Here is a 144,179-nt window from a genome sequence, read left to right as displayed (position 1 = left end):
TCTTCTCTCTCGTGGAATGTGTAACAACTTCAATGTGTAACACATGCTAAGCCACAATTGTTGCATCTAGTTTACTAAGCATCATTTTGCATTCTTCTCAGGTATACATTGAGGCTTTTATAGCCGAAGGGTGAGGTACGAGTGGTGATCTATAATTGCCTGTCTCGGCATGCCATGCCATAACCATTTATGCTCCATAACTGCCTATCCCAACGTGCTCTATAGTTCCCTATCCCAACATGCTCTATAACTACTTATCCCAACATGCTATGTAACTGCCTACCCCGATGTGCCATGTCACCATAACCGTTTATGCTACATTATTCCCCATCATGAGTGTGACTGCCTAGGTTCTTGAATGAGCATTACTTAGGTGGAGGTCCATTCCTAGGTGTGTATGGCCGCATCCTTGGGTGCTTTCCTATGCTAACACCTATCCTCCCCCTAGAATGGTACAGCTAGGTGTGTGTGGCCACATCATTGGATGCTTTCCTATGCTAACACCTATCCTCCCCCTAGAATGGCTGTGAGTGAACAACCATCATAATATGCATCCAAATATGAGTTGTGTGTATGTCGAAGACTTTGAAGTGGTCGGATCTCATGGTTTGAGGTGCTATTTGCTGCAAGGCTACTATTTCTATCAACTTCTATGCATCAGATTTCTGCTAGCAGTTGGTACCCTTCCTTGGACAACCATTATACACATCGAATGATGTGGTTCGGTCGTTCCACACCACGGAGTATACATTGTAGAATGGTGTTACTTTACATATTCTGCTTTTTTGTAGTTGGTTCAAATCTTAGCTGATTCCTGATCTATAACTTTTTTTGAGACAAATTTTGGTTTATCATGTTCGGCATCTAAAAGGTCCAATGTATATGAGGCTCCTTCGAATTGGATTTATCTGGCGATGATTATAGTGGCTCTAATGAATTTGACTTTGCTAATGACTGCAGTGTTGCATCCTTGATGTTTTGTTGTTCCATGATGTTGATTGCATCATCTGTATTTGTCGTGTGTACTTTTTATCATCAATATGTGGTTTTGGCTCTTCAACTGGATCTAGGTAGCATTGCAAGTTCTAACCATGGGCATATTCACTCACAGTTTTAGTCACTTTATCTCTGAAGGGAATGTGATTGCGCACTTGATATGATGTTGCATTTATTTGATCCGGTTATGATTGCGCATTTAATATGATGTTCCATCTGTTTGATCCTGTTGTGCTAGGTGACGGATGGGAACTACTTGTGGGCCCTCTTTTTACAGATGTTTCTGATACGTTAGCCATTTGAGCATTCTTTTTTGGGTTAGATCTACCATTTTACTGATATGATCTGAGAGTTTGTTGCTCAAATCTGTCAGTCTGCAAGTTTAATCGGATAGTCTAATTAGACAATCTACTACTCTAATTTGATGGTATACTACTCTGATTTGTCAGTCTACTAGTTTGATCAAATAACCTGCTAGTCTGAATGGACAATCTACTACTCTAATTTAATAGTTTGTTGCACTAATTTGACAATTTGCTACTTTGATCTAATAAATCAAGGGTACTTTTGCTACATCTTTCTTGGGAGAGCCAGTCTACTGCTCAACTCTGTCAGTATGTTGGTTTCATCGGTGGACAACTTGCTAGTCTGAACAGAGGATCTGGTTTGATGGTCTGTTACTCTAATCTCATAGCCTCCTACTTTGATCTGAAAATCTACTATATTTTTGCTACATCTTTCTTGGGAGCATTCTTTGACTAGTTCTGATTGCTTGGTTGATCCTCTTGTATGGTTTCATTCTTTTTCCCTAAGCTGATTGCATTTGTGTTTTCTTTTGGTGTCAGTCTAATCCTCTTAGTCTAGTTTTTTATGAATATGATCCTCCATTCTTGTTGTCATTGGTTTCACATATTCCATTTTTGCTGATGAAACTAAAATTTGAGACCTTGGAGTTAGGTACATTTGAAGGCTGCTCCTGGGTCTTGCCCTTTCTGCTCTTCTTGTGTCCTTTTAGATTGTCATATTGAGATTCTTCTGCTCCTGGTTCGATTCCTGGACATGTTGGTTTGGGAAAGCATTTCTGCTTCTAGTGGATCCATAACTTCTAAGACCTTGGCTTGCTTCCTGATATTCATGCCTTTTCACACTTTTGCAGATGTTTTGTTCTTCTTGTCTTCTTATTTTTGAAGAGCAGATTCAGCTTCATCATTACCTTGAGCTTCGTCTTCCTAGTAGTATTCTTTCTCATCATTTGATTATTTATTTTCAAGACTCCATGCTAACGCAATATTTTGCTTTTTTTTTGGGGTTATTGCTAGGAGTCTTTCCAAATTGCTTTTTATTTTTGCCATTTTGATGATACTTTAATATGACTGATGATTTCCTCTGTTGTGCTATACATGCCAGTTCCTTGCTTCTTTTAGGAACCCTGAGAAAACCTTCAATTCCTTCTTTGTCACACCAAGAAGATCTGGACTACCATCTGCCCATGCAAATCATTCCATGGTGGTCTTGGCGCTTATTTTGCTAATCATAGGGTGCGGACCACTTCTACCGATAACTACCTAATTTTGAAGGGTCCCAGCCATTTCCACAACTGAAGGAGTCCATGCATAAAGAACTTCTACATCACGTGTACCTGTTAAGCTACATGCCAGGTGCTCTCACTAGTTCAAGTGTTTGCGGGTCGATAGTGGTCCTAGTGCTCATTTTTCCAATCATACAGTGCAGACCACTTCTACCAATAACTACTCGATTTTGAAGCTCCCAACCATTTCCACACAATTAAAGAAGGCTGTGAATGAAGAACTTCTACATCCTGAGGTGCTATCTCTAGTCATCTAGGCATTTGTGGGTCAATGGATACCCATGGGAGGAGGCACTCAAGAGCTTGTCTCTCATCCAATCCCTCGAGTAAAGAATAATGAATAAATAATGAAGAATATGCTAATCTAAGGGAAATGAGAGGACAGAGGAAGTGGGTAGCAAGAGGGAAAGAAATAATGAAGAATATGCTAATCTAAGGGAAATGAGAGGACAGAGGAAGTGGGTAGCAAGAGGGAAAGAAACCTAATCTAAATGGAAAAGGAAATGAAACACAACACCATCACACTCACCTCCACACCACACCACACTCACCTCTCACTCACAAGCTTAAGCTCAAGCAAATGATAAGGACATCATAATAAGATAAAGGCATTTAAACTCACACAAGCTCTCAAGCGCAAGCCTCTAACACATAGGGAGTGCTCAAGAGTGAGCAAGTCACACCTAACACTCACAACACCCTAAGCTCCACTCCTAAGATAACAAGGAGGAGATAAACTCACTCAACTTACTAATCTAAGAAGGAACAAAAGGACGAGATCTCCCTCACTCATGCTCTCTATATATAGGAAAAGGTAGGTACATCCCATATGCATAATGCCACAAGGTGAGCATAGATGAGACCTCAAAAACATATTAACACGAAGGTCAATGTTACCCAAATATCCTACCGCAAACAATATAGGAGGATATGTGCACCAAAGTGATATGCATATATATGTGCATGTGCACCATCATGTGGAGAGGGTAGATAGTGCTAAGCTATTGAGTACAGAAAAGGGGTTAACATCCCCCAACTTTTTAGATGTCCGATCCCACAAATCCACTTGGCCATGCCTCGGTTATTGCGGAATTGGGTCACAGCTTTTGTTACATCTCCAGTTCCTGTGATGGCATGCTACAGGTTAGGATGTGGTTGGATGAGATGGCAATGAGTACAAAAATGTACGGGGAAGGGTAAAAAAGGTATAAGGTTGATGTTGATAAAGCCCGAAAGAAGGAAGGATCATGATGAAGACGTGTCCATGTAGATCATGATGAAGACGTGTCCATGTAGATCATGACCCAAGCCTAAGGATCCATAAGATGTAGCAATGAAGAGGATCCATGCACCAAAAAGTGAAGCAAGGGAAACTCCCCCACCTCAAGAGTGCAGATTCTCTTTTCTGATTGTGTAATTCATCTCCGCTTCATTGAGTTGCCTACTAGCAAAACAAACAAGGTAGTTAAAAAAGAAGGAAGTGAGGGGTGACCCCAACCATCAGAAAAGCTGATCCCCTATGCCAAGATCCCATATGAAAATGGGGAACTCGATGGGCTCCCAAAGGTGTGTATGTCGGGACCGAAATGTAAGAGGCTAGAGTAGGTGCTCTAGAAAACACCAATGAATGGTATGTTGATGTACCAGGTGGCAATGATAAAGCCCATGGAAATTCAATGTAGACTAATCTAGGATCCCATACAAAGTGGCTTAAGACTAGGCGGGTGCCCTCTGAGCCATGTCAGCCAATGCCTTTTGTTGAAAAACCTTAGGGGAGTTGCCTTGTGGTGGGTGACTGCTAGCTTTATAAGGCTCATGAGTTGATAGGGTTTATGAGCTACCCAAGCTAGCTCTTTTACTATAGACACTTAAGCGCATGCCTTTTACAAGCCGTGTGGCCTCTCTTCGGCTAGTTGGTGGAGGTGAAGCCTTAGTGAAGGCCGCGGCCCGAGTGTGCACCTTCACTAGTGCTTCCAATGCTTTTTTTTTTCCACAGTGGCCTACGAGTTTCCCTTAACTTGTGCTCATTTTCTTGGCATATGGAGGCTTCTTCTAAACTAAGTAGCTTATTCTTCTACTAAGAGTTTCCCCTTGCACTCCTTTAAGAGTTTCCCTTGCCTCCTTGACTCCTATAAGAAGTAATAGAAAATGACATGATGGAAGTGTAATAAAGAATCATAATTCATAATGAAGGCTCGGTCTTGAGTGATTTTCCCTTGTTGATGTAGCTAAGACACAATGTGATAACAATCACACTTTTATTGAAGATGCCTCCTTTCAAACTGGTCCCGGTAGTGGAACCATTATTGAGCCACCAACGAAGTGCTCCCTCTAGTCCGGGTGTTCGTTGGTGATGGAATATCCATGGGAGAGGCACTCAGGAGCTTATCTCTCACCCAAAACCTCGACCAAAGAGGAATAAAGAATATGCTAATCTAAGGAAAATGAGAGGAGAGATGAAGAGGGGGAAAGGAACCTAATCTAAAAGGAAAAGGAAATGAAACACAACACCATCGCACTCATTTATGCCCTCACAAAGAAAACAAAAGAAAAACAGAGAAAGAGAACAAAAACACAGAGAAAACAAAGAGAGAGAGAGAGAGAGAGAGAGAGAGAGAGAGTCTCTATTGCTGCTCTCAGCCAAAATCCATAGTCAGGAATATCTTTCATATAGTAGCACACACACTCTCTACAAACCACTCAACCAACTCAACAACTAACAACTCTCAATGATCTAAATGCCCCCCAAATATAAGGTAGGCGGGCACACCTAACTCTAGCATGCCGGCTCTATAATAAAGTGCGTCGTTCCACCGTCTCTGACACTTCGCTACCTTTAACATCCAGCGACACTGACCCAACTCGGCGGTAAGGTGGCTGACCGACCCGCCTATGGCTGTCCGACCGCCAAGACTTGGAATGCCCAGTGGGTTGGATTCCCAATCCAACAACTCAAACCCACAATGATAATGCCAACATCGTGCACATAATATGTAGCTAGTGCAAGTACAGTGCAACCATTTCATGGCAACATGCTAGGGCTGGGAACCCATGAGATACAAGGCCATCTAGCCATGATCATACAAAATGAAAACATAAAACGAGGTTGTCCCAATATGTTCATACTCCATTAGCATCATGGAGTAGAGACGGGGTAGGCATAGCACTGCCCCATCAAAAAGATATATCGATGAAGCTCCAGCATCTGCTACATGGGTGCTGATGCACCCCAAATAGTACAACAGCTCGAACACGGCACATCATCTCCAAAGAAATCTTCCAAATAGCACAAGAGTGTGTGCATAAGCAGCCAATTAAGCACTGTATCCACATCTTCATGATGTCGTGTAGGCTCATCAAGAACAATCAAACCATGGTTCACTGCATCCGGCATATAAGGATAATCTATCTTATGCACATCCTCTTCTAGCAAGGTGTCAAACCAAGCTGCATCAACCTCTGTAAGGCTATCATCATGGACAGGCACACTGTTGCCGACAAGCAACATGTCAAACCAGTGTATGTCATCATCTTGAACACCGAAACTGGAAACTAGATTTTCTAAAATATCCGCACCATGCAAGAAACTTCATGCAAGATTATAGACATCCAAAGGCAGCCATACCTTCTAGGAAATCTCCTTGCAGGTTGTGTTCATCTTTTGCTCTTCCTTCCGCCATCATGGCACAATGCATTTGTTCCAAGAAATCCCATGCTTGCTTACTGATCCCTTTATCATCATTTCCGGAGATCATAGAATTCTAGGAAACTTCCTTCCGGATTAATAGAGTATATGCCATGACATTTCCGTCCTCCTCCCTCTTCCATGTGTGAGCATCCGGAAAACTCACATTAGGGGAATCACCATGAACTGCATCATGAGCATGTGCCACTATTGCATGTATCCGGAGCATTTCTAGGTGGGCTACCATTGCCATTAGGGTATCATCAACCAAACTAAAAATATCCCAGATCAAGCCTTCTCCGGATACATCATGTACATATGCAGCAGGAGCCTCCTCTTCCGGATCATCCAAGAAATCTGCCATCGACGATTGTGCATATGATGGAGATTCCAAAAAAGTTTGCTTTAATGGGCTATTGGCCAGGGGATGGTCATCTTCCTGTACAACATCATCATCCACCACATTGGAACATTGCCCATCCAGCCACAACCAAAACCCAATCCGGTTTGATCATGGGGATGTCGGTATGTAGGAGGTACAAAGCCGAAATTTGGAAACATTTCAGCCCACATGTTCATGACCTCTACTGCTCGAGTTGGCGAGAACATGTGCCATACATCTAGTTCATTATTGGTCTGGGATGCTTCTAGAACTGATATGGAATCATCCTCATCGGGAAGAGGTACATGCTGCTCATTCAGCTTATGCAATGCACCATCACTAACATGGGGGATATAATCAATGTGCCACTGACCACCACCATGCTCTTCAAGGACATTCCAGGAAGCCAAAAGCTCCTCATTTGGATGATGAATTGTAGCCATATCTGTTGCATTATCATGGCAACCATAGTCAGTTTCTGGATCAGCATCAGAAGCTTCAGAATCACTTTCCGAACTGTTGTTCGAATTACTGTCGTCATCCTCAAGGTTTGCAATTGCATGCTTGACATCAGACAAGAAGTTTTCGGTTGCAATTACCATCCATGCCATGTCCTGCAACAAGGAGTCTCCTCTTTAAGGGTGTTGGGAATGCCACTCTAGGGCTGAGGCAACATCTTTGAGAAACTGCTTTAGTTCCTTTTTACTCTTCAGAAGGCGGTCAGTATTACAAGCATTCTTCTGCTTGAGCCATCGGTGTTGTACATCTTTAAGAAACTGCTTTAGTTCCTTTTTACTCTTCAGAAGGCGGTCAGTATTACAAGCATTCTTCCGCTTGAGCCATCGGTGTTGTACATCCTAGCCATCGGTGTTGTACATCCTCAAACTGCTCCAACAATGCATTTAGGCATACCCGGGAGCTGTGACCCTCGAATTTGCATTGGTGGCCACATAGATGGTACAAGCAATCATTGGTTCGATGGCCATGTTGGCCACACTACCTGCAAGTAAGACATTCACTGGACCGATGTTTTTTGTTGTCACAATGCTTACATGCTTTCCGGCCCATCAGCCAAGTCTACCCGGCTCTAGTATACTGATTGTAGCACATGTTGAATTCTGAGGCGGATGCTAAACAAATTAGCACCATCCTTTCGAACTTAGGCTTCAAATTAGCACCATCCTTTCGAACTTAGGCTTCGCACTAATGTCCAGCATGCCCTTCCTCTAGGTTAAGGAAGCGGAAGCTTGATTGGCTTGCGGGTTTGAGCGGAATACCGTCTGAGTGCTACAGGTAATCCGAAGGGCTCATGATCTCGTGCATAATCCCTCCGAGAATGCCTGGTACCAGGCAGCTGGTTATGATGAGGCCTGGTGGCGAAAAGACTTTCTGCCGTCTGGGTGAGCAAGCTGAGGGCTTGTTGCTTCCGGTTTGAGCTGATCCGCTCTGGTTGCAGTACGCGGATAGTTTATCTGCCTCCTGGGTTTTATCAAGCGGGTCCGGGTTCGGGAGAAGAGTGAAGGTGACAGAGAGACGGAATCCGAGATCGGATTCAGGTGGTGGTCGTGTGCCGAAGTGGGAGTCCGGGGTGGCGGAGAGGTATCACCGGAAGTCTGCCCGTGTGCGGAATCTATCCGAGTTGCATGCGCAGGTTGAATCATGGCAGATGCGGAGCGGAAGGCGTAAATCACCGTTTCCGCCCGCCAAGCGTAAACTATTTCGTTGAATGCCCACTTAGTGAAGAAGGGAGTTACCCCAACGTCATATTGGAGCTAGGGTTGCTACCATTCACATAACTCACTGGCCTTCATCACCAAAAGGAGATTCTTGATATCGTGGTCGCCAAAGTGTTATCGGTATTTTTACCCTAACAGAAAAAACAAAAGAAAAACATCACCAAAAGGAGATTCTTGATATCGTGGTCGTCAAAGTGTCATTGGCATTTCTACCCTAATAGAAAAAACAAAAGAAAAACAGAGAAAGAGAACAAAAACATAGAGAAGAAAAGAGACAGAGAGAGAGAGAGAGAGAGAGAGAGAGAGAGAGAGTCTCCATTTCTGCTCTCAGCCAAAATCCATAGTTGGGAATATCTCTCATACAGCAGCACACACACTCTTTTACAAGCCACTCAACCAACTGAACAACTAACAACTCCCAATGATCTGAATGCCCCTAAATATAAGGTAGGTGGGCACACCTAACTCTAGCACATCGGCTCTATAATAAAGTGTGCCGTTCCACCGTCTCTAACATTCCGCCGTCTTTCACATCCAGCGGCGTTGACCCAACTCGACGATAAGGTGGCTGACCGCCTATGGCTGTTCAGGCGCCAACACTAAGCTTAAGCAAGAACATGGAGATGAAGACAAGCTCTCAACAAGCCTCTCACACATGGGGACTGCTTGAGTGAGGAGGCTCTCATACATGAGTAATGCTCAAGAGTGAGCAAGACACACAACACTCAACACCATAAGCTCCACCCTTAAGAGAACAAGCAAGAGATAAACCCACTAATCTAAGAAGGAACAAAAGGATGGACTCCACAACTTGGGCTAGAGGGGAATGAGATCTCCCTCACCCATGCTCCCTTTATATAGAAAAAGTAGGTCCATCTCATATGCACAATGCTACATGGAGACCATAGGTGAGTCCTCAAAAGATATACACATGAAGCTAAATGTTACCTAAATGTTCTATGGCAAACAATATAGGGTATGTGCACCAAAGTGATATGCATACACATGTGTGCACACCATCATATGGAGAAGGTAGGTAGTGAGAAATCATGAGGAGAAGATCTTGTAGATGATGGAGTTGCTATGGACCTTGGGCTTGTGCATTTTTGTTTAGGGGTTGAGGTTTAGTAGGAGCCTGATTGAATCTTCATTTCTCAGCATAAGTAGGGAATTTTGTTGTTTGACTTTATTTCTTAAAATGCCCTTAGTATTTCTCAGCATAAAGGAGAAATACTAAGGGCATTTTGTTAGCAGAGGAAAGCACCAAAGGATGTGGCCACACACACTTAGGAATGGACCTCTACCTAAGTAATGCTCATTCAAGAACCTAGGCAATCACACATGATGGAGGATAACATGGCATAAACGGTTATGATAGGGCGGGCACATTGGGACATGCAATTATAGAGAACCACTTGCCACCTCACCATTCGGTTATATAAGCCTCATCGTATACCCAAGAATAATGCAGAATGATACTTAGTAAACTAGACGTACCAATTAATGGTGGTTTAACATGTGTTACACTTAGAAACTGACTAAATAATGTACAATATTGTTGCCCCTACACGTGTGCTTTTGGCAATGAAAGTTCCTCTTATGTGTTTCATCCAGTTATCTCCACATTCATGCTCATAGGTCTAATCAATTGTCTCTATGTGTGTGTTGACCCACCTCTCTAAGTCGATGGTTCTTAGCCCACCTACATTGTTGGCATGCTCGAGACTCCTAGGCCACCACACATAGTGCCATGCATAGTAAGGAGCTTCATGATCCTAGTGGAGAATCTGAGGTGTTGAGACTCTGCCTTCACAATGGTGCCAAACCATGGAACCAAAACACACAATCCTTGCCCCTGAGCTCCATTATGTTGAAATTTGAGCTAAATGATGAGCTATGGTGGATCAAACACTAGAATCAGTATAATTAACAAAGTGATTAGCAAGTGATTAAGACGTAATTAGTGAATAATTAGCACATAGATTAATGTAGGCATGGATACTCAAAAACCAGCAAATTCTCATTAGGGCTATGCCTCAATTTATAGAGTTTACATCAAGCATCAAATCCCCTTGATTTCTCCATGATTCACTCCCTGAATATCTCCACCTCTTGCCTGATTCTCTCCACCTCTTCTCTTTTCCCTGATTATCTCCCAGAATAACTCCACACTACTAAATTCCCTCATGCTACCCATTATTCTCTCCCAGTAGATTCTTCTAACCTTTTCACAGGTTCTTTCACAATTACATCTCCTCTTTTACAGCCTCTATCCAAGAGCTTGTTCCCACACACACCCTTTTCACTTGTATATTTCAACACCTCCCCTCAAGTGAATAATCCTAACACACCTGGACCCTGTATCAAGTTTCCCTCTTACTTGATAGCCCGCGACCAGTGCCTCAAGTCCCTAAACTCCATAGTCCTTGACACTCTCTCTCTCTATGTGTCCAAGGCTACTATAAGTGCCCGCGACCTTGACTAAAGTGCTCACACATACAACTACCACTTGGCCTACATCATCGGTGGCTCAGAGGTGGTTTTACTTTGTTGGGGCAGGTTACATTGGGTTGTGGGCTCTCTCTCTCTCTCTCTCAGAAAAGATGATCCGCCTCCACTTCCCTTGGAGCCTCCATGAAGTTTGCCGATGTCGTTCCTTCTTCACTGGGTTTGCTGTAGCAGTCTCTCGCCATGTGTCCTGGCTTTCCACATTTGTGGCAAGTGAAGGTCCTCCCTTCTACTCTACCTCTTCCTCGTCCTCGTCCTCGAGAGAATCCTCCTCGGGTGAAGAATGCTTTTTCCTCTCCTGCTGTTGAGTCGAGCTCTTTCTTCTCTTTGCCTCTGCTCTCTTGCTCTAGTAGAGCTGCTTCTATCTCGTGTATCTTCAGTTCAGGTACATTCTTTAGTGTTGCTACAATGTTTTCATAATCTCCTTTGTCCACACTCTTCAAAAGTACAGCTAATGCTTCATCATCTTCTACCTTTTTGCCAATAGCTGCTAGCTGTTGCTTAATGCTTTTATATTTGTTCAAGTGTGTGATTAAAGGTTCACTTTCCTTCATGTCCAGTTTGTAGAATTGCATTAACAAATTTATCTTGGAATTTTTTGCTTGTGTACCAAATAATTTATTGAGTTCATCCCATGCATCTTTTGCCCACTGTATCCCTGTGATATGATGAATGATCTCATCATTTAAACTGAGTGCAATAAGCCCCAATGCTTTTTCATTCCTACTCTTCCACTCATTTTTCCCTCTCTCTGGGCATTCATCTCTCCCTTCAACTAATCCCCACAGATTTTTCCTCATCAGCAAATACATGGTTTTTGTTTGCCATGTATAAAACTGTTCTCCATCAAATTTGGCTATTTCCTGTGCTGAATTCATGGTGATGTGAAGGGGGTCTTACCTCTTGATCCAAATTCAAGATTCAAGGGCAGTGTCTACCCTTTTACAACTCAATCTGGTGTTTAATAGATGATTACAACAATTTTATCAGCATAAAATCACCAGAAATTACATTAAATTGAGAGTAACCAATTTGTACGGGATGGTTGGAGTATCAAACCAACTCCGATTTGCAATCTGAAGCTTTAGGGATCTGTATCAGATACGTAATGGTTAATTTGAACCCTCAATTGCACCAAAGTACAGTGATTAGCACTGATTAATCACTGATTAGCAAATTAATGCTCTGGTTTGTGTGCAAAAAACAGAGTATGCGGGGAGCTCAGATCTGGTGCCTTCCACTTCAAATGAGCTCAAATGCTTTCAAAGGCATCAATAGCAATGAGTCTAGTAGAGGATTAAGCCAAGAAACACAAGATTTGACCAAATAATGAAAGCTTAATCTCTGTTTTACCAAAGTCACCTGCAGATTTGATGAAGAGCTTGGATCTCTCTATAGACTTGATGAAATTGATTTCTGTCTTCACCAGCTTGTAGAGCATGCTTGAAAACCCTCGGGGCTAAGAGGAATTGAAGCAATTTGACTTGAGCAAGTAGTAATGGCAGAAACTGCAGAGAAAAAAGGCGCCTGCAAAAAACGCGAATTCTCCTAGTTCCTTCGGCGGTTTGCTACGCCGTTTCGATGGGCTGGTAGCTAGATGTATTAGCTAGCTTGTGCTAAGAGGGCATAGCCTAATATTGACTGTGCATGGAGAATAGAGTCCTCCACTGGCTGGGGGTGAAGGGGAAGAGTGAAAGCTTACTAAAAATTTGATTTTTTGCTAATTATTTTACTAATCCTAATTAATTCACTAATGGGCTCATAAATCTAGTTGATTCTAGGCATGGCTCTGATACCATGTTGAAATTTGAGCTAAATGATGAGCTATGGTGGATCAAACACTAGAATCAGTATAATTAACAAAGTGATTAGCAAGTGATTAAGACGTAATTAGTGAATAATTAGCACATAGATTAATGTAGGCATGGATACTCAAAAACCAGCAAATTCTCATTAGGGCTATGCCTCAATTTATAGAGTTTACATCAAGCATCAAATCCCCTTGATTTCTCCATGATTCACTCCCTGAATATCTCCACCTCTTGCCTGATTCTCTCCACCTCTTCTCTTTTCCCTGATTATCTCCCAGAATAACTCCACACTCCTAAATTCCCTCATGCTACCCATTATTCTCTCCCAGTAGATTCTTCTAACCTTTTCACAGGTTCTTTCACAATTACATCTCCTCTTTTACAGCCTCTATCCAAGAGCTTGTTCCCACACACACCCTTTTCACTTGTATATTTCAACACATTATTCCATTGTTATTATAGCCATGTTAACTACACTCTAGCTATGAAATGATGTTTACTTCACAACAAAACATAGAACGATGAAATAAGGTAACTCTAGAGGAGCACACTAACCTACTCCGACTCATGAGAATCTATCACCCTCTCTGTGAACTAAGCAGCTAGCGAGAGTTCAAGGCAGGACTGAGGGAGGTAGCCCAACACCCAACACCTACAGATGTAGAGCTAGTTTGCAAACTTACCACATCAAGGAGGTGATCAAGCTAAGGGAACGAATGAATGACATTATGTATCAACTCCTCATGCCCAATTTCATAGCATGATGCCTAGAGATTGGGCTTCTTTGTGGCAAATATGTCAGCCAAGTTGAGGTTTTGTTGGTGTTGAATTGGAGTTGAAGCAGAGGTTACGTGTATTGAAGCTTGTTGGAGGCAAAGTCAAGGGTTCTTTGGGGAATGGATCGTACCATGGTCCACACTTATGTACGCCATGGTCCCCCATCTAGAGATATACTTAGAGGTCAGCATTGACGAGGTTAGTTGTAGGTGCATGTGTTTGTGTGTGCCATGAGATGCGAGATATGAAAAAAAAAATGTAATGCCCACCATGGTGCCCAATCCAACAGAGAATTGTGCGTCAAACCATATCTCTTACTACAGTGTGGGTATCATGCTTGAGGTACTAGCCAGGGTTTTGGCCTTGAGGTTGCCCCTAGGGATGGCCCTTCCACTATCAAGAAATCATCAATCCTTCCAATGGCCTTGCAAATTTGATCAAACTTCTCTAGGTACTAAATGGGAACTCTAGTTTCATCAAATTTGGTCATCATCTCCAGTTCTCTAAGTATTGAATGGGATCTCCATCAAATTTAGCCATCACCTTGAGATGTGGATTAGCTTTGTTTTACCCAACTTTGAGCTTCTAGGCGATATGTTGGTCACAAACCCCCTTCCCATTTCAAATGCCATTATATGCATGTCTTTTGCATATCACGCGGTAGTGGAACATAAGGGAGTGGTTGTATAAAATCCTCTATTTCAAGTTTTGCATATCACGCGGTAGTGGAACATAAGGGAGTGGTTGCATAAAATCCTCTATTTTAAGTTTTGGGATTTCTTTCCCCATGGGGTTGGGTGGTCTCCAATGATACTTATCCTATGCCTACAGCCTTACTTTGAGGGCTTGGTGTTATAGAGCCAAGGGCACATTATGTGAATACCCTTGTGGGTTGGTTTGAGGTAGTCATAGATGTTGACTCTTTACCCATTCCCATGTTCCATGTTCCTCGTCCCCGAACAAAGAATAACTAGAACTTGGTTTGGTTATAAAGTGATTCTATAATGAGCTTCAATGGTGAAGAGCCAGACTCTTTGCATATTGTGTGCTTGTGGCATTGGGTGTACTAATGAGGTTTACACTTACCCCCTAATGGTATAGCAAAAGACACAAGTCTCGATTATCATAAATTATACTAGTTATTAGGCTGCCTTACTATCATGGTCAGCTTGCTCAAGATCGACACTAACTATTTGAAACATTGTGACATCCGACATGGTTTGACCACTTCTTGGGAGAGAGAACCTTGAGCTTTCATGTCCTGCTCTCACTCCTTCATTGAAGCTTCACCCAAAAATAGGGTCGTCTAGTGCCCTTGTTTAGAGAGTTAGTTGGGAAATCTGGGATTGTGGGGCGACTCCTATTTCCAGGTGTTTTGCTATTCCTCCACTCATGTTTGTATTTAGTTGGCTCATTTCGTCCCAAATCTCCTCACTTGAGGTAGATTCAAAGGATTTTTTCCTTCTTAACAAGGGAGCACTCTATTGATGGGTGTTGGTCATTTGCTTTGGGACCCAACGCTAGGTGGGTTTGAGGAAGTGTGGTTTGATGCACTATCGTTGACTATATTCATTTCCAACAATTGACTCAGATCGAGTTCACATCAAAGGTTTACCCTAGTGAAATGATATCTAGTGCTTCCTAAAGTAGGTGTCTAAAATTGATTTCACACAAGTCTATTCTACTCAAGCTACATAAATACACTTTTTTCATATATATATATTTTGTAGTTTATTTTTTTTGGTTTTTTATTTATTTTTTCTCTGAGTTCACACATCTCGAGGCTCACATGTCTAGGTTCATGTCTTCAAGTTCACGTCTCTAAGCTCACGTTTGTAGGCTCACACGCTAATGCTTTTTTTTATATGAACTAGGCTCAAGTACTTTATTTATATGAAATAGCCCTATCTGGGGGCACGTCATTTTATGTACTAGGCCTATGTGACAGGGTTGGTGTGTAATTATTAAGTAATGATTATACTTTAATGCCCTAATAATTATACTTTAATATCCCAATAGTTACAAATGACAAGAATTTTCTTTGAAAGGTGGTACAAATTATTGATAGTAGCAAAATCCTTAAAGAACATGAGTCGATATGTCCTTACAAGTCTTTAAAGTAGTAATAATTAGTCAGTACAATATTAGGTATATCTACTTAATATTGGTTAGTATAATATTAGGTAAATCTACCCCTAGACTCACATCTAGTTGACTCACATATCCAAACTCATGAATCACATGTTCAGGCTCACAGCTCACGTCTCTAGGCTCATGTGTGTTGACTCACATGTTTGAGTCACGTCTTTTTTCATTGGATTATTGTGGGATCACATCTCTCAAAATACGAGCTGGTTTAGCCTTGTTTTTTATTATTTTGGACTTGATGGGTGTGAAAAATCCCAATTAAGGATTTTTATACAAGTTTTGATTGTTTTTTTATGGATTTACATGCTTCTAAGTTACCAATTCAACAATGTATGGAAAAAATATGAAATGCATGAACAAAATTTGACTAGCCCACTCTAATTCACCTCCTAATCAACACCGAGTAAAATTGGGTGATCCCAATAGCTTGGAGAATGGACGGATGAATGGAGCTAAGCCCCAGGCTAGTTTTCGATAGCGGTGCCAAATATGTTCAAGTCAAGAGCTTACCTTAGCCTTGTCACAGCATATGGCAGTGGGTATTGCCTTGTTAGAGCTACAATTTTTAACTTCTCTATGTGGGTGTGCTAGCTTGTTTTTCGTGTCCTCTCTCTATTATTATACCAAAATGCTCCTTTGCCAAAGGGGTGAAGGGAGAGCTCTCTATCCCTATGTGGGTACACTCTATCACGTCCTCACTCTGTTGTCACACTGGAATGTTCCTTTGCAAAGGGGTGAAGGAAAATCTCTCTATGCCTAGATGGAGGCAAGAAGAGATCTCCCTTCATCCCTGGTAAAGGAGCATTCTAGTGATAATGGGCTAAGGACGTGACTAAGGAGCTAGTGCGCCCACATAAGGAAGTTATAGATCATGGCTCTAAGGCAAGACCTAATGACACATATTTTGGAAAGGCTAAGGTAAACTCTTGACTTTGAGCAGGATGTAAAATCAATATTCCTTAACGCAAACCTCAAGGAAGGCACTCTATGGGGACTAAAACATGCCTCACACGCATAGTATCAAAAGATTGATGCTTTATTTTGTGAGTGTTAGTATCAAAAGGTTGATGCAACCCTTTAGATGCAAATTTTGTGAGAATAGTATCAAAAGGTTGATGCTTTATTTTGTGAGTATTGCTCGTTTATCCAAACCTTTAGATGCAAATTTTGTGAGCATAGTATCAAAAGGTTGATGCTTTATTTTGTGAGTATCACTCTTTTATATGTAACCCTTTAGATGCAAATTTTGTAAGCATAGGAAGATTAATGCTTTATTTTGTGAGTATTAGTGTTTTATAAAACCGTTTAGATGCAAATTCATATATCTATTTTGAGCAAGGAATAAATATGGTCATTATTCTCTAAAACCTTATCTTGACAAGGGATCACCTGAAAAGGATCTCATGGCACAACAAATGTTTAGTGCAGAGTTTGAGATAACTGATCTTAGACTTATGCATTATTGTTTGGGAATTGAGATATGGCAAAAGCCACAACATTTTTCATCACTCAAGAGAAATATGTAGGTGGCATTTAGCATGACCAAACACAAATACCCTAATGGAGGTTGATTTTTGTAGTTGTCTATCAACATTCAGACCTTGTGGGGGGATGAGATCTTATATAGGAAACTGGTTTGGTATTCTTATCTTCTTGTGAAATACTAGAAAAGACATTAGTTTGTTGTTGGTGTTTTGAGCAGGTTTTCCAATAAGCCCCGATTAGATACCACATATATGGGTGTTGTGATACATCCAAAAGGTACTTAGAAGTATGGCATCACCTATGCTACAGGCAAGACCCTCAGTGACTTTTGTGACTTAGGTTGGGTGAGAGATTTGGATACCAAGCCCTCAGTAAACAAGGCATTTCTTGGATCAGTAAGACATAGACCATTGTTGCACTCTCATGTGACAGAGGTTGCATACAAAGCTGTAGGCTTTGCATTAGGATTCTATACGATATGTGTGTAGTGCAAAAGCAGTATACAACAGCCTACAATGCTACAATGTGACAACAATCATAGTTGTATGGCCAACATCAATATTTAATATCACTTTGCAAAAGCAATATACAACAACCTACAATGCTATGATGTTACAACAAACCATAGTTGTATGGCCATAGCTTCAAACTTTCATGCCTACACAAAACACATTAAGATTTAATATCACTTTACACACGGGCTCATCATGTTTAGGGAGGCCAAGATCTAGATAATGATAGAGAATTATGTGGACATCATAGTTGTATGGCCATAGGTTAGATTTTTCATGCTTTCTTAAAACACATGAAGATTTAATATCACTTTACATGAGAGCTCATCATGTTTAGGGAGGCCAAGATTTGATGATAGAGAAACATGTGGACATCATCATGTTTAGAGAGGTCAAAATTTAATGATAGACATTTATGTGGACATACTCATGTTTAGAGAGGTCAAGATTCAATGATAGAGAATTGTGTAGACATCTTCACAAAGGCTCTTAGATAGAGCAGTATCTTCACAAAGGCTCTTAACAAGGAAGTGGCATCTGTGGCATCTTCATCAACTCAACATTAGATCATAGAGATATTTCACCTCTAGATTGAGGGGGACTATTGGATATCAATGGTCCAACCTCATATTGTATTATCTAGGCATCGACTAGCTCATGTTTGTACAACTTCCATTATACGAAGACAGTAGCCATAAATAGCTTAGGCACTCATCATTCCCATATTCACATAAGATGGTGACCTAGTGTTAAATCCCATAGAAATCCTAAATGCAAAAACACGAGTGATTAGTACATACCTTCTTGTAAGAGGGGTGCATGCTAGCTCACCTCCCAACCATGGGCTATATTCTTCAAACCCCCCAAGACAGGGGCTAAGGTCTGACTCCCACAGATCCATGCGAGTCCTTAGACATGCTGACCTAAGATGCATAGCCAGAGTCTTGGTCAAACTTTGACCAATAGTGAGGTTATGACAATAATAACCCATCCACCGGCATGAGCCTTCGACACCGACCACCTCACGGAGTGCGTTTGCCTCAAATCGACACGAGCCTTCATCATCACTGACTGTGCTTCAGCTCTGACATCGTCTTTGCTTCTGCACTAGTCTTCTACTCAGAGTCACCTCACATCAAAGGGCCTCTTATACATATTTTTCTCACCATTATATATACACTCACTCACCCATTTCATGCTATGTTATTTTTCTCTGATTTCTCGTACATCTGGCCCTTTCTTCCTTTTGACCTCACATGGTACTAGAGCTATCGTGAGCAAAGGGATTGAAGACCTCGAGAGCACACAGCATGGATTGTCTACCCGCACTCCCAGAGGAACACTTTTTCTCACCAAAAGATTCTCCAAACTCTAATCTAGACCACACAGGGAATGGGACTTCTTGCTCAGAGGAGAGCCCCGTTCAAGATCTTACTTTGGGAGACGATCTACCCATCTACATCAACTCACCTTCACCACCTTTGCCTTCATGATCACCCTATCAGACTTTATCAGACTTTGTTTCTAGAGGGGGATACATTCCTGTGTCAGTGGAGGACCCTGGCATCCATATTCTTCTCTCATGGTCCCCTTTTTGGCCTAAGAGGGGGTGTGTGAAAACGGCATTTTTCCTAGCCCTAAAAAGAGGTTTTTCTGGGTTTGATTTGTTTTTTAATTTTATTTGGGTCTTGCTGCTAGCTGATAGCACCTTTTCTCGACCGACCCCAGCAGTCCTCCCCTGTATATAGCATTCGCCTCATCATTCCACATTCAGTACCACTCCATTGACCATATCAGGTACCACGAGTCGATCTGCTGCTCTTGTTGCTACTACTGCCCCAGTGCCTACACTGCATCTAATTCATCATCCTCACCTATCAGCTCCAACACATTAGCGTTTCATATCAGTTCATGGGACATCAGCCCTCTCTACTACATACATCACCTCAACGTTTTTATCTTCAGTTTATGGGACAACAGCTCTCTCTACTACACAATACAACACCTCAATGTTTTATCATCAGTACATATCTTGAGCCTTTGTCACCAACCGTGCTTTAGCTCCAACATCATCTTTTCTTCTGCACTGGTCTTCTACTCACCTCACATCAGAGGGCCTCTTGTATATATTTTTCTCACCATTATATATACACTCACTCACCCATTTCATGTTGTGTTGTTTTGCTCAGATCTCTCGTACATTTGGTCCTTTCATCCTTTTTCCCTCACACATGCTACACTAGTTCAGTATCTCATAATGGTCCCACATAGACTAGGTAAACTTTGGCACCCTATCCTAATAATGAGGTTTGAACAAGCCCAGATGGCTATGGAAGGTAGGGAATTTGTGAGGCAATTTTTAGTGCATCTTTGTAGCTTGACTCTATATCACAGATGGTGGCACCGGCTGTGACTATGACCTACATTGTTTTGTCATGGTTGCCTCATGTCTACAAGCCTCTATAAATACATGGCCAACCCCTTCTCCACACCATTTATCACTATGACTTTACTCCCTAACTTCTACTGTACAACCTCTATGTCTTAGCAATTTTGGATTAGCCATGGAAGCTCCCTTCACAGTGTAAGAGAATATGTGTAGTGTATACAAGAAAACACTTACAATAAGTAGGATCTTTCACATCACAAAACTTTAAAACTCAAATTTCACAATAACAAAGTGAGAACAGAATATTTTATTATTGACGTGATATAATAGATGGAAAATCCCCACACCTGAAGGGGGGAGCTTCGATGGTTGATCTCGAATAGCCGGAGGCTATATGTTAGTAAAATCTAGGGAGTAAAATTACACTGATGATTAATAAGTTGTGTGGAGAAGGGGTTAGCCGTGTATCTACATAAGCATGTATACACGAGGCGGCCACCATGACATGACTGTGTGTAGGTCTGCGGTCATAGTCAGTGCCACCGTTTGTGGTGTAAACTTCACCCATAAATATGTACTAGAGACTATGTAGCACTGCATGGTAGATTCCCCACCTCCCACAGCCATCCGAGGCTCATCTTGAGCCCCATTTAGGCCCCACAATGTCAGGACAGGGTGTCCAAGAGTAAAGTCTACAGTAAACAATTATGAGATAATGGTCCAGTGTAACATGTACTTATTTAATAGTGTACCAACTCTAAGTGAAGTTATCTCTAAATCATCTAGCTTCATAGGCCACCTTCCCATGTGAATACAAGAATGCCGGGCGCCTAGGCTGCTCAACCATGTCTAATCCTCATAATGGGGGCCGTACAAACATAGCTAGCATGTCGATGCCTGGATAATATAATACGGGGGTGGAGCATCGATATAGCACATGGGTGGGGATTTGCCATCTATTGTAATGTGTTTGGATCTTCCAATCACCCTTGAGATTGACCTAACTTCATATAAAGATACTATTGCTAGATCTTGGTGCATTAGATCAATCTCCTTGTGATTTCCAAACTATTTGGTTTTGACTCTTTGTTGGTTCCAATAAATAGGTGAGGTTTTTGGTAACATTAATATCCTATTCCACATTGATAGACATCTAGTGTGTTATCACATGAATCCAATGAGTGTGCTCTTTGCTGAGTGTATTCATTATCAGTGCATGGGATTGCTTTGGTCACATTTTCATAGCATCTAATGCTATATCAAGATCTTTGAGAGCCATTGGCTTAAACATCCATGTGTGCGGGCCTATTTTTTTTCCTCTCTCTATTTTATAATTTCTATAAATTTATGTCCCAATCATGTATTACCATAGCTATTCCAAGCCACAGACTTCCCAAAATAGCAAATGATGGCAGAAATTAAGACTTTGGTAAAACAACTAAGGGAATTGTGTACCTCAATCTTGCACATCCTAATTAGCACATCCTGCATCAAACAAGTGGTCATATCCTTACTTGATTGGCCAATTTGATGACTATATCTAGCTTTTCTAGTGGTGGTGATCCCACTTGTAGTGTAGACCTTTTATGATGACATTTACACCTCAACCTCCATCCAAGATGGTTGCTACTCTTTGAAATTTTTGTACTACATTGGCAATGTAATGGAATCACTCTCCCACATATTTGCCTTGCCTTACATTTCATTGACTTCCATTTCACCATAGCAGTATGTTATCACTTCAACTTCTCCACCTATTGGGACTTCATATCCCTTCATCAAATGCTTCAACAATTGCCACAATTTAAGATTATTTCTTAGTAATAACCCAAAGAGGATATTCATAGGAAAACTAATTCATGATAAGAGTGATCCAATGCTCTTATTTTCAACACCTTTCGAGGGTATGTAGGTTTCCATAGAGGAAAATTGATCATTGAAAAATTATTAATAATATTTGTGTTGGAGTCACCTCCTTCCTCTTGATTTAACGAGCTTTCCTCTGTCTCCTTAAGAAAATCCTTATTGGCCTTTTCACAATGGGTGGCTTTGGGTATACTCCTTGAGAAGATCCTTCAATTTTACTTCAAGATTATATATGGAATTAACACTAGATCTCAACTTCATGTGAATTTTTAGAGAAAAATGGAGTTGAAAATTTCTTTAACAATTTAAAAGTTAAAAATAAAAGGTTTGTCTTACTCAAGAGAGGGATTTGCAAGGCTTGAAGGGGGTAGGAATCTTGGAGGGTGAAGAATGTGGAAAAGTGCCTCCACATGGTGTTTGAATAAGAATAGAAGATAAGAGAAAAGAGAAAAGAGAAAGAGGGGAAGAGAAAGAGAGGAAGAGGAAGCGATATCTTGAGATTTCTAGTTGTATTTTACTATTATTAGAGATAAAAGAATAAAAAAGGACACTAAAGAGCAAAAGAGAAACATCTACAATTAGCACTCAAAAACTTGAAAATCGTAGTAAGATAATAATATAATAAAAAAACTCTTAAGAGCAAATATCTACTATCACTCAAAGTTTTCTTTCACATCACCATGCAAGAGGGCGTGCAAAAGGGATATGTGCATGTCCATGCTGATCACCTTTCCGAAATTCCAAATGGAGAGACGCTTCATTGTTCCACATTGACTACACACCCGAAAATGGAGTGAAGATATCACCCACTTCTTAGCCAATGGATTTTAAGTTGATCGCTCCCATCAAGAAGGATAAAGCCACACACCTTATTAGGAAGGTGGCTTCCTATCAATTGTTAGCGAGAATGATTTTTTACAAAAAGGGTCAAGATGGCATCATGAGGAAATGCATTTATGAAGATACCTTTGTCACCATTCTTGAGTGGGATATTTTTTCGTGATATTTTTCTTGCAAGATTTTTTGGTAACTTTTACATTTTTGCGAGTTTTTTTAGGAACACAGTCTGAAACAAATATAATCTCATACTAAGTTTATGAAAGAATGAGCAATCTGGTGATGCACCCATGGTGCAAGGTAGCTTACCAAATAAAGCAATGCTTGAAAAAGAAAAGAAATTTGGTAGCCCTAGAAGGTAATACATATACTTCTTGAGACAACATATACCATGGCTAACCCCTCTCTTTTAGTGTTCGTGTAATTGTGTTCGCGTCATTGAGTTAATGCCTAGCAAAGGTCATAGCAAGGAAGTCCATGTTATGCGCTCCCCTAATTGTGTTAACATGCATCCAATAGTAAATACTAAAACATCGATATACACATGAAAAATTACATCCCAATTGGGGGATCTCAGGATGGGTATACTGGCTAATGCCTTCTTTAGTTTTTTGTATGCCCATTGGCATTTGTCTCTGTCCTGTAATATTCCTCCTCAACTTGAATAATGAATAAGCTTTACTTCAATCCCATGTAATCATTCCCTATTTTTGAATACAAGACAATATTATTTTTCCTTGTTTTTGCCTAGAGAGAGAAAAAATTCTAGAGAAAGGTAATTCAATATTGAGATATTTTTGGATATAAAAATTTTACAAATATCAAAAATATATTTTCCTGAAACAAAAATTCAAAATAAATTCTCCAAGGTGCATTAGGAATCAATATAAAAATGATTTAAAAGACCTTAGCCTAAGGGTCAAGATTTTCAGAAATTTCTAGATTATGATCCAATTAAGGTTCCTATGGGCCAATAAGATTAATCCAAGTGTTATGATAAGATAAATCCAATGAATAAAAGAAAATACCCAAAAATGAGCAAATGCTCACATAAGATGAAGAGTTAACTGAGTAAAAGGTTTATTAGTTAAAAATTAAGAGACATTACTAAAAAAAAGAGATCTTTTTGAGAAATGATGAATTTTGACACCTTTGTAATAAGGAAGGGGAGATCTTTGAGGTAGGCGCCTCCTTCACATGTGTGGGAGGGTTTTTAATTCAAAAATATTAAGATATTTTTATCTCTCCTCTCTCTTGGATCAAACTGGATCAAAATGGAAGCTAAACTGGTCCAAATCTTGTCCAAATTCACCCAAACTGAAGCTGGAAAATTCTAGAACTTAGTTGAACTCAATTAGTGGCCTCCCTCACCTATAAATAGACCCTCATTCTTTTGTATTCTCATCTGTGAACTATACCATGCCAATATTACATTAAAATACTCATATTTTCTATTATCCCTTAAAAATCCTCTACTTTTGGAGAGATTGGAGCTTCTCTCTCTTCAACAATTCTTGGAGCTTTCCTCTCAACACACTAAACCAATTGATTGGTTGGGGGCTTCCTTCTAAGATGATAAAGAACCAAGCCAATTCTAGAGGTAAGAAGTAATTTCATGGTTTTCATTAATATTCTCAAAAGATTTCACTTCTCAACCCCTCTCAAGCTTGAGAAGTTTCAAATTAATTGTTTTCAATGCAAATCAAGCTTTCTATAAGTATTCTAATGATTAATCACAAAAAAGTTAATCTTTAAGCTTAATTAGGATGCTTTTTATGTATATCTCTCTCTCCCAAAAGAATAGTCATTCCTATGACTAATTCTTTATTCAAATAGATGCTTCTCATTAATGAATTCTCAATTAAAAAATCAAACTCTATGCTAGTTAAGCTAGAGGTTAAGAAAATAGCTTTTTTATGCTTTTATGCTAATAAAATTATGGTAAACTTATGATTTAATTCCATAAATTGGATTTAAGTCTAAAGATAGTTATTCTATCATAATTGTATTACAAGTCTTATTCTTTCTAGAAGTATTAAAAATTATCAGTAAAAACAGCGAAGCTATGGAAAAATTTTAAAATTAATACATAACTCATTTTTACACATAATGTGAAAAGAGGACTTCCTACCATATTCTAGGATTAGTCATCCTATGCTAAAAGAATGGTTTTCATCACATTCATGGAAAACTAATTTTTGGTATTTATGCATAAATAATTAATAAAAGAAAAAAGAAATTTTTAATATTTCTATTTTTATACAAAAAGAGAAATTTGCATGATAATGGACATTCATGTAATTAAACGGAAAAAAAGAAATTTTGATATATTAAAATAATAAATATTTTTATTTAAATTTAAAGAGAAATTTTAGATAAATTTATTTTTATGCATGAGAAAATTTAAATAATAAAAGAGAAATTCCCATGACATTTGTAATTCAATCATTTAAATGGTAAAAGTGGAATTCTTGGCATAATTAAATTAATGGATATTTTTATTTAAATTCAAAGAAGAATTTTAGATAAATTTATTTTTATGCATGAGAAAACTTAAATGATAAAAGAAGAATTTCCATGACATTTGGAATTCAATCATTTAAATGGTAAAAGTATAATTCTTGATATATTTTAATTAATGGATATTTTTATTTAATTTAAAAAGAAATTTTAGATAAATTTATTTTATGATAAAAGACGAATTCCCATGACAGAAGAGAGGACTTCCTACCATATTCTAGGATTAGTCATCCTATGCTAATAGAATGATTTTCATCACATTCATGGAAAACTAATTTTTGGTATTTATATGCATAAATAATTAATTAAAGAAAAGAGAAATTTTTGGTATTTCTATTTTTATGCAAAAAGAGGAATTCCCATGATAATGGAGATCCATGTAATTAAATGGAAAAAGAGAAAATTTGAGATATTAAAATAATGAATATTTTTATTTAAATTGAATGAGAAATTTTAGATAAATTTATTTTTATGCATGAGAAAATTTAAATGATAAAAGAGGAATTCCCATGACATTTGGAATTCAATCATTTAAATGGTAAAAGTGGAATTCCCATGACATTTGGAATTCAATCATTTAAATGGTAAAAGTGGAATTCTTGGCATAATTGAATTAATGGATATTTTTATTTAAATTTAAAGAATAATTTTAGATAAATTTATTTTTATGCATGAGAAACTTTAAATGATAAAAGAGAATCTCCCATGACATTTGGAATTCAATCATTTAAATGGTAAAAGTGGAATTCTTAGCATATTTGAATTAATGGATATTTTTATTTAATTTAAAAAGAAATTTTAGATAAATTTATTTTATGATAAAAGAGGAATTTCCATGACAATTGGAATCCAATCATTAAATGAGAAAAATAGAATTTTAAGCTTATTCAAAAAAATGGATATTGGTATTTAGTTAAAAGAAGAATTTTTATGGTATTTAAGTCGAGAAAGATTTGAATTAATTTTTGGTGACAAAAGAGGAATTTTCACCAAACTTCCACCTAGAGAATTAGAGTTGATAAATTAAAGTGGTAGAAAGAATATCTTTAGATATTTATGTGAATAATTCACCAATTTGATATTTTCTGAAAATTAGATTAAATGGAAGAAGAGTATTTTCATAAAAATCCGATATTCTCATATAAAACCATTTCTAATCTATTATGGTTAAGAAGGAATGAAATTCATAAAGTTGGAATTTTCTTACGGTTAGAAGTTCAGTAGATGTTTATCTGAAGAAAATCCTTGTTAGAACTAAACCGAATGATTTTGGTTAGACCACGACTATGAGAGAGACGGTCAGTAAACTACTTGTCCATCTCTCGATCTAAATCAAGCAAAAACTTCGTGAGACCAATTCCAGTTCTTAATACAAAGAATAGACTACCGTTGAATTAACCTAGTTTTCCCTTGACCGAAATCACCAAGAATCTAGTTGGACAGTCAGTGAAATGATAGGTAGATTACCCTGATGAGAGATCAATGATTTTCATCATGAAAATATGGATTAAGAAAAAAGGGTTTTGTGAAACCAATCTCAAACCAGAAATTTTACTTGCATAGAACCTCTATTTTCTTTTAAAGGATTGTTTTACGCCAGAATACTGGAGGAAGCATTTGGTATGTGTTTAAACTAAGAAGAGGCTCATTGGCTGGCGGCGGGGAGTCGTCGAGGAACGTCGCTCACGGCAAAGCCTGCCAAGGTCTTGACCAGCCTCGGTATGGTTAAAATGGTGCGCTTCCGGTATGATGGGCGAGGACCGACGAAGCGGTCCTTGAGTGAAGTGCTAGGACACCTAAGTAGGATCGTATAGAGGGTTTTGACCAAGTGATGCACGGGCTCGCGGACACCCATGCGTGCGTCGAGGAAGATTCTGATGGACTAAAAAGAATGACTTTTGTGAATCAAAATTTGATATTGGATCTCGTTGGTTGGCCAGCTGGTCTTCAACGGAGAGTCCAGATGACATATTTTGTAATACAATGGACTCAATATTTTGGAGGATTATGATCAGTATTACTATGATTTTCATTGAAGGATTGTTTTAAAGACAGCCGATTCTGTTATAATGGCAATTTCATATTGGGTGTGTATGTGGTATGCCTACCTTAATTTTTGCATGAAACACCGGCTAGGGGGCCTGGGAACTCTTTTCCTCAGTACCCGGGTAAAACATAACCAAATCTTTATAAAGGAATCCCACCAATACAGTGGTCAGGCATGGGCTGTAGGCTGGATCGGGGGATTCCTATGATACAATTAAGTTACGATTAGTTATGTTAGATTAAGTCCTAGGAAGACCCTTGTTCTGTGGGAGGGAATTAGCTGTGTCTCGTTAAAGGAGGAAAAAAGCCGTGATTCTATGGACCAAGTGCAAGTCTCTTCTTTGATCTGACCATGTGACTTCAGGTTCGATCAGATCAGTTTGAATAGTTGAGACTTTGACTCGTTAGATTAATTCTCCTATTAGATGATTTTTCTTGAAGAATCGCACATGCCTTCTGAGCGAGGGAAGTTTTTCTAGGTTCGGTTTCGGAGGAACCGCCGGACTAGTCTCTTGTCCGGACATCCGTGGGGCGAGGCCCCGAGTGTGGATCCCTACCCCGCGTGGGGCTGACGCTACTTCCGCTGCCAATGCCCTCGGAGGTGGCACCGCGGAGGGAGCGGGGGTCTCACAGCTGGTATTAGAGCTTTGTGTTGAAAGCTAAGAAGGAAAATGAATTCTTATCAAAAATTTATAATAAGAACTCAGAAATAGCATTTACGTGTTATATTTTCATTCCTTAAGCTTCATTAACGAAGAATTTTAATCAAAGAATTTGGTTTTATAGATGGAAGTTCCACACTTATTTGGTTTTATAGATGGAAGTTCCACACTTATTTGGTGTTCCCGACCTCACCCAGTCACAAGATATGACTGCTTTCGCCTTCAAGCATCTCATCTCTTCTGCTACAACTCGAAGGAGCCGAGCCAGACTCGCATGCCATTTCGAGGATTCATATTTCCCTGCCCAGCCAAGAGTTGGTAGCACAAGTGGTTTATAGGGCAATATGTCCATGCCTCTTGCGAGACGAGCGCACGATGCTGAGGCAGAATATCTCATTGACCATGATTCTGATGAGGCTTAAAGTGATACATGATGTTACTTTATATCACCCGATACCTTGAGATTTCAGACTTTCCTGCCATATCTATAGACTCCTTAGTCACTTTATTCCTAAAGGAGAAGATAGTAGCTCCCTTGGCAATAAGGGAAGATTTGTATCGGGGCATGTCTATAGCCCAGTATCGTCGTCTTATGCATCTCCGGAGGAGATTTTGACTTCTCGAGTCGAGCTGCTCTATGTATATATTGCAACCTTTATAGACATATGTCATAGATCTCCAATAAGATCATTTATCTTGTTTAGGAAATTATTTCTCGAACCTCTTAAGTCTTAGGATATCGTGAACAAAATCAAAATAAAAATTTAATAATGTATCATTTTTGGCAAAATCATGAGTCGAGGGAACCGTGGCCGTCAGCCAGATCCTCTCACTGATGAAGAAGAGCTTGACCCCGACGTTAAGGCTCTTCACAGAACTCAGCCACCAGGACCCTTCAAAGGTGAAGGGGAGAACTTGGGCGAGGCTGTGGAGAAGTGGGTCGAGGCAATGGAGAAGTATTTTGATGTCATTGGATACAACGAGAGGAGCAAAATGGCTCTCGCTAGGCTGAAAATTGTGAAAACAGCCAGGGTGGCATGGAGAAACCATTGCGACACCAACCATCTGGATAGGACTACCCAGTCGTGGAATGATCTGAAAGCATATCTAAGAATAGATTTTGTCCCCCCTGGATTTTTAGAAAACAAGATGAATGAATTTTTAGAGCTTAACCAGGGGAGCAAAACCATTGAAGAATATCATCAGGCATTTGCTCTTCTCCTCAAGTACTCACCGAACGAAGAGCAACTTATGGCCAGGTTCATTCGGGGAATGAACGAACCTTTAGACACCCTGGTCAAGAATGCCAAGCCAGTTTGCATGGCACAAGCTGTAAGAATGGCGAAAGACTTCACCAAAGCCTTCATCGTTAAAGTCCTGCCAAAGCCAGCTCCCTCATCCTTCAAGAGATTCCAGACATCGAGAAGTTCTTCCAACCTTCCGCCTCCAAAGAGACACCAAGTTCCCAACCAGAATCTAGAGTCGGGAAGTTTCAGGAATGAAGGAAGACCTTTCCCTCGAAGTACTTTCTCAGGAACTCCAACCCTTTCAAAAGAATGCAGAGGGAAGAGCTTCGAAGCGAGAACAGGTGCTTCGGATGTCAGGGGTTTGGGCACCAGCTCAAGGATTGCCCATCTCTTCTGTGGGCCAAGGAAGCCAAGGTCCCAGAATTTAGAGACAGACTCCTTCGTATCAGTCTAATCAGGGTCCCCCGTGTGCCAGAATCAGGGCAATCCCAGAAGAGTGCCAGCTCAGCCTGTAGCCTCCATGCAAAGCAGTCTCCAAACTCCCTCCCAGAATTGGGAAAACCAAAGAGAGAGAGTTCCACCTCAGACTGCAGTAGCTAGAGCCGTCACTATAGCTGAGGACGTGGAGGAAGAAAAAGGACAAATCTATGCCGCAATAGAGCATCAGGGGAATAACCGTCAATTTTCAGTCCTCCAGACTCCAGCAGAGTACCAAGGTAAGCAATTCAAGCTTTTGATTGATTTAGGCAGTACTCATTATTTTATTTCCCCAGGATGTCTGCGTAAGTTAGTCCTAAATCAAAAATCAGGGAAACCTATGCAAGTGGAATTGGCCAGTGGAAAGATTCTTTTCACACATCTTGAGACAGACCTTATTCAGTTTAGTCTAGATGGAAACGTAACAGAGTGCCAGTTCAGAGTCCTACCCTTGGGAGTCTATGATGGAATCCTTGGAATGGATTGGCTCCATATATATATATATATAAGAATCAAGGTGACATTCATTGTCATAATGGAACCATCTCTTTTCCCTAATTGTGTTAACATGCATCCAATAGTAAATGCTAAAACATCGATATACACATGAAAAATTACATCCCAATTGGGGGATCTCAGAATGGGTATACTGGCTAATGCCTTCTTTAGTTTTTTGTCTGCCCATTAGCATTTGTCTCTATCTTGTAAGACTCCTCCTAAGCCTGAATAATGAATAAGCTTCACTTCAATCCCCTGTAATCATTCCCTATTTCTGAATATAAGAAAATATTGTTTAAACTTGTTTTTGCCTAGAGAGATAAAAAATTCTAGAGAGAGGTAATTCAATATTGAGATATTTTTGGATATAAAAATTCTACAAATATCAAAAATATATTTCCCTGAAATAAAAATTAAAAATAAATTCTCCAAGGTGCATTAGGAATCAATAAAAAAATGATTTAAAAGACCTTAGCCTAAGAGTCAAGATTTTTAAAAATTTCTGGATTATGGTCCAATTAAGGTTCCTATGGACCAATAAGATTAATCCAAGTGTTAGGATAAGATAAATCCAATGAATAAAAGAAAATACCCAAAAATGAGTAAATGCTCACATAAGATGAAGAGTTGACTGAGTATAAGGTTTATTAGTTAAAAATTAAGAGATATTACTAAAAAAATGAGATATTTTAGAGAAATGATGAATTTTTAACACCTTGGTAAGGAAGGGGAGACCTTTGAGGTAGGCACCTCCTTCACATCTGTGGGAGGTTTTTTAATTCAAAAACATTAAGATATTTTTATCTCTCCTCTCTCCTGGATCAAACTGGATCAAAATGGGAGCTAAACTAGTCCAAATCTTGTCCGCCGAATTCAGCCAAACTGAAGTTGAAAAATTCTAGAACTTAGTTGGACTCAATTAGTGGCCTCCCTCACCTATAAATAGACCCTCATTCTTTTGTATTCTCATCATCTGTGAACTATACCATGCCAGTATTACATTAAAATACTCATATTTTTATTATCCCTTAAAAATCCTCTACTTTTGGAGAGATTGGAGCTTCTCTCTCTCTTCAACAATTCTTGGAGCTTTCCTCCCAACACACTAAACCAATTGATTGGTTGGGGGCTTCCTTCTAAGATAAAGAAGCAAGCCAAATCTAGAGGTAAGAAGTAATTTCATGGTTTTCATTAATATTCTCAAAAGATTTCACTTCTCAACCCCTCTCAAGCTTGAGAAGTTTCAAATTAATTGTTTTCAATGCAAATCAAGCTTTCTATAAGTATTCTAATGATTAATCACAAAAAAAAGTTAATCTTTAATGCTTTTTATGTATTTCTCTCTCTCCCAAAAGAACAGTCATTCCTATGACTAATTCTTTATTCAAATAGATGCTTCTCATTGATAAATTCTCAATTCAAAAATCCAACTCTATGCTAGTTAAGAAAATCGCTTTTTTATGCTTTTATGCTAATAAAATTATGGTAAACTTATGATTTAATTCCATAAATTGGATTTAAGTCTAAAGGTAGTTATTGGATTTAAGTCTAAAGGTAGTTATTCTATCATAATTGTATTACAAAGTCTTATTCCGTCTAGAAATATTAAAAATTATCAGTAATAGCAGCGAAGCTATGGTAAAATTTTTAGAAATTAATATATCTCATTTTTACGCATAATGTGAAAAGAGGACTTCCTACCATATTCTAGGGTTAGTCATCCTATACTAAAAGAATGATTTTCATCACATTCATGGAAAACTAATTTTCGGTATTTATGCATCAATAATTAATTAAATAGAAAATAAAATTTTGATATTTCTATTTTTATGCAAAAAGAGAAATTTCCATGATAATGGACATCCATGTAATTAAATGGAAAAAGAGAAAATTTGATATATTAAAATAATAAATATTTTTATTTAAATTTAAAGAGAAATTTTAGATAAATTTATTTTTATGCATGAGAAAATTTAAATGATAAAAGAGGAATTCCCATGACATTTGGAATTCAATCATTTAAATGGTAAAAGTGGAATTCTTGGCATAATTAAATTAATGGATATTTGTATTTAAATTTAAAGAAGAATTTTGGATGAATTTATTTTTATGCATGAGAAAATTTAAATGATAAAAGAGAAATTTCCATGACATTTGGAATTCAATCATTTAAATGGTAAAAGTGGAATTCTTTGCATATTTGAATTAATGGATATTTTTATTTAATTTAAAAAGAAATTTTAGATAAATTTACTTTATGATAAAAGAGGAATTCCCATGACAAAAAAGAGGACTTTCTACTATATTCTAGGATTAGTTATCCTATGCTAAAAGAATGATTTTCATCACATTCATGGAAAACTAATTTTTGGTATTTATGCATAAATAATTAATTAAAGAAAAGAGAAATTTTTAGTATTTCTTTTTTTATGCAAAAAGAGAAATTTCCATGATAATGGGCATCCATGTAATTAAATGGAAAAAGAGAAAATTTGATATATTAAAATAATGAATATTTTTATTTAAGTTTAAAGAGAAATTTTAGATAAATTTATTTTTATGCATGAGAAAATTTAAATGATAAAAGAGGAATTCCCGTGACATTTGGAATTCAATCATTTAAATGGTAAAAGTGGAATTCTTGGCATAATTGAGCGAATGGATATTTATATTTAAATTTAAAGAAGAATTTTAGATGAATTTATTTTCATGCATGAGAAAATTTAAATGATAAAAGAGAAATTTCCATGACATTTGGAATTCAATCATTTAAATGGTAAAAAAGAAATTCTTGGCATATTTGAATTAATGGATATTTTTATTTAATTTAAAAAGAAATTTTAGATAAATTTATTTTATGATAAAAGAGGAATTCCCATGACAATTGGAATCCAATCATTAAATAAGAAAAAGAGAATTTTAAGCTTATTCAAAAAAATGGATATTGGTATTTAGTTATTAAAAGAAGAATTTTTATGATATTTAAGTAGAGAAAGATTTAAGTAGAGAAAGATTTGAATTATTTTTTGATTGACAAAAGAGAAATTTTCACCAAAATTCCACCTAGAGAATTAGAGTTGATAAATTAAAGTGGTAGAAAGAATATCTTTAGATATTTATGTGAATAATTCACCAAATTGATATTTTCCCAAAATTAGATTAAATGAAAGAAGAATATTTTCATAAAAATCCGATATTCTCATATAAAACCATTTCTTAATCTATTATGGTTAAGAAGGAATGAAATTCATAAAGTTGGAATTTTCTTACGGTTAGAAGTTCAGTAGATGTTTATCTGAAGAAATAGAACTAAACTGAATGATTTTGGTTAGACCACGACTATGAGAGGGACAGTCAGTAAACTACTTGTCTATCTCTCGATTTGAATCAAGCAAAAACTTCGTGACCAATTCTAGTTCTTAATACAAAGAATAGACTACCATTGAATTAACCTAGTTTTCCCTTGACCGAAATCACCAAGAATCTAGTTGGACAGTCAGTTAAATGATGGGTAGATTACCCTGATGAGAGATCAATGATTCTCATTATGAAAATATGGATTAAGGAAAAAGGGTTTTGTGGAACCAATCTCAAACCGGAAATTTTACTTGCATAGAACCTCTATTTTCTTTTAAAGGACTGTTTTACTCCAGAATGCTGGAGGAAGCATTTGGTATGTGTTTAAACTAAGAAGAGGCTCGTTTTGCAACACTGGCGAGGAGTCGTCGAGGGATATCACTCGCAGCAAAGCCTGCCGAGGTCTTGACCAGCCTCGGTACGGTTAAAATGGTGCGCTTCCGGTACGATGGGCGAGGACCGACGAAGCAGTCCCTGAGTGAAGTGCTAGGACACCTAAGTAGGATCCTAGAGGGTTCTAACCAGGTGATACACGGGCTCGCGGTTGTTATAGGACACTCATGCGTGTGTCGAGGAAGATTCTGATGGACTAAAAAGAATCTTTTGTGAATCAAATTTTGATATTGGATCTCGTTGGTTGGCCAGCTGGTCTTCAACAACGGAGAGTCCAGATGACATATTTTGTAATACAATGGACTCAATATTTTGGAGGATTATGATCAGTAATACTTTGATTTTCAATGAAGGATTGTTGTAAAGACATCCGATTCTGTTATAATGGCAATATCATATTGGGTGTGTATGTGGTATGCCTACCTTAATTTTTGCATGAAACGCCGGCTAGGGGGCCTGGGGTCTCTTTTCCTCGGTACCCGGGTAAAACATAACCAAATCTTTAAAAAGGAATCCCACCAATATAGTGGTCGAGGGCAGTTGGCTAACCCATGGGCCAGTTGGGGTAGGCTTAGATCAGGGGACTCCTGTGATACAATTAAGTTACGATTAGTTAAGTCCTAGGAAGACCCTTGTTCTGTGGGAGGGAATCAGCGGCGGCTGTGCCTCATTAAAGGAAGAAAAAATCGGTGATTCTATGGACCAAGTGAAAGTCTCTTCTTTGATCTGACCATGTGACTTCAGGTTCGGTCGGATCAGTTTGAATAGTTAAGACTTTGACTCGTTAGATTAATTCTCCCGTTAGATGATTTTTCTTGGAGGAATCGCCCGTGCCTTTCGGGCAAGGGAAGTTTTTTCGGGTTCGATTTCGGAGGAACCGCCGAACTAGTCTCTTGTCCGGACATCCGTGGGGGCCAGGCCTCGCCATGTCCCGCGTGAGAGGCTGACGCGCTACTTCCGCCGTCAGCAGAGGGGGCACCGCGGAGGGGGCAGGGGTCTCACATGTCCAGTCCAAGATAATACCCCTTTATAGTTGATAAGTGATGGTAGCTCCAAGATTACACAGATCTTGTTCTTATATGTGGACTTTGTAGACAATGTGTCCAAAGGATGACATCGTGGTTGGTCCAGAATTGATATTTGTGTGGGCTAATGAGATGTAGCAAAGTTGCATCTCTCAAAGACTGGCCAAAAATAAACAAGGCGCTCCTTCCACTTTTAGTGTATGCATAGGATGTCAATGAATATCTCTAGAATCTTTCAAAGGAAATCCTTAAAGGCTGTGAACATCAAGCATCATAAGGTGGTGGGGGAAAGCTGAATAGCATGATGTGGTAAATGTGGTAAGCATAGGTTCCCTATTCTGCATAGGATGTCAATGAATATCTCTAGAATCTTTCAAAGGAAATCCTTAAAGGCTGTGAACATCAAGCATCATAAGGTGGTGGGGGAAAGCTGAATAGCATGATGTGGTAAATGTGGTAAGCATAGGTTCCCTATTCTGTAGCAAATGTTATCTTGTATTGATCAGCTAGGTCAATCATCACTTGGGTGTATCTTGAGAAGCCATGCAAGAAGTTGTAAGCTTCTTCTTGGGTGACTCTTTCCAACATGTGGTCGGTGTAAGGCAAAAAGTAGATCGCAAACTGTTGTGGCATTATCCTTTTTGAGGTTAACACACACTCTAAGCTTCCCATTCTTTTTGGGAACAATCACTATTGGCAGCACCCATTTGGTGTGCTTAATCTTGTACACAAGTTCCACATCGATAAACTTATCTAGCTCTTCTTTGACCATTTGTCTGTATTTGGGATTCATGTGATAGGCTCTCTATTTGGATGGTTTTACACCTTCATGGGAGAGGGATGGTGTGTTTCACCACTTTTGAAGGAATTCTCTTCATTTGTGGTTTTACACCTTCTTGAAGGATGGTTTGACCATTTGTCTGTATTTGGGATTCATGTGATAGGCTCTCTATTTCGATGGTTTTACACCTTCATGGAGAGGGATGGTGTGTTTCACCACTTTTGAAGGAATTCTCTTCATGTCAATGTGTTTTACATTCCGAAGAGGGATGGTGTGTTTCACCACTTTCACCACATTCAGAGGGGTGAGGTCTTTGGCAATAAACATTGGCTTAGGTTCTTCACCTAGGCCAGCAAGATTCTTTCTTTACCTCGACGAGGCCATCATATAAAGCATGTGGAGGCTTCTTTGAGCCTTCTCACCATGTATCACTCTATCCTCAATGTTGTAGGACTTGAAGTAATCGGGCACTTACCTCAGATCTTCCTCTTGATCTTAACGAGCTCTTTGAGTCTTGTTTCCTCAATGTTGTAGGACTTAAAGTATTCAGGCACTTACCTCAGATCTTCCTCTTGATCTTAGCAAGCTCTTTGAGTCTTGCTTCCGTCTCTGCCTCAATCGAGTTTACTGAGCTTATGTCTATGGCGTTTTCTCTTGTGCATTTTCTCCTTCTTGTCTAAGTGACTATAGAAGTTGATCCTTTTGTAGAGGAGTCCTTGCTAGATGAATCACTAGGCTACTCATAGTTCAAAGTCATTGTTGGCTCATAATAGTGATGCTACAGTTAGCATGAAAAGTAGGTTATTTTTGTCTTGTCCAGTCTTGCAAATGTTATTCTAAGATTTTGTGGAAGAGTGTATATGGTTTGTAAGATACGGACCAATCCTCAGAGTTGTCAGGCTCTAAGAGAGGATTGTAGTCCTAGTCTCTCACCTTCACTACCAAGCATAACTCAAGTAGCTTGAATAGTTGTGTGAGACTCGTGGCAAGAATGCCTTGACCCATGGCTTGAAGAGTTGTGTGAGACTCGTCAAGAATGCCTTGACCCATGGTATGAGTCTTTTATATCTTAAGTTTATCTTCAAGAAAGGACTGGTTGCCTTTACATATATAAATGTAAAGGCAACAAAGGACTCGTTGCCTTTTACATATATAAATATAACTTTATCTTCAACAAAGGACCGGTTTGTTGCCTTTACATATATAGATGTAAAGGCAAGAAAGGACTGGTTGCATTTACATATTTATCTTCAACAAAAGACTAGTTGCCTTTACATATATTAATGTGAATGGCTTCCCAATCATGAATGAGCCTTGCTTCTTTCATGTAAATCCTTCCCAATCATGAATGAGCCTTGCTTCTTTCATGTAAAGCCTTCAAGGATCATCGTGTATGACACTCTTCTCTAAAAATACATCATCATAAATGTGTGGTGGAAACTTTGTCTGGAGGTCCTGATCTTTGGATCTTGTAGGATGCCTAAGAGTTTGGATGGGTTCACATTGGTAAGCTTGACCATGAGGCTTGTGCCTATGAGTGGTGGGCTTTTTCCAGGTCCCCCAACAATCCTTGGTGATTATGCTAACACTTGATCCACCATCCAAGATTACAGAAATCATTAGCACATGATAAGTAGCACAACAATTCATTTTGACACTTCTAAAATAGTTCTTATTCATGGGCACTTTTGGCTATCCTTTGCTTTTGATTATGGAGGGAGGGAGATGTGCATTGATCCTTCTCTATGAGGAGGTTCCTCTAAAGGGAACGAAATAAAGTCATCACGAATCACCTTGGAGAAAATGTTACACTGACTATGATGACCCATATAAGGCTAGCTTTGACTCCTCCCTCACCCAATAGCAATATTAAGCCTAGTTGAATTGGTTCCAGAGGCAAGGGCTCTAAAATTGGTTCTATTTGTGATTACTCAAGAATGGCTACGAGTGTTTCTAAGGCCTTGGGGAAACTCTAAGGGCTCTAAAACTGGTTCTATTTGCGGTTACTTAAGAATGGTTATGGGTTTTTCTAAGGCCTTGGGGAGACTCTAAGGCTCCCTTAATGGATCTATGATTGGATTTAGGATAGGGCATGGGATATGCTCAGGTGGCGGGGATAGTGCTTCAACCACTTGCTCTAATATTGGCTTTAGGTTCATCCTGCACCTTCCTCTCACAAGCTCTTGGGCTTGCTTCATTCTCTCTTTTGCTAACATGGGGTTGGGGTCCTCCTTGAGTTTATTTGGAATGTTTTCGTAATCTATTGGTTTCTTTTTCTTGGGAAGAGCGGGTTTGTGCATGAGATTTCTTGTTGTCTCCACTACAGAGGCAGCTTCGGAGCTCTTATCTAAACCACTTTCAATGGTTATCATACAGTTGTCCTTGGTGCATTACTTTTCCTCGTGCTCTTTGAGGTCTTCTTCTTTTGGATCTTTGGTTTAGTTCATTAGTCTTTTTAGAGGCTATTGAAGTCTTTGAGGCTTACACCTCATGCTCTTTGGTTGCTCGCTCTTTAAACTCAAAGCCTAGGATTTCTACTTATTGGAAAACCTTGGATGTTCCTTTGACAAATTCCCTCGTCTTGGCTTGGCCTTGGAAATTGTAAATGGGATTGTGTGCATTAAATTGCCTACGGATGAGTGGGTAAGGTCAATGGGCTAAGGTTGAATTTGGAGGCCAAGAAAATTAAAATAAATGAAGAGATAAGTGTGGAGACTATTAGTTGGAGTGAACCGTGCATGAGAAGGGCTACTTCACTAAGTGTAAGAGTTAGTTACATGAGGTAGATGTAGTTTCATGAGAAATTGATGGTTGTATGCATAATCAACTTGAGTTGCATGAGATACAGTGAGCTACCAACCATAAGTTAACTAGACGAGTATATGGAGTACTCAGATCATTTTCAACTATATAAAGGTCCCTAGCTCTCTAGAAATACACAAATTTTTTAAGAGGATGAGAGATTACTTTGCATCATTTTTTGTGCCTGCACTTTATTTTCACCTTATATATGAGCATGGGGTAATCCAAAATATACATTGAAAACCAGTTTGCTAACTATCAATCTCTTCCATTCTATGTTTGTAATGTATGATTGTTGATTATCTAAGTGCATTTTGTTATTCTCCTAGCCCCCTCTTATTAGTGTGCTCATTCACTATTATTAGGCATTAACAACCCGTGCTGACCTATAGCCCACATGTCTCTTATTGTGTTGACCTCAAACACTTTTGGCAATCCTAGTAGGGACTAGTTGGCGCACTTACAAGAAAGAAGTGGATAAGGCAATGAAGAGATATGTAAAAATATAAGTTGTTCAAAAGTTATCAGTAGAGTTGGTGAACTGAAGGTGGATGAGGCAATGAAGAGTATACAAGCTGTTCAAAAGTTGTCATTAGACTTCTTGAACTTAAGGGTAAGCAAAAAAATGTCGAGGGAGTGTCTTGTAAACCAACAATTTGGAGGATGATTGGCATAATCAATAGCTACAAAGTTCAAGAATAATAACAACAAGATCAACATTAACACCAAGACCAAGCCTCCAAGACGGTGATCTAGAAGAGTTAATGAAAAACCAGGGTAGACTTCTCAAGGTTCAAGGGCAAGAAGACTGAAGATCTTGATGTGCATGTCATGAAGTTTGACAATGTATGGAGAGCTACGGACATTAGATGAAGCAATGATGATTCAAACAAAGTGGCAGCAACTAAAAACTACATCTCTCAAAAAATTCAAAAAGTGAAGACCACATGTCAGCTGATTGATTTGATGAGATCTATTACATAGAAAGTCATGGGTGTTGATGCCTATGTTGTCAACTTCAGATCACTTAGGAAGAGATTAGATGCTATCAAACATCACATGAGCTAATAGGAGAATGCTTCATAAAAGGTCTCGACATCAAAATAAAGCCAATAGTTGCTTTAATTACGTGCAAAATGGTGGCTTTGATTAACTAGTTGATGCAACAAAAAGAGGAGAAAAAAGAACCTAGATGCTAAAAAGAAGAAAAAGAAGAAGAGACAAAAGGAGATTGAGGAGTCAGACAGTGAATTTGATGAAGAGGACGAGTTAGAGCAGAAAGATTTTGACAAACACAAAGACAAAGGCAAAGTGCAAAGGCAAGAAAGAGACAATGGCAAGTGAAAAGGCCTTCCTCAAGAACATGGAAGACCTGATAGTATTGGGGTTAGGAATACTTTTCCTAATTTATCTACTTGTGGGGCGACAAAGCTTCTAGCTGTGGATGTGGAGACTATTGTTGCTGAACATGATGTAGCAAGAAGACAATAAGCCAAACTCAGGAAGTTGACAAGGAAAACAATAAAAGAGGAGTCTAGTCAAAGCCAACTGAAGAAGTCGATCAAGAAGACTTACAAGCGATACTAAAGACTTGGATAGAGAATGAAAAGGCCAAGGAAAAAACCAACCAAAAGGATAACAAAGTAGAGGAGGATAAGCTAGAAGAAGTAAATATCATAGTAGAGGATGATCCAAAGCATGTGAAGATTTGTGCAAAGTTGGACATTTATTCAAAAATCAATTGATATAGTTGTTGCATAAATATAAAGATGTGTTTGCTTGGAGCTCCATTGATATGGAGGGCATTGACCCTAGTTTTTGTCAGCATAGGATTAACTTAAAAGAGGATGCAATCCTTATAAGACAGCAAAAGGTAGAGAATGAATCCCAATTTCAGGTGCTCGGGGGAGGGGAGGGAGGCAGTAAAGGGGTCAGATTATAAATCCTATAGGAGGCTATGTGTATCAATATGTGGTTGAGTTGTTTTTCACTTCCAAACCTGCCTAAGCATCTATTTTATTCAATTCAAGATCTTACTTTAGCATTTGCCAAGTCATATGTCCCTACCTTAAAGCCGCCACAATGCAGCTCCCCGATGTGTGGGTACACTAGCTGGTCCATCATGTCACACTAGAGTGTTCTTTGCTAAGGGGTAAAGGAAGATCTCTCTTTGCCTAGATGGCAGCAAGTAGAGATTGGCCTTCGTGGTGGTTCTGTCACACAAAAGGCAATGAAAGAAGAAGAAGGTAATGCAAGAGGAAAACCTATAAACATCACCATTCTTGACACTTTTATTTGGGATCAAGGATCCTCATGTGTGGATACTTTTTTCTCGACATTGACTTTTGAGGTTGCATCCCTCCCTTCCCATCCTAGCTCTCTTGCTTACTCCACACATCCACACCCTCTATTAACATTTCTCTAATGGCTTGTAGCCTTTGAAATGATACTTATAGCCCTGTTAATGCATTCCTAGGGTTAACAAGAACTACTACCATTATCTTATATAAAGGTCATACATTCAAGATATAAAGCAGTGGTGTCCAAATCTACAACTTGGACGAGCGCTCGTAATGGTCTTATGGAATACTTATAAGAATTCTCGCTTAAAGAGTGTGTGGTAGTAAGTTAGAATGAAGTCCCAAGTGATATACTCCATGTATATATTATGAGAGTAGTCATTGTAATAGTATTAGGCTAGTTATGAGCCTAAAGTGCCTGGCCGACCACCACAGTTGAAGTGAGTGTGAACACTTATAGCCATGTATATAAGTAAAAATCTCTCATAATACAAAGAACTCTCCCATTATGTAATAGAGTCTTACTCTTGATAATCCTCTTACTAATCTCTCTCTCTAATGCATGCTAGTGAGTGTGTGTGAGTGAAGTGAGGTGAGAGGAGAGACAAGTACACGTAGCACAACGCAGTGGTGTGATAACGATCGCGGGAGACACAGTGGAATTGCTTCTCAAGAAGTTATAGAGCTTGGAAACCTCAAGGGTGACGAGCTCGGCCATTAGAAAGATCCTCACGACAGTTGCGGTAATCTCTTGTTGGATGTGTTTCAAGGAGGGTTAGGGTGAGCTATAACATTTTTGGCGCCGCTACCAGGGAATCATCCCTTGGCTTTTTCCATCATTTTTCTCTAATCTATGCATTATCCATTGCCCATTATCTTGATTAGTGGATTCCCCTGAAAAAGATGTGGTTGATGGAGATTTGTGTGTGATTTGGTGATAAATAGCTCTCTTTTTAGTTTTTTGAAAGAATGATTTTTTAGCTTAAATGTGTTGTTTTGTTAGTTTAAATTTAGTTTTTAGTGTTTGTTAAGTGTACACATAGTGTGTATTAGAACTTATTTTCTTCCATTACATCAAAAAATGCAATAGAATGTAATTTTTAGTGATTTTTAGCTTTCTTTAGAGTTAAACATAGAGCTAGAATAATTAATTTTTGCTTGAGTTGTATATCTTTTGTTTGATTTGTATACATTAAAGTGTTAGCAAGCATTAGGAGTAGCTTAATCCTTTAACAATTTTCTCAAAACCATCAAAAAAATATTTGAAATCGACTAATCTTCCTTAATTGATTGGTTTTTATCATTAAGAGGTGATTAATCTAGTTCAAGAGGTAAAAATATTAAAAATAAGATTTTTTGGAATCAAATTTGATTATATAAGAGGTCGAAATTAGTGTTTTCGAGTGTTTTGAGAGCATTTAGATGCATCAAAACACCTAAGTATATGAATTAGAGGAATTTTTGTCTCTTGCTTAATTTTGCATAAAGAGAAGAGACTAAAATTAAGAGTTTAATTAATCTCCAATTATAGATTAATTTACACATTAATTGATGCACATAGCTTAGCAATTTCATGCTCTATCCAATGATGTGTTCAATGCTGTGAATTAATTAGTGATTAGTGGTTAATTAGAGCCCTTGATTGGTGTTCAATGGTGTGAATTAATTAGTGATTAGTGGTTAATTAGAGCCCTTGATTGGTCTAAAAGAGAGAAAGATTAGTGAAAGAATTAATCATTGATTAATTATTAAGCACCTTTTTTCATAACTCATTAAGGCTAATGAAAAGATGCCAATGAGTTGTCAAATTGTCCATTTTGGGGGTCATTTATAAAGAATGTAAGGGGGTGTCATAAAAGGGTTGACTTGTTTGATTCCCACTTGCCTTTTTAGAAAAATATCCATATCTTCCTAATTTAAAATTCAAAAAATATTTCCCCCAAACAAGGAAATTCGAATTTCCCTCTAGACCCTTTTTTAAAAAAAAATCTGTGACATGTCTCACGTCGTAAACTGCACTTGCTATTTCATGTCGTGAAACAACCCCCGCAAAAAAAAGAAATCCGTGAGACACGTGTCTCATGTCGTGAACTGCACCTCCTATCACACGCCGTAAAACAGTTCCCACGCAAAAAAGAAAAAAAATCAGACATCTCACGCGTTAAGGTTTCACGCCTTAAGGCCTCATGCCCAAAATAATAATAATAAAATCCATGAACCACCCAGTTTAAGTCGTGAACCGTACTTGTTATTTCATATCATGAAACAGTCCTTGCGCCCAAAAAAAATCTATGAACCACCCAGTTCACGCTATGAGCCATATATGTTATGTCGTGAAAGGGGGTCCGTCTGGAAAACAGTGCTGTTTGGATGCTCATATCTCCTAATCCATGAATCCGACGAACGCGCTCTAGTGCCCATCAGAAAGCCGACATTGAGCTCTTCGAAATTTCTCTTGAGCATCCTAGGTCAAAATCCATCATTTTGGCCTCCAACCAATAGTCTCAAAATTCGACCCAGAAATCAAGGCAAAAATGGGCCTTAAAGCACTAAAAATAGCCCGAAAACAATTGCAACCATATTCAGACTACTTTTTAGTGTCTAAACGATGAAATTAAAAAAAAACTCAAAGAGACAAAGTTGTAGTACTCTAAAAATACTACAACTCTCTCATACAAAGTTTTTCCAAATTCCTTTTGGAACACATTCAAAAACCAGCTGAAATAGGAAAAATATTTTCGAAAAAAAAAATTCATCTTGAGACAATGACGGAAAATAGGTTTTGAGCCCTCCTCTTCCATTTGGGATGCTAATGGCATACATTTTTTTCCAAAAAATATCTAAGGTTGTTCACATGCGTGTAGTGCCTAAGTTAATTAGGGCAAACGGACACCCATTTGACCCAACGAAGGGTACGCCAAGCCTCCTAAGGCTATAACAGGTTGTAAGAAAACCTAAAAAGAGAAAAAAAAACTATGCTTGCTCATTAAGGAGCTATTGACAACGTCAAGATATGGCAACGATAGAGGGATTACCAGGACTCACACCCAGACTGAACCTAATGGCTGATATCTTTGAGCCATTGAGGTCCATGCCCCAAATACATCTCCCCATTCCATTTGCCATGACTACAACAAGCATGTCATCGAATTTTACACCCCCTGTCACGTCAATCTCTCCAGGATTTGGCCCCTTGCCTAGCACTATCACAAAGTCCTAAGCCTTTAGACATGCTAGGTACCAACCCTTTGCAAACCCAAGATACCCACACCTTGGACGTATTGACTAATCTAGGAAGAGGGGTTGCCCAAGGACTAAGTGAGTCTCTATCCACATTAGCACCCACACACGGCCTAATTGACTCATACAAAAACACGGCCATACAGATTTCCAAAATCATGGGCAAATACGATGGAATGGCTGATCCTATTCAATTCATACAAATGTTTAAACAACGATGTGAAGCCTTTGGAAATCCAAACTGCCCCACCAAGGTACATGCGTTGAACCTATGCTTAGTGGGAAACGCTAGTCAATGGTTTATCACCATTGATGCCAGCGATTAAAACGAATTTCAGGACCTTGAGAAGCCTTTATCCATGGCTTTTGAAGACAAGATGATCGATGGAGTGCAACGAAAGAATTCTACTCAATTGAGCGAAAACAAAACAAAACCATTCGATATTTTGTCCTTCAGATAAAAATCTTGGACTCACGATGTGAGCCATGGGAGAAACTAAATTATGCTCAATTAAAGAGATGTTTCATTAGAATAACAACTTACACACTTGATCATTGTATCCAATCCAAAAACATTCGATCAATATTGTAAAGAAGAAATACGTTTAGATAACAACATCATGGAGGATAATCATGATATGAGAGGTCCCTCATCTAAACCAAATGAAGCAATGGCTAAAGAAAAATTGATTTCGGAATTGTCATTCCCTGAATTCTACGTAGCCTTGCTTAAAAGGCTTGAACTAGAATTTCCAAGAAAGGATGAGCCCCCTCAAAACCAACCATCCTCAAAACCAAGAGAGGATGAGCCCCCTCAAAACCAATCATCCTCAAAACCAACCATCCTTAATGCCTCTCCAAGTGATGGGAGAGATGCCTTGTGTTCAGTGCAATCACTACATCCATCCCAATCCCCATTGTGCGTACAAGGCGCCTATTTTTATGTACTACATTAGTCATTAGAGGCAAATTGCACGAACTATGCTGTTGAAAAAGCACATGAGAAATTTGATGAATCCCTTACAAAATTAAAGCAGTCTCTCAAATCCTCATTTGGAGGAGTGCTCTTCTCTCGTGGGTGAAGCCAGCATAACGTCAACACTTGCACCATTAAAGGCTAAACATGAGTTATAACAAGACATAAAGAGCTACATAGAACAGGACTGTAACGATTCGCAAGTTTCTAAACAGACCTCAATCAAAGTTGTCAGAGGACTGAGTGTGCCATTGTACACATTGGGTACTGTTGAAAAAGCTGAGAGCAAAAAAGAGGATGAAAGTGAATGGGAACATGAAACCGAAACGAGATCTGAAGCTGGAACAAAAACTGAAACATCCATGGTTCCTCTTGAAGATTCTATCATGATATGGTTGGATTTCCCTACAGGGCAATGATGTTAAGTGCAAACACGCATTGATTAGTCCTTGAGTTAGTCATAACATCATGATAATAGACACTTGGGTGTCATTGGGACAACCTAAAATCATTCCTTGAGTTAGTCATAACATCATGACAATAGACACTTGGGTGTCATTGGGACAACCTAAAATCATTCCTAAAGACAATGGTCTTGCAAGAGGTGCAAATGGACAAAACATTGAAGTTCTAGGTTACTTTAGCTATGCTAGATGGAAATGTGAAATTTAGATTCCATTTTACCCTAGATTCTCCTAGATTCCCTTGAGTATGATATCATCCTTGGTGAAACTTGGGTAAGTGACTCATTTTATTCAATTGATGAATCCATGCAAACAGAGTCACCTTGAACACTCCTACAGGCATTGTGAAATTGCTATTATGGGAGGAAGAGACCTTGGAGGAGCTAGAACTTCCAACATATCTTACTAAGAATATCCCAAGAATTATGGTTGGATTAGAACTTTCCACTAGACTCACCACAATTCAAGCATAGCTTTATCCAATACGAGAGCAGAATCTCATGTCCCTTGAGTTATGGGATTTGTTAGGTCAACCAACACTCACGGCTCATCCTGAAAGAGTTCCATTTACACAAGGCTTGAACATGCCATGTTTAGGGTACTTTGAACATACAATGTATATTCATGACCCTCGAGTTATGGAATTTGTTAGGTCAACCAACACTCACGGCTCATCCTGAAAGAGTTCCATTTACACAAGACTTGAACATGCCATGTTTGGGGTACTTTGAACATACAATGTATATTGAAACTAACCCTCTTACTTGCAAGTTTTTTTGTGGTGGAGTATGTGTTGGAAGAAGATTTGATCTTGGGACATAAATGGAATATTGTTGCCCAAGAACCACTGTGATTTGCTAGTGATATGGTCATTATGATGGTCAACGACACAAAGTTAATACCATACTGCACGGAAGAAGATCTGACCCTAATGGATTTCTATGATGCTGAACGCAAAACGTTACAAGCCTCTTCCACGAAAGTCCCTCTACACAATGACCTACCATCTGCATCAATGACCGAGTCCGATAAATCATCTACTTCTCCGACTCCATCTTCACCAACAAGAGAAAGAGCTTCTATTTCCAATGCCAAAACCTCACAAAAAATAGCTATTCCTGAAAAAGTTCCCCAAGCGCAACCATCTACCTCTAAAAAGGAACTCACAAGAAAAGCCCCAGATCCCATGCCTCTTCAACCACCACCCTCACCACAAGAGAAGGCTGCATGCTCAACATCATCAACCAACACCATTCCACAAGAGACTCCAGCCTCCGTCAACAACGCCCATGAGCCTCTTCCACCACGGAAGCCCCTTACACACAATGACCTACCATCTGCATCAATGACCAACTTCGATAAAGCATCTACCCCTCCAACTCCATCTTCACCAACAAGAGAAAGAGCTTCTATTGCCAATGCCAAAACCTCGCAAAAAACAGCTATTCTTGAAAAAGTTCCCCAAGCGCAACCATCTATCTCTAAAAAAGAATTCACAAAAAAAGCCCCAAATCCCACGCCTCTTCAACCACCACCCTCACAAGAGAAGGTTGCATGCTCAAAAGCCTCAATATCATCAGCCAACACCAGTCCACACAAGAGACTCCAACCTCATGTCAACAACGCCCATAAGTCTCAAATCCATAACCTCAACACCAACCAACGTCAAAGAGGGCCCCAAACCTTCCACGATAACCAAAAAGAAAACTCCACCACGACAAACAAAATCAAGGTATCTTAATGGTATCAAAATGTGGTTGAAGAAGCAGCTACTATTAGCATATATGCTATAAGTAGTGCCACATAAGAACATGGGTTAACCAAGAGCACTTTTCTCCCTTTGGGTTTTTTTCCCTTGGATATTAGGTGTGAAAGGACACCACACTTATTTTATTGTATGTGGAGTCAACTCCCTTGCTCCACACATCTTTGTAACTCATCTACTTTGAGTAGCAATATCCATCTCTCCCACTCTCTTGAGAGCTTGCTGCTGTGTGCCATCTTTGTGTGTGTGCGTTTTTGTTTCTCTAAAACCCTAATCCCCAATAGTGGTATCAGAGCTGCTGCCGTGGAGTTCTTGGTGCCAAGCCTCCTCCCTCGGTGGCAGTCGTAGTTTTGATTTCACAGTCCGTCCGACACCTCCTGCAGTCCATCCATCAACATCTGTCTCAGCTCCCACCGCCCGTTTTGGACTCCAGAAGGGGCGGAGCTAGCGGAGAGGGCTCCACCACGGCCCCGCCCATCGGCAGATCTCGCAGCTCGTGAGGCGGCCCAGGGCGGAGCTTAGCCCCGCTTGGGGTTTGCGTGGCACTCGACAGAAAACCATGATTTTGTGGCTTTCCTCTGACGTCGTTATCCATCCAGCGCCCACACTCACTCCGGCCGTCGCTGACTTTGTGCTGTCTGCTCGCTGCCATCTACGTCGCGCCTGCAACTCCCGCCTTCCAGATCCCATTGCCTGGTCCCCGTCTCACCAGCACCTGCTCCCAGCAATAGCGCCTCTATCTTCGTTGTCTCCTGCGCCTATGCCTTCACTGTCTCCTGCAACAGCACTGGTCTTCCCACCTGCTGCTACAGCCCCTCCGCTACTCCTGCTTGAGGAGCCCGCCTGCTACGTCTACCTGGCTCCTGCTCGCTGTCGACTGGTAGCCTATCGCATCCACCCAGCAGCAGCAGCAATGTGGAGAGGGGTCCAGAGCCTACCAAAACCCGCAAAATCAGGGTTCTTTTTTTTTTTTAGAAAGGCACATGTTCTGTATTACTGAGTATAAAAACCCCGAGAGTGCCAAAAAGAGGCCTGCTCCCAGGTTATACAAAACGCCCGTAGGCAAAACTGGAAATGAGATACACGGCTGCCCAAAGGGCAAAATCAGGGTTCATTCTAATCAGGCGAGTGATTTTATTACCTTTTTTGGGGGGCTTTTCTGCATACCTTGCTTCATTGCAAGGGCAACAGTGCAGGGCAACTTTAGGGTGCAAGATTCAAAAAAAATTAGAGATTTGTCAGATTTTGGGAATTCTTCTGAATTTGGGGATTTTTTAGAATTTGCACAATTGCATTTACAAGACACACAAAAAATTGGGGGTTTCATGAAATCATTGCTTAATCGCAAAATTGAAGCTCGTTGGTACACATATTTTTGGGACTTTTGTCAATTATGTGCAATTGACATATAAATTAGCAGAAATTTGAGGATTTTCAACATAGCAGCCTACAATTTGGGGCAAAACATTTGCACTGGACATTGTGGTTGCTGGCATTGCACTCTGGTGCATTTTGGATTTGTCTACAAGTGCTTTTTATAGTATATTTGGTTGCATGTGTTTGCATATCTCTTGGTGAAGAGATTTGAGCAAATGGTTAGAAATACGACCGATATATTCGGGGTTTTGTCCCAAGAGGATAAATTGGATGGGACTCCCTCTAGAGTTTCATGGTCCGAAACCTTCTTGTGGCCAAAGGATTATGGGTCAAGTGAAGACGTACGCCTTGTTGACATAGCACCTAACCCGCTGGCCGTGGTGCTCAACAAGGAGCAGTACCCACTCCTCCCTCACAGAAGCAAAAAAGATGGGATACTCGAGATGCCCAAGCGATGGCTTTGATTGCTTTGTCAGTAAAGTGATCAATCATACCGCATATTCGGTCTTACAGACCTCCGCGAGCTTGGGATGTACTTGAAACTCCTCCCTCACACAGGAGCAAAAAAGATGGGATACTCGAGATGCCCAAGCGATGGCTTTGATTGCTTTGTCAGTAAAGTGATCAATCATACCGCATATTCGGTCTTGCAGACCTCCGCGAGCTTGGGATGTACTTGAAACCATGTATCAGGCAAAGAATGAGGCCAGGGTTGCATTTCTCAAGAAAGATCTTGAGAACTTGGACATGAATGAAGGTGATAGTATGGCTGATCATCTTACAAAGATCAAGGATCTCTGGGAGCAGCTGCTCAACATTGTAAGGTCATTTTCGAAAAGGAGTTATTTTCCAGGACACTATCATCTTTGCCAGAAACCTTCTTGAATTTCCACACATCGCTCACTCTATCTATGCGGGGTAACCACAAACCAATCTTGTTTTGAAGAGTTTGTTGGTTTGTTGCTATGAGGAGCAGAATCGGAAGAACAAATCTTCAGCATGCGTGGTGATGGGGCATTTGCTGCCCAAGACAAGGGCAAGGAAAAAGCCAAACATAATTTTCAGCCAAAGGCTGATTCGGGACAGCCTTCACAAAAGGCTAAAAATGATGCATGCAAGCCCAAAAAGAAGGGCAAATGTCACTACTGCAAGAAGCCACGTCATTCCTTGAAAGAGTGCAAAAAGAAGCTTGCAAAGGAGAAGAAAAAGGAAAGCGGCATGGCTGTAGATTCTTCATCATCACCTGCAAGGAAAGATAATGCACCAGTAAATCTTATGCAGGATGAGTGGACTTTCATCAATTGCAATTATGATGCATCTTTGGAGCATATGTCTCTCAATGTCAATGAAACACACGACACATGGTATTTTGACAATGGTGCTTCTAAACACATCACCTCACGGAGGGATCTGTTTAAGAAGCTTATGGCTGCCCTAGAAGGCAAGCGGGTAACATGTGCAAATAATTATTCTTATCCAGTTCAGGGTGTTGGTGAGGTGATCCTCACAACAACAGATGGTGTAGACTTATGTCTTTCAGATGTATTGTATGTGCCAAGAATTAAGAAAAATTTGATGACCGTCTCCTCTTTTGCTAAAAGAGGATATGCAATGAACTTTGAGAGGACGACAGATGCAGGCTGAAAGACCGTGAAGGTGGCTATGCATTGGTCACTTCAGGCACATTGTACCATGGGTTATATCAGCTTGACAGGTTTGACAGGAGAGAGCATGATGCTCATGTGGTTACCACTCTTACACCTGCCATGCACGAGACATGCCAGGTTTGGGCATGTTAATTATGGCAGTTTGATGCTAGGATATGCCTCATATAGAGCTGCCACCACAACATGTATGTGAAATAGATTCCCAAAAGATGGATCAACAAGGGCTGTCCAAAAATTACAGCTTGTGCACAGTGATGTGTGTGATTCTATGCGGACACCATAGTTTGGAAACCATCTATACTTTGTAACCTTTATCGATGACTACTCCAGATTTGCATGGGTGTATCCCTTGAAGGCCAAATCTGATGTATTTGCATGTTTTCAGCATTTTGTGGCTCAAGCTGACAATCAAACAAGTTGCAAAGTGCAGACACTCCATACAGATCAAGGGGGGGAATACATGTCCATTGCTTTCAAAGCATTTATGGGCAGAAAAAGGCATAAAGCATTAATGCATGATGCCATATTCTCCTCAGCAAAATGGTGTTGCTGAGAGAAAGAACAGGTCTTTGATGGAAATGGCTAGATGCATGGTTAAAGGCAAAGGATTACCTCACAAATTCTGGATGGAGGCAATAATGTGTGCTACACGTGTTTGAATAGATGCCCTACCAAAGCTTTGAAAACCATCACACCATATGAGGCCTGGCATTAAAGGAAACCTAAAGTTGATCACTTTAGAGTTTTTGGATGTATAGCGTATGCACATGTACCTCAGCAGTTGAGAGGTAAGCTTGATGACAAAGCCGCTAAGTGCATATTTGTGGGTTATAGCAGTGGCAGTAAAGGCTACCGTCTCTTTAATCATTCCACACACAAGATTTTGGACAGCAGAGATGTTGTATTTGCTGAAAATTCAAACCATCCATTGGTTGAATTTTTTGGATAGCCACCTTCGCGCCCACATAACATGCCTGAAGGACTTCTCCCGTTGGGAATTGATGGCTCAACAGATCAACCATCAACTTTGCCCAATGGACAGCATTTGGGTGCTCAAAATCAGCCCATGAATGAGCTCATTACACCTCAAAATGTGAGGAAGCAGTGGAGCAAGAGTGGACAGCAACGGAGGAGGCTAGAGTTGTGGCTTGTTGGCTGCTCTGTACTTTATAGGAGAGCAAACTTTCAGCTCCACTTAGTAGCAAGACACGGGTTGGTTCATGTAATGCAAGAGAACACGCAGATGTTGCTTGCATGAGTACACTTTGTGATGCAGATGAACCAAATTCATTTGAAGAGGCTCATGCAAATGAGCATTGGATGTAAGCCATGCAAAATGAGATGGATTCTATCCATAAAAACATCACTTGGTATTTGGTAGACTTGCCTGTTCGCAGGAAGCCCACTGGCACAAAGTGGGTTTACAAGTTAAAAAGAAAGTCTGATGGTACCATTGATAGGTACAAGGCTAGGCTAGTGGCCCAAAGGATATGCCCAGCAGCAAAAAGGTGTTGATTATGATGAGACTTTCATACCCACTTCTCGTATGGCCACAGTTAGATGTGTTATTACATTGGCTGCCCATCATGGATGGAAAGTGCATCAATTGGACATAAAATCAGCTTTTCTCAATGGGGATTTGTAGGAAGAAGTGTATGTAAATTAGCCCATTAGTTATGTGTTGCATGGTCATGAAAACAAAGTATGCAAGCTTCAAAAAGCACTTTATGGTCTCAAACAAGCTCCTCGAGCTTGATATGAGAAGATCCATACTTATTTGACCACATAGGGATTTTGCAATAGTCCAACGGAGAGCCCCCTCTATGTGAAAGAGGATCATGGTACTTTGATTATGCTCATTCTTTATGTGGATGACATGTTGCTAACTCGGAATGACATGGATAAAATTTCAGCATTCAATGCTGAATTGCAATCGTCATTTGAGATGAAAGATTTGGAATTGTTGCATTATTATTTGATCATACAATTTGTGTAGACAGATGTTGGGATTTATGTACACCAATCGAAGTACATTTAAAAGTTGTTGCACAAATTCGAGTTTCAATATTGTAAGCCCATCTCTACTCCAATGGAGTCAGGGCTGAAATTTAGCATGTATGATATTGGAGAGCCTATTGATATGAGTGTTTACAGCCAAGCAGTGGGCTACCTCATATATTTATGCAACACACGCCCAGATATTCAGTTCGGGGTTTCCCAATGTAGCAAATTTATGCACAGCCCAGGTACAAAGCACTGGCAAGCATGAAGCGGATCTTCCACTATCTTTAGGGCTCCCTGGATCTTGCGTTGGTATATCCCAGGGGAGGCAGCTTGCAGTTACATGCTTACAGTGATTCAGACTGGGCTAGTGATTATGATACACAGCACTCCACTAGCGGGAATTGTTTCTTTTTGGGGCATTCATGCATATCATGGCTGAGCAAAAAGTAGCCCACTGTTGCCACATCTTGTGAGGCTGAGTACATGGCAGCCTTTATAGCCACAGTAGATTGTGTATGGCTAAGGAGATTGACTGATCTTCGTGAGTGTCAGCAGACACCTATCACCATACTCACACTGACGGTCAGAGTGCTATAGCCGTGGCACGAAACCCAATGTTTCATGCATGCACTAAGCGTATTGAGATTCATTATCACTATGTTAGAGAGAGGATTCATGCAGGGGAGATCACATTATCTTACTGCGCTACACAGGACAATGTTGCAGATCTGTTCACGAAGGCGTTGCCTCGAGAGAAGTTTGAAGCTTTCCGCCAAACTTTAGGCTTACTCTCCTACAGAGAGTGATCCGCTATTGACCTTGTACAGGTTCACATTGCCACCACTACAAGGGGTTTTATAGCATATATGCTATGAGTGGTGCCACATGTGAACATGGGCTGACCAAGGGCACTTTTCTCCCTTTGGGTTTTTTTCCCTTGGATATTAGGTGTGAAAGGACACCACACTTATTTTATTGTATTATGATATTGTGGAGTCAACTCCCTTGCTCCACACATCTTTGTATCTCATCTACTTTGAGTAGCAATATCCATCTCTCTCACTCTCTTGAGAGCTTGCTTCTGTGTACCATCTTTGTGTGTGTATGTCTTTGTTTCTCTGAAACCCTAATCCCCAACAGCTACTTGTAGCTCAAGGCTACTACGAAGGTGCCAATCCAATTTGGGTGCCTCAATAATCAAAGCCTCTTCCTCAACGCAAAACTCAAAGGCCAAGGAAGAATACGAGTACTCCACAACACCATCCACAAAAGCCTATGCGAGTTCATCCATGAACTCCGACAACTCAACAAGTGTGGGTACCAACAAAATTACTACAAGAACAAGGTACTACCAAGGTAATACCAAATCTTGGATTCCCAAGCACATTAAAAAGTCCCCTAAGCCTGCACACACACACACAAAAAAAAAACCTCAACACCAAAAGCATGAGCCAACCAATTCATAATTTTCATCAAAGATGGGTACCTGTGTACGTACTTACTACCATTATCTTATATCAACGAGTCAAGGTAAATATACCAAAAGGTTAAACATTTAAGGCATGAAGCAATGGTGTCTAAATCTACAACATGGACGAGCGCACGTAATGGTCCTATGGAATACTTATGGCAATTCCCGCTTCAATAGCGTGTGGTAGTAAGTTAGGATGAAGTCCCAAGTGATATACTTCATGGATATATTATGGGAGTAGTGATTGTAATAGCATTAAGCCTCTTATGAGCCTAAAGTGCCCAGTCAGCCATAGTTAGGATGAAGTCCTAAGCGATATACTTCATAGGAGTAGTGATTGTAATAGCATTAAGCCTCTTATGAGCCTAAAGTGCCCGGTCGGCCACAGTTTAAGTGTGAACACTTATGGCCATGTATATAAGTGAGTATCTCTCACATAATACAAAGAACTCTCCTATTGTGCAATAGAGTCTTGCTCTTGCTAATCTCTCTCTCTAATACATGCTAGTGAGTGTGTGTGAGTGAAGTGAGGTGAGAGGAGGGACGAGTACACGCAGTGCAACGCGACGGTGTGACAACGCTCGTAGAGAAGACGCAGTGGAATTGCTTCTCAAGGAGTTGTGAAGCTTGGAGATATCAAGGATTACGATCTCGGCCATTGGAAAGATCTTCACGATAGTTGTGGTTCACCAGCACGTAATCTCTTTGGATGTGTTTCAAGGGGGGTTAGGATGAGCCACAACATTTTTGGCGCTGCTGCCAGCACGGAATCATCCCTTGGCTTTTTCAAACACGAATATTCGTAACATAATGATATCTAATCCTTCGTGAAGATATCTATTTAAGCCTCGCAAGTCTACATAATTCTTTCAAACCTCGCCAACAAGTTGCTACTTCAACAAGCAGCAACTCAATCGGAGTCCAATTGACTCCTTTAATGTACATCATGTCTATCTACTTCACACAGCACTTAAATATACATAAAAGCATAAAAAGCACATGGGAAGAAGCATACGGGAACAGGTCCTACTCAAACAACATTTGACAAGAATCCTACCACAAAAAGAGACATCATCAAAAGTCAAATTCTTCAAATATGAATGTCGCTTCAATGAATCAGATGAGAAACTGAGAATCACAATCTCGTTCTGGTGATTTTGTCTACGTTCCTTCTCTTCTCCCCCATCATTCACATCTCGTAGCTTTCCCACTAACACAAATCACATGTAACTCTGCTTATGATTGGCAAAAAACAAAGTGAGCAAGAAATATTAACCAAAAAAAAAGACTACACTTATGGCCATGTATATAAGTGAATATCTCTCATAATACAAACAACTCTCCCATTGTGTAATAGGATCTTGCTCTTGCTAATCTCTCTCTCTAATTCATGCTAGTGAGTGTGTGTGAGTGAAGTGAGGTGAGAGGAGGGACGAGTACACGTAGTGCAACGTGGCGGTGTAACAACGCTCACGGGAGACGTGGTGAAATTGCTTCTCAAGGAGTTTTAGAGCTTGGAGACCTTAAGGGTTACGAGCTCAACCATTGGAAAGATCCTCACGACAGTTGCGGTTCATCAAGTAATCTCTTGTTGGATGTGTTTCAAGGGGGGTTAGAGTGAGCCATAACAAGCCCCAATTCCCAATGGAAAGATCTACTTTAGCTCCTTTCCAAAGTACACAACCAATCTAGGTAGCTTCATAAGGAGCTTCCAGGTGATGGATTGTACCATAGACCAGACTTACACCCACCATGGCCCTCTATCGAGAAATGTGTGTGGAAGGGATTTCAATGTTGAGGATAAAAGGAAAGACACCAAGGAAAGTAATAATGTGGTGGACACCAAGGGAGGTGGAGATGGATAGAGGAATTGCAATGCACTTCAACGAACACCTGGGAGTGGTAAGAAAAGCCAAGACAAATGTAAGGATGAATGTAAGAGGAAACATTATGGAAATACCACCAAGGGAGGTGAAAAGAAAGAGTTCCAAGGTAACTAGAAAAAGGAATTAAAAAGCCCAAGAGGGAGGGAGCGAGTGTGGGAGCCTGTGCTAAAAGAATAGATAAATTCATGATTAAGAACCCATAGGGTAGAGTACACTTAGTTAGGCCCTTGGTCCACCATTCTTCTTCAAGGATTCTTCGTTGCCACCATGTTTCCAGTAGTATCTTCTTGTGAAATTCAATCAAGGCCTAGAGCACCAGCACCATACAGAGGGATAAGAAGCTACCATTACTTATTTCTTTGTTGACCGCCATCAGTGGCAAATGGAGATTTTGACCATCTAGAATCATGTGGAGCATAGTACTACTCAGTACTACTCTTTAGTTGCTAATCATTGATAAGAAAATGATCTCCAGATTCATCCATTGCTTGGCTTTCCAAAGACCCATTGGACAATACTTGGACCACTGCATCTTTGTTGAAGTTTTCCTGGAAACTTACCATACCTAGAATCATAGGCAAGGACAAGATCCTCTTCTTTGAACACCTTTAGGTTGAGGAAACCCCCGTCATGATAAGATCTTCTTCTTAATTTTGTTGCCTCTATGAATTGCAAGGACTTTGTTCAAATCTCATCCAAATATCAAAATGAAGAAGCCTTTGTTTCACTGAATCTTGCTCTCCCGGTCTTACAGATAAGTTACTTTGAGGGATGGTAACTCTAGCTCCATTGGGAAGATTGCTTCTATTCCATATGCCATCTGGAAAGAGGTTTAGCTAGTTTTATTACCTTGTGTGCAATCCTGTAAGCCCACAATGCTTCCACTAATATGTCATCCAATCTCACTCATGTGCTACCACCGTTTAGGTTGGAGCATGTTGGTGACTTCCACTTGTCCATTTGCTTGAAGGTCATAAGGTGTTGACTTTCTATGTTAGATCTTGACACTTTCAAAATTTCTTAAATGACTTGATCTATGAAATGGGATCCTCGATAACTTACAAACTACAAGGAAGTGTCAAGCCTTGTGATTGAAAATGGCCACATGCACGCATTATCCATTAGGGCATGCAAATGGGCACTACAACATGTAGTCATATAACCTTAGTCTAAGGCACACCTCTTCACTCATACCTCTTCATATCGTTTCACGTGCAAGAAGCTATAACAATTCTCATCTTTCCATTCGAGAAGCTGAAGCAATCTAGTGAATAAAGCAATCAGTTAATAGAAATCTCAAGCAAGTATCTCTATGCTTGAGTGTGTTTGCTTTAATTCCCTATTAGGCCTATGGCTTTACCACTTATCAATCCTATTAGTGCCTCTTGCATCTCTAGTGGTGATAGAAGGGTGCCTTTGACGATTCTCCTCTAGTGCTCTAACGCTTCAAGGGTCTGCCTCCAGTACGTCTACCAAGGACACACGCCATCAACAAAACGACCCATCATTCATGATGATGCAAGCCTATCAATGTGGTAGCCCTCTTTCAAGGTGGTGAATCTCTGATTGCATCTCCAACTTAAAATTAGCAACACAATCGTTCCTTGCACTAGTTTACTTGAGAGCTCTCTGTCGTCTCTCTTCTTGCTTGCTTGTATACTTTTGAATCTTACTTGCTATGGATGCATGCTACATAGGTTTAATTGTCGGTTTTCTTTGCGATAGCTTCTTCTTCTGCCCCACCTATGTGAGACAAATCCATCGTGAAGGACCATCTCTTCTTGCATCCATCTACGCATTGAGAGCTCTCCCTTCACCCCTTTGGCAAGGAGCATTCCAATGTGTGATAACAGAGTGAGGATGCGAAGGACGAGTTAGCACACCCACCTGGGAAGTTGCATTTGCGACTCAAAGCGAAAACCCAATGACACACGCGTCGGTGAGGCTAGGTGAGCTCTTGACTTGAACACGCAGTCAAGCACAAGTGGTCGACAACAATACTACTGGCCAACAGAAATGGTGTAAATATAATGTATGTGGGTAGACAAATCATCATACCTTCCTCAGTGTACAAAGCATTTCAAAGTGCTAGCCGAGAGTGTACAATATGTCACAAGGCTATGATTTGACATTTTCAGTATTAGCCGCATCTTGTACTTGAATTTTGATTGTATTACTTCTTTCTACAAAAAAAATTTCTTCTTTTTAAAAAAGACTGTCATCTAGGTATAAAGCGAGCCCCACACACTAAGTGAAATGGGAACATTTTTTAGGTGAAAACCATAAATCACATCAAAGTCTCTTTTCAGTAAACATGTATGATCTACAAAAGCACCCCCTCCACACAAAAAAAAAAAAAGCATCGTATATTGAAGAAATTTTTGCAAAAATTACAATGAGATCTCCAAGGACAAGTCAACACAACTAGCAGAACCAATATACACTCAATCATAAAAAATTGCAACAAGGTGAAGCAGAACACCATTATACACTCAATAATAAAAATTGCAACAAGGTGAAGCAGAACACCATTATAAACTCAATCATACAAATTGCAACAAGGTGAAGCAGAACCGGTATACACTCAATTGCAATTTCCATGCCTTATCCTTCACTGAAAATCCTATAGATTTTCCACTATCCAGGGATTGCAGACCTCACATTGTGACTAGATAAGACTCAAAAAGTTTCTACTTTTGTCTCCTCTCTAAAAAGCCTAACTTCCACCCTCAACAGCTCCTACTGGCGGAAAAATAGCAGTTCTGCTTGATTGGGGAAAAAAGTTATGAAGAGAAAGGCCACTGCACACATCAGACACCAGACAGACATTAGAAAGTATTGCAGAATTCAATCCCCCTAAAATAATGAAGAAAGGGAAGACATTACACAGAGGACACAATGTGGCAAGTTCATAAGCTTAAAAACAGAGTTAAAAGCTGAAAATTCTCTCATGAGCCATCTTTCCTCTTCATACATTGATATCATTAGGGCCTTTGAAGCTCAATCAGCAGGAAGCAACATGAGAAAAAGCTTTGTGGTGCATGTGGAGTTCCTCTTCATACATTGATATTATTAGGGCCTTTGAAGCTCAATCAGGAGGAAGCAGGAAGCAACATGAGAAAAAGCTGTGGTGCATGTGGAGTTCCCATTGCAATAACATTCAGAGAAAGGGCATGTGGAGTTCCCTGGCAGCCCTAGCAACCCCCTCACTAAGCACAAGCTCGTACTCTTTTGTGGGTAGATTGCCACAAGCCTGTAAAACATGCAATGCTGTGGACTCCCCCTAAAATTCAATGGATCCTGGGGGTAGCCATGACTCCTAGAATACCACTATACCTCTAAGTAACACAAATCCATAAGGTCACTAGACAGGCTGGACAGTAGTGCACAGAGCAGCACAGAGAAGGGGCAGGCTGGTGGGCAGGTGCACATAGAGGTCTCACATCCTGAGCAGCAGTCGGAGGTGGGCCTGTGCAACTGTCAGGCAGCAGTTGTCGGAGCAGACGACCAGCCCTACAGACCAACCAGCCCAGCCCTACTCCTATATAAAGGGTGTCTGGGTTCTTATTTCATCATCTCAGATTTCTGAAGCTTTTCCATCTGGAGTAGTGGTCTAAACTCGATTTGGAGAGCTGAAAATCAATCTGCAGCTAGTGTTTTTGGCCAAGAGACAGGAGTACCAGTAGAACTAAGGAGATCACTTTCTGATTACCTTTTGTGTTTTAAAACATTCTCATACTTTAGTTTATTGTACATAATACACAGGCTAGGGTTTATAGACTGTTTATAAGTGCTTGGGTTTGAATGTGTTGGGACTGCTCATCTCTCTGGTAGCACTTGCACAACACTAGTAATGCTACAGTTGATATCTGAACCTACGATATTCTTTTCTGGAATCCCTGTGTGTGTTGACTGTCTGTTTTAGGGATAGATCTTCTGCTTTTCATTTGACCCAATCTGGCAGGATCCCAACTGTCCCGGGCCGGTATAATACCACGATGCGCCGAGTGACAATCCATGAACATCCAAGTTATGTTCTTTTTGATGGAAGCGCTTCTGAAGACATCATCTGAGTCCATTTGCTTGAACGGCTGAAATTGCCTAAGGTGGAGATACCAACGCTAAGGTCTTGGCCATCACAGTCAAGAGAAAGAAATCAAACCAACCAGTTTCACCATGTTGAGACATTGGAGGACACCCCTTGGCTTTTGGTGTCATATGCACCCCGCACTGAGGTGCTATGTGACACACTAGCTCAGAATTCAGCATAACATTTTACATCATTCGTACCCTTTAAGGAACATTTGTCCTATGTCTTGGCCCCATTGTGAGCCCCAGTCCAAGACATGTCAAGCACGAGCTAGGTAGGTTATTCTCTCAGCCTTGGATGTCAGGTCAGTCCCTTAACCCACTTGGAGAACAAGCATTTAGTGTCATCTGAGATTAGGGCATGAGAAGTCAATCCTTGAGGTGCATATTAAAGCATGTAAATGCATGGCTATATGGCTCAGCCCATGGGGCAGCCCCTAGCTCTAGTCGGTAGCCTTTATGGGCATAAAGAAGCAGTCGGCCAGCATGGACATCACACAATACCAGTCGGCCGGCCCCATGATAAAGCACATCACACGTGTGAATTGGGCGCAGCATTTAATGCTTATTGTATATACAGGCTGACAACAGTAGATTTCAGCCAACAGCAGCATATATCTCATATATAAGGTGCCCATCTCATTTCATAGAAGTTCATCAAGCATTTAGCGAGCATGTGTTATTAAAAGCCTTCCGGTTTACTAGAGCATACAAATCAGCCTTCAAGCACCCCGTGCTTCATCACCTAGGTAACATAGACAAACCTCTCATTTTCAACCAGCATATGTGAATATCCTCAACAAATCGGGACTTGCATACGTGGCTTCATAGAGTCTTCTATAGTGCTGTTGGGTCGGCACATGGTTCAGTCAACGTTCTATTATCCACATCCTCACGTTTGGCAGTCCACAGTCATCATTCACAAGAATGTATATAAAGTACAAAGTTTTCTTGGCTTATGCTCATATTATAGGAGATTCATAAAGCATTTTGTTCATAAGGCGTCGCCCTTGCATGCTTTAACTAAGAAGAAGGCTACACTTATTTGGGAGGAAGCAAAGTCCAATGCTTTTACAACACTTAAGAATGCCATTGCACTGGGACCCGTTCTTATTGTACCTGATTTACATAAGCCTTTTTCAGTTGAATGTGATGCATCGAGAGAATGCACCGGAGCTGTCCTTGGTCTAGAGGGACATGCAGTAGCCTACGAGAGCAGATGTTTGCAAGGTAGTGGAAAGAAGAATGTAGTGGCCGATGCACTCTCCCGAAAGCCATATGTAGCTACTATTTCAGTGGCATCACATGAAGACTTGACTACGATACATAATGCTTATGCTAAGGATGATGATTTTGCATCTCTATGGGCTGAATTGCAGTCCGGCACAGCACACATGCCATATGTCTATTGCCACGTGCACACCCAGTTGGTGTACGAGTGACATGGCATTCTTAGCATCCATAAGCATTTAGCAGGACATTTAAGGATTAATCCATTTATCACAGCATGAGCATCAATGTAGGGGGCTGTTACAGCACCTACAACAGGTACATAAGGCATTCAAGGCATTTAGGGCATGTAGCACTGCAGGTTGGGGCATGTGGAACCAGCCGACAGAAACATCTTGCATGTGGAACCAGCCAACTGAGCATTATCACCAGTCGTGGGCATTTCAGCAGCCGACAGCAGCATTTCCTTCATAGGTATTAGGGAGCAAGGGGAGTCAACAGTTCAACATTCAGCATCATCAGCATTCAATTCATCCTCTTGCCTCCTAAATAGAGGAAAGTCAGTATTCCAAGGGTGGACCTCAGTATCGGAGAAGGGAACGTTCAATCAGCATCAGCATTCAGCATGTCTCTCTTCTCGAGATATATATTCATCTAGGACAAGCATAGATCTATTCATAGATCTTCACTGTACCCATTGCATTTAATATAGCTGCATTGCATTGCATTGACACCATTGTCTGTCTCTTAAGTATAATTAAGTGAAGTTTAGTTAAGCCTAAGGTTGTTTTACTACGATCAATCCCTCGCATGTCACATTGGTATCAAAGCTTTACAGGGTAAGCAGCCTTAGTTCATGTTCATTCCAAAAGTCATTCAGTAAGTCAGCATGTTAGTAGCTTCCGCTCAGTTAAACCCAGCTCTCAAGATCTTGCAAGCCATCCTTAGGGTTTTTCCCTTAGGCCACCATCAGTAACCCATTCATTTGCATTCTTGCACAGCATATAGAGTTGCACAGGGCTTGCATCATCATTGTAGTCATCCTAGCAGTCAGTCTAAGCATCTTGCATCTGCAAGGCATACATGTTTTACCCACCATGAGTTCTCTAGTGAAGAATGGCATCCATCATCAAAGAAGTAAATGGAGTTTTGGGCTTCACAGGCAGCAGGGGGTTCTCTTCCACATAAGAAGACGGAAGTTTGTTCCAACATCGTCTTAGGAGGTTCACAGGTTCAGGAACGACGGAGATGGTGTGTGAAAGGATTCCACAAACAGGTCAGTGAGGGTGACTCAAGTATTTCCCAACAGATTTATCAACATTTGCCATGTACTTCCCGCAGTGGAGAAGTTTTTGGCTCAAAGGATTCAACTCCTGCAATCGACCTCAGTCCCAAAAAAAAGAAGTCAAAGTAGGGCAATGGTTTCAGTAGAGAGGGATCAGCAGAGGAGTCGAAAGGTTGCCAGGTGTACCACCCAGCAACAATTTAGCAAAGGGGAATGTCATGTGCACAACCAATCAGTGTACAAGTGACATGGCATTCTTAGCATCCATAAGCATTAAGCATGACATTTAAGCATATTAATCCATTTATCACAGCATGAGCATCAGTGTAAGGGTCCATTTATCACAACATGCGCACCAATGTAAGGGGCTGTTACAGCACCTACAACAAGTACATAAGGCATTCAAGGCATTTAGGGCATGTAGCACTGCAGGAACCAGCCGACTGAGCATTATCACCAGTCGTGGGCGTTTCAGCAGCCGACAGTAGCATCTAAGCCATTTATGAAGTCGTGATGGTCCAGCTATGCAGGCCGATTGTAGTTCCCTAGCCGACTAGCAGTAGAAACTCATATATAAAGTAGCACATCATTCATTCAGTGGTTATCTCATGATCTGGCATCTTCTCAATGTTTCCTTCATAGGGAGAAAGGGGAGTCAACAGTTCAGCATTCAGCATCATCAGTACCATAATCATCAGCATTCAGTTCATCCTCATGCCTCCTACATGGAGGAAAGCCAGCTTTCCAAGAGTGGACCTCAACATTGGAGAAGGGAACATTCAGTCAGCATCAGCATCTCTCTCTCTTCTCGAGATAGATATTCATCTAGGACAGGCATAGATCTATTCATAGATCTTCATTGTACCCATTGCATTTAATATAGCTGCATTGCATTGCATTGACACCATTGTCTATCTCTTGAGTATAATTAAGTGAAGTTTAGTTAAGCCTAAGGTTGTTTTACTATGATCAATTCCTCGCATGTCACATCTGTAAAGATGCATATCTCATGTATGCTAACAGATTATGTGTTACCATAGACTTTAGGCAAAAAAATTTGCATGAGTCTCATGCATCACCTTCTGCAAGGCATAGAGGAATTTTGCTAACCACTGAGTTTATTAAGAGGTATTTCTTTTGGCCTTGGAAATGATGCCATATGGACTATTGTGGACAGATTTAGCAAGTAAGCTCACTTCATACCAATGAAGAAGACCATTAAACCAGACCACATGGTTAAACTTTTTCTCTCGCAGATCTTTAAACATTCATGGAATGCCTAAATCCATTGTGGGGGATAGAGATCCGAGGACTACTAGCCTGTTTTGGAGGGCTCTCTTTGATAACATGGGAACAAAACATAACTTCTCGTTAGCTTTTCACCCCGAGACGGATGGGCATAGTGAAGCTGCAAATTCAGCCATACCTGATTTGCTCCAATGCTATGTTGCCAAGCAAAAGAGCATGTGGGAGAGACTTTTGCCCTTGGTAGAATTTGCCTACAACAATACGGTACACTCTTCTACTAATAAAGCACCATTTGAGGTTATTTATGGCAAAGTAGTCTTGCCCCGCATTATGCGTACAAAAGATGAAATCTTTGCAGCAAATGAATATGTACATGATTTGCAGGATGCTTTTGCAAAAGTACGGACCACCATTCAAAAGTCCAAAGAAAAGCATAAAAAAGCTACAGATAAGCATAGACCACATATGAATCTCAAAGAAAGAGATTGGATATTGTTGAAATTTGCTAAGGCCAAACTTCGTAAAAGACCTGGCAAGGAGGGAGCTACTCCTCAGCTTGCCAACAGGTATTAGGGCCCAATCCAAAAGATCAATGAAGTTGCATTTAGATTGGCTCTACCAGATCATTGGAAGATTCATAATGCTTTTCATATGAGCCTACTTCGATGGGACCAGAGCCCATTGAACCTATGGAGGAGGACCCTCCTGAAGTTGAGCAAATTGAAGAGATTCTCCAACTTGAGAAAATTCTCTTTCATAAGAAAAATAGGCTCCATGGAGGTCATTTACACCGGAGGCATGGATGCTAAATGGCTAGACGAACAAACATTAAAAGATTATCCTCAGATTTTGGATGCCTACTTGGAAGCTTTTCAATTACGGTCAACTATTAAGAAGAGGGGAGAGATTTCACCATTTGGCTTTGTAAACCGTCCTCGGTCTTCAAACAAAACCAAAGGGCCGTGCAACAACAAACTTGCACACAAAACACTTCAACACCATCGAGGACCTAGAAAAGGAAAACAAACAGGGGGAGCCAGAGTGCTCCTGCAAACAGTACACACACACCGATTGGCCCCAAAACCCAGTGGCGCCCCTTGCGGTATTTCTTTAATTGATTATACGAGCTTTGATTACACTAAGGCTGAAAACTCAGCCGTCACAATAGAACTCCTGAAGCCTGCAAAGACCCTACATCATGGCTTCTTGTACACTCGGCATCCACAAACAAGTCGTGTTCTATATGTCCCTGCTCTGGGTTTTCATCTTCTATCAGTGCATGAAGTTTGCAAGACTGGCTTTCGGGTGGAATTTAAGGAGCATTCAGTTGCTCTACGGGACCGTGAGACTGGCCAGGTTGTTTGGGAAGGCGGTGTGGAGAATGGTATCTACAAGCTCTTTGCACTCTCCTCGTTGACAGGTTCTCAGGTCGGAGATTTGTGGCACTTTCGTTTTGGCCACTTAAATGTGGATGCATTGCGGCGAGCTTTCCGAGACTAGATGGTGGTTGGCTTGCCAGATGTTGGCAGTAGGCAAGGACGTTGCAGTTCTTGCATACGTGGTAAGCAGCACAGCGAATCCTTTCCGAAGCAGGCTTCCAGGCGGGCTTTGAAACCGTTGGAGTTGATTCACACTGACTTGTGTGGACCTCAGCAGACACCATCATTGGGAGGATCTCTCTATTTCATGTTGCTTGTTGATGACTGTACCAGATTCACGTGGGTCTACTTTCTTTCACTGAAGGACCAAGCTTTTGCACGGTTCAAGGATTGGCACGTGATGGTGGAGAAAGAGTCTGGATTGCAGGTAAAGACTCTCAGGGTTGACAAAGGAGGTGAATTCTCCTCGACTGTATTTCTCAGATTTTGTGCAGACCATGGCATCAAGAGGGAACTGGCCAATACAGGATCCCCTTCGGAGAATGGAGTTGTAGAACGCAAGAACAGGACTGTGGTGGAGATGGCGAGGAGAGGCTGTGGCAACGGTTGTCCATACCCTCAACCAATCTCCGACGACTTCAGTACCTAACATGACTCCGTTTGAGGCATACTTTGGCAAGAAACCTGATGTCTCGCACTTCCGTGTTTTTGGGAGTGATGCGTATGTTCATATTCCGAAGAAGCAGAGGGGGAAGCTTGACTCCAAGTCCCGCAAGCTTATATTTGTGGGGTATAATTCTCTTTCCAAGGGATACAGATTGTATGATCCAGACAGGAATGAGATTGTTGTCGGCCGGGATGTGGTCTTTGATGAGCATGTTCTAGTATCCACTGTCGAGAAGCTGCCACTTCTTGGAGATCCAGAGGAGTCTGATGATGACTCCCAGACCATTGCTCTCGTTGATCACCCTCAGTCAACACAGGAGGTTGAGCCCGCAGCTGGAGTAGAGCCCCCGCAAAGAAAATTTTGCCAGCATTCCTTAAGCTTGAACAATATGTCTCAATGCATCATATTTGTTGAAGACATGCAAGAGGAGTAAAATTTAACAAATCCTAACCTTAATGTAAGCCTCATCCCCAAGAACCCTAATCTGTGCACCCTATCCTCATTATCAAGATCCCTAACCCTATGCCCAAGGATCCTAACCCTTATCGAACCCTTATCCTATGCAAGAATCCTAATCTTGACCCTAACTCCATCCATGAGAACCTTGATCCAAACCCTAACCCTAAGCAAGAGAACCCTAATCTTGACCCTAATACCATCCATAATGAGAACCCTAATTCAAACCCTTAAGCAACCATCCTTAATTCAAACCTTATCCCAATCACTGGGATGATCCTCCACAAGCTTGAACAACAATCTCTCCACCCAACACTCTGTTATGGGGCCACAACACCTCCAAGAGGGAACTCAATGCATTCACCTAAAGGATGAGCAATAGATCACAACCATTGTAGGGCACTTACCAATGCTTTGAACATGAGTCCCTTGAGGCCTCCAAGCTCACTTGTTAAGCTCCAAACCTTCAAACTCCACCTCCACGCTATCACCGTAGAGTCGCTCACACCGTCGCATAAGGTAGTCACTCTCTCTCTCTCCCACATAAGCATGAATCATACAAGCATAGAAGAGACACAATGCTAGAATGCTCTCTCTCTCAATCTCTCTCAAGACACAAGGAAGAGCTCTCTATAGCACAAAGGGGGGTTGTGTCTTTTCATTATGAGAAAAATCCCTATATACATTTGGCCCTTATTCACACTCAGGCGCCCAAAACTTACTTAACTAGGCATTGGGTGGCCAATATCTCATAATGTACAAATTTTGGCTAAGTGTAAGCGCTAAAACCCTGTGTCCACCATGTCCTCGAACGTGACATGCATATAAGCTGGAAGACACCTTAGACGATGGTAATACAGCATCATGCCTCGGTGTGCAGAATATGACTATGTGGATTAGTTAAAAACATGTCCCCCTGTAAAATTCCCATTATAACTATATTGCATCCAGTATTCTACTTAATGAGGGTTAGCTCACCTAGGCCTAGGTCTTCAGATAGATTTATATCATATTGAAGTAAAGGAAGGGTTAGTATAGACAAAAACAGAGTAAGAGTTTGAGGAGGGACCCGAGGAGTTACTGGCAACTGACCTAACTCCGAGGCACGCTCAAGGAGTAGGCGTAGGACATCTGTAGGCTCTAGTTGTTGACTTCAGTCTTGTATCACCAACTGGTGTTCCAACTCTTGTAGATGAGAGTCATTGTTGCTGAGGAGGTTTGATATTGCAGTTTCACGAACCGTCCTTGCAGCATCCAATTCCTCGAATCTCCAGGTTGCTTCCTCTTGGGCATGCCTGGCTGTTGCTTCGCTTTCTTGAGCTTATGTGATTCTTTGGAGCCTTTCGGCAGCCAACCTCTAACTGTCTTGTAACTGCTGCGTGATTTGTTGCTTCTTGGTGTGCTAATACCATCCTTTGCATTTCGACTTGATTGGCACTGATGTCATCGTTAAGTGCTCTTACTTTCTATGCATGTGCCTTGTTTGATTGTTCTCTCTCTTGTTGTAAGTGAGTGGCTTTGTCCTCTAATGCTTTCAAATTGGTAGATAGTTGTTGGATCTGTCATACAGCTCCTCTTCTTTGGCCATGGAATTGTGCTGGAGTTTTGGTACTTGCTGGGCATGAAGGGTTGTGAGCTCATGGGTGTGGGTGACCTCCTTCTGGAGTTGCTCTTTAGCTTGTTCTAACTTTCCTTGAGGTGTGGGCTAAGGACCACATTATTGCTCTCCAGTGCCTTGTATCTGGTCTCTTGCTCCTCCATGGCTTTCAAACTTTTCATTATGACACCCTGATGCGTGGCCTTTGTTGCTGCCAAGTGGTCCTTTAAGGTCCGCACTTGTCTGTTTGACTCGTTAACCTGCTTCCAAAGGGAAACGTTATGATCATGGAGCATGTGTGTTGTGAGGAGGTGGCAACACCAGACTTTTTGCTCCTACTCCCATGGTGGACTTGTGCTTGCGCATTCTTCGAGTCCAGCATGTGGCACGTTTAACGGTTCATCCAAACCTTCCATTTTTTCCTACATGAACTGTTCATAGTTGACATTTTGTAGGAAGGATAGCTGGGGTATTCTTCCCTCATCTTCCAAACACCTTCTTTTGCTTAGGCTTGATTGTTCTGCACTTCTTGGTATTTGCTTGTATGAGTATGGACTATTGGTTCATGCACTTGAGTCGTTGCTGCCTCAATGCCTTGTGTTTCCTCAGCTTGTACTAGAATTGATGCTGTTTGTTCGGGTTCTATCTCTGCCGGTGTGTCTGCCAAAGCTGAATCCTTAAGTGGGGACAGGTTCGTGAAAATCAGTTGTGCCGGACTCATCGGGGAAAGAGCTTGTTGCGGTTGCTCTTGAGTGGCCTGGCTGATTGTGGCTTCTTGCTATGTCAATGCCTCCTAGTATTTTATGATTTCTTATGCCACCTCAGCTTCTAGTCTTTGTGATTCTGTACCTATGTCTAGGATGATCCCCCTCATTTTCTTGTATGTCTTCTTCTTTCTCCCTTTCCTTATCTCCTTCTGGCCTGGGTCTCCACTAGGACAGCTTGGCCCTCTTGCATTTCTTTAGCTATTAGTGGTGGTTGCTCTGGCAGCAGTGCCAATTTGTTGGGTTTTATGCTGTGTATGCACCCAGAGGAGTGCTAGTGATCATCAGTAGGTTACTGGGGCACTTTTTACTTCAATTAGTGGAGGTTTTTTCCCCCAGTTTAGTTCAGTTTCACTTATATGCAGTTTATAAGTGTTTTGGTCCACCCGGCACATTTATGGCCGGACATGTGAACACTTATCCTTTAGGGGTCACTATCATGTGGCTTGTACTTGATTTTATCTATCATTGAAGAGTACAGCAGTCGTGTTCACTCCTTCACCTTGTTTTCCACGCCTGATTGCTTTCTGTAAACCCTAACCCTAACCCTGTTTGTCTTCAATTGGTATCAGAGCCATTGAAGCTTTGCCCTTGCCCATTGCTGTACACATTCACCTTTATCAACTGCCCGTACATCTGCCCGTACGTCTGTCCGTACCAGTCCGCCGTACTGCTGCTTCCGTACCTGACAGTGCCGCCGTACTGCAGCTCCTGTACCTGTCAACGTCGCCGTACTGTAGCCTCCGTACCTGACAGCACCGCCGTACTGCAGCCTACGTGCCTGTAAGGGCCGACTATCACCTGCCTGCGCCAACTGTACCAGACAGCGCCGACTGTACGTGTAGCTGTGCGCCGCCTTCTGTAAAATCAATCGCCTTCAGTCGGGTACTATAGTACGCCGCCTACAACTACTATTAGTGTCCTTCAGTCGGGTACAGCGCGCCGCCTTCAGCGCACGTGTACCAGCCACCGTACGCCTACAACTTCAGCGCACGTGTACCAGCCACCGTACAGTTAAACGCAGCCATACGCCTTCAGCGCCAACAGTACCTGTCACCTGCGCAGTCATACGCCTTCAGCGCCGACTGTACCTGCAAAGCTTTGGTCAACTTTGTCTGCACAGTACTGTGGTCGCCTCAGTATCCGTACTGTACCTGCTTGCTTACAGTGGACAGCTTTCGTACAGTACCTGCACAGTACAACAGTCTACGAGTACAACAATCAACTCATACGTATTGCAATCTCAGCTGGTAAGCATTACAGGTTTTTAGTTTTGGGCATTCTTATTTTTCTCTGTGAAAAATATACAGGCACAACAGGCAGTTTTTCTAGCAAGAAAATATACAGGTTTTTTGCACAGTTTGGGTGCAGCAAATTTGGGCATTTTTGGGGCATTTTGGCATTGTGTACGCCATTTGCTGCTCTACTCAGTCATTGGTGCATTGAGCTGCACATTCAGAGGATTGAGAGTGCAGGCAGATTTGGGTGAACTGTATTCAGTGGAGTACAGTTGTTATCAGGGTTTTTGCTATTGGGTTTTTTGGTAAACAGGTACAACTTTGTGCGTAAAGCATAATGGCAAATCAACAGCAAAGTGATGTATTCACATATTTGTCTAAGGAAGACAAATTGGATGGCACGAACTACTCCTTATGGAGTTTTATGCTGAAAAATGTGCTTGTGGCAAAAGGTCTTTGGGATTTTGTTAGTGGTGATGAACCACGTCCAGGTCCATTGGCTCCAGAGACTCCTCCCCAAGGGGGTGCTCGTGGACGAGGACAACAGGTACAGGCTCCAGGACAGCCATTGCCTGTTCAGAGAACAAATGCTCAAAAGACATGGGATGCCAGGGATGCACAAGCTTTGTCACTCATTGCATTGTCAGTTCAGAGGTCCATTATACCTCATATTCGTTCAGCTGGCTCTTCACAGAATGCATGGGTGACTTTGGAGCAAATGTATGCTGCTCGTAATGAGGCTAGGATCTCATTTTTGAAAAGAGAGCTGGAAAATCAGAAAATGAATGAAGGAGATGATATGTCTAGCCACTTAAACAAGCTGCAGGATTTGAGAGAGCAACTCATCAATGTGGATGAGATTATTCCTGAGACACAGCTTGTGTCCACCATCTTGCACTCTTTGCCAAGATCTTACTTGGCTTTCCATACCTCTTTGAACCTCAGCATGAGGAATGCTGTTGAACCCCTCAAGTATCAGGAACTCGTTGCTCTCTTACTACAAGAGGAGCAAATGAGGAAGAATATGAATATGAACACAAATGCTGAACAAGCATTTACTACAGGTCAAAAGGGGAAAGGGAAATCTCAGCCAAAGAGTGCAAATCAAAATTCAGGTGATGGTGGTTCTTCACAGGATACCAAGAAAGGTGATGGACAGCCCAAGAAGAAGGGCAAATGTCATTACTGTAAGAAGCCAGGTCACTACATCACGGAATGTAGGAAGAGGATTGCCAAAGAGAAGGCAAAGGAAGCTGGGATGTCTGTTAATGATGCTCCTAAAGCTCCTCCTGAGACTGCTTCTTTTGTTGAGGACAGGGATTACTGTTTTTTTACATGCAGCTATGATGCCTCTTGGTCTTCACAGGCACTCAGTTTGACAGAGCATGCATGTACTTGGTATTTTGATAGTGGTGCCTCAAAGCATATCACATCTCGCAGGGATTTGTTTAGTCATGTTGGCCCTGCCCCTGTTGGCAAAACTGTTCAGTGTGCCAACAATGCTTCATATCCAGTGTGTGGCATTGGGGAGATTCAGCTTACAGCCATTGATGGCTCCATTCTCCGCCTTACAGATGCCTTATATGTACCAGGGATAAAGAAGAATTTGTTGTCCATTTCTTCTTTAGCACATTGTGGAATGCAAGTCCACTTTGATGATGATAAATGCATGGTCAGAGACAAAGTAAATGCCTTGACCTTGATGCTTACTGGTACATTATGTCATGGACTTTATGAGTTGGATGCATTTCAGCCAGTGGATCAGACTGCTTATCATGCATTCACTCTTACTCCAGCTATGGTTGATGCGGAGTTATGGCATGCTCGCATGGGGCATGTAAATTTTGGTAGTCTTATGCTTATGCAGCGACATAATATGTTTACAGATCTACCTCTCATGGAGAAGCCTCCAGATCACATTTGTGAAGGATGTATTTTGGGAAAAATGCACAGGTTTTCCTTCCCACGTGATCAGGCTCTAAGAGCAACTGCAAAGTTGCAACTTATACACAGTGATCTTTGTGGTCCCATGCAGACAAAGTCATTAGGTGGTTGCTTTTATTTTGCAACATTTATTGATGACTTCTCTCGTATATGCTGGGTCTATCCTTTGACACAGAAATCACAGGTATATGATGCATTTTTGGCCTTTGTAGCACTTGCTGAGACAGAGTCAGGATGCAAGGTGAAGACTCTCCGTTCTGACCGAGGGGGGGAATATATGTCACATGTGCTGAATTCCTTTCTTGGGAGTAGAGGTATAAAACATCAGTATACTACTCCCTACACTCCACAGCAGAATGGGGTTGCAGAAAGGAAAAATCGGTCACTCATGGAGATGGCCAGATGTATGCTAAAGGCAAAAAGACTACCACATATCTTTTGGGTGGAAGCAGTAATGTGTGCTTGTCATATTTTAAATCGATGTCCCACAAAGGCATTGGTTTCTATTACTCCTTTTGAGGCTTGGCATGGCCGCAAGCCTTCTGTATCGCATTTTCGTATCTTTGGGTGTCTTGCTTATGCACACATACCCAAAGAGTTGAGGAGGAAGCTTGATGATAAAGCCACAAAATGCATTTTTGTTGGGTATAGCCGTGAGAGCAAGGGCTACAGGTTATATGACCCACTATCCAGGAAGATATTCATCAGTCGGGATGTGATTTTTGATGAAAAATCAGAATTATCCATGGCTGGTTATGAGGCAAATCAGGCTGAAAATGATGTGTTTGAAGGTCTACTACCCATGGAGTTTCATTCCACAGTTGGTGATCCAACTTATGAGGGTACTGGACAGCCAGCAAATGATGTAGGTGGTGCAGAAATTCAGCAGCCAAATCAGCCAGAAGCTGAACCAAATATGGGACAGCAGGCACCACAGGTCAGACATATACCTAGATGGTATTTGAGGACATTACAGGACAGCCATTTAGAAGGTCCTCTTGCTGGTCGTACTCGTAGGGAGACAAGGACCAATGAGCATGCACACATCATGGATTTGGATCTGGTTATGGCAGCCAGTTTACAGGATGATGATGAGCCTGATTCATTTGTGGATGCACGAGATAATGTGCATTGGAACAAAGCCATGCAGGATGAGATTGATTCTATTAAAAAGAATCAAACATGGGATTTGGTTGATCTGCCCAAAGGCAAGAAAGCCATTGGTACTAAATGGGTCTATAAGTTGAAAAGACATGCAGATGGATCCATTGACAGGTACAAAGCCCGTCTAGTTGCAAAGGGCTATGCACAGAAGAAGGGCATTGATTATGAGGAGACATTTGCTCCTACATCCCGTATGTCGACACTTAGGTGTGTCATTGCATTGGCTGCACATCGTGGTTGGGTTGTTCACCAGTTGGACATAAAGACTGCATTCCTACATGGGGACCTCGAGGAGGAAGTATATGTATTTCAGCCCATGGGATTTGCAGAACATGGTCATGAGGGGAAAGTATGCAAGCTGAAAAAGGCCTTGTATGGTTTGAAACAAGCTCCACGAGCTTGGTATGCAAAAATAGATGCTTTTCTACTCACTCATGGATTTGTGAACAGTCCATCAGAGACCACTTTGTATGTGAAGAAAGAAGAGACAGATCTGCTGGTCATCAGTCTTTATGTGGATGATCTCTTGCTCATGGGATCAAATGATGACAAAATTGCAGCTTTTAAGGAGATACTGCAACAGACATTTGACATGTCTGACTTGGGCCTTGTACATTACTATTTGGGCATACAGTTTGTGCAGGATAACAGAGGCATTGGGTTGTTGCAATCACGTTATGTTGCTAAACTTCTGGAGAAGTTTAAATTTCAGGATTGCAAGCCTATTAGTACTCCTATGGAGCCTGGGATGAAACTGTCACTACAAGATGACAGTGTTTCCTTTGATGCCACTACATATGCTCAGGCTGTTGGGTGCCTCATTTACTTGTGTAATACAAGGCCAGATATTCAGTATGCAGTCTCTCAGTTGAGCAGATTCATGCACAGCCCACTGTTGTCACATTGGCAAGCTGTGAAGCGTGTATTCCCTTATTTGCAGGGTACCTCGTCTCTTGGTTTGCTTTATCCTGAGGGGGGTGACATGCAGTTACACGCTTACAGTGATTCAGATTGGGCTGGTGATTTTGATACCAGACATTCCACTAGTGGGAATTGTTTCTTCCTTGGCGCTTCATGCATTTCTTGGCTAAGCAAGAAACAGACCACAGTGGCCACTTCATCTTGTGAGGCAGAGTACAGAGCAGCCTACACTACTACTGTTGAGTGTGTTTGGCTGCGTCGTCTTATGACTGATATGGATATTTCAGTGGAGGAGCCTACACCTATCTATACTGATAGTCAGAGTGCCATTGCTGTGGCCAGGAATCCTGTGTTTCATGCTCGCACGAAACACATTGAGATTCACTATCATTTTGTTCGGGAGAGACTCCAGGCAGGAGATATCAGTCTGATCTACTGTCCTACAGATCAGAATGTGGCAGACATCTTCACCAAGGCATTACCACGTCCGAAATTTGAAGCATTCCGCAATGCTTTGAATTTGTTTCCTTTTGGTGGATGATGTACAGTGATCACATATCACTCCAGGGGGGTTTGTTGGGTTTTATGCTGTGTATGCACCCAGAGGAGTGCTAGTGATCATCAGTAGGTTACTGGGGCACTTTTTACTTCAGTTAGTGGAGGTTTTTTCCCCCAGTTTAGTTCAGTTTCACTTATATGCAGTTTATAAGTGTTTTGGTCCACCCGGCACATTTATGGCCGGACATGTGAACACTTATCCTTTAAGGGTCACTATCATGTGGCTTGTACTTGATTTTATCTATCATTGAAGAGTACAGCAGTCGTGTTCACTCCTTCACCTTGTTTTCCACGCCTGATTGCTTTCTGTAAACCCTAACCCTAACCCTGTTTGTCTTCACAATTGCAGTTGCTCTGCTGGTTCGGGCTTTGGGAGAGGCCTTTCCGCCACATGATTTAGGACTTAGGCTAGCAGGTACATGTACGATCTGTTCGAGTACCCAGGTAGTTCGGGAGTCAGGTGTCACGGAGTTACCCTCCGAGTGGACCACAGAGGACGGCCCTCGAAGATCACATAGAGTCCGAGACAAAAGCAATACAGCGAAGCTTCTTCAGGTAAACTATGCTCTGATGTCTCGTATTATGCGGGACAAGGAGCCCACTTCCGTCAAGGAAGCCCTTTCACATGATACTTGGAGGAAAGCCATGCAGGTGGAACTTGATGCCATTGAGAAGAACAACACATGGGAGTTGGTACCGAGGCCGTCGAAACGGTCAGTCATTGGTGTCATATGGGTCTTGAAGACCAGATATGCGTCAGATGGGTCGGTGGACAAACACAAAGCCAGACTTGTGGCTAAAGGTTATGCTCAACGGCCAAGCATCGACTACGAGGATACCTTTGCACCAACAGCACGGATGTCCACGATTCGGACCGTTCTTGCCCTTGCTTCTTCTCAGAGGAGGCCCGTGTATCAAATGGATGTAAAATTTGTGTTCCTTAATGGTGACCTGCAGGAGGAGGTGTATGTTGAGCAGCCTCCAGGCTTTGTTGTTCCAGGATCAGAAGGAAAGGTTTACAGGTTACGTAAGGCCTTGTATGGTCTTAAGCAGGCTCCGAGGGCTTGGAATCAGAAGATTGATTCCTTCTTTGCTCAGACTGGATTTCAGAGATCGGTTGCTGCAGATCCTAACCTGTATCTCTTTCGGGAATGCGGCATGGTTACGATTATCATCCTTTATGTGGATGATCTCATTCTCACCGGCGGTCATGTAGAGCACATTGGTGTGACGAAGGCTGCCTTGTCAAAAAAGTTTGAGATGACCGACTTAGGCTTACTCCACTTCTTTTTGGGATTGGAGATTTGGCACACCCAAAGGGGGTTTTTTGTCTCTCAGCAGCGGTATGTTCATGAGTTGCTTGAGGCCTTTGGGATGGAGAACTGCAAGCCTATTACTTCGCCGATGGACCCAAACCCAAAGTTAACCGTTAATGATCCTTGTGAGCCAGCTGATGCCTCGCAGTACCGGAAGTTGGTTGGTTCATTGATTTGGTTGCTGAACACCAGATTGGACTTGAGCTTTTCCGTGGGGCTGTTGAGCTCTTTTATGCAGACACCATTGAAATCTCATTGGGACGCAGGATTCAAATCTTGAGGTATCTGCAGAGTACGAAGGATCTAGGACTCTTTTACACAGGACGGGATGGAGTTAGACTCAGATTGGGGAGGAGATCAAGACTCCAAGGATGGAGTGACTCAGATTGGGGAGGAGATCAAGACACGAGGAGATCTACTTCAGGATTCAGTTTTACCCTTGGCTTAGGAGCAGTTTCTTGGAACAGTAAGAGGCAGCCAACCATTGCCCTATCTTGGACAGAGGCAGAGTACCGGGCTGCTTGTAATGTTGCTTGCGAGGTTGTGTGGTTGCGGAGACTGCTAGGCGAGACTGGGTTTCCACAGAAGGAGCCCACAGTCATCCAGTGGGATAACCAGAGTTGTATAGCTATTGCTCGGAACCCGGTCTTCCATTCCCGGACCAAGCACATAGAGATACAGTATCACTTTGTACGTGAGAAGATCTTGGCTGGTGACATCTTGCTCCTTTATTGTTCGACAGAGGACAATGCGGCGGACCTCTTCACAAAGTCTCTACCTCAGGCTACGCTTAGGCGGGCACTCCAGCTCCCTTCGGTTGATTTCACAGCCAGGAGCTGAGAGGGGGTGTCATCTCCTGTCTTTATTAGACACCAGGGCCTCTGTTGTGGGTGTGCCCGCCTTGTATAGGTGTTTTATCCTTTTTCCTCACTCCCGTATTTTTTTCCCATTTTTTCCATTTTTTCCATGATGTGGGTGGGTGCCACGGGCTGCCAGGAGCATCTGATGCTAGCGGACTGCACTCATGAGTTCCCGAAGACTGGCGAACTTGATCAGAGGAGGTCGTGGTGTTTTTCTGCTGACCGACTAGCTTTGCCCAGTCGTGGAGGGCTGGTGGCACTTCATGCGCTAGCCAACTGCATCCATGGGGCCATATAAATAGGCCCCATGATCCCCACTTTGTATTATTCAGTTTTTCTCGGGATCTTGTGTATAGAGAAGAGTTTACACGCCTATCTCTCTGTCTTTCTTGTGCTGTCTATTTTCTGCACTCTACTTGCTCTTGTGGTCTCAAGTTTGATTATCATTTCCGCTGCGTATTTTGACATACACTCCCTCTCTACCTTCCAAGGATACTATCCATCTCTCTCATGGATTCCCTGTCCCCTGTCCAATCAGGGGCAAGGCTGTACCAAACATGTGTCCACTTCTGTGACCGCTGCCTGCATGTGACCTATCTCCTGGAGAACCATAAACATGTTTCCTCGAGAAACCTACGACTTGATTCCACGTGAAACCCTTAGGCTTGTTTCCCTTTGAAACATTTGTCCTGGTTTCATACAGAACCATTCACAGCACCATTCAACAACAATGCCAACAACGGCATACATCTAGTTACGTGTTCCCTCATGAAACATCTGGAAACATAGAGATGCCCATAACTGTAGGTCCCTCTGTTCCTTTCTAGCAAGAAGAAAACAATCTACTCCATGAGCACGCAGCCATGCGAGCTTGCATCACTCGCATGCCAAGAAACACTTTCAATTGACCTATACTTGCAACCGGAAACCCAAGCACATAGCTGAATTTGCAGCGAACCAAAAACAGCCCATAAAAAATCCCAAAATTGCTCTTGCTCGTAGCCACATGCACTGCCACGAAACAGTTCATAAACCCTTTCCAAAACAGTCCCGAACCAAAGCAAAGAGAAGCTGAAAGTTCCATCCATTGAACGCCATCGACATGATGCCTGTGTTCATGTGTTCGGAACCACCAAACACCAAGTTGATGCCCCACAAGTATGTAGGGGAAAGAGAGAAACCCACACGGCTGTGCACTTCCTGCAGCCGCCTACAGCCCTGTGTCTCCTTCCAACCTGTTGTCCAGCCCCCTTTTCTAAGACAAAACGCACATGTTTATGCTGCCCGATTCCTAGCCAGCCAGAGTAGGCGCACAATTCAGCACTGTGCTGCCTATGTGTCCAGAGAAACCAGACCCCTGGCCGCCTGTGTGTCCACAGCAACCAGCCCTTGGCCGCCTGCGCGTATGTTCTAGTGTACAGCCACCAACAACTAGCTTCTCTCTCCAAAAAAGCAAAACCAGTGGCTGGTATTCAGCAGCGCCTGCATGTGTTCCAACGCAGCCCGCCAGCAGCCTTTTCCAAAAAGCAAGAAAGAGAGAGGCGCATCCTCCAAGAGTAGAGTAGCCTCCCCAAATTAGCCTTTTTGGGCCACCAAAGGTTATAAAACTTTTTTAATTAAAATCTCTTTGTCCCCTTCACACTTGGGGTTGTCCACACATGGGTTTCCTTTTCAACTCCAAACTGATGCCATTCACACTGTCCACCATGTCCCCGTGCCCACTTGCATACTGTCCAGAGAAAAACACAGGGTTGTGACATACCCCCCTCTTGAAAAATAGCAAGCATCCTCGATTGCACTCAATGGCACAGTAAGGCATCTTATGAGCAAAGACTCCCCATATGACAAAACGGCCCTCAAGTGCATCTGGGTGATGAAACAATCATCCTGCACAATAAGGCCACACCGTCAAGTCAAAGTGACAAACAACTCTCGCTTGTTCCTTCAGAACTTGGAGCAAAAGTCTAAAACCAAGTGGAAACACGTAACCTGTGTTAGCCAAAAACAAAACCATGCATCATTCTACATATGGCACACATATGCATGACACATATATGCATTCGTAAACAATAAGCTCCTCAGAATGCTCTACCTACTCTAAAGTAACAGTCTAAGGGCTGCTCGCAAGTCTTACGCCCATGGACATCCCGCAGGACCCACGACTGATGGTACAACATAAGCATATGAAAGCACTCAATGCATCAAAACAATACATCCACTAAGTACTTCCCACATATGTCTCATGGCCATCCCGCAAGAGTCACACCCAGTGGTGCATCGCACATAATAAAGTACTTGATGTATCATACCAATATACATGCATCACACAACACAATCCAAAGTATTACCCAGAGTATTCTCAATGGTACTAGGATCCAATGGCACCAGAATACAATAATACCTCAAAAGGTGTATGCATACATGCACAAATACAGTTCGATCCATATATCCATGAACCAAACCAACTCTAGGACTACTGGCAAGACTTATGCCCTCCATAGAGTTATCCATAGTTGCAATTATAGTTCAAGGTGCGGCCGACTGTGAGCCATACCCAACTGTATCATCTCATGTGACTAGTACACAATATCATAGGAGTCCCATAAGCAAATGTACTGTCAGCCTCCAGTACCTTCGAGTGAATACAGAGATGTCACCAAGCGACTCCTAGATAACAACTGAGCCTGTCTGTAACAAGGGAGCGGAGGTGCTACCCCCCTCTTGAGCATCAGGCAATGCTCCAGACCCCAGCTCTGCTGAACCTGAATGAGCCGTAGCAAGAGTCGGCTCTAACTCAAAGGCATCAAGATAAAGCTGCAATACCTGAGGTGAATCTGCTAAGCCACTCTCCTCCATCCACTTCGCATCCATCTATGAACAGCTCTTGAACTTCACAGGATAGCGATGGGAAACTTTACCATGTACCTTTCTTTCCTTATGTGCCAGTATCTGCTCAGGAATAAGAACCTCATCAAGTTCCTCTGCTTCCGTCTGAGCCTCATCTGATACATCCTTAGGCACCCAAAACCTGCTTGCACTCCACCCAAGTGGTAAGCACAAGTCCCCAATGAAGCATAGTAGATCACCACTGCTAAACATAGAAAAAAGCTGCCTTCCGAACCCATGAAGCCTCCGTGAAGATACCACCGGTGACAATGTTGAAAGCCATAGCCTTCAATCCATCTTTTGCACCATAACACTTCAACTGCTTCTTATTCCTAGCCGACTACTTCTTGTCCTTGGTGTCTTTTCTCCTGAGCTTCATCTTCAGCTTTTTCTCTTCACCTCATATAGGCAAAGACACAATCCTGCACTGCGTCATGCACTTCCTTTTCACTTTCCACATGTTGAAGCTTCTGATGTGACTCTCATGAGACAACCACGAGCTCGCCCCCTTAGGAAAGTTGTGTCTATGGGCTCGCCTACTTGAGAAAGTCAACGATGTCCTGACAACGAAACCTTGTAAACCGGCCTCGGTCTTCAGACAAAACCAAAGGGCCGTGCAAAAACAAACTTGCACTCAAAACACTTCAACACTATCGAGGACCTAGAAAAGAAAAACAAACAAGGGGAGCTAGAGTGCTCCTGCAAACAGTACACCGACACCGATTGGCCTCAAAACGCAGTGGCGCCCCTTGCGGTATTTCTTTAATTGATTATAAGAGCTTTGATTACAATAAGGCTGAAAACTTAGCCATCACAGTAGAACTCCTGAAGCCTGCAAAGGCCCTGCACAATGGCTTCTTGTCCACTCGGCATCCACAAACAAGTCCAACCATTGTTCACATCGAAAGACTCTCTCACATTGAGTCTGCATACAGAAGCTTTCTCCCATGATCAGGGCTGCCACAACCATCCATAGCCTCTCACCCTATGAACAGCATCACACCCTGACACATCCAGTGCTTCTGCATCACAACACACAGACTCCCAAACTGTCTCTCATAAGAGAACTTGCATCACAACACAGAATACCATACAGTAGACACACATGTACATTCCCTCTCTACCTTCCAAGGATACTATCCATCTCTCTCATGGATTCCCTGTGCCTTGTCCAATCAGTAGTAGCAAGGCTGTACCAAACATGTGTCCACTTCTGTGACCGCTGCCTGGATGTGACCTATCTCCTGAAGATCCATAAACATGTTTCCTCAAGAAACCTACGACCTGATTCCACGTGAAACCCTTAGGCCTGTTTCCCTTTGAAACTTTTGTCCTGTTTTCATACAGAACCATTCACAGCACCATTCAACAACAGTGCCAACAACGGCATACATCTAGTTACCTGTTCCCTCATGAAACATCTAGAAACATAGAGATGCCCATAGCTGTAGGTCCCTCTGTTCCTTTCTAGCAAGAAGAAAACAATCTACTCCATGAGCACGCAGCCATGCGAGCTTGCATCACTCGCTTGCCAAGAAACACTTTTAATTGACCTATACTTGCAACCGGAAACCCAAGCACATAGCTGAATTTGCAGCGAACCAAAAACAGCCCATAAACAATCCCAAAATTGCTCTTGCTCGTAGCCACATGCACTGCCACGAAACAGTTCATAAACCCTTTCCAAAACAGTCCCGAACCAAAGCAAAGAGAAGCTGAAAGTTCCATCCATTGAACGCCATCGACATGATGCCTGTGTTCATGTGTTCGGAACCACCAAACACCAAGTTGATGCCCCACAAGTATGTAGGGGAAAGAGAGAAACCCACACGGCTGTGCACTTCCTGCAGCCGCCTACAGCCCTGTGTCTCCTTCCAACCTGTTGTCCAGCCCCCTTTTCTAAGACAAAACGCACATGTTTATGCTGCCCGATTCCTAGCCAGCCAGAGTAGGCGCACAATTCAGCACTGTGCTGCCTATGTGTCCAGAGAAACCAGACCCCCTGGCCGCCTGTGTGTCCAAAGCAACCAGCCCTTGGCTGCCTGCGCGTATGTACTGGAGTACAGCCACCAACTAGCTTCTCTCTCCAAAAAAGTAAGACCAGCGGCTGGTATTCATCAGCGCCTGTATGTGTTCCAGCGCAGCCCGCCAGCAGCCTTTTCCAAAAAGCAAGAAAGAGAACGAGGCGCATCCTCCAAGAGTAGAGTAGCCTCCCAAAATTAGCCTTTTTGGGCCACCAAAGGTTATAAAACCTTTTTAATTAAAATCTCTCTGTCCCCTTCACACTTGGGGTTGTCCACACATGGGTTTCCTTTTCAACTCCAAACTGATGCCATTCACACTGTCCACCATGTCCCCATGCCCACTTGCATACTGTCCAGAAAAAAACACAAGGTCGTGACAGGCTCCCTAAACAACAAGGTATCCTTAAGTGAATGCAAAGTTGGATTCTCACTGGACTTTTCTATGCATTTGGACACCAGTTTGACCGGTGAATCACCCTCAGGATGTCCAGTGTTTGGGGCTTTGCTGATATGATCAGTAATCCTGATAGCATGGGCTGGGATGAGAGCTTTGCAAATATGATTAGTAGCTCTTTTGGCAGTGCTAGCGTGACTAGTAGGCTTGGAGGTGTGACTAGTATGACTAGGAACACTTGTGCTCGGGGTCATCTAGTACGACTAGATGACCCTAGGTGAGATATATGGCTTGGAGATGTGATCTAGTACGACTAGATCCCTAGGTGAGATACATGGCTTGAGAATAGGGGATTTCCAATGTATATTTGCATATGCATTTCATTTTGTGTGTGTGTGGAGATAGATAGTGGTGTGTGTGTGTGTGTGTGAGCTCTGTCAACCTGCTAGTCTGCTCCCTCATCCTGTTCGCCTACTCGTGTGAGAGCACATGTGGTGAGGCGATTGTCCCAGGACTGTATCGGCCCTGTAGCCTATACTGTGTCAGCCCTGCAGCAATCTACGCGACCTTCAGAGGCTACCCTGATGCTCTTTTTTCTCATCGCCAATCTGCTCTTTTTCATCTCTTCCTCGACCTGAGTGCGTGTATAGGAGTGAGTGTGTGTGTGCGTATGTGCTGTGCCTCGCTACAGGTCTATTTTTCCCCTTCTGTATAAGTCGCTTCAGCTTTCTGTTTTTCCCCTTCTGTATAAGTCGCTTCAGCTCTTCGTTTTTCCTCTCCTTGTAAGATTGCATTCCAATAGTGTTGTTCCCCCTTTTTTCCTGATCTGTCTTCCTGCTGAATCGATTGGTCTCGATGGCAGAATCAAGCAAGTATTATGTCAAGAGAGCTCTTTCTCCTGAACCTAAAAGACAATCAAGGGAATCTCTGCCCCCCATAGCTCCTTCATCTGAAGATGCTTCCTATGTGTTTGACATGTTGAATGAGGATTTTCAACAAAGTAGAAGAGAATGGACACTACCTGCTCCGGAACTCACTTACAAGATGAAGTTACCTTCTCTTGTGCATCCTCTGAAGAAGCTCTCTCAAACTGCAGTCATCATCTTTTTTCCAGGTAAAATACCCTCGGCTAATGATGTGGGACAATGGGTGAATTCTCTCCTAGGTGGATGCTATGTAGAAGGAGTCTATTTTGCCTCCAGAGGATTTTATGAAGTTCATCTCTTGGATGTATTGACAAAACAAAAGATGCTGGAAATGTCCCCTTTATTTTTTGGTCGTCAAATGGTGCACGTCATGCCCTGGTCTCCTAACAAGGATTATCAGAATCTCATCAAACATCACTGCCCTGTATGGGTTGAAGTTGTTGATTTCCCAGATTATATGAGAACAGAGCTTCCAGGTTTAGCGATGACTTTGGGACAAGTGATTTGTCCCCCTCGTCCCACAGGTAACAAAAATCGTTTTTGCATTTTATGGGATACTGATAGACCAACCCCCTCTTCTATTGCAGTTGAGATTGAGGGTGTTAATTTGGGAAAGAAATATTTCACTTTGAAATGGGGCATTTTTGCCGGAGCTTGTTTCTCTTGTCACAAGTTCGGGCATCTAGCTTCGGAGTGTCCCTCAATCCTTCATCCGCCTCCTCCAGCTGCCATTCCTCCACCATCTAATAAAGGAGGTCAAAAGACTTATGTGGAAAAGATTGAAGCTAAAGGAGCAAAGCCTTCACTTCCTACAGGGAACCAAGCCAATTTAGCCCAAAATAAGGATAAAGGAAAAAGCAAGCTAGTGGAAAATATTTCATCTTCTCACGAGGGTTGGCAGAATGCAAAGAAGACGGTGCCTCTCAAACAAAGACCTCTCCAATCTCGCAATTGGGATGCTTCTGCTCCATCTCCTGGCCAACCTTCTACCTCTTCGGACAGCCCCATCTCAAAAGCATGGGTCAATGCAGTTAAGAAGGGTATTCCACTTTGTGAAGAAGATGATTTAGTCAGGGAATTGGATTTTGAGGGTCAGCAAGACCCTGTGGCAATGGCAGAGGCTTGATGCCTCCCTTTCTCTTTGAGGATTGCTCATCTCTTGTACATATTTTCATGCGTACTTCTCTTAAATGTTTTTCTTATAATATACAGGGCCTCTGTAATCAGCACAAATGGAGACTCCTATGGCATTATATAAACAATACTCATCCTGATGTGGTGTGTCTGCAAGAGCATAATCAGCATTCTTTTGCTGGCCAGCATGGGTTCTTTTCAGGCTATGATATATTTTATGCAGGATCTGGACATTTCTCTGGGCTGTGCATTTTAGCCAGACATGATCTGCAGCCATGTGTAGCATTTAATGATCCTTATGGCCGATGGATGATTATCCAATGCATGATCAATGGAGAGATTTTTGAAATAGGCTCCTTGTATGCTTATCAAATTTCAGCTTCCAGAGCTCAAATGTGGGACTCCATTAACCAATATCCTTGGTCTTCGAATGCTCTACTTTGTGGTGATTTTAATAATTCCCCTCACTGGAAAGACAATACCACACATAAATCCCATATGATTCCCTCTGAAATCCAGCGATGGGAACATATGAATTCTTCTCTTCATACTGCAGATTTATGGACAGCAATTCACCCTTCGGTTTTGGGATTCACATATCATCATAATGCTTTTACAGAATATTGGGCCAGGCTTGATAGATGGTATCTTATTCATGCTCAGCAATATGATGATTATACATGTCAAATGTGGACTGATTATTCTCAACAACTATCTGATCATACTCCACTCTGGCTCAACCTTTCTTTTGGTATGCCTCTGGACGACATTCAGCTCTCTTTAGTCAGACACTTGCACGTTAATCAATTATATCTTTCTCATGAAAAATTCCAGCAAATGATCAGATTGGCTTGTAAGCCATTGTTAGCTCATGCTCGGGAGGATCTGGATTTTGCATGGAACTCCTTTGTACATCGTATTCAAAATGTCATTAAGGAATATGGAAGATGGTACATGGCAGAAACTAGACAGCATATCCAGTGGGCAAAATCATACAAGCAGTCCTTGGTACAGATTAGCCATCAAAGGTCTCTTTCTGCTTCTGAACAGAATTCATTGTCTTGTGCTTCTTCCATAATTGATGCTAATGATAAACGCAAGCTTTCCAAATGGCAGATAAGGGCTAGAGTTAAACCTATGCTGGATAAGGGCTGCTCCTCGAAATCTTTCTTTCGAAATTTACACACGTACAGACAAAGTCAATCTATCATGAGAGTCAGGAAATCGGATGGTCTTTGGACCCAGTCTCTATCTCAGTTAGAAAAACAATGCCTGGATCATTTTCGGCTTCTTTTTTCTCTACCATCTTCTTCTACATCTCAAGCTGCATTGGCTCGGAGCAAATTTATTGAGCTTGTTTCTCCTATTGTTTCTTTGCAAAAAGCTTCAATGCTGGAAATGTCCTTTTTGGATACAGAATTGGATGAAGCCCTCAAGCATTTGGGTAAACATAAATCCCCAGGTTGGGATGGTTTGACAGTTGAATTTTTTGTAGCCTTCTGGGCTGAATTGAAGGGTCCAATCTTGAAGCTCGTTAATGTAGCCTGGCAGCATCAACATCTTCCCTCAGCTTGGAAACATGGTCTGGTTAAGCTTCTGCCCAAAAAACCTGTGTGAAACAATGGATGACTGGAGGCCTATCACTTTGATGCCTGTTATATATAAACTTATTGCTAAAATGCTGGTACACCGGATAAAGGATATCCTTCATGATGGACTTCATCCCAGGCAATATGGTTTTGTTCCAAGAAGGCATATACATGATAATATCTCCAATACTCTCATTGCAATGGAATATGCAAAATACTCTGCTCAAGATGTCTTGGTCATGCAGGTGGATGTGGCAAAGGCATTTGATACGGTGCAGTGGGATTATGTTTCTCAAATCATGTCTAAACTTGGTTTTGGGCCAAAGCTAGTTAATGTCATATACTGGCTTTACTCAGATTCCACTGCTCAATGCTTTATAGGGAAACATTTATCTGAGTCTTGGACTCTAGAACGATCAGTTCGACAGGGATGCCCTCTCAGTGCTCTGTTCTATGCTATTGCTTCGCATCCTTTGCTTCTTTACATGGATCATCTGGTTGATACTAGACAGTTAGAGGGGCTTCAGATTTCTGGTTCACGGCCTTTCATTGCACAGGCTTATGCAGATGATTCATTCTTCATGCCAAAGAACAGTCCTGTGGAGCTTCGTCTATTGATGGATACTCTTTCAGATTTTGGGTTGGCAGCTGGTTTAAAGATTAATTTTCAGAAATCGAAACTTTTACCTCTCAAGCATTGTGATTGGCATGCTATCCTGTGGCCTGGCCAGATTATTTATCCGGAAAGCATAGTAAGACACTTGGGCTATCCCATTGGCTGGAAAATCAGAAATAAGCAACAAATATCTTGGGTGCTAAACAAAATTAAGGACAAATTAGAATATTGGAAGATCTCCACTTGGCCATTACATGTACGGCTTCGAATTGTTCAGTCCATTGTTCTGGCTTATGTCCAATTCTACCTTCCTCTATTACATTGGTCATCTCGAGATCTTTCTTCTTTTATGTCTCAAGCCATGGAAATTTTTTGGAAAACTAAGCTTCATAAAAAAGCTTTAAGGCTGCTCAAAATGGACCTGCTTTGCTCGCCAAAAATGCATGGTGGTTTGAATATTATAAACATCAAATTTCATGTGCTGGCAAGAAAGATCACTATGCTCAAAACCTTCTTTCAGCAAGAACAGCCTTGGTCTATCATGTTGGCTATTCTGTGTGGTCGTATGCGCACAAATGCTTATGGTCGCTGGTTGGTTGATCCATCGGAAGTAGTGCTTGGCAAATTTCAAGGTAAAATCCCTGGTTGTCCATTTTCTACTTCCTTGATTCAGGATTGGAAGAAAGTGCTCTCCCGCATCAAATGGTCTCCCCATCCTGCTTCTATAGCTTCCTCGCTTCGAATGGAAAGCATACATTGGAGTGCTGTTTTTTACTCTCCCCTTGCTGTACAACAACCAATCAGAGCTTACAATCTTATGAAATTGGGCATCCGCTTCATCGATGATGTAGTGGATACTACAGGGCAAATTCTTTCTTTTCCGGCAGCTTGCCAACAATACAATCTTGGGATGCATCATAGATCTATATGGAAAGTTATTGCAGATCTCTTACACCCTTTCATTCCGATTCCAACATTGGATGTAAGAGACAGGCTTCAAGATTGGCATCTTCAGTCTTCAGGCTCAAGATTATCCTCTCAATCTTTGCATCAGTTGACTTCTATACAGGCTTATCGATTGATATTACCTCCTCCATGGATTGCTCAACATGCTAATTCTCTTTGGCATCTGGATAAGTCTTTAGCTTGGTGGAAAGCAAAACTGACTTTGATATGGAAGTTGAAAATGCCACTGAAACAGAGACTCTTTCTCTGGAGATGCATTGTTGGTATTTTTCCAGTGGGAGTGAAATTGGCTCAAAGAAGCATTGCCTCTCCTTTTTGTCCAAGATGTCATCATACTACTGAGAGTGTTCCGCATTTATTGTGGTCTTGTTCATGTTCCAGAATCCTTCTAGACAAGATCTCCTATTTTTTATCTCTCAGATTTCCTGCACAGATTCTACAAGTTTTTCTGGATGTTTGGCACCTTATCAGCTTCATTGTCACAGTATTCTCTTTTCTTCCATTGGATCAGATATTGGGCCTTGTGGACCCTCTGGCTACAGCGAAATTATACATATCTGAATTCACCCCTTCAGCAGCCTTATGAGTTCTTCCGAGCCTCGTTGCGGCAGTCTTTATATGATGCCGTGCATGAGGGAGATTTGGATGTTTCTTGTGTTCAGCTTTTCTTTTACTGTTTCTGATAGATAGGGCATAGGCTCTTTTCTTGAGCACTGCCCTGCTCTTGCATAGAACTTTTTTACTGCTGTTTTTTGAGTTCTAGGGTTTAGACATCCTCCTGATGCCTAACCCTTCTGTACATTCATGATATAATGCAATTTCAACTAGTTTTACTAAAAAAAAAAAGTGTGTGTGGAGATAGAAGATTTGTTAGATGCATGACTTGTTTTCGTGTCTTGCATGCCTATATGTGTCCAGTCTCATAGCGCTGGGGACGCCTAGAACTTCTGGCTACGAGGCTATGTGGATGCCTATGCTTGTTGATTAGTGATTGGCTTTTTGCAAGTGCCAAAACTGGCCATCAATAGACACAAAATCCATGTTTAGGACTTAGTCAAAATTTACAAGGTGGAGTGTTGACACCCACATTAAAAATGGGTGTGCACTATGAACACCCCAATGGGCACACAAACCCATAAGTCCTATTCAAGGGAAGGACTTTAACTATTAAAGAAGTCCAATATTATTTGCGTAAATTTTATGAACATTAAACTAAAAGGAGTACTTAAAGGCATCCCAGGCCACGTGGATAGCTCTGGCGTATGCTAGTGCCTTCGCATCCAGACAGCAAAGTAGGTCAAAGTGGGAGAAAGGGGCAGCCGGCAGACCAAGCGCAGGCCTCGACTCTCTCTCTCTCTCTCTCTCTCTCACTCAGTGGACTCAATGAAGGCCTGGTGTCTCTCTCTCTCACCCAACGGACTAAACCAGGGACATCGTTTTCTCTCCCCCTCTCCAGACTGAACCAGCGGGTAGGCCCCACCACTCCTCTTTGTTCCTTCTAGGGCTACGCCATAGAGGAGGGGGGATAGCTAGTCACAACTGTTGGAAGGTCATGGCCTGGCCGTCTACATACCACGTGCATAGCGCCAAGGATAATGAGATCATACATAAATAATAGAAGACTAGGGCCATTATCATCCCTCCTGAGTCCTCCACTAGTTGTCGTGGCTTGGAAGGGATTAGAGTGGTGGAGGTTAAGCGTGCAATGGCGTGAACACTATTGGGATGGGTGACCTCTCGAGAAGTGGCCCCCAATTTCCAACATGGTACCAAAGCCACGAAGGGCATGTTGGAATGTTGTTAGCGGAGTCGGTCAACTTGCCAATTCCTCTCAATGGAGCTGAACGAAGGCCGAATGCGTGTACGAATAAGAAGGCTATGTCGTGCTGGTATGCCCGGAGTAATCACTAGCAGGCGGGGCATATGCTGGAATAGCCAAGTGACATCTCTATGAGGGCAAGTAGACCTCTGAGCCAAGTGTCGTCAGAGCCTCTGGGTACCCTACGTCCTGGCCATCGAGGGAGGGTGTTGGAAGGTCATGGCTTGGCCGTCTACATACCACGTGCATAGTGCCAGGGATAATGAGATCATACATAAATAATATAAGACTAGGGTCATTATCATCCCTCCACCAGTTTTTGTGGCTAAGCGTGCAATGGCGTGAACACTACCCGGATGGGTGACCTCCTCGGAAGTGGCCACCAATTTCCAACACCACCACCCTCTTTTCTCCATTGGGTAATTTGTTGTTTAGAGGGCAACGTGCAAAGTGCGCCTCTCTATCAGTACCAGGCTGCATACAAAGGATTACAGCAGGTTATCAACTTCATCTACTCTTACACACACACTAGGACTCCATGCAAGGAAGGACAACTGTTGTCATCATTATTTTATCTCATACACACACAACCGCAATCATAAACATAAGTGTGGGACTTGTTGAAGACTTTCCATCAAACTATTTTCTTGATACAAGTGCCTTGAAGGAGTATCTAATGGAAGGTATGTGTTCAAAAAGTGATGTTACACACAAGTGTTTCAATTTGAGATTGAAGACTAGATGAGCAAGGCTCTCTAGGTGCATCGAGCCTAGTGTGAGACTTGTAGGGTTTGTGAGGTCCACATAGTTGGCTATGTGATACTGCAACCCCTCCTACGAGATCCACATTAGACTGGTGTAAGGCTAGAAACACCCCTTGCCGTGGGCTTGGGCGGAGGGCTTGTTTTCTTTGTTTTCATTCTTAATACTTGGAAATCTAGTGCAAGGGCACCCTCTACATGTATCTATAAATTCTCCCTGTAATAAAGTCATTATGGGAGGGGGAGCGTTCCGGACCCATTGTGTTGTCAAGTTTTCTAAACCTTTAATACTCACTAAATTAAGTGTGGGTGAGTGTGGTTGTAATTGGAAAAATTATATGTACTTAGTGTCTTTAATGTGAAGTTTAATATTCCTAGGAATTTGGCTTATATCACCCACCTCGGCTTCACTCAACTTCGTTGGTGGGATTTTATGTTCCAATTCACCATTTTAATTGACAATGTACCTAGAAAGGAGATTGTGGTTGTTGACATGCTTCGTCACAGGCCACGTCTAAATAAAGACAATCAAAGTTTGCCAAAGTGTGCCTTTTGTGCCAAGGAAGAGTGTGTACAATGAGGACCTGGATTTCAAGGCACGCTGGAGCAAGTGCTTGCAAAGCATTGATTTAGAGTACACCATTCATGACGGTTGATTATACTAAAAGAAACGTTTCACGGTGGCTGGATGTACTAAAAGGATCTTACGTGTGTATGAAGAGCATTGTGCATCTGGTGATTTGTGTCGAGTTTTTCAGCAGAAGAAGGCCACGATATTCTTGTCTCATGACACTGCAGTGTGGTCATTTGCTCTTTTGGCCTTACATGGAGTAAGATGTGCATCATTATGTGCCGCTCTCCCATGCCTGTAGGGTCAAATCCGCACACTCGAAAGTAAACCAACAAGCTTCAACCATTGCCAATTCCCAAGCTACCATGTATCATATTTCTATGTACTATGTAGTTGGATTACCGCATAGGCAGAGATTCCAAACTAATAGTTTCCTCACATGGTACATCATTCATTGGTTGAGTAAGAAAACGTGTCTTGCTTGCATGGACTTCTGAAGAGGCTCCTCTTAGAAAAAGATCTAAATTTAGAGGTGCATTTTGGAAGGCCTTGTTTATTGGTCTGTGGACAAAGTTACAATTTAGTATAGCCTTTCAAATGCAAACAGATGGTCCGAGAGAGCATGAACAAGACAATGATCACTATGCTTTGGTGTTCTGTCTTGGGCATCCGACCCTTGGGGAGAAGTTTTTATTATTGGTGAGAGCATTCTGTCGATCATAAAGTTGAGCGTATTTCCTTTGTGGTCGTCTACGGTCATCTGATTGTCAATTCGGGTGACCAAAGACATCAATTTACTGTCCCCAGCTCTAGAGACTTCCACAAGACACTTCAGTAGTGTCCAAGTAATCCAAGACATGAATCGGATGTAGCGATAGGTCCAAGGAGAAAATCATTCATTAAATCGTGCATTCTCCTTCTTCTCCTCTTCCTTCTTCTTATCCATTCTCCCTACTTGCCGATCTATGTATTGCAAGGCAACCAGGCGAGGTTTTGGTGGCAACCATATGAACCTTGGCTTCATCAATTCCAAACATCCATGGCACAAGGAGCCGTCTTGGTGTGAATGAGTGCGGGAAGACCACTTGAGGATCGAGCTCTTGCCAACCTAGGGGTTGAAATCACAAACTCTGCTTTGCCATTAAGTTTCTCAATAGCACATGATCTCAAAGGCATTAACATCCCCAAAAGCAGTTGCCTTCACAATTGTATCCACAACGAGATTGCATCCCCTATAAAGCTTCGGCAACGTGTTTCTTTCCCAAGACTGGACAGCTCCACTTTCATTCAGCACACAAAGTTTGTCTAGCCACGGTCACCCACCACTGCACTTTGTGTATCACTAGATCATAGATGGGGCATGTAACATGCATTGAGCAAGCGTGTTCATGATTAACGCTAAGAAAAGAAGATTAACACTAATCCTATGTTTAGCAAGACACAGAAGAGAAGGAGATATAGACCTAATCTACTGTATATTGCTAAAACATGCTATATATATATACAATGATCTTGCTGATTCATAGCTTCGTGCAAATGATCCTGCTAATTCACAACTTCATGATGCATACCAAATATCCTTGCAGCCCTCTACTTGCAATCGGACAAGAGAAGCTCCTGTTAGCACATTCATCCCCAGATTCTGCTCTTTTATGGTGCCCATTTGGTCCCTTTTGCATGGCCCTTGCTTGTGGGCTGGCCACCCCTTTTTCTACTATTTTTCTGGGATTTTTCCCAGCCTTTCTGGCATTTACCAGTCGGAAATGTCCAGTAGCTCCAGTCGGCCTGTTTTGCAGCTCCAGTCGGCCAGCATTCCCTTACTATAAATAGTGGGTGCTGGCCTCTCTTTTCTCATTCAGTCTTGTACATATTTTGCTCCCTCACTTATGAGACTATCTATGTCTCTTGCTTGGGAGTGCTTTGCTTCAGTATATTCAGCATAGTTCTCTCCATATCTCTCTCTCTCTTGCACTCTCAGTTCAGCACATTCTAGCGCCACTTTGCTTCCGCTTTGTGCACTCTTTCATGGTATCATCGCTCCCGGTTTAGCAACCTCTTTGCTGCCCCAGATTCAGCCCTGTTTTCAGCACCTTCTCCTCTGCGTTTTTCTCCCAGATCCACAGCCCTTGCTGCTGCGTTTTCTGGACAGCAACTCCTGGTCACTTCTCCTCCAGTTTTGGCTTCTCCAACAGCAGCCATCTGGCATTTTCTGATCAGCGTTTTTTCCCACTTGGAGAGTGGACATAGGCGGCCTGTTTTCTACAGGACAGCAGCCTTCTATGCTGCGTTTTCCTCTCCAGTGGCCCTTTCCCCTTTGCAGAGGGGGCTTGTGGTGTTGCAGGCTTTTCTTGGCACTCTTGGTACTTGTGGAGGACACTTCTTCTTCAGAGTTTGTGCGTTTTTTGAGATTGAGCCCAAGCTTTTGTGATGGAACCGACTTGTCTTCTTATGTTTGCTGCGTCTGCCAAGTTGGATGGTTTCAACTACACCCTATGGAAAGTGAAGGTGAAATCGACCTTGCGTGGCGTGGATCTTTGGGATTGGCTTGTTATACCAGCCAATGCCACCCCTCCCACCCTTGCTTCCGGTGGTGCAACTCAGGCACAGATTGATATTTGGCGATTGAATGATCGACGCGTTTTCTCCTTTCTGATGTTGAACTGTCAGGATGCTGTTCTCTCTCATGTGCGTACAACACATGCTGCACATGAAGTTTGGAAGGCTTTTGCAGATCTCTATGAGATTAAGTCTCCAGGTCGGATTTTGACGTTGGAAAAGCAACTTATGAACTTATCAGTTTCTGCCTTTCCATAATTATTTGCTTTCATCTCGAAGATGAAAGTGTTAGAAGTCATCTCCTGTCTTTATCAGACACCAGGGCCTCTGTTGTGGGTGTGCCCGCCCTTTGTAGGTGTTTTATCATTTTTCCTCACTCCCCGTATTTTTTTTCCCCATTTTTCCCTATTTTTCCAGGGTGTGGGAGGCAGTGTAGGACATGTCTGCTGTACCAAGTGCTGGCCGACTGGTCACAAGCAATCCCAGTTGCTCTCTGCTGCTGGCTGGCTGCACACGTGTGAGGGCCGACCATGATATGCTGGCCGACTGATGTTTTTTTAGGTCGTGGGCATTTCATGTCCAGTCGGCTGTCCATCTACGGGCCGACTGCACTCATGGGGCCATATAAAATGGCCCCATAGCCCCCCACCTATTGTATCTTGTTTTCATTGCGGGATCTTGTGTAAAGGGAAGAGTTACACACCTATCTCTCTCCTTCTCTTGTGCTGTCTATTTTCTGCACTCTACTTGCTCTTGTAATCTCAAATTTTGTTATCATCTCCGCTACATATTTTGACATGGTATCAGAGCCCTAGGCTCTTGAAAGATCTTGGGAGTTTTCTGAGCAAGAGGGGGATTGTTACGTTGCTGATTGGTGGACTGTTATGGACTGTTCGGGAAGAGAAGTAGCAAGAGGAAGGCGGGCTAAGGTGCTGGACAGCCACTTGCAGGTTTAAAGTTTCTTTTTTCCCACCCACTCACCCTTTTTAGTTACATCCCCGCGATGGCAGATTTGTTAGAGATGGCTGAGAAGCGTGTAAAGATCCCAACTCTCCCCACGTTCCCAGTGGACCGTCAGTTGGACGGCAACAAATACGGCATCTCGAAGGTGATGATGGAGTCTTGTAACATGCGGAAGCTTCGGAGAAGAATCGGTAACTTCAATACTCAGAATTCAACACTCTTTTCGCGACGAAAATTAACACACAAATTGAAAGAGGATGTGCAGAAAATAGAGATAGAGGGGGCGAGATGGAGAGGACGCAGTATTAGGTCCCAGTTACCCTCTGTAGGGCCCCCACCACGGATGGTGTATTTGCTTTATTAGAATGATGTGAATCTGAAAAGAAAATACAGAATTCTGGACCTTTCTTGGCTGGGAATTCCCTGCCCTTGACCTGCAGTACTCCACCCCTTTGCTTAGCAACTTCCTTGGCTTGACTAGCCCTTGTATGCTTGAGCTCTTGGTGAAGAATGAGATGAATGAATGGGATTGTGGACTCAAGCTTTTATACTATCCCTACTACAGCAGTTGGCCAGTACTACTGTAGGCGGCCAGCAACAAATATTCCCACGACTGCATTTCCAGCATTGAATGCTGAAAATATTCACATAAAATGTTGCGCATCACTTTACTGCATGGCTAGGCACTCATGCACATGGGAAACAGAGCTGGGCACTTAGGCACCTGCTGCCTGGGAGGCTGGGTACTGAATACCCCCTTTTCTAGAGGCTGGGCAGCCGCCCCATACTTGCTTTATACCTCTCCCAGGGCTGGATAACCAGTCGGCTACCCCCGGCCTGCCCCTGGGGAGGTCCTACAGCCCCCCAATGGCCTACCCATGGCTGGTGGGTATAGCCAGGGCCTTCTTGGCCCTCATGGGAGTGGTTTCACACCATCCCCATGCCCACACTATGACTTGGGGTAGCCCTATGGGCTGGCCCCTTGTCCTAAACACTAACTACTCAGTGATCTGGCATCCAGTACGATACCAGATACACAGAGTCACTGACATCATTCCAGAGGGAGACTCACAGCGCGGACTGACACTGTTTCATGTGCAGGACAGTGCACACCTGACTTAGACTCCTGTGCAGGACAATGCACACCTAACCTCAGACAACTGAGATGGATCCCTGGCTGACTCGTCCCGGATTGGGCTCACATGGGACCAGTTCACCATCCGAGGTCCTGCACCTTCTGTACAGAAATCTCTACGTGGCATCCAAGTGCGGGATGCACGTGACATCTCCTTCTGCTTAACTTGACAGAAGCTGCATAGCCTCCAAATCATCCATCAATAACGCCGGATAGTCTTCGAAAAACTCTTTGTCGACCCATACCGCTTCATGGGTTCCTCCGTCCTGAAACTTCGTGAGAGGAACTGTCTTAGTCTTCGGCCTGAGCCATGCTTGAAACGGTGCAAAAGGATCTGTTCTGGAACCATAACTTCTGCTTCATCAACAATGTCTGGTTCCGCTACGTCTTTGACTTCTGAAGGGATTGGACCTGCATATGGCTTTAACCAACTGACATGAAATACATCGTGCATAGTCCAACTCGGAGGTAGCTTTAACTACATAGACACCTCATTAATCTTTTTCCTGATGGAAAAAGGTCCGAAGCTCCTGCAGGTCAACTTTGGGCATCGCTTGCCCACCTGTTTCAATCTTTGCTTCATAATCCGAAGATAAACCCAATCCCCTTCCGAAAACTTCATATCCCTTCGGTCTTTATTGGCCTGTCGAGTGTAGGCCTCTTGCACTTTAGCCAATCTGTCTTTTACTGACTCTAAAATCTCCTGGTAAGACTCTGTCACTCTGTTCGCTTCAGATACTGAAGACGAGGTCCTGGTCAACAATGACTGGAAAGGTCTTCCAAATGCTGCCTCTTATGGAGTCCTGCCAATAGCTGAAGAGAAAGAATCATTCAAAATAGCTTGAACTAAAGGCAAATATGATTCCCACTTACCTTGCTGATCGTGGACATAACACTTCAGCACATCAAAGGTCAACTGGTTGTATATCTCTGTCTGGCCGTCCGTCTGTGGGTGGAATGCACTGGAAAAATTCAACTTAGTACCAAAATTATCAAACAATGCCCTCCAAAAATGACTGGTAAACTTGGCATCTCAATCTGACACTATGGTCCTAGGAATCCCGCCAATCGGGTATCAATGCCGAATGAACAACTGGGCAACATCCTCGGCGGTCACATTGGCCCTGCAAGGAATAAGCATAACAAATTTGCTAAATCTATCAACAATAGTTAAGCACTGCGTATGACGCTTACTAGGACTGGGAGGCAGATTCGTGACAAAGTCCATGGAAATGTCTTGGAAAGGACCCTCCGGAATTGGCAAGGGCTATAACAACCTATCTTCTTTCCACGAGGAGCTTTCACTTTTTGACAAATGTCACAGCGTTGTACATATGTAAACACATCACGCCTCATCTTTGGCCAATAGTATTGCCGTTCCAATTTCTCCAGAGTCGAATTCATGCCCCTATGACCACCTGTAATGGCGTCATGGGCATCATGGAGAAGAGCTGCCCTAAACGACTTCATGACACATAGTCGGCCTTTGTAGCAAAGCCAACCATTGCGTATAAGAGAGTGGCATGGTCCTGTGGCATCCAATGCCTATTCCCACTGTGTACCGAATTCCTCGGAATCCGCGTACTTGTGCTTCATGTCATCCAGTCCTGTACCAACAAGATCAAGTCTAGTGGTCTGAATCATAGACACTTGTCCCTTCCTGCTCAAAGCATCGGCAACTGGATTGGCCTTTCCTGGAAGGTACTCCATTATACCACCGAATCGCTAGAGTATTTGACTCCAGCGGTGTTGTCGATCACTCCACTGTGCACTTGGCATTGTCTGAATCCAGCGTAATGCCTGATGGTCAGTGCGAACATAAAAGTCACGGCCATACAAAAAATGTTTCCAATGTTTCAAGCCTGTATAACTGCTAGGAGTTCACGATCATAGACTGAATAGTTTTTCTCCGCGGGCAGTAACATACGGGACATGTAAGCTACTGGATGACCATTCTGTTGCAATACACCTCCAATTGCGATGTTACTCGCATCGGTGATCACCTGAAATGGATCATCCCACGAGGCAAGTGCTAAACAAGGCGCTTCTGACAAAGCCACATTGAGGTTCTAGAATGCCTCCAACGCTCGTGGAGTCATTCGAATCTTTTGCCTTCTTGTCTTCACTCCCTTTAACACATCGGTGAGATCTACCGAGAGGTCAGAAAACTTGTCGATATGCCTGGCATATACCCACAAAGGATCTAATGTCATAGGCTGTCTGAGGTACTTCCCAGTTGACAATCTCAGCCACTTTAGCCGGATGAAGTCGAATGCTTCAGCACTAATTATGTATCCCAAGTAATGCACCTGGAACAGATAAAATTCCGACTTCTTTTCATTGACGTAGAGCTCGTTGCTTTCCAACAACCTAAGGACTTTCTCCAAATCAATGTCATGCTGATCAACCGTAGCTGAAAATACGAGTATATCGTCCAGAAATATGAACACACACTTTCCAATCAAATCCCGAAAAACATGCATCATCATGCGGTTAAATGTAGCTGGGGCGTTCGTCAAGCCAAATGGCATGACCACAAATTCATAGTGGGCCTGTTCCGTACGGAAGGCTGTCTTGGGAATGTCCCCCTCCACAATCCGCACCTAGTGGTACCCACTCTTTAAGTCCAGTTTCGAGAACACCTTTGCTCCATTCAGCCTCTCGAGAATATAGTCAATTCGAGGCATCGGGAATCTGCTCTTGATAGTCAGCTTGTTGAGTGCACGATAATCGACACACAAACGGGAAGACCCATCTTTCTTCTTGACAAATAAGATCAGTGCTGCAAATGGCGACACACTGGGGCAGATGAAGCCAGATTGCAACAATTCTTGAAGTAGGCAGTCCAACTCCGATTCCATTGCATTGGAAAGGCGATACGGAAACTTGCTCGGGGGTTCCAAGCCTAGGAGGAGGTCAATCTTGTGGTCCTCCAGTCTAGACGGGGGGGAGCTAGGGAGAGAGGTTGTCCCGAAGAAAAATCTTCTGGAACTTTTCATGGAGAACCGAGTACTTCTCGGAAGCACTGGCCACCGTCTGGGCTGTCTGGATGTAAATCATCGCACACTGTGCGCCTTTCCTGACTGCTCGCTTAGCCTGCAAGTGGCTTATGAGCAGAAAGTTCGAAATTCCTGGCTCACACTTAATGATCACTGGGGCGTTTGACACATTCCGATTGATCTGGAACGTGTGCTTGTCCCACTTGACATCAGGAAGAAACTTGTGAAACCACCGAATAACCAAAATTATGTCTACTCCTACAAGAGGGGCAACCATAAAATCACGTACATACTTTATGCCCTGAACAACTAACTTAGCACCTAGAGCTTCATACTTGACGCTCGTTGTCATGCCTGTGCTAAAACCCTCAACCTGTTTGTCCAACGAAGTCAGCTCGAAACGGGCACACCTAGCAGCCTGTTCCGTGACCACATCCTCCGTGCTGCCGCTGTCAAACAAGACAACGACTCTCTGGCCACCTATGTAGCCAAAAGACTTGAGCAATTCGTTGCGCTCATACTCATGGTCATGCGCGCTCTTCTACTTATCTTCGAGCTCCCGGCTAATAATTACTCCAACTGAAGCACCGGGGTTTGAAGAACTAGGGGTAGCCGCTGGGGTCTGAGTGGGAGCTAAGCTCACCACGGAAGTTGTGGAGGCGACAGCGGCGGGCTTTGGAGGCTTCTTCGGACAATCCCGAGAAGTATGTCCTTTTGTATGACAAAAGACACATCTACCCTCCTCCTTGTATTGAGAAAGCTCTTCAGCACTCAACTTGCCACCTGTCTTGCCTGCCTCCGCTTTCTGGTCTGGAGTAAGCTTAGACGCATTGTTCGAGTTCTTGGAGCCAGAGGCTCCCGGGCTCTGTCGTGGGGAAGATCCCGTCTGGTTCTGGCTTTTGGCCCTCGAGGCGGTAGCCCTGGGAGAAGCCGGCTCGGAAGTCTTGGGCTTGCCATCACTAAAATAGAGAGTTGTGGGATCGAGTTTACCATTATACTTACTAAGTTCATTTTCTCGGGAAAATGATTGGAGGGCGCCGCCGGTGTCAATCTGGCATCCAATGCTCTGAGGTAACGCTCATGTTCCACGTGTCGCATGGCTTCGTCTTCTCGTTGTCAGATCTCCAATGCACGCATCTGCAACTCAAGCAAAGAGCTTGGCTGCGGCTGTGACCCCGCGAGAGGGTTCCTGTGACGAGGATCTGGAATCTGGGATACGGAAGGAGAGGGAGGAGGAGATGGAAAACGCGACACTGGAGAACGGGTACGCTCTTCCAGAGCCAAGATCTGCGCCTTCTGCTCATCCAACTTGGCTGTCTGTTCTACGATTGCTCGCATCATCTGCTAGAACATGTCTGTAACACTCAAGCCTGGTGCCCTAGCTGGGCTGCCTGGTGTACTCTGGTCCCATGGTTCTTGGTCTCTCTCGTCGTCGAAGCTCGCCATAGCAAGAAAATGCACTTTCTTTTGGGAAACGTCCGCAGGCTTCCGGAGGCTGAAAACCAACCGTCCTTTGAGGGACAAGAGTCACTCCGAAAGGGGTAGTCCACCGGCGTCTAAAAACCAACCACACGAGCGAGAAAAAATTTTGGTTTCTTTGCTGAATCTTTGCACTTGAAGTAGGCTCTGATACCACTATAACATGCGGAAGCTTCAGAGAAGAATCGGTAACTTCAATACTCAAAATTCAGCACTCTTTTCGCGATGGAATTAACGCACAAACTGAGAGGGGATGTGCAGAAAATAGAGAGAGGGGGGGAGAGATGGAGAGGACACAGTATTGGGTCCCAATTACCCTCTGTAGGGCCCCCACCACGGATGGTGTATTTGCTTTATTAGAATGATGTGAATCTGAAAAGAAAATACAGAATTCTGGACCTTTCTTGGCTGGGAATTCCCTGCCCTTGACCTGCAATACTCCACCCCTTTCCTTAGCAACTTCCTTGGCTTGACTAGCCCTTGTATGCTTGAGCTCTTGGTGAAGAATGAGATGAATGAATGGGATTGTGGACTCAACCTTTCATACTACCCCTTCAACAGTAGTCGGCCAGTACTACTGCAGGCGGCCAGCAACAAATATTCCCACGACTGCATTTCCAGCATTAAATGCTGAAAATATTCACATAAAATGCTACGCATCACTTTACTGCATGGCTGCGCACTCATGCGCATGGGAAACAGGACTGGGCACTTAGGCGCCTGCTGCCTGGGAGGCTGGGTACTGAATACCCCCTTTTTTGGAGGCTAGGCTGCCCCATACTTGCTTTATACCTCTCCCAGGGCTTTATACCTCTCCTAGGGCTGGATAACCAGTCGGCTACCCCTGGCCTGCCCCTGGGGCTGTCCTACAGCCCCCCCATGGCCTACCCATGGCTGGTGGGTACAGCTAGGGCCTTCCTGGCCCTCATGGGGGTGGTTTCACACCACCCCCATGCCCACACTACGACTTGGGGTAGCCCTATGGGCTGGCCCCTTGTCCTAAACACTAACTACTCAGTGATCTGGCATCCATTAGCACACCAGATACACAAAGTCACTGACATCATTCCATAGGGAGACTTACAACGCGGACTAGCACTATTTCAGGTGCAGGACAGTGCACACCTGACCTTAGACTCCTGTGCAGGACAATGCACACCTAACCTCGGACAACTGAGATGGATCCCTGGCTGACTCGTCCCGGACTGGGCTCACATGGGACCAGTTCACCATCCCAGGTCCTGCACCTTCTGTACAGAAATGTCTACGTGGCATCTGAGAAAGACCGCGAGGCACAGGCACAGATGTGGGATCGTGTCAACGCCAGGGTCCGGTCATTTATCTTCCTCAACTGCACACCACAAGTAATCAATCACGTAAAGCATATGACGCTGGCCAGAGGCATATGGCAGCACTTGGCTTCTCTTTATATAACAGGGTATCGCCCATGAAGAGGATTTCCTTGGAAGTGCAGATGCGGGTTATGAACCCTGCAAAGTCGTTGACGATGCCGGAGCACATTAACAAGTTGCAAGCCCTTCAGCAAGAAGTCGTCCAGGCTGGGAAGGAGATATCGATATCATCAAAAGATATGGCCATTACTTTGCTGTCCCACTTGCCTACTCAGTATTCCACCTTCTACTCTTCTTTGATTACTAGTGGCAAGCTCAGCACCATTACCTCGGAGGAGCTTGTGCCTATGGTCCTAGACGAGGAGGAACGTTTCACAAACCCTCCTCACAGCGGAGGTTCGGAGGCCTTAGTTGGCCAACGGCCGAAAGGCCGGAATAACAACAAGGGCAAAGGAAAGGCTTCATCGGAGAAGTCTTCTGAGAAGAAGCCTGACACAGAACGAGAGAAACTGAAGGTGGAGCGGTCTTGCAATGATTGTGGCGAGAAAGGCCACTACTATAGGAAGTGTCCTAAGCGGACTGGGAAGAGTGCTGATTCTTCAGCCTCAGCTGCAAAGACTCCTACATTTGTGCACTTAGAGATGATGGACTCTGATGCTTCATCGTCTTCAAGCGAGAAGGCAGTTGGCTTCACCGCAAAGGATACCCGGGAATGGATTCTTGACAGTGGTGCTTCCAAGCACATGATTCCGTCCCGTGACTTCTTTCTGGATCTGAAACGGCAGTCAGGTCGCATTTTCATTGGCGACAACTCCACCATTCCGATTCACAGTGAGAGCCAGATGGAGATTATTCCCGACGGCAAGGGGGGCAAGCATGCCTCCCATGTTCTTTATGTCCCTGCTCTTGGTTTTCATCTTCTGTCAGTGCATGAAGTATGCAAGACTGGCTTTCGGGTGGAATTTGAGAAGCATTCAGTTGCTCTATGGGACCGTGAGACTGGCCAGGTTGTTTGGGAAGGCGGTGTGGAGAATGGTATCTACAAGCTCTCTGCACTCTCCTCATTGACAGATTCTCAGGTCGGAGATCTATGGCACTTTCGTTTTGGCCACTTAAATGTGGATGCACTGCGGCGAGCTTTTCGAGAGGACCAGATGGTGGTTGGCTTGCCAGATGTGGGCAGCAGGCAAGGACGTTGCAGTTCTTGCATACATGGTAAGCAGCACAGGGAATCCTTTCCGAAGCAGGCTTCCAGGCCGGGCTTCATAACCATTGGATTTGATTCACACTGACTTGTGTGGACCTCAGCAGACACCATCAGTGGGAGGATCTCTCTATTTTATGCTGCTTGTTGATGACTGTACCAGATTCGCGTGGGTCTACTTTCTTTCACAGAAGGACCAAGCTTTTGCAGGGTTCAAGGATTGGCACGTGATGGCGGAGAAAGAGTCTGGATTGCAGGTAAAGACTCTCAGGGCTGACAAAGGGGGTGAATTCTCCTCGAATGTATTTCTCAGATTTTGTGCAGATCATGGCATCAAGAGGGAATTGGCCAATACAGGATCGCCTTCAGAGAATGGAGTTGTAGAATGCAAAAAACAGGATTGTGGTGGAGATGGCGAGGACCATGCTAGAGCATCGTGATCTTCCTCGTCCACTTTGAGGAGAGGCTGTGGCAACGGCTGTCCATACCCTCAACCGATCTCCAACGACTTCAGTACCTAATATGACTCCGTTTGAGGCATACTTTGGCAGGAAACCTGATGTCTCGCACTTCCGTGTTTTTGGGAGTGATGCGTATGTACATATTCCGAAGAAGCAGAGGGGAAAGCTTGACTCCAAATCCCGCAAGCTTATATTTGTGGGGTATAATTCTCTTTCCAAGGGATACATATTAAATGATCCAGATAGGAATGAGATTGTTGTCAGCCGGGATGTGGTTTTTGATGAGCATGTTCCAGTATCCACTGTCGAGGAGCCGCCACTTCTTGGAGATCCATAAGAGTCTGATGATGATTCCCAGACTATTGTTCCAATTGATCCACCTCAGTCAGTACAGGAGGTTGAGACGCAGTTGGAGTAGAGCCCCCGCAACAGCAAGAGGCTTCACGATCTGTTCGAGTACCCAGGTGGACACCCTTCGGGAGTCGGGTGTCATGGAGCTACCCTCCGAGTGGACCACAGAGAACGGCCCTCCAAGATCGCACAGAGTCCGCGACAAAAGCAATACAGCAGAGCTTCTTTAGGTAAACTATGCTTTGATGTCTCGTATTATGCGGGACAAGGAGCCCACTTCCGTTAAGGAAGCCCTTTCACAGGATACTTGGAGGAAAGCCATGCAGGTGGAACTTGATGCCATCGAGAAGAACAACACATGGGAGTTGGTACCGAGGCCGTCGAAACGGTCAGTCATTGGTGTCAAATGGGTCTTTAAGACCAAATATGCGTCAGATGGGTCGGTGGACGAACACAAAGCCAGACTTGTGGCTAAATGTTATGCTCAGCCGCCAGGCATCGACTACAAGGATACCTTTGCACCGACAGTACGCATGACCACGATTCGGACCGTTCTTGCCCTTGCTGCTTCTCAGAGGTGGCCAGTGTATCAAATGGATGTAAAATCTGCGTTCCTTAATGGTGACCTGCAGGAGGAGGTGTATGTTGAGCAGCCTCCACGCTTTGTTGTTCTAGGATCAGAAGGGATGGTTTACAAGTTACGTAAGGCCTTGTATCGTTTTAAGCAGGCTCCGAGGGCTTGGAATCAGAAGATTGACTCCTCCTTTGTTCGGACTGGTTTTCAGCGATCGGTTGCAGATCCCAACCTGTATCTCTTTTGGGAACGCGGCATGGTTACGATTATGATCCTTTATGTGGATGATCTCATTCTCGCTGGCGGTCATGTGGAGCACATTGGCGTGATGAAGGTTGCCTTGTCAAAGGAGTTTGAGATGACCGACCTAGGCTTATTCCACTTCTTTTTGGGATTGGAGATCTCGCAGACCCAGAGGGGGTTTTTTGTCTCTCAGCAGCGGTATGTTCATGAGTTGCTTGAGGCCTTTGGGATGGAAAACTGCAAGCCTATTACTTCACCGATGGACCCGAACACAAAGTTAACTGTTAATGATCCTTGTGAGCCAGTTGATGCCTCGCAGTATCGGAAGTTGGTTGGTTCATAGATCTGGTTTTTTTTTTTCCCCCCATGAAAAGATCCTTTCATTAGTTATAAACAGAAAAAAGCCCAATGGGCTACAAACCCTTTCCTGCTCATAAGAAGGCAGAGCAGAGATCCAATCAAGGCAGCTAGGGAGACTCTCCCTAGGTGCAGAAAAGTACAAATAACTGAGAGGCTATATCATACAATAGGAGGGGGGGAAATCCAAACAGGTGGCCTGTAGTGCCAGCGGGCCGCGTGTAGAGTATAGAAAGGGCCGCTGCACCAAGTGGTGTGGAAGGCCTGGCGTCGCAAGATCGCTCGATCCAAGTCACCCCGGATGCGGTCATACTGGCCTCGCAGGGTGTGAATCAACCCCTGCCAAATAGCCCGAACAGTCTCTGCTGGTGGCTCCAGTCTCCCCTCGAAGGCCCTGAAACAACGGGCTCTCCAGGTGAACCATATGGTGAGGCTGCTGAGGAGATGGCCTGGTTGGCCTGCTCCGTCTCGTATCCCAGAGCTAGCCCTGACGAAGTCGACCAAGCAGCGGCTCCCCACGTATACATTCCCTGTGGAGAGAGAGGGGCCAAAATGCGCAGAATCCTCAGCCAAATCTCCTGCGCCTGTGGACAGTCCCATAGGCAATGTCACTGTGTCTCCAATTTATAAAAGAAAAAACCCCCAAAAATGAGTAAATGCTCACATAAGATGAAGAGTTGACTAGAATTTGCAGCTCTCGCCCCCCCCCTCCCCTGCTCGAGCCTGCTGCCCGCCTTCGCCTTCGCCTTCGCCATCGCTTTCGTCCCTCGTCTTCGCCTTCGCCCTCGCCCTCGCCCCCCGCCTGCCTACCTTTGCCCGCGCCCTCGCGCTCGCCTTCACCCTCTCCCTTCGATCTCTCCTTCGTCCCCGCTTGCTCGCCCCCCCCCCCCCCCTTCGCGTCCCACCCTTGCCCGCCTGCCCCCTCTTCCTTTCGCGCCTCCCCGCCCCCCTTTCACACCCACTTGCCCGCCTGCCCACTTACCCCCGCCCCCCTTTCGCGCCCTTCCCACCCCCTACCGCGCCCTTCCCGCTCCCTCTCCGCTCCCCCTCGCCTTCCCCCCCCTTTTTCTCTCTCCTCTGTCATCTGCCCCTCCCCCCCGTCGCTTTCAGTCTTTCTCTCCCCGCTCTGCGCTTTCCCCCCGTTTTCGTGCAGCTTGGTTCTTGCAAGACCCTCCGTCTCCGCTTCGCCCTCGACTCGGCTTCACACTCTGATGGAGGCCCCTCCCGCCTCACCTCAGAGGGACTCTTCCGCAGCCCCCTCGCCCGCCCCTGAGGATACCCCCATCAGGCTTTCTCTTTCGCCAGAAGAGGAAGCGAGCCTCGCCGCATAGGTGGAACGCCTCCAGGTACATTCCACCATCTGCCGTATAGTTGGCACGCGCCCCAGCAGAAGGGAGATCCGGATCTTCTCCAGGCCTGCTTTCTTGCATATGTGGGCAAGATCCTGGATGTTCATTTACTGGGCCGCGAACACTACCAGATTGAGTTCGAGACAGCCCAGAGCGTGGCCCAGGTCCTAGCCATGAGTCCCCTTGACATCAGGGGCGCTCGGGCCTTCTTCAGACATTGGCAGCATGGTTTTGACCCAGCAGCGGCCGAGCAGGGAGAGCGCCTATTCTATGTCACAGTTCGCTTTCCTGGACTTCGCCGCGAGTACCTTCTGCTCCTTTCCATGATAGGATCATTGGTGGGCTCGGTGCTTGAGACTGGCCCCACAGTAGCTTCAGTGGTGGCTAGAGCAGCTGGCCTTCCTTCGGTCAGAGTTTAGGTTCCTGACATCTCCTCCCTTCCGAAGGTCATTCAGTTACCTAGGATAGAGGAGGGGATGGATCGATCAGAGAGTGGAGTTTTCGGGGCTCCCGAACCAGTGTTTATATGCAGGCAAGTCTGTCACGTGCATCCCGCACTTGGATGCCACGTAGACATTCTGTACAGAAGGTGCAGGACCTGGGATGGTGAACTGGTCCCATGTGAGCCCAGTCCGGGACGAGTCAGCCAGGGATCCATCTCAGTCGTCCGAGGTCAGGTGTGCATTGTCCTGCACATGAAGCAGTGCCAGTCCGCGCTGTGAGTCTCCCTCTGGAATGATGTCAGATGTGCTGTGTATCTGGTTTGCAACTGGATGCCAGGCCTCTGTAGGCATGTAGTTTGCATGTAGAGATGGGGCCAGCCCATAGGGCTACCCCAGGGCAAGGTTTTGCATTGGCATACTTAGCATGGGCATGGGGGAGGTATAGAACCACCCCCAAGGGGCCAAGAGGGCCCAAGATATTGCCCACCAGCCAAGGCAAGGGCTGGAGGGGCAGTCGGCCAGCTCCAGAGCCTCTGGACAGGCAGCCGACAGAGTGTAAAACCCTAGAACAGCAGGCGGCCAGGTGTGGGGGGCAGTCCCACACCTCTGCGCAGCATGTCCAGCAGCCAGGGTGCTGCCCAGAGTCATGCGCAGGCTGGACAGGGTCTAAACAAGTGTGAAAACACTTTATTAAAGTGTGAACACAATTTAATGATGAAATTCAGTCGTGGGCTGTCCTGAAGCCAGCCGACTGCATGAAGGGAGGGGTATAAATACCCCAGCCCATAATCCCATTATTCATCTCACAATTCACCAAGAGCCTCAAGCATTCAAGGGCCAGGACAGCCAAGGGTTTGCTAAAGCTAAGGGGTGAAGGACTGAAGGTCAAGGGCAGGTTTTCCAGCCAAGAACAGGTCAAGTACTTTTGTATTTGTTTCAGATTTACATCATTCTAATAAAGCAAATACACCATCCGTGGTGGGGGCCCTACAGAGGGTAATTGGGACCCAATACTGTGTCCTCTCCATCTCCCCTTTCTCTCTCTATTTTCTGCACATCGTCTTTCAGTTTGTGCGTTAATTCCGTCGCGAAAAGAGTGCTGTTTTCTGAGTTTTGAAGTACCGATCCTTCTCCGAAGCTTCCGCATATTACAGTGGTATCAGAGCTTACTTCAAGGACAAAGATTCAGCAAAGAAAACCAGAAAATTTTTCGCTCGTGTGGTTGGTTTTTAGACGCCGGTGGACTTCCCTTTTCGGAGTGACTCCTGTCCCTCGAAGGACGGTTGGTTTTTAGCCTCCGGAAGCCTCCGGAAGTCTCCCACACAGATAGTGGATGGTCAGATTGCGTTCTGGAAAGGAACTGCATTTTCCCGCTATGGCGAACTTCGGCGACGAGAGAGAACCAGAACCATGGGACCAGAGTGCACCAGGCAGCCCAGCTAGGGCACCCGGCTTGAGTGTACAAGACATGTTCCAGCAGATGATGCGAGCAATCGCAGACCAGACAACCCAAGTTGGATGAGCAGAAGGCGCGGATTTTGGCTCTGGAGGAGTGTTCTCGCTCTCCAGCGTCGCGTTTTCCATCTCCTCCTCCCTCTCCTTCCGTACCCCAGATACCAGATCCTCGTCACAGGGACCCTCTCGAGGGGTCACAGCCGCAGCCAAGCTCCTTGCTTGAGATGCAGATGTGGGCATTGGAGATTCGACAACGAGAAGACGAAGCCATGCGACGAGTGGAACACGAGCGTTACCTCCGAGCTTTGGACGCCAGATTGACACCGGCGGCGCCCTCGAATCATTTTCCCGAGAAAATGAACTTCAGTAAGTATAATGGTAAACTCGATCCCACTACTCTGTATTCATGGTTACATCAATTTGAAGCTTACTTTGCCGCAGTTAGGAAATCAGATATTGACAAAGTGATCTTAGCCAGTTGGTATTTGGAAGGTGAGGCCATTCCTTGGTGGACTCAGTGGGCTCATGCCCACACCAGATCAGGTATGGCAGCTTATGGGTGGGACGAGTTCGTCCGTGACCTTAAGCAGCGGTTTTTACCGCCCCACTACCTTGAGCGACTCGAAGACGAGTTTAGGGGTGCGCGTCAGAATGCGCAACCAGTCCTTCAGTTTGCCAATAGAATTTCGACCTTGTGTCTACAATTAGGCTTATCTGATGCGGACAAGAAAGGGCAGTTTTTGTACGGCCTGGACACGCAAATCCAATGGGAGGTGCGTATGTTTAGGCCAGCCACCTTTGAGGACGCACTCTCGCTTGCGCAAAGTGCAGAAATGAAACACAATGGTGGCAAGCCCAAGACTTCCCAGCCGGCTTCTCCCAAGGCTAACGCCTCGGGGGGCAAAAGCCAGAACCAGACGGGGTCTTCCCCAGGACAGAGCCCAGGAGCCTCTGGCTCCAAGAACTCGAACAATGCGTCTAAGCTTACTCCAGACCAGAAAGCGGAGGCAGGCAAGACAGGTGGCAAGTTGAGTGCTGAGGAGCTTGCTCAGTACAGGAAGGAGGGTAGATGTTACTTTTGTCACACAAAAGGACATACTTCTCGGGATTGTCCGAAGAAGCCTCCAAAGGCCGCCGCCGCCTCCACAGCTTCCGTGGTGAGCACAGCTCCCCCACAGATCCCAGTGGCTACCCATAGTTCTTCAACCCCCGGTGCTTCAGTTGGAGCAATTATTAGCCGGGAGCTCGAAGATAAGCAGAAGGGCGCCCATGACCAGGAGTATGAGCGCAACGAATTGCTCAAGTCCTTTGGCTACATAGGTGGCCAAAGAGTCGTCGTCTTGTTTGACAGCGGCAGCACGGAGGATGTGATCACGGAAGAGGCCGCTAGGCGTGCCCGTTTCGAGCTCACTCCGGTGGACAAACAAGTTGAGGGTTTTAGCACAGGTATGACTACGAGCGTCAAGTATGAAGCTCTAGGTGCTAAATTAGTGATTCAGGGCATAGAGTTTGTGCGTGACTTTATGGTTGCCCCTCTTGTAGGAGCAGACATAATTTTGGGTATCCAGTGGTTTCACAAGTTTCTTCCTGATGTCAAGTGGGACAAGCACACGTTCCAGATTGATCGGAATGTGTCAAACACCCCGGTGACCATTAAGTGTGAGCCAGGTATTCCAAACTTTCCGCTCATAAGCCACTTGCAAGCTAAGCGAGCAGTCAGGAAAGGCGCACAGTGTGCGATGATTTACATCCAAACAGCCCAGACGGTGGCCAGTGCTTCCGAGAAGTACTCGGTTCTCCATGAAAAGTTCCAGAAGATTTTTCTTCGGGACAGTCTCCCTCCCCAGCTTCCCCCATCCAGACCGGAGGATCACAAGATTGACCTCCTCCCAGGCTCGGAACCCCCGAGCAAGTTTCCGTATCGCCTTTCTAAGGCAATGGAATCGGAGTTGGACCGCCAACTCCAAGAATTGTTGCAAGCTGGCTTCATCCGCCCCAGCGTGTCGCCATTTGCAGCACCGATCTTATTTGTCAAGAAGAAAGATGGGTCTTCTCGGTTGTGTGTCGATTATCGTGCACTCAACAAGCTGACTATCAAGAGCCGATTCCCGTTGCCTCGAATTGACTATATTCTCGAGAGGCTGAATGGAGCTAAGGTGTTCTCTAAATTGGATTTAAAGAGTGGGTACCACCAGGTTCGGATTGTTGAGGGGGACATCCCCAAGACAGCTTTCCGTACAGAACGGGCCCACTATGAATTTGTGGTCATGCCATTTGGTTTGACGAACGCCCCAGCTACATTTAACCGCATGATGATGCGTATTTTCCGGGAGTTGATTGGAGTGTGTGTGTTCATATTTTTGGACGACATACTCATATTTTCAGCTACAGTTGAGCAGCATGACATTGATGTGGAGAAAGTCCTTAGGTTGCTGGAAAGCAACGAGCTCTATGTCAATGAAAAGAAGTCAGAATTTTATCTGTTCCAGGTGCATTACTTGGGATATATAATCAGTGCCGAAGGCATTCGACTTGATCCGGCTAAAGTGGCCGAGATTGTTAACTGGGAAGTACCTCAGACTGCTTATGACATTAGATCATTTGTGGGTATATGCCAGGCATATTCCACCCACATTGACAAGTTTTCTGATCTCTCGGCAGACCTCACCGATCTGCTAAAGGGAGTGAAAACAAGGAGGCAAAAGATTCGAATGACTCCACGAGCGTTGGAGGCATTCCAGAACCTCAAGGTGGCTTTATCAGAAGCGCCTTGTCTAGCCCTTGCCTCGTGGGACGAACCATTTCAGGTGATCACCGATGCGAGTAACATCGCAATTGGAGGTGTGTTGCAACAGAATGGTCATCCAGTAGCTTACATGTCTCGTAAGTTACTGCCCGCCGAAAAGAATTACTCAGTCTACGATCGCGAACTCCTAGCAGTCATTCAGGCCTTGAAACATTGGAAACATTTTCTGTATGGCCGTGAATTCGAGGTTCGCACTGACCATCAGGCATTGCGCTGGATTCAGACGATGCCCAGTGCACAGTGGAGTGATCGACAGCACCGCTGGAGTCAGATATTCCAGCAGTTTGGTGGCATGATTGAGTACCTTCCAGGAAAGGCCAATCCAGTGGCCGATGCTTTGAGCAGGAAGGGACAAGTATCTGCGATTCAGACCACTAGACTTGACCTTGTTGGTACAGGACTAGAAGACATGAAGCACACGTACGCGGATTCTGAGGAATTCGGTACACAGTGGGAACAGGCTTTGGATGCCACAGGACCATGCCATTTTCTGATACGCGATGGTTGGCTTTACTACAAAGGCCGACTGTGTGTCATGAAATCATTCCGGGCAGCTCTTCTCCATGATGCCCATGACGCCATTACAGGTGGTCATAGGGGCATGAATTCGACTCTGGAGAAGTTAGAACGGCAATACTATTGGCCAAAGATGAGGCGAGATGTGTTTACTTATGTACAACGCTGTGACATTTGTCAAAAGGTGAAAGCTCCTCGTGGAAAGAAGATAGGGTTGTTACAGCCTTTGCCAATTCCTGAGGGTCCTTTCCAAGACATTTCGATGGACTTTGTCACAAATCTGCCTCCCAGTCCGAGTAAGCGTAATACACAGTGTTTGACTATTGTTGACAGGTTCAGCAAATTTGTTATGCTTATTCCTTGCAGGGCCAATGTGACCGCCGAGGATGTTGCCCAGCTATTCATTCGGCATTGGTACCCGATTGGTGGGATTCCTAGGACCATAGTGTCAGACCGAGATGCCAAGTTTACCAGTCATTTTTGGAGGGCATTGTTTGATAATTTTGGTACTAAGTTGAATTTTTCCAGTGCATTCCACCCACAGACAGATGGCCAGACAGAGATATACAACCAGTTGGCCTTTGATGTGCTGAAGTGTTATGTCCACGATCAGCAAGGTAAGTGGGAATCGTTTTTGCCTTTAGTTCAAGCTGTTTTGAATGACTCTTTTTCTTCAGCTATTGGCAGGACTCCATATGAGGCAGCGTTTGGAAGGCCTTTCCAATCGTTGTTAACCAGGACGTCGTCTTCAGTCCCGGAGGCGAACAGAGTGACGGAGTCTTACCAGGAGATCCTAGAGTCCGTTAAAGACAGATTGGCTAAAGCGCAAGAGGCCTACACTCGACAGGCCAATAAAGACCGAAGGGACATAAAGTTTTCGGAAGGAGATTGGGTATATCTTCGGATTATGAAGCAAAGATTGAAGCAGGTGGGCAAGCGATGCCCAAAGTTGTCTTTCAGGAGCTTCGGACCATTCCCTATCCCGCACTTGGATGCCACGTAGACATTCTGTACAGAAGGTGCAGGACCTGGGATGGTGAACTGGTCCCATGTGAGCCCAGTCCGGGACGAGTCAGCCAGGGATCCATCTCAGTCGTCCGAGGTCAGGTGTGCATTGTCCTGCACATGAAGCAGTGCCAGTCCGCGCTGTGAGTCTCCCTCTGGAATGATGTCAGATGTGCTGTGTATCTGGTTTGCAACTGGATGCCAGGCCTCTGTAGGCATGTAGTTTGCATGTAGAGATGGGGCCAGCCCATAGGGCTACCCCAGGGCAAGGTTTTGCATTGGCATACTTAGCATGGGCATGGGGGAGGTATAGAACCACCCCCAAGGGGCCAAGAGGGCCCAAGATATTGCCCACCAGCCAAGGCAAGGGCTGGAGGGGCAGTCGGCCAGCTCCAGAGCCTCTGGACAGGCAGCCGACAGAGTGTAAAACCCTAGAACAGCAGGCGGCCAGGTGTGGGGGGCAGTCCCACACCTCTGCGCAGCATGTCCAGCAGCCAGGGTGCTGCCCAGAGTCATGCGCAGGCTGGACAGGGTCTAAACAAGTGTGAAAACACTTTATTAAAGTGTGAACACAATTTAATGATGAAATTCAGTCGTGGGCTGTCCTGAAGCCAGCCGACTGCATGAAGGGAGGGGTATAAATACCCCAGCCCATAATCCCATTATTCATCTCACAATTCACCAAGAGCCTCAAGCATTCAAGGGCCAGGACAGCCAAGGGTTTGCTAAAGCTAAGGGGTGAAGGACTGAAGGTCAAGGGCAGGTTTTCCAGCCAAGAACAGGTCAAGTACTTTTGTATTTGTTTCAGATTTACATCATTCTAATAAAGCAAATACACCATCCGTGGTGGGGGCCCTACAGAGGGTAATTGGGACCCAATACTGTGTCCTCTCCATCTCCCCTTTCTCTCTCTATTTTCTGCACATCGTCTTTCAGTTTGTGCGTTAATTCCGTCGCGAAAAGAGTGCTGTTTTCTGAGTTTTGAAGTACCGATCCTTCTCCGAAGCTTCCGCATATTACAAAGTCGGCCACGTGGCCAAGGCCTGCCCTCGCAGGAGACCCCGACCTTCACCGCAACAGCAAACCTCCGATGGCCCGTCCACAAATGCGGCTCGGCAGGCAACCTCCGAGACACCTGCTCAGCCCACAGAAACCTCTGATTGGTAGCCTGGACAGGGGCGCCGTAGAGCGAGACAGCCACAGCAGCATGCCCAGAGACCGACGCAGCAGCAGACACAGCCTCAGCATCATTGGGTTCCAGTGAGGAACAGCCTTGCTCCCCTCCACGAGAAGACCCCAGCGCAGACTGAGGATCAGGAGATGCCAGCACCCCCCCCCCCTTCACCTCCACCCCCCCCCTCCCGCCTCGCTTCCACCCTCGCCTCCTCCCGTTCCCGCTCCCGCATTTTTAGCGTCTCCTTCCCCACCCCCTTCTCCCCCCCCTCCTCCCCTTCCGCTCGTCTCAGCTCCTCGGGAAGCACTGGCAGTGCCTTGGCGCTCACTTGCAGTCCGGCGGGCACTAAGCACCGACCTTGCTCGTATACTGCAAAGGAGACCTACCATGCCGATTCGTGCTTCACGGATATCCTCTATCCGCAGTCGGCTGAGTAGTCTCGACACTAGACAGCGCTCGGAGGCTTTCGACTACTCCTTTACACACCTATTTGGAGTGGAGGGCCCCCATGAGCCAGCACCTATCAGAGTTCATGTGGTGATACTTCCGACCCGAGGGGAGGAGGCACTTGATTAAGCGGTGGCCTTCTCCTTCCCTCTTTGCGGCACTCGCGACCGGGAGTGGACTTTGGATCTTACTTAGTATTTTGCAGACACAGGCAATTGAGTTTTCTCACCATGTGAGCGACTTGGAGATTACAGACATGGTAGGCCGACTCTGGGAGTTGGCACATTTCTTTGATACCAGGAGTGCGGATGCCTCCGGGAATCAACACTTGGTGGTTCACATAGTGGTAGACCTAGCGCGAGACCATGGCTATGTATGCATACATGAGGATTCTTTCTCCAAGCGGGAGGCAGTCACTATGGGACACTGCCATTAGCGCCTGGTTCGAGACTCTTGTAGCACACCGGGTGGGCGAATTCGTAGTCGCTCGGATGGGGATTACTCTCCATCCAAGCCGCTTGCGAAGGCCCGCCGTATGGCTGAGAGTCTGAGACAGCCTCCACCTCAGCATGTCATCCATGAGGATCATCTCATGGAATGTACAGGGCCTTGGCGGTGCACACTATGTACGTTCTCGTGGTTGCTTGAGACAGGAGCTTCAGAGATAATGTACACCTGAGGATCATCTCATGGAATGTACAGGGCCTTGGCGGTGCACACTATGTACGTTATCGTGGTTGCTTGAGGCAGGAGCTTCAGAGATGCCTGGTGTACGTTATCTCTGAAGCTCCTGCCTCAAGCAACCACGATAACGTACATAGTGTGCACCGCCAAGGCCCTGTATATTCCATGAGATGATCCTCATGGATGACATGCTGAGGTGGAGGCTGTCTCCGCCATACAGCGGGCCTTCGCAGGGCAGTCGGCCAGCAGAAAGAATGCCCACGACTGATGGAAAGGTCCCACGACTACACAGTCGGCCAGCATACAGATGCCCACGACTGATGAAAACCAGTTGGCCAGCAGCCCTGAAGCCCACGATTGATTGAACATCCAGTCGGCCAGCACTGGGGTGCTCCTGGCATCATCTGGCAGCCCTCCCAAGCCTCAGAAAAATGGGAAAAAACAGGGGAAAAATGCGGAGAGTGGGGAAACATGGGAAAACACCTCATAAGGGCGGGCACACCCACAACAAAGGCCCTGGTGTATAAATCTAGACAGGAGATGACTTCTAACAGATACCCCCATCAGGCTTTCTCTTTCGCCAGAAGAGGAAGCGAGCCTCGACGCAGAGGTGGAACACCTCCAGGTACATTCCACCATCTACCGTAAAGTTGGCACCCGCCCCTGCAGAGGGGAGATCCGGGATCTTCTCTAGGCCCGCCTTCTTGCAGGTGTGGGCAAGATCCTGGACATTCAGTTACTAGGCCGCAGACACTACCAGATTGAGTTCGAGATAGCCCAGAGCGTGGCCCAGGTTCTAGCCATGAGTCCCCTTGACTTCAGGGGCGCTCGGGCCTTCTTCAGACATTCGCAGCATGGTTTCGACCCAGCAGCGGCCGAGCAGGGAGCGCCTATTCCATGTGACAGTTTGCTTTCCTGGACTTCGCCGCGAGTACCTTCCGCTCCTTTCCAAGATAGGATCATTGGTGGGCTCGGTGCTTGAGACTGGCCCCACAGCAGCTTCAGTGGTGGCTAGAGCAGCTGGCCTTCCTTCGGTCAGGGTTTTGGTTCCTGACATCTCCTCTCTTCCGAAGGTCTTTCAGTTACCTAGGATAGGGGGGGGGGGGGGGGGGGATGGATCGATCAGAGAGTGGAGTTTTCGGGGCTCCCGAACCAGTGTTTTATATGCAGGTAGGTCGGCCACGTGGCCAAGGCTTGCCCTCGCAGGAGACCCCGACCTTCACCGCAGCAGCAGACCTCCGATGGCCCGTCCACAGATGCGGCTCGGCAGGTAGCCTCCGAGACACCCGCTCAGCCCACAGAGACCTCTGTTGTCGCCGATTTCGTCATTGTTGGTGTTCCACGGCCGGAAGTAGAGGAAGGGGAGTTACCGTCGATCCGGAAGGACCGGGAGGCCCAGGCACAGATGTGGGATCGTGTCAACGCCAGGGTCCGTTCGTTTATTTTCCTCAACTGCACACCGCAGGTAATCAATCATATAAAGCATATGATGCTGGCCAGAGGTATATGGCAGCATTTGGCCTCACTTTACAACAGGGTATCGCCCATGAAGAGGATTTCCGTGAAAGTACAGATGCGGGTTATGAGCCCTGCAAAGTCGTCGACGATGCGGGAGCATATTAACAAGCTGCAGGCTCTTCAGCAGGAGGTTCTTCAGGCTGGGAAGGAGATATCGTCAGAGGACATGACCATCACGTTGCTGTCACATTTGCCCTCTTCATACTCAGCATTTTACTCTTCTTTGATTACCAGTGGTGGCAGGCTCAGCACCATCACGTGGGAGGAGCTTGTGCCCATGGTCCTGGACCAGGAGGAACGATTCACGAACCCTCCTCAGGGTGGAGGTTCGGAGGCCTTTACTAGCCAACGGTCGAAAGGCCGTAACTTGGGCAAAGGGAAGGCTTCATCGGAGAAGCCTTCTGAGAAGAAGTCCGACGTTGACCGCGAGAAACTGAAGGCAGAGAGGACCTGTAATGATTGTGGCGAGAAAGGCCACTACTGGAGGCAGTGTCCCAAGCGGAAGACCGAGAAGGGTGAAGACTCCTCAGCAGCAATCATGAAGACTCCAGCTTTTGTGCACCTGGAGGTGATGGACACCGATGCTTCATTTTCTTCAGGCAGGGAGGAGATTGGAAGACTCTCCGCAAAGGATACTCGGGAGTGGATTCTCGATACTGGTGCTTCAAGGCACATGACTCCTTCCCGTTCCGGTTTACAGGATCTCTGCAGGCTTTCTGGTCATATTCTTACTGGTGATACGTCCACTATCCCAGTTCACAGTGAGGGCACGATGGAGATAGTTCCCGATGGCGGGGGGGAAGCATTCCTCCCAGGTGTTGTATGTTCCGGCTCTTGGTTTTCATCTGTTGTCAGTGCATCAGGTTTGCAAGACTGGCGTACGGGTGGAGTTTGATGAGCATTTTGTTGCTCTCCGGGACAAAGCAACAAGCCAAGTGGTTTGGGAAGGTGGAGTGGAGAATGGAGTTTATAGGCTTTCAGCACTCTCTCTCCCAGGTCCTCAGGTTTGTGATGAGTGGCAGTCTAGTGATGGCCACTTGTGTGTGGATCGCTGCAGGTGCGGGCTTTCCGAGACCAGGTGGTGGATAGCTTGCCAGTAGATGGCAGCAATTGGCAGGAACTTTCCAGTACTGATGTTGGTAGTTCTTGTGTTCGTGAGTCAGAGGAAGCTGAACAGGTCACTTATGCTCTGATGTCTCGTAGTGTTCGGGACATAGAACTTCCAGTAGTTGAGGATGTTCTCTCCACGGGGACCTTTCGGAAAGCCAGGCAGGTGGCAGGTGCTTACTTGCAGAAGGAGGTGGTTTCTCCAGCCTTTGTGGTTCCGGATTCAGAGGGGGTGGTTGACAGGTTTCATCACGTTTCCAGGACTTGCTTGTGCACCGTAACAGGTGGTGATCCTTGTGAGAAGTGTGACGTCTCTGTGACTCAGAAGCTGTATGGTTCATTGATATGGTTGATGGACACCAGATTGGACGAGAGCTTCCTGATGAGGCAATTGAGCTCATGGTTGCAGATGTCTCTTTGGGAGGCAGGATTGCGTTTCCTGTGGTTTCTGCGGCATGCGAAGGATCATGGACTCTTGTACACAGGAGGGGGATTGTTTGATGGAGTCCGACTCCACGGTTGGAGTGACTCGGTTTGGGGAGGAGATCCGGACACGAGGAGATCTACTTATGGCCCAGGAGCAGTTTAACGGAGCAGGAGGAGGTTACATTGCAGGTTTGGGCTTCCACTGGAGGAACCCATGGACATCCAGAGGCACTTTGTTCGTGAACAGATCGTTGTTGCTGATGACATCTTGCTGGAGTTCTGTTCGACAGAGGACAGTACGGTGGACCTCTTCACGAAGTCGCTCTCTCAGGACTTGCTCAAGCGGCACCCCAGCTCCCAGTGGTTGGTTACACAGCCAGGAGCTGAGAGGGGGTATTAGAAGTCATCTCCTGTCTAGATTTATACACCAAGGCCTTTGTTGTGGGTGTGCCCGCCCTTATGAGGTGTTTTCCCATTTTTCCCCACTCTCCGCATTTTTCCCCTATTTTTTCCCATTTTTCTAAGGCTTGGGAGGGCTGCCAGATGATGCTAGGAGCACCCCAGTGCTGCCCGACTGGATGTTCATCAGTCGTGGGCTTCAGGGCTGCTGGCCGATTGGTTTTCATCAGTCGTGGGCATCTGTATGCTGGCCGACTGCATTTATGCAGTCGTGGGACCTTTTCATCAGTCGTGGGCATTCTTTCTGCTGGCCGACTGCCCTCTATGGGATGTATATATAGGCCCCCAGTCCCCATACCTTATTTGTATCATTTCTCGGGATCTTCTTGTGTATATAGAGCAGAGTTACACGCCTACATCTCTCTCTCTCTTGTGCTGTTTTTCTGCTTGCGTTTTTTGCTCGTGTTCCCAGATTTGGTCATCATCTCCGCTGCGTATTCTGACAGTATCCTTTGGGGCGGGCGAGGGGACTGCGGAAGAGTCCCTCTGAGGTGAGGCGGGAGGGACCTCCATCAGAGTCTGAAGCTGAGTCGAGGGCGAAGCGGAGACGGAGGGTCCTGCAAGAACCAAGCTGCACGAAAAGGGAGGGGGGAGAGCAGAGCGGGGAGGGAAAGACCGAAAGCGAGGGGGGGAGGGGCGGATGATAGAGGAGAGAGAAAGGGGGGGGGAGAGGGGAGGGGAAGCGGGGAGGGAGCGGGAGCGGGCAGCGGGAAGGGCGTGATAGGGGGCGGGAAGGGCGCGAAAGGGGATGGGCGAAAAGGGGGGAGAAGGGCGCGAAAGGGGGGCGGAGGGGCGCGAAAGGGGGAGGGGGCAGGCGGGCAAGGGCGGGACGCGGAGGGGGGGGGGCGAGCAGGCGGGGACGAAGGAGAGGGCGAAGGGAGAAGGCGAAGGCGAGGGCGAGGGCACGGGCAAAGGCAGGCAAGCGAGGGGCGAGGGCGAGGGCGAGGGCGAAGGCAAGGGACGAAAGCGATGGCGAGGGCGAAGGCGGGCAGCAAGCTCGAGCGGGGGGGGGGGGGGGGGGGGGAGCGAGAGCTTCAGCGAGCGCTGCAAATTCTAGTCAACTCTTCATCTTATGTGAGCATTTACTCATTTTTGGGAGGTTTTTCTTTTATAAATTGGCTCATTGAACACTAGATTGGACTTGAGCTTCTCTGTGGGGCTGTTGAGCTCTTTTATGCAAACACCATTGAAGTCTCATTGTTGGGACGCAAGATTGCGGATCTTGCGGTATCTGCAGAGTTTAAAGGATCTAGGACGCTTTTACACAGGAGGGGATGGAGTCAGGCTCCAAGGATGGAGTGACTCAGATTGGGGAGGAGATCAAGACACGAGGAGATCTACTTTAGGTTACAGTTTTACGCTCGGCTCAAGAGCAGTAAGAGGCAGCCAACTATTGCCCTATCTTCGACAGAGGCAGAGTACCGGGCTGCTTGTGGTGCTGCTTGCGAGGTTGTGTGGCTGCGGAGGCTGCTAGGCGAGATTGGGTTTCCACAGCAGGAGCCCACAGTCATCCCGTGTGATAACCAGAGTTGTATAGCTATTGCTCGGAACCCAGTCTTCCATGCCCGGACCAAGCACATAGAGATACAGTACCACTTTGTACGTGAAGATCTTGGCTGGTGACATCTTGCTACTTTATTGTTCGACGGAGGACAATGCAACGGACCTCTTCACGAAGTCTCTACCTCAGGCTACGCTCAGGCGGCACTCAAACTCCCTAGGGTTGATTTCACAACCAGGAGCTGAAGCCTGAGAGGGGGTGTTAGAAGTCATCTCCTATCTTTATCAGACACCTGGGTCTCTGTTGTGGCTGTGCCCGCCCTTTGTAGGTGTTTTATCATTTTTCCTCACTCCCTGTATTTTTTTTCCCCATTTTTCCCTATTTTTCCAGGGTGTGGGAGGCAGTGTAGGACCTGTCGGCTGTACCAGGTGCTGGCCGACTGGTCACAGGCAGTCCCAGTTGCTCTCTGCTGGCCGACTGCACACGTGTGAGGGCCGACTATGATATGCTGGCCGACTGATGTTTTTTCAGGTCGTGGGCATTTCATGTCCAGTCGGCTGTCCATCTACTGGCCGACTGCATTCATGGGGCCATATAAAATGGCCCCATAGCCTATTGTATCTTGTTTTCATTGCGGGATCTTGTGTATAGAGAAGAGTTACACGCCTATCTCTCTCCTTCTCTTGTGATGTCTATTTTCTACACTCTACTTGCTCTTGTGATCTCAGATTTTGTTATCATCTCCCCTGCATATTTTGACAGAAAGATCTCCGAGACGAGCTTGCTGTTTGTGGCATGGACATCTCCACAGAGGATATGGCTATTCGCCTGCTTTCCAAACTTCCAGAGAGGTTTGATGCATACTTTCAGTCTCTGGTTTCTTCTCCTCGTCCTGTTCTAGTTACTTGGGGGAGGAAGTTCTCCCCTCCGTTATGCAGCTTGAGTCTCGCTTTGAGGAGCGGACTGGCACCTCTAGTGGCCCTGATGGAGCTTTAACAGCACGAGATAAAGGGAAGCCTCAACAACAGAAAGAAAAAGGGGGTTCTGACAAGAACTCCAAGGATTCCGACAAGGATAAAGACAACAAATCTTCAAAGAATAAGGACATTGAATGTCATTATTGTGGCAAGAAGGGTCACAAGTCAACCCAATGTCACAAGAAGAAGCGTGATGAAGCAGCAAAGAACTCTTCCTCAACGGCGGTGTCTCAACCCAAGAAGGATGATGGCATTCTTCTCTTCGCAGGTACTCAGCGTATACTTGCTCTTGTGACTTCTCAGTCACGGTCTTGGATTGTTGATAGTGGTTACTGCTCATATGACACCCCATCAAGATTGGTTCGAGGACTTCACTGCCAGATCAGGCGAGATCACTCTGGGTGATTCTTCTTCTGTGCCAATGCATGGTCATGGCACTATCCCCATCTTCCGTTCTGACAAGGACAAGAGGTACTTCTCTGACATTCTATATATTCCAGATTTGGCTTTTAACCTTTTAACAATGAGTGCTCTTACAGCTCAGGGTGCGGAGGTGATCTTTTCTCGTTATGACATTACCATTCGTGATAAGGCGACTGGTAGCATCTTGCCTCAGGGAGTCCAAGATAGTGGTTTCTACAAGTTGACCGCTCTGCTTTCTTCTGGTGCTTCTTCTGCTCTTTGGCATGCTCGGTTTGGCCATTTGAGCTATCAGCTTCTGCAGCGAGCTTCGAAGGATGGGTTGGTTGAGGGATTACCGACCGTCAAGGCTCCGTCTACTGCTTGTTCCTCTTGTTTACAGGCGATGCAACACCAAGCTGCCTTTCCGAGGAGGCGACACAGATCTTCGACATCACTTGCTCTCATTCATGCAGACTTATGTGGTCCTATGAGTACCGTGTCTTTGAGTAAGGCATTGCACATGCTCGTGATGGTGGATGATTTTACCAGATATACTTAGGTTTTCTTTCTGAAGACCAAGGATGAGACTTTTCAGCACTTCTATGATTGGAAAGCTGAGGTGGAAAAAGAGACCGGTCACTCGGTCAAGGCTCTCAAGACCGATGGAGGGGGTGAGCTCACATCCCAGGAGTTTCAGCAATATTGCAAGACACATGGCATTCGGAGACAGCTTACTACATCATATACTCCATCACAGAATGGAGTTGCCGAGAGGAAGAATAGGACCATTATGGAGATGGCCCATGCTATGCTTGAGCATTCTTCATTACCTCGACGTTTCTGGGCTGAGGCGGCTTCCACTACTGTCTACATTCAGAACAGGTCTCCTACTGCTGCTGCTCTTCCCGACAAAACTCCATACGAGGCTTTCCATGGAGAGAAGCCCTTCGTTGTTCATTTCCGGATATTTGGGTGTACGGCGTATGTTCATGTGCCTAAGGATCACCGCTCCAAGTTGGACTCGAAGTCTCAGCGCATGACTTTTCTCGGATACAACACTGAGTCTAAGGCATATCGTCTTTATGATCCTCATGCCAGTAAAGTTGTTGTGAGCCGTGATGTGGTGTTCGACGAGACTCCTACATCTTCAGAGGGGGGTGGTGAGCTTCTGCTTCCTTCACCTCCGTCTCCGCCTCCTCCTCCTCCTCCTCCTCCTCCTCCTCCTCCTCCTGCTCCCGCTGCTTCTGTTACACCTCCAGCTGAGGATACTCAGTCAAATGATGATGACCCTGCTCCTCCTCCGGCGAGTTCGAGCAGATCTGTACCTGGTTGGTATTATCCGACAATTCATGATTCTGGGTTACGTGAGCTTCCTTCTGCTCCACCACCTAGTTCTCTCCGGCGTTTTTCCAGAGTTACACGGAAACAAATTCATGAGGGCAACATGTTTGTTAATTATGCTCTTATGTCTACAATCATTAATGGTCTTTCTGATCCCACTTCTATAGACGAGGCTCTTTCACATGAGCCTTGGCGTCGTGCTATGCAGGCAGAGCTGGATGCTATCGGACGGAATGGCACTTGGATTTTGGTGCCTCGGCCTCTGCAGCGTAAGGTGATTGGTGTGCGTTGGATTTTCAAATCAAAGTTCCGAGCTAATGGCAACTTGGACAAGCACAAGGCGAGGTTGGTTGTTGCCAAGGGTTATGCTCAGTACCTTGGTGTCAACTTCGATGAGACCTTTGCTCCGACGGCTCCGACGGCCTGGATGACTACCATTCGCACCGTTCTTGCACTTGCAGGACATCATAGATGACCTGTTTTCCAAATGGACGTCAAGTCAACTTTCCTGAATGGAGAGCTTACACAGGAAGTTTATATTGATCAGCGCCAGGATTTGTTGTTCCGGGCAAACAGGATCATGTGTACCGGCTGAAGAAGACTTTATATGGTCTAAAGCAGGCTCCGTGGGCTTAGTACCAGCGAATTGATGAGTTCTTTCAAAAGCTCGGCCTGCGTCGTTCTCACGCAGATTCGCACCTTTATATCCTCCTTGAGAGGGGGTTGATTGTTATCATTGTGGTCTATGTTGATGACCTCATCTTTACAGGTTCTTATTCTGTGCGGATCCGTTCTGTTATGGATGCTTTGGCGACAGAGCTTTGGCAGTCTACTGTGGCACTTTCCTCTACCGAGGCAGTTTGTTATGCTGCATGTGAGGCGATATGGTTGCGGAGATTATTGGAGTAGCTCGACTGTCCTCCTACCAGATCTACTCTTTTGTGGTGTGACAATTAGAGTTGCATCGCCATCGCTAAGAACCCTGTGTTTCATGCTCGTACGAAATGAAATTCATTGAGATTCAGTATCACTATGTTCGTGACCGGGTTCTTGCTAGAGATTTGTGTTTGAAGTATTGTCCTTCCGCGGAGAATGTTGCAGATTTGTTCACCAAGCGGGTTTCTCACGCTTCCTTGGCTCCTCATCTTCGGATTCTTGGAGTTTGTTCAGCACCTGGTGCTGAGAGGGGGTGTTAGCACATTCATCCCCAGATTCTGCTCTTTTATGGTGCCCATTTGGTCCCTTTAGCATGGCCCTTGCTTGTGGGCTGGACACCCCTTTTTCTACTATTTTTCTGGGATTTTTTCCAGCCTTTCTGGCATTTACCAGTCGGCCATGTCCAGTAGCTCCAGTTGGCCTGTTTTGCAGCTCCAGTCGGCCAACATTCCCTTACTATAAATAGTGGGTGCTGGCCTCTCTTTTCTCATTCAGTCTTGTACATATTTTGCTCCCTCACTTATGAGACTATCTGTGTCTCTTGCTTGGGACTGCTTTGCTTCAGTATATTCAGCATAGTTCTCTCCATATCTCTCTCTCTCTCTTGCACTCTCAGTTCAACACATTCTAGTGCCACGTTGCTTCCGCTCTGTGCACTCTTTCAGCTCCTACTAATCCACCATAGTGTCCTTGCTGCCTTGCAAACTCTGACAAATGGATCCTCTTGATCTTTGAACGATGATCCTAATGAATGCCTAATGAACCTATTTACAGGGAAAATGTATGAATTCCGAATGAACCTATTTACAGGGAAAATGTATGAATGCCTAATGAACCTATTTACAGGGAAAATGTAAGAATTCCGAATCAAGTCGGTTTTCCCTTTTTTTCCACAAAACATTACATATACCTAGATGAATCTAGGAACATGCCCAAATTCACCTTTTAGGAACATGCAAGTTATATACTCATGGTAGTCAACCCACGAGACTATATAACTATCAACTCCATTATGCATAGTATGGACTAGATACTACGACATCCCCACTAACGTCATCAGTGCCCAATAGTGGGTGTAGAACTTTGTATCAAGATATGCTCTCACACACGCACTCCACACACACTTTTTTTTTTTTTGGTAATGTCTAGTGCAGTATATTTATATGTTCACAAATTTACAAAGATGGGAGATCTCCATAAAGGAGAGGAACCCAAATGTCAGAAACATAAACAGAAGAGCTCTATGCAAGAAGCATCCATATCACCCTCATGGCAGGCATCATATAAGGATTGCCGCAATGAGGCTCTGAAGAATTCATATGACTGTTGATTCAGCCTACCCAAGTATGCCATGTTGTGCTCACTCCAAATTGTCCAAAGAGCCCAATATCTCACCCAGAAAAGATATAGTGAGTATTGGGACAAAGACTGCAATAATCTGCCAAAGAGCCAAAAATGTTTCCCAAATCTGTGACTCGGGAATCGGAGCCGAAGATAGCCTGAAATTCTGCTGAGGAGGGTCCTGGAACAAGGACATTGCCACAGCAGATGAAGAAAGGTCTCTGAGGGAGCTGAACATCTTAGACATGTGGATGGTGCAATGTGACGTTTGGCAAGTGTGACCCCAACTGATAATGTGCCTGTCAAACATCTCCAAAGAAAGAGTCTTTGCTTCAGTGGCATTTTACACTTCCATAACATGAGGAGATTCTTCCGCCACCAAGAGAAAGCCTCACTCCACACACACACACACACACACACATAAGAGCATATATTCACACAAAGCCCTTCATATTGAGTTTCTGTCAAACCTCCGGAGATGCAAGGCAGACTCAGCCATAAAGAAGCCTAGCACTAAGGGAAGTCGCAAATAGAAAAAATTAGTACAGCAAATAAGTAGTTGATAGGGCAAATGCACCGCTAAAGATAGAAAGAATAAGCACAATATCAATTGGCCGCAACTCACACGAAAACTTCACAATGTGAAATCTGCATGTCCGTTAATACGGCTTAAATATATATCTAGATGAATCTAGGAACATGCCCAAATTCACCTTTTAGGAACGTGCATGTTATTTACTCATGGTAGTCATATATACTTTCCACAAAACATTGTGCAAAAAGTCATATTTTGTGTCCAAACTATTCCCAAAAACTTCCACGAGCTTGTAGGGCTGCAAAATCCGCTCTAAATCTAGCCATACATTTGCTAATGAGAATATCCACATCTATGAGCATCGAGATGGACGGATGCACATGACAGGGCACTTGGAAAAGCAAAGCCCCCAAAGACATCTCTCGTCCTCGTGCGCACGTCTATTGGGAACCAGGCATCAATCCCCCCCCCCTCCTTTTATCGTCCTTCCTTTGTCTTAGGGGTTGCCCTGAAAGGCCACGATATGGGGAGCCACCCCGAAGGAACTCGTGTCCACCATGAATGAGGGCTGTTCAAATGGCATGGACAGACTCTACACGTGGGGTGGAAGTTCCCTCAATAGCCTTGGGGTACCATGCCCCATCACACCAGCTAGGCTGTGAGGCCACTGATTATCTTTCATCGGGAATCTAAGGGCTTAGTTGAGGCCCCAATGAGTCTTAGGTACGTATCTTTCCTTGATGACTATGATCTGCTAATATCCAATTAGAGTACAATGCTTGTGCCATCCTGCTTGCGGTCTCCATGTCCAAACAACCACTCTTCCGGACATAAATCGGGTATTTAGGCAAACTTGACAGCACATATGCAAGATTCTTGGCTGTCCTTGTGTTGTTGGGTCCAAGGGGTGGCACCAGATCTCCCATTCTACTTCGAAGCACAAACAATGGTAGGGCTATGAAATACCAAACGGCGGCTCTCTTGGGCATGCAGAGCCCTTGACCTTTCTTGCTTGGAGACACAGATGGGATCACATGGTGTTAAACCCACTCACTGTGACTCATCCCCCCAGCCCCTCATATGTACTTTCTCATCAAGAATGGCCAGCCATGATGAGTCCCCCCACCCCCCACCCCCCGGCGGCCCCGCCCCCTGTGACTAGAATTCTCTAATCCATGCCCAATGCCCATAAAAGTGCAGGGCACTAGCAGTGCCTAATGCCTGCCTCCCCCAAATTGTTTGAATCAATCCCGTTGAGACACTATCCAGAAACTACCCCCTGCGAGACAATCTCGTTTTGTAAAGTTTGCTCCTAATAGCCATGGTTGTTTCTCATACCGGTACGAACCTATTCGTACCGTACGGTACGAGTCCCCCCCCCCCCACCTTGAGAAAAAAATTTCCAAATGCTCAAAAAAAAATAGAAATCCTGCTCAACGAAGATCCCAAATGCCCGCAATACTTCGCCACTTTCGTATTCATCGGACTCCACTCAGTATTCCATATGGGGTTGATGAGAGACCTAAAAAATCTGGCAAGGTAGACTAGTAGTGTACACTTGATTGGTAGGATGAGAGAATCTAGCTACATCACTTGGAGATCCCTCGTATAGGTAGGCTAGACAGTCAGACCCTCAAGTTATGTATGAGGGAGAAGATTTGGATAGGGTCATTTTGATCTAAAGAGGAGTCCCTAAACCTATCACCCTAGATGCACTGCTCGTATTTGTGCAAGGACAGCATAAACACTACACTGGAAGACCTTTTACCCATGAAGGGTCTTTTTTGGAGACAATTGGGAGATCCAACTAGGAGAGACACATCTCCATGTTCTGGTTCCTCAAGCACTGTAGACTCCTCCCCCCTCCCACCCCAACCTTCCCTCACATTCAAGCTTGAAGCTCCATAGTTCGTAAGTGCTTCTTTTTTTTTAACATATTTTATCGTACGGTATCCGAAAATTTCATATCGTACCAAAAATTCCCGTATGGTATCGTATTTTCGTACCGTGACAACTATGCCAATAGCCCATCATTCATTGGGCACTTTCCCTTGGGCAGACTTGACTGAGCCTCATAGATTCTAAGCTACCAGAAATTGCATCAAGGAATCAATGAGATTTCACTAATCTATTGGGGATACAAACCACACTAGGGTAATTGTTTGTATGTCCTTATGAACTGCCAATTCCACATCCTGTCTGGTTGTCTCATAGATGTAGACCATTGCAATCCCAAGCCTCAATCTGGGCTAAGGAACAAGCCAAATACTTTTAACATTTTTGTCTAAGGGATCAGGTGAAGCCAACGCCGTTCCACAAGGCATACCGATGAGCAACATAGCGAAGGTACAACAAAACCAGGAAGCACATGGAAAGATAATGTTTCATTCTTCAATGTGTAGAATATTATATTGAAGACACTTACCAATAAGGACTGTTCCAAGGACTGTAGAAATCTTGCCTTGAATTGTAACTAAACCCCCTTTTCCTGCATCTTGCAGGTCCTGAGGTCCTTCTTTCTCAAAAAGTCCTGTTCACAGAAGAGTTAACATGTATTCAACAAGTCAACATATCAAGCCTGAAGTCCCAACCACATTAACTTCTTAGACTCAGACCTGGATTCACTTTCTGTAAACCCGAGCTTATGTAGGCTAAATTTTGAAACCCTGCTTGTTCAAGCTTCTCTGCTGCTGCCCCAGATCTGTTAACAGATACCATACAGTTCTAAGCTTAGAAGGGTTTTGAAGTAGTGGGAATATATTCGGCAACACAGTGACATCCCCACCTTAGACCCTCTTGGCAAACGAGCAGCACCTTGCTGTCTTTTGAAAACTTCTTCTCCACTGAAGACAAGAAGTCTGGGTTGGGCTTTGTGAATGCCAAACCATAGAACAGACCAGAGAAGTTATTGTGCAGAGTCCTATTTACTATTGTACCTGCAAGCCATTGTGCCCTGTCAGATGAAGGTCTGCCACATGAATGAGCTTCTAGAAATCAAGAAAGGCCAAAACAAAAACAACAGCCAACTATGCTCCTGACAATCATTCATTACAGACAGATGAGCAGAAGAACACATTTGCTCATAGATACCTAGGCCATTTCCTGTCTCAACAAAACCTTAACTTCATAAGAATCCACTCACAAGGCTTCAGACAATCAACTCCAATAGCATAGCATAAGATTTCTATCACCTCCCTATCTACACACATTCATTGATGAAAGCATGTCCACCTTAAATCCTAGTGTTGAGTTTCTATCACCTAGAGAGAGTAACGGGCAGACCCAGTAACCATGAGGGCTAGGACCAAGAGCAAAGCCAAACAAATGAAAAGAGCATCTAGCATCTGGGTAACATTATCAAAGGTGGTGCATCATGAAGAGAGTTATGCCCACTGGCTTCACAACATTTCGAATTTCAGCCCAACCCTTACAATAAATGTAACACTTTTGCATGGAATGATGCACGTATTTCTGATCATACAGGATGCAGCAAAAGCCAAAGCACATTCTTAAGCATGCAGGCTGCAATTACACCCAAATCTTCCAACTTCCTAGCAAGAAGGATGAGTACAGATTCACAAGATCCAGGCTCAGCCATAGCAACTGTGCTAGGAATGCACAGACGGGCCTTCCAAAGGATGATAAAGAAGACTAGAAGAGTAGCTCAAGCATTTCTATCTTGATGACGAGAGATGGGACATTCAGCATACACAATTCCTTGAAGAGTGTAACAAGAGCAGCTTCATTATTCAGTTCACATCATTCCACCCATAAATTAGCTGGGCATGAAAATTAACACAGTATCCAAATGATTATGATACATCAATGCATCATTACACCCAAAAATAACTATGGTTATGATGCCCCTACCCACAGCAGGAGACCTGCAATTACACTGAGATTCTCCTGGCTTCTATGATGAACATATTACCTATATCATTGTCGGTGTTCTCAATGTAGACTGGAATGTGAACACTTGGGACAATGTGGGCCTTCTCATACTGAATCCTGTCCCTGATATCCAAAACTGTGTAGCCTTCATCAGCCACAAGCCTCTTAGCCTCAACTCCATCCACATACTTTACTTCTGCCTTCACAGAGAGCGACCGTGTTGGGTTCTGTGCGCATTGAAATCTCTTGCTGAGCTGTAGGTGTCTTGTCGTACAAGAACTGCAAACACAAGAAAGGGGCCGTCATAAGTTTGGCCATTCTAGTCCCAGTCGGCTGTAAAATGAGCACAATCTGTAGGCCGTGGCCCATCTCAGACTGCATGTAACTTCGATTTCTTAATCTGCATTAACCAGATAAGAGCATAGCCCATCATCCTTTTGGGCTATTAAGGAGTAATTTCGTAAACAGGCTCGACAAACCATGTTTAATTTCCACCTTGCTGGTCGCTATGCATTCAGATAGGCTCAAATCCATGGTAAAAGCAAGTAGTGATGACAACAAATCAGCATTGGTGAGTAAAACCGACAGTGGATGGCGATGAAGGTACCTGAAGAGGAGTGATGACTGCAAAGAAGAGTAATGGGAGAGAGAGGACGAGGCATGTGAAGATGGAGGGATGCTGGCTACAGTAGAGAGAGAAGATACTGTGAGTAAAGCCATGGTTATGTAATACTGGACACACCACACACGCAGACTCTATCTCTGTCTTCCTCTATTGTTCTTTTTTGCTGAAAGTGGATCCCCTTATTCCAGCAACCCTGTTTGCTATGCCCAGTCACCTGCCCACAGAGCTTCGTGAAACTTGGACATATCTCAGAGTGGAGAGCCACCCAATCCTATTTCTTCAACATATCTCACATAGGATCACACCAATCATATTGGGCCATGTGGACGACTATTTGATGTGGATTGTCTCTTATTATAAGTTTTTATAAATATAAATTATAAATGTATGCCATGTACCTTAGTTTACAAGAGGATTGAAATAGAGTGGGTGTGTTTTCAGATTACCCCCCTCTTATTGTGAAGGCCAATATCAAAAATCTTGTGGTGGAGGACAGGGTTGTTTTTTTCGACATCCATCAAGGCTGTTTTTGTACATACAACTGATCAAAACAACCAAAGTTCACAAAACACACACACACACACACATATACTACTAGTTACATACTACAAGCTATGGCTGAAATTTGAGGGTCCACCCAAACCTTCAATTTGAAGGCCATAAACTAGGTTGAGCTTAAAATGTGTGTGTGTGTGTGTGTGTGTGTGTGTGTGCGTGCGCGCAAAATTTATAAGAAATTTCAAAATAGCAACCTTTTGTGGCCTTATTTTGCAACCCTATTTTCTAAGAGGCCTTCTCTAGAAGGTTTGAAGGGCTTGATGCCCTCTAAAGGCTTCAAATTTCAGCATTGCTACTAGCCCCCTCTCCTCGTAAAGGCCGCTTACACAATCTTGTGGTTGAGGATAAGGTTGTTTTTTGCCATCCATGAAGCAATATTTAAGAAACTATCTTACATGAATCCATTTCGCTAAAGGTTGGCAAGAAAATATAAGCAAGCATTTTCTTCATACTTCATTAGATTTCAAGGTCTTTTTTAATTTTTAGAAGGATTTTTCAAATTTTGAATCGGCTCTAGGTTAAAGTGTTCACAGAAAAGCACTATAACATTTTTTTCACTTATAAATTTTATTTTCTCTATTTTGAAAAATCTACAAAACTTAAGGCATTATAGTTTAGTTTCGCTCAAAAATCTACAAATTCTCAACAAAAACCTTAAAATTTCTAAGGGTCCAAGTTTTGTGATTTGTTGAGAAAAATGTTTGTGTTCAAATCAACCTATCCTTTCCCAAACCTAGTTGTCTTTAACATTACTATTTATTAAAACTTGGACTCTTGCTAGGTGGGAGGGTATGCGTTTGCATGTGAGTAAGGCCAGGTGTGTGATCGCGCGAATGGGTTAGTGGGCTATACAGCTTTTCACTCTGCACGTGGGTGGGTAAGGCCAAGTGTGTGATCGCCGAGTGGGTTAGTGGGTTGTACAATTTTTTACTCCGCACATGGCGAGGGGCACATGCGCTCGTATGTGGACGGGATGTTGACGAGGCTATGGCTGCATGCTTGGAATGGCCAGTTTGTGGCAGCAGGGGGTGGTAGAAACGCCGAGCGAATTGGGAGATTGGGAAGTCGACAGTCTAGGAGAGATGAAGCGGCTCCAAGATGAGGATGGTGGTGAGTGCGCGAGGAAAATAAACGTGCCGGACTGGATGAATGCAAGATTGAGTGCTCAGGTTTAGACACAAGAGAAGAAGGTATGTTTGAAGATTAACCCAAAGCTAGTTAGGAATCAGGTTGGGCTCTTCTCCATGTGTAGTGTCATTGTCTTTTGCCCAGGGAGGCCGCCTGCTAAGGTGGAGATTGGTAGATGGCTCCAAGAGGATGACTTGCATGATAAGGTGGTGTCCAAAGTCTTTTATTCAGGTAAAGGATTCTTTAATGTGTTGTTTGTTGAGGGTTAATCTGTGATGGAGCTCTTTGCAAAAGGTCCCACTAACCTCTTCTTAGGATAGAGGTTAGTGCATGTATTTTTGTTTGATCCTATGTTCAATGTTAATAAAAGTCTTTAGAACACGTGTTCAGTAGTGTGGGTAGAGGTTGCAAGAGTCCCACCTTGGCTTAGGCCGGCTCTGCATGATATTGCTTATTTTTTGGGTTCGATGCTGCACCTTCCAAATGATGAGGCTGGGGGTAGACAAGCCAATAGTGTTTGTATTTCTTGGAATACCACCAAAGATACGCCGAAAACAGTTGAGGTTGATTTAGGGGATTTGGGCATCTTAGAATTGGGTTTAAAATTCGGATCATTTCTGGGAGCCTGTTTTAAATGCGAGGCTTTGGACATATAGCTAAGAACTGTGTAGAACAGCCTTAGGGCAAAGGTGAGGGGAAAAGGAGGTAAGCAAAAATAATGAAAAAAAAACTAAATCGGTTGCTAGCCAGGGGATAGAAGTTGAAGGTAAAGAGAAGATGAAAGATGGGGTGAGGGACAGTTTGAAGGGGAATGGATCAAAGTGAAAGCAAAAACTAGTGTCAGATAGGCCAAAATGGAATCCAAAAGAAGTCACTCCAATCAAGGGGTAGAAGGAAAAGATAGTAAATCCCAAGGCAGTTGAGCCCCTTAATGTATTCCAATTCTTATAACCCCTTGAGGGAGGGAGATAATGCCCCTTCTTCGAAGCAAAGATTTCATTATCAAGTGGAGGAGTTAAGCAATGGGGATTCTCGGTTATGGCCATTCAAGGACATAATCTTTTTGGTAATATCCTTAGGCGGGATAGATTTAGGGATTGCCCCTTAATGTATTCCAATTCTTATAACCCCTTGAGGGAGGGAGATAATGCCCCTTCTTCGAAGCAAAGATTTCATTATCAAGTGGAGGAGTTAAGCAATGGGGATTCTCGGTTATGGCCATTCAAGAACATAATCTTTTTGGTAATATCCTTAGGCGGGATAGATTTAGGGATTGGGTGATAAGTACAGGGGGTAAACTTCGCGTATAGTGGTGTTATGACCATAGTAAGAGATGATCTTAATTCTAGTATCATAGCTAATCACCCTAATGGCAGGATTCTTGTAGTTGAAATTTTGGTTAGGGGGGAAAGAATCTGGCTCATTAATATTTATGGGGCTCATAATCATAAGATCAGGAGTGAGATGTGGAATTGGATTGCCAACATGAATATCCAGGTCCCTTGCATTCTCTTGGGTGATTTCAATATGGTTGAAAGACTAGTGGATAGGTGTGGGGGAAGTACTATTCTAATGGGTAGGGAAAAGGGAAAATGGGAGGAGTTGAGAGGTAATCTGGGATTGGCAGATAGTTGAAACATAGGGGACTTGAGAGATAACCCTAGGCATACATATTTTAGTTTGCAATATATCTCATCCTCTTCTAGAATTGACAGATTTTTCTTCAGTCAAGCTTCATGGGTCCCTCACACTCTGAGGGTCTCCACGGATTCCAATACTGCTATCTCTGATCATATGCCCTTGAAATGGAGCTGGGTTGCTATTGAGGGGGAGGAGCTTGAACTTTCTCAGTTTCCCACTAGGAAGTTGAGAATCAATCCTCTTCTCCTTAAGGATGACTTGTTTGCTGAAAATACAGAGGAAGCCATTGGGAGGCTGAACAGGAGAGGTGTGTCAGATCGTTCATGGAGGCAGTTTGCCAATGAAATGCAAGGCATTATCAGAGCTGTTTGCAAACTGAGAGCCAAGGAAAGGAGGAGTGAAAGAAAGATGTGGGCAATACAAGTGGAGAGGTTGCAAATTAAAAGACGAGCTGGGAAACTCACTGTAGAGGAGACTAATATGTACTTCAGGTGTCAATCTGGATTAAAACATGAAGATGATAGATGTGCTAGAGAGGAGGGAAACTGGGCTAAATGGAAATCCTTCAATAATAAAAGGAAACCAAAGAGTTATCTATTTAAACTTGTCAAAGGGAGGAATAGTAGAGAAGTGGGGAGTATTTTTGACGAGGATGGGCAACTTCTCAATAGCATTGAACTAATGGGTAGATTTCTTGGGTTCTACCCTAAGTTTGAAAGAGGACTACTCTCAGTGGAGGTTCCAAGCAGAAGATAAATTGCTAAAATTAATTAATCACAGTGTGGACCCTAACAAGGCTAGATGGATAGAGAGGGATGTTGATGTTGAGGAGTGTTGAGGAGTGTTGGGTTGCTCTCTTGAAATTGGGAAGAGATAAAACTCCCCTGGATGGGATGGGCTTCTTGTAGAATTTGGCCATCCCTGAAGGATATTGTTGGGAAAATATCCTTGAAGGATATTGTTGGGAAAATATGCAGAAAAGCCTGCAACTCTGGCAGCATAGATAAGGACTTCAAAGAAGGCCTTGTGAAGCTAATCCCAAAGCAAACTTCATGCAACAGATTTGGACATTGGAGGCCAAGGTGATTGCTCTCATAATTATCCCTATTTTACAAGAAGTTATTTCTAAGAAGCAACATGGGTTTATTAAGGGTAGATCAATATATGATAATATCTTTGCAGCCATGCTAGGAAAGAGACATTGCCCTTAAAACACAGCAAAAATGTATCATGTTGCAACTGGACTTGGAAAAGGCCTATGATAGGGTGCATTGGTCTTTTGTTTTGCAAGAGTGATGCAGAGGCTTGGATTTGGGACCAAAATGGCAACATGTATATACACCTTATCTTGGGGAGGGCATCCTCAGTGTTTTTTTTAATGGGAGGGTGGTCAGGGGGTTTGAGGTAAATAGATCTATTAGACAAGGCTGCCCCTTGCTCCCCTGTTGTTTGCTATTGCCTCTCACCCTTTGGTGGTGTCTTTAGAAAATGCATGTAGAAGTGGGAGTATCACTATATAGTGAGAAATTGATCACAAAGTGCTTTGTTAATGTTCTTTATTGTTCTTGGAAGCTGAGAATAACAATATAAGACTTGCCTTGACCACTATATAGGACTTTGGTGTTGCATCTGGCTCCAGAATAACAATATAAGACTTGCCTTGCCCATTATATAGGACTTTGCTGTTGCATCTGGCTCCAAATGTAATATATTCAAAATTCCAGAATAACAATATAGGACTTTGCCTTGCCCATTATAAAGGACTTTGCTGTTGCATCTGGCTCCAAATGTAATATATTCAAAATTCCAGAATTATAAGTTTGACTGAAGACAATGATTTTGACTTACAGAGGTGGGGGTGTGAGGTGGTTCAGAAGGGACAAATTGGTAGATTGTTGGGAATCCCCTTTGTAGTTGATGATACAAATAAACAGATGATAGACTTGGCAGTTAATAGGTTTTTAGAAAAGCTGAGGAAATGGGAGGGTATGGCACAAGAAAAATGAGGACAAATTGGCAGATTGTTGGGAATCCCCTTTGTAGTTGATGTTACAAATAAACAGATGATAGACTTGGCAGTTAATAGGTTTTTAGAAAAGCTGAGGAAATGGGAGGGTATGGCACAAGAAAAATGAGGACTTTGAGAACCTTATCAAAGATATAGAGTGGTTGTTCCTCTTAAAGAATATGTTCTATGTTTGAGATGGAACCATCGGTTAGTTACATGGATGGAGGAGATAAACAAAGGTATGTGTTTAAATCAATCCATTATTTAAATGTTCTTGAAATTTGCGAGCAATGAATGTCCTGAGGTTTTGAAGTTTAAAACATAGCATTCAAACATAGAGAGGACTACCAACCAACTGTGGACATGGTTCTCTTGGAGTTCGAGGAGGAGGCAAAGGGGGAGGTTCTCTTGGAGTTTGAGGAGGAGGCAAAGGGGGAGGTTCTCTTGGAGTTTGAGGAGGAGGCAAAGGGGGAGGTTCTCTTGGAGTTCGAGGAGGAGGGGGGAGGTTTTCTCTCTTGTTTTTCTAGATTGAACAGGTATGCATGTTTTAAGCATGCCATGTATCTCTATGTATACACATTTTTGGTGATCCAATATTCATAATTTTGCTCTGTTAGGATGAATGAGGTTGGATATGTTCCTTTCTCTCCCATTGTTAAGATTGTGCTGATAAGAGCATTGGGACAATCCAACTGTTGCCATATATATAGGCAGTGATGTGTGTGAACACACTTAGGACCGTCGGGGCACTTTTTCCCTCTTTAGGAGGTTTTTTCCCCCGGCTTGTATATACGCCCATCCTTCTAGGGCTAACTTATCTTTGTACATTGACACAATCTAATACACTTTGTGTTGTGTGCATTCTTGCTTCTTCTTCACCAAGCTTTGTGTGCTTTCCTGCAACCCTAATTCCAACAATTGGTAGCAGAGCAGGCTAGAGGTATGCCTAAATGGCTGGTGCAAACCTTGCGTGATAGTAAGATTGATGCACCTATTACTAGTCGTACTCGTTCAGGTTTTCAGCATGCCTCTTATGCATCAGATTGTTATGCTTTGGCTGTGTCTAGTATGTGTGAAGAGGAAGAACCTCTTTCATTTGATGAGGCACAAAATTCAGAAAATTGGTTGGCTGCAATGCAAAGTGAATATGATGCTATAATGAAGAATGGTACATGGTCTTTGTGTGATTTGCCTATTGGTAAAAAGGCCATTGGATGTAAGTGGGTTTTTAAATTGAAACGAAAGCCAGATGGTAGTGTTGATCGCTATAAGGCTAGACTTGTTGCAAAGGGTTATGCTCAAGAAAAGGGCATTGATTTTGATGAGACCTTTGCTCCCACTTGTCGTATGACTACCATTCGTAGCATTTGTGCATTGGCAGCTCATAATGGTTGGAATGTACATCAGTTGGACATAAAGACTGCGTTCTTGAATGGAGATTTGCATGAGGAGGTGTATGTATCGCAGCCTCGTGGTTTTGTTCAAAGAGGGCAGGAAAACAAAGTGTGCAGGTTGAAAAAGGCTTTATATGGTTTAAAGCAAGCTCCACGAGCTTGGTATGAAAAGATACATGCATATTTGACTGCACATGGGTTTCAGAATAGTCCAACAGAAAGTATTTTGTATGTTAAACGTGTGGATGGTGTACATCTAATCATTGCTCTCTATGTCGATGACATGCTGCTCACAGGACCAAATGAGAGTCATATTGCTGATTTTAAGGCTGATTTGAATGCCTCTTTTGAGATGTCAGATTTGGGTCATTTGCATCATTATTTGGGGATACAATTTAAGCAGTGTGATGGAGGTATTGCTTTGTGTCAGACAAAGTATATTGAGACATTGTTGCGGAGATTTGGCCTTGAAGACTGCAAGCCTATTGCTACTCCAATGGAGACAGGTTTGAAGTTGAGTCTTCATGATGCTGGAGATCACTTTGATGTCACACTCTATCAGACAGCTGTTGGTTGCCTCATTTATGTATGCATTACGAGGCCGGACATTCAGTTTGCAGTCTCACAGGTGAGCAGGTTTATGCATAGCCCAGGGTCTCAGCATTGGAAGGCAGTTAAACGCATCTTTCGCTACTTGAGTGGCACCATACATCTTGGGTTGTTTTATCCCAAGGGGGGATCGTTGCCGCCAGATTTACATGCTTTTTTCGGACTCAGATTGGGCTGGTTGCTATGACACAAGAGTGTCCACAAGTGGTTTTTGTTTCATGCTCGGTAGCTCATGCATATCTTGGTTGAGCAAGAAGCAACCTACTGTGGCCACTTCTAGTTGTGAAGCTGAGTACAGGGCAGCTTTCACAGCTACGGTTGAGTGTGTGTGGCTCAGACGGCTTATGGCTGACTTGGGTGTTGGACAGGAGTCTGCCACCTCTATCTTCACTGACAGTCAGAGCGCATTGGCAGTTGCGAGAAACCCAGTTTTTCATGCTCGCACAAAGCACATTGAGGTGCATTATCACTATGTCAGGGAGAGACTCTCAGCAGGAGAGATCAGCTTGGCCTATGTGCCAACACAGGACAACCTCGCCGATCTTTTCACAAAGGCGCTTCCTCGTGAGAAGTTCGAAGCTTTTCGCAAAGCTTTGGGCTTGCTCCCCTTTGTGGATTGATCTACTTCGAGCATGGCACTCCCCTATACATGAGTGCCAGCTCTCGTTCACACCATCACTCCTAGGGGGGATTTGTTGCCATATATATAGGCAGTGATGTGTGTGAACACACTTAGGACCGCCGGGGCACTTTTTCCCTCTTTAGGAGGTTTTTTCCCCCGGCTTGTATATACGCCCATCCTTCTAGGGCTAACTTATCTTTGTACATTGACACAATCTAATACACTTTGTGTTGTGTGCATTCTTGCTTCTTCTTCACCAAGCTTTGTGTGCTTTCCTGCAACCCTAATTCCAACACCAACAAGGAGACAATACTTCAACAAACTTCAGACTTAAATAAGAAGTGGAATGAGTACTTCAAGACCGAAAGAAGAGCTGGTCAACTATCTTGGTATAATTTCCTACTTGGTGTACTCTCACAAATAGTATTCTAGGTAACCACAATATAATCATAAAACTCCACCACATTTTCTTTGGTTTGATTCATATATAAACTCATGCATGGATATATTATGTTGTGTTCCAGGTTGAGTACTTGGTAGCAACAAGAGAAGTTGAGATATTCAAAGATCAGCTTCTCAGCTCCCTCGAAAGGAATTCGAGGAGCGATGGAGGGCTGCATACTGCAAGCCCAATCCAAAGCTAAGGAAAACTACCTAGAGATATGCGGTGATCGCTAGTCTTGAACAAAGAGAAGAGTTCTTCAGGTATAATGTACTATGAATCTTTGTAGCATTTAGTCCCATAAATAAACCCTAAATTTTATTTTCTTTCTCTTTTTTAAATATTACCATCTCAAGTGAACTGGGACGAGAAGCCTGCTTGCTTGAATGAGGAGAGGCTATATAGCTTAGCTTCTTCAACCTTGCCACCTTCCGAGAAGACAAATACGTTAGGCGCTATGATTTCAGGAGATGCACACAGGCTTGCATCTTTTAGAGTGCCTAAGTGTAAGTTATTATTATTGAATGTGATAAAGAGGAGAATCTCGAGGGTGACTCCGACAAAGATGAAGAAGAGGAGGATGATGGTGAGGAGGGCGAAGATAGTGGGAATGAGGATGATGAAGAGACCTCATTGCAATCTCCAACAACTAAGGTACCTACATAAGCAGGCCAAGAAATTGTTTTCTGAATTTTGCTATACAATACTCAATCACTAACATCTGGGTTCTTTGTGAATATAGAAGCAAGAAGGAAGGAATGAAAAGAGGAAGGCATCCTTTGGCTCCTCTTCGAACAACATCAAGTCCTATGCATGGTCCTCTATCTCGCCAATAAAGATAAAGCTTCCAGGTTGAATGTTGAATGTTTAACCAACCGAGTGTGGAAGGGTGCTATTTCTTTATCGTGTAGACAGTTTCGTAAACAAACTAAGAGAGTCTTTAATAGCAACTAAGGTACCTGCACAGGTACGTCAAGAAATTATTTTTTGAATTTTGCTATACAATAATCCATCACTAACATATGGGTTCTTTGTGAATAGAGAAGCAAGAAGGAAGGAATGAAAAGAGGAAGAAAGCCTCCTTTGGCTCCTCTCTGAACAACACCAAGTCCTACGCATGGTCCTCTATCGCCAATAAAGATAAAGCTTCCAAGTTGAACATTTAACTTGAATCGACATCTTTGTTTAAATATTTAACCAATCGAGTGTGGAAGGGCACTAATTATTTATCATGTAGGAGGTTTTGTAAACAAACCAGGATAGATAAGTAATGTGGAGGAAAGACCCATTGAAGATATACATACAACTTAAAAAGTAATCCTTAGAGTGTTTAAGTATAATATACTCAATTAATTTGCGCAATGTTTTTCTTGAAACTCAAGAATCCCTTTGTATAACAACAAGCAAGGTGCACATGGCCAAATAAGTGCAAGAATATCCACATTGATTAATGAGGGGCCACCTAGAGAGATTGCATAGGTAATATTGGTGTTAAATTCTATACACTATTAGTATTGGATCCACTACATAGACTTATGTCACTCTCGTGGTTTTAAACTTCGCAGTGTTATTTGACGATGGAAGAATAATAACGGTGTTTAAAAATCCTATTAAGATGGGAAGGGCATTTAGAAATAACATAGTCCTTAATGAATTTGGGCACCTTCGTGATGCACTACAAGGTGTGTGCCACAAATGACATGTTCACAATTCAAGGCAATGAAGCTAACGTTGGGTGCCATGCTATTATAGCAAGGCTACCCACATGTGGACTTGTTTTTCAGTTAAGTGAAAATGAAGTCCTAGCATAGAACGCATAGCAGGTGAGCCTTAATGTCCAACACTTTTAAGTTAGTGTTCCCTCTCCCTTGTTATTCCTTTAGGCCTTTTTTAGGCATTTCTTATTGCCATGTTTGCAATGTAGATTAGGACGAGTAGCATATCTTTGACCTAGCTAGTACTATTCTTAATGATAATGGCACCTTGGTTGTCATTGGAACAATGGTGCAAGTTGCAAATCTAGTGGCAAAAGCACAAGCACATGGCTACATAATGGTCAGTCTCTTGAATGTTCAGTGCATGATTGAAGTAGGGCGAGTGCATGGAACTTTGGTGAACTCAACTCTTGCAAATTTTTTGTGTGCTTTGAGCATTTGCATTTCACTGGTTTCCTATTTATTAACACTTGTGACCTACTTTAAAGGTCTATACTCTCATTTGCGCGACCTTCACAAGCGTAGTGGCAGGTATTCATCCTCCACCACCCATGATTGGTTTTATTATTGATAATAATGTCCAAGATAACTGGATGAGGTCAAGAGATGGACGCCCTTGTGGTGGCGAGGTATGAATTAGCATGTTAAACTTATTTTATGTTTGGAATTGAAGGATATTGCCATAATATGGCTATTGGAATTAATTGCCTATAGGAGGTTGTCAGTGTGGAAGAGAGTTCTAGGAATTCATCGTAAATTCATGCTCAAAAGTGGGAAATGTAGTTGTTGAACTATGTTTAGGACCCAGGGATTTTGCTCTAGTGACCCATTTATGAGGGCATACGTGTTGTATGTGTGGAGCCTGATGAGGCTATTGTAAATGCCATTTTATATACATTGGCTTCTTAAAGATCACTGAAAATTAATTTGAATATCTTGTGTTCCTTTTGATCTCGTGTATTTGAAAAATATAAGGTGGATGACATATTCCATAGTGTTGAGACATGTTCATTGCTATTTGAAAATATAGACTCAACGAGAGAGAGAGAGAGAGAGAGAGAGAGAGAGAGAGAGAGAGAGAGAGAGAGAGAGAGAACGAGAAGGGGGGAATAGAGTAGAAGGGACAGAGGGAGGGAGGGCATGGATAGAGAGAGGGAGAGGAATAGACATCAAAGGAGAGCATATGGTGGCAATGAGGGAGAGAGAGGGAGAAGGATAGATAGAGGTGGAGAGAGCATGCATGAGAGTGCATGTAGGAGGTAGAGAGAGTGTGTAGAGGGGGAGAGAGAGAGAGAGAGAGAGAGAGAGAGAGAGAGAGAGAGAGAGAGAGAGGGATAGGGAAGATAGAGACATGAGAGTAGGCGAGAGAGGCATTGTAGAGGAGAAGAGACATGAGAGTAGGACAAGAGAGAAATGAGCATAAGACAGGTGGAGAGAGGTGGAGAAAGAGAGAGGGAGAAAGATGGACATAGGTGGAGAGAGCATGCTTGAGGATGTGGATTGAAAGAGGTAGAGAGAGAGAGAGAGAGAGAGAGAGAGAGAGAGAGAGAGAGTAGAGGGAGGGGGGAGAGAGTGTGTGTAGAGGGAGAGGGCGAGAGAATGTAGAGGGAGAGAGAGTGTTAAGGGAGAGGGTTAGGGAGAGAGACAGATAGAGACAGAGAGGGAGCAGTAGAGGGAGAAAGAGTTGGTTGTAGTGGGTTGTAAATGGGGAGAAGGGGGGAGGAGGTGGTGAGAAAGCGAGAATTGAGCATAAGACATGTGGAGAGAGGGAGAAAGAGAGATAGGGGAAGAGGGGGGGAGTTGCTTGTAGTGGGTTGTAAATGGGGAGAAGGGGGAGGAGGTGGTCAGAAAGCGAGAAATACGCATAAGACAGGTGGAGAGAGGGGAAGATGTCGGGATGGCATCGAGAGAGAGAGACAGAGAGAGAGAGAGGGGGGGGGGAGAGAGTAGAGGGAGAGTGTATGGTGGCAATGAGAGAGAGAGGGAGAGAGTGGAGAGGGAAAGAGAGAGAGGGAGAGGGAGAGGGAGAGGGAGAGGGAGAGTGTATGGTGGCAATGAGAGAGAGAGGGAGAGAGTGGAGAGGGAAAGAGAGAGAGGGAGAGGGAGAGGAGAGGGAGAGAGTGTAAAGAGAGAGGGATAGGGAAGATAGAGACATAAGAGTAGATGATATATATTTTGTAGAGGAGAAGAGACATAAGAGTAAGACAGCAGAGAAATGAGCATAAGACATGTGGAGAAAGAGAGAGGGAGAAGGATAGACAGAGGTGGAGAGAGCAAAAATGAGGGTGTGGATTAAAAGAGGTAGAGAGAGAGAGAGAGTGTGTGTGTGTGTAGAGAGAGGGGGAGAGAGAGAGAGTGTGTGTGTGTGTGTGTAGAGGGAGAGAGAGACAGAGAGTGTGTGTGTGTGTGTAGAGGGAGAGAGTGTGTTAAGGGGGAGAGAGGAATAGAGACAGAGAGGGAGAGGGAGAGGGAGAGGGAGAGGGAGAAGGAGTTGGTTGCAGTGGGTTGTAAATGGGGAGAAAAGGGGAGGGGAGGAGGTGGTGAGAAAGTGAGAAATGAGCATAAGACAGGTGGAGAGAGGGAGAAATAGGGAGAGGGGAAGAGGGAGGGAGGGCATGGATGGTGAGAGAGAGAGAGAGAGAGAGAGAGAGCAGAGGGAGAACGTATGGTGGAAATGAGAGAGAGAGAGGGACAGAAAGAGAGAGGGAAAGAGAGAGAGGGAGAGAAAAAGGGAGATCGAGTTGGTTGCAATGGGAGGAGGGGGGAGGAGGTGGGCTAGGCTGAGCTGAGGTGGAAGTAGGGAAGAGGGGGGAGGAGGAGGGAGGAGGTGCTCCCTTAGAGTGGCCCTTGCCCACTGGAAATAGTGAGCAATCATGGTACACAATTTATAAGAAAAGTGGTGGAGTTCTTGGTCAAAGAGTAGTTCCTTGTGGTGGAGTTCTTGGTCAAAGAGTAGTTCCTTGTGGTGCACTGAATGTCAACAATAACTACTTCAAGTCCTACAATATTGGGGATAGAGTGGTACACTGTGAGAAGGCCCAAAGAAGCCTGAGCAAAGAGCATCATGCCTCTTATGGCCTTATCAAGGTTAAGGAATGGCCTTGGTGACAACCTATGCTAGGATTTATTGCCAAAGACCTCACCCCTAAGCAAGAAGGATAGTTGGTAGCCTGGCTCAAAGAATTTCAAGACGTTTTTTCCCATGTAGTACACATAGTACCATGAGATATAATATGAAAAGAGAAAACCGTAACATGTTCAAGAATTGACTCCAAGTCAATGAATCAATGGAATGTTTATCCGCTATAACATAACAACCGCATAGATGTATGCATGGATGTCACTGATCATACTAACTACATAGATATATGCATGGATGTCATGGATCATAATATCTGCATAGATGTCTACTAACCACACTAGTTAACATTATCTTTAAGTGTGGTCATGCTTCATGTAACTTATTTTTATGTGAATTGCGTGCTAAGCGCTTCATGTAAAAGATATATGGGCTTATTTTTATGTGAATTGCGTGCTAAGTGCTTCATGTAACTTATTTTTATGTGAATTGTGTGCTAAGCGCTTCATGTGCTAAGCGCTTCATGTAAAAGATATATGGGATGAGCGAGCTTACGACTTGTGTAATGTTGGCCCCATGAGGATAAGCCTAGGTGTACATAGAGCTAGAAAGTTATATCTTAATTTTTTAATTATTTGTCTCGTTCCAGTCGTTTTAACTACAAACATCACCATATTTTGATAAATAACATGAAAGTTATGGCCATTTAAAGTGAGATCTTTGAAGCCTATTTATTATCATAAACATGCTCCAAACAGCTCACTCTAGTGCTAATCATAAACGGACTCCAAACAGCTCACTTTAAATAGACATAACTTTCACGTTATTTATTGGAATATGATCAAATTTGTAGTCAAAATGATCGTATTGCGTTAAGTAATCTAAATAACTTGCCTAAATCTTGAAAGTAGACACTCAATTTTAAAGTATATTGATAAAAATATATATGTTAAATTTGTATTATGTATAGTAAAGAGTATGTTATCTCATGAGAATATTACATGTCTTTAATTTTAAAAAAGAAAAGGATTTCTTAATGTGGTAAGATTAGAGAAAGCAATGCATAATGGATGTTTCTTCGTGAGAGAAAGAATCGGTTCCTACATGGTGCATAAAAACTTGCAAGATTTACAAAATTACCATAAATCTCACAAAAAAATTAAACCCTTCTTGAGAAAGCCCATTTTGGCATTAGAGGAGGACACTTTGTCTCGAGGACACAATAGCCCACAAGTTTCTCTAGGCCAGACTGTGGTGCCTACACTCTTTGGAGACATAGTTGAGTTTATCAAATAATGTTGTGTGATGAATGCTAAAGGTTCACCATAGTCTTAGAGAAGGACCGAATGCCCCTAACCCCTATAGTTTCAAAACAACCATTTGAAAAATGGGATCTAGACTTCGTGGGTCCCATTAGCCCAGCCTTGCCCCACTAAGGGAACCCATGTGCGTTTCATTATCATCTCCATTAATTGCTTTACAACGTGGGTTGAGGCCAAAGCTACACAAGGCTAATGATATGAGATCTATTGCCAAGTTCTTTTATGAGAATGTGATCACTCCCTTAGAGTGGCCCTTGCCCACTAGAAATAGTGAGCAATCATGGTACACAATTTATAAGAAAAGTGGTGGAGTTCTTGGTCAAAGAGTAGTTCCTTGTGGTGCACTGAAAGTCAACAATAACTACTTCAAGTCCTGCAATATTGGGGATAGAGTGGTACACTGTGAGAAGGCCCAAAGAAGCCTGAGCAAAGAGCCTCATGCCTCTTATGGCCTTATCAAGGTTAAGGAATGGCCTTGGTGATAACCTGTGCTAGGATTTCTTGCCAAAGACCTCACCCCTAAGCAAGAAGGATAGTTGGTAGCCTGGCTCAAAGAATTTCAAGACGTTTTTTCCCATGTAGTACACATAGTACCATGAGATATAATATGAAAAGAGAAAACCATAACATGTTCAAGAATTGACTCCAAGTCAATGAATCAATGGAATGTTTATCCGCTATAACATAACAACCGCATAGATGTATGCATGGATGTCACTGATCATACTAACTACATAGATATATGCATGGATGTCATGGATCATAATATCTGCATAGATGTCTACTAACCACACTAGTTAACATTATCTTTAAGTGTGGTCATGCTTCATGTAACTTATTTTTATGTGAATTGCGTGCTAAGCGCTTCATGTAAAAGATATATGGGCTTATTTTTATATGAATTGCGTGCTAAGTGCTTCATGTAACTTATTTTTATGTGAATTGTGTGCTAAGCGCTTCATGTGCTAA

The 144,179-nt window shown here is 43.7% G+C and overlaps 1 protein-coding gene across 2 annotated transcripts; it reads right to left on the bottom strand.

Moving 5' to 3' along the window:
* Positions 1–58,028: 58,028 nt before the first annotated feature.
* Positions 58,029–128,929, bottom strand: LOC147641589 (Rhodanese/Cell cycle control phosphatase superfamily protein). 2 transcript variants are annotated; one of them, XM_086791828.1, is made up of 6 exons: positions 128,675–128,929; positions 128,108–128,346; positions 126,962–127,112; positions 126,792–126,877; positions 126,602–126,706; positions 58,029–58,479 (listed from the first exon to the last, which is right to left on the bottom strand). In XM_086791828.1, exons 1-6 carry the CDS (start codon positions 128,785–128,787, stop codon positions 58,418–58,420), a joined length of 756 nt encoding a protein of 251 aa, XP_086647954.1. In that variant the 5' UTR covers positions 128,788–128,929; the 3' UTR covers positions 58,029–58,417. The 2 variants fall into 2 exon arrangements, with proteins under 2 accessions (XP_086647954.1, XP_086648015.1); XM_086791889.1 differs by having other exon boundaries at positions 58,175–58,479; positions 126,638–126,706.
* Positions 128,930–144,179: the final 15,250 nt, after the last annotated feature.

This window comes from Cibotium barometz, chromosome 1 (genome assembly GCF_041138505.1).
Source record: "Cibotium barometz isolate CiBa-2024 chromosome 1, ASM4113850v1, whole genome shotgun sequence".
NCBI classification, from domain to species: Eukaryota; Viridiplantae; Streptophyta; class Polypodiopsida; order Cyatheales; family Cibotiaceae; genus Cibotium; species Cibotium barometz.
Note: the sequence above shows the minus strand (reverse complement) of the source record. Positions and strands in the feature narration are given on the sequence as shown.

Bases quoted from the DNA above. Each gene is read 5' to 3' on its own strand.
- LOC147641589 (XM_086791828.1), bottom strand. From the start codon at position 128,787: ATGGCTTTACTCACAGTATCTTCTCTCTCTACTGTAGCCAGCATCCCT. The intron at 126,878-126,961 runs GTGGGGATGTCA...ATCTGTTAACAG, and splicing joins GTTTGCCAAGAGGGTCTAAG to ATCTGGGGCAGCAGCAGAGA. The intron at 126,707-126,791 runs GTCTGAGTCTAA...TTCTGTGAACAG, and splicing joins TTTACAGAAAGTGAATCCAG to GACTTTTTGAGAAAGAAGGA.